At 43.2% G+C, this 144,179-nt stretch overlaps 1 protein-coding gene across 1 annotated transcript; it reads left to right on the top strand.

Annotated features, from left to right (window-relative positions):
- Positions 1–68,247: 68,247 nt before the first annotated feature.
- On the top strand, positions 68,248–129,545 carry LOC307121307 (scavenger receptor cysteine-rich domain-containing protein DMBT1-like; the record flags this gene model as incomplete). The annotated part of the gene is made up of 7 exons (XM_079808826.1): positions 68,248–68,257; positions 108,653–108,958; positions 117,404–117,709; positions 120,908–121,213; positions 124,407–124,712; positions 127,686–127,991; positions 129,535–129,545. 7 exons carry the CDS (start codon positions 68,248–68,250, stop codon positions 129,543–129,545), a joined length of 1,551 nt encoding a protein of 516 aa, XP_079664952.1.
- Between the last annotated feature and the right edge of the window lie 14,634 nt (positions 129,546–144,179).

Here is a 144,179-nt window from a genome sequence, read left to right as displayed (position 1 = left end):
CTAGACAGCATGCGGCAGTGTCAACAGCACAACAACGATAGTACAATATGCGTTTATACAAATGCACACACACATACCTGAGAGGCAATCGGTCACTAGACCCACTAAAGCTAGGGATGGCAGACGCGAAACAGACGTTTCGGGGCTTTGCCGAGATCCCGAAGCGCAGATTTTTCGAAACACTGCTCCGAAACGAGAGGTGTGTTCGACATCGGCTGCGGCTGGATGAAACTGATCGGCGAGAGTAGCCGCGTGCAGGCGGAGGAGCTGCAAACACAGACGTGAAGTCGGACACTTTCTGCTTCCCGCGGTGACGCTCGCGCTGTGTTTGCACACTTTATCAGCTGAAGTGAAATAAATGCAATATTTGGCAATACACAGATGTTTCAGATACATTATTGTCATGTTATACTTTATGCACTGCTTAATACAGCGTGTGTTTTTACAAGAATAAAGTTCAACATATAAGCCTACACTATCAATGAAGTGGGGTCTATGTTTTTAATCAGTTATATTTTGATAAACATGACAATATAATATCGCGACTACATGAAAGGAGGTTTTACTGTTATAAAAAACAGATTTGTGCGCATTAGTGGAGCTGAAGGTTTTAGAATAAACACGAAACACACGTGATCGCTGTCATGCGGTGAATCTGGCCAATCGTGGAACGGCTGTGTCGTCATCAGAGTCCGTGCAGCCTCATGCAGTCGCTCTGGAGAAACTGCACCGGCTGTAATCGCCGGCTGCTCTCGAATCGCTCTCGCGGCACTTTGTTGACATACGTCACTGTCACGTGGCGTCGGCGCTGCCTCAAGTCGGACAAAATTTCTAACCGGCATGCACTGCTTCAAGTCAGCCGCCGATCGGTCTGCTCATCGCTGGGTGAAGTCGACCAAGCCTACTGCTCCGAACTGTGATTCGAAACACCCGTGACCCGTCACGTGACTATGGCTAAATGAAGCTTCAAAGTGTTTCATCAGGTGGCGCCTTCCGAAACTGCGTTGATTAAAGGGGGCGGGAACAAACCACACAGTCACACATCTGTATAAACCTAATTCACCACAGTTTAAAAGTGAAGTAAATCCATCTTCACCTCATGGGTTTTTGTGAGAGGAGAGTGATTTTGTGATAGCAGTGAGATTTATAGTGCGCTTTGGTTAGTTATATTTAGGCTAGATTTAAATTAGATATATTGACTGATAGGTATAGACAGTGACATATAGTTAGGATAGATATAGTGACACATTCATATAGGCTAAGTTAGATAGTGACAGATAGATAGCACAGCATAAGTTAGATATATAGAATTATATAGATATAGATTCTTAGGTGATATATGGATAGATATATTAATAGAATATATAAATGGAGGCTCCGCAAGAGATGCCGTACATCTGTGGTGTGGGAGCATTTCCATTTGGAAGCACCAAATAAAGTGAGATGTGTGTATTGTGATAGGCAGCTAGCCTTCTGCAACAATACATCATCCATGTATTTACATCATCCAAAAATATTTGTGCATGCCAGCAACAAGTGTCCCATGTGAGAGGATTTTTTCAAAGTTTGGAGAAATTATATGTAAAAAAAGAAGTCAGCTGAGTCCTTCAACAGCAGAGCAATTCATATTTTTGAATAAAAATGTTTTGTGACAAATGTGACACATTATGGCTTTATTTATTTTATTAATATTCATTTTGTATAGCAAACAAAATATATATAGTTCTTTACAATGACGAGGCTACAGGTTACAAAACCAAGATCATGTACTTGTCAGACAGATGTTAAAAACAATTTTTTTTACATGGATCATTGTCAAGGTATTTCAGATCAACACATGCAAATGACCACTAGATGGCGCCGTAGAGACGGGTGTCAGATTGATTCGAAGCTTCGAAACAATATGACACATTTGCTTCAACTGCTTCAGTGCTTCACAAAGCCTCGGTCTGCCCATCACTAACTAAAGCAGCGCCGAAAATACACCGACACCCGGACAAACGACACTATAAAATTACGAAAAAATGCTTTAACAGACCAACCAGTTTTAAAATTACCCCTGTTACAGCACTGCACGCTTACCTGTAACCACCGTAAACACGGGCACAAAGGGGAAAGTCGGACGTGACGCACCACGGCCAACAACAAATCAGCCCTTATATTACGGATACTGAATGCTGATAGGCAAATCCGGCTGTCAATCACCTAATCTCATTACACAAAGGTGAGAGAGAAAAGTACTGCACCGTCGTACAACAATATTACGTTTGAATATTCCCTCTAAAAAAAGCACGAATATTCGAACTATTCGAACATCTGGTTGCGCATTTTATCAATGACGCGCATTACGTCAATAACAGGACAAATGAATACAAAGACACATAACTACTTATATAGGTAGTCTAGTTAAGTTTAAACATATTTTACAACGTATTACCTACACAAAAACAAGTAAATCAACTAATGGCTAAAGACCGCAGACCTCATCTCTCTCGCCCTCACCCTCTCTGCATAACGGTTTAAATGAACACACACACACATTTTGAGAGCTGATCAAGAGTTTTGTGCAAGCAATTTAAGGTCGCGACTCTTGTCCCAAATATAGCAGGCTTCATTCAGTGATTGAAACAAATATCAATATAAGTTTTACAGCATATTATTGGACGCTCCGAGCGAGCTGTGCTGTGGTAAACAAGGAACTTTTCCTTGACATGAAACGGTAAATAATCAAACCAGTGGAAGCAGTGCATTTATCCTTCATTCATGCAATATCTATTCAGTCAGTACCTCGGTTCCATTGCTTGACAGAACTCACTGAAGCCCCATCCACCACACTGATCGCTCTCATGTCCTTAAAAATGAATAAAATTAATTTCTCCGTTATGGCCTCTTGTCGTGTTGCAGACAGAGAGCTTGTGGCGGGTGATGCAAAGTAAGGGTTGTCCAGTTTGCACATACAAATTAGTTGCTTATGTTTACAAAACGAGCCTACAAAAGCATAAAAAAGCCCGTTTAATAAAGAAAAGTTCACGAGACTAAGTGAAAACTCACTAAAGTGTTTAGTGAAATTAGGAAACATTTAGATATCATAAATTGAGTTGTTTAAGTTAACGTTACATTTCTACATACATTTTGTTCTCATGTCACAAGTAATATCAAGGTTTATTTTGATCTGTTTTACATGATTCTTTTGTAGTGTGTTTTCGGTGAAGTGTACTAAAATAAATATCGCCACCTGTGTACATTAGCCCACTTCTTCTCGACGCTTTTCCTGATAGTTTATAGAACAATTACTCCGAGTCGCCCTCTGTTGTTTCAATGAAAAGCACAACGGCGAGCGCGTCGAGTATAAACACCTCGTCCGTTTGGGGAGGAGCGCGCGCAGTCAGCGTGGGCTCGCGCTCTGGAGACGGGCCAAAGTACACAGGGCTTCAGGCGCGCCAGCGCCCACTCGCAGAGCAGACAGCCACGCCTCTACTACCGCGGGCGTTTTTTCCCCCACATTTTTTTATTTATTCGAATATTAATTTTCACCTTCGAAATTCGTTTTTTAAAAACTATTCGAATATATATTCGAATTTAGAATATTCGTTGACAGCCCTACTATCAAGAGAGAAACTCGTAGTCTAGAGCACAAATGGAAACAAACACGTTTAGAGGTCTTTAGAATCGCGTGGAAAGACAGCACTTGCCGTTATAAAAAGGCTCTAAAAGCAGCCAGGGCTGAGCATTATCATAAACTGATAGAAAATAACCAAAACAACCCCAGGTTTTTATTTAGTACAGTGGCCAGGTTAACAAATAAACGCACATCAGCTGAACAAAATATTCCAGTACAGTTTAGTAGTAATGACTTTATGAATTTCTTCACTAAAAAAAACAAAAACATCAGAAAAACAATTCTAAATGTACCGTTGACAGGGTTTTACGATTCAGCCTCAATTATCACCCCTGAAGAACTACTACACCGCTTTACAACTATAGGACAGGAAGAGCTAAATAAACTTATCATTGCTTCTAAACCAACAACATGTTTATTAGATCCAATACCCACTAAACTACTGAAAGAGTTGTTACCTGTAGCAGAAGAGCCTCTTCTCAATATTATTAACTCGTCTTTAACTCTAGGTCATGTCCCAAGACCATTCAAGATGGCATTTATAAAACCTCTCATTAAGAAACCACAACTAGATCCAAAAGAATTACAGACCTATTTCAAATCTTCCATTTCTGTCTAAAATACTAGAAAAATTGTGTCTGCTCAATTATGCTCTTACTTTCAAGAAAACGATATCTATGAAAAATTTCAGTCTGGATTCAGAGCCCATCATAGCACAGAAACTGCGCTCGTTAAAATCACAAATGACTTACTCTTAGCTGCTGACCAAGGCTGTATCTCAATACTAGTTTTACTTGATCTTAGTGCAGCATTCGACACCATAGATCATAAAATACTCTTAGATCATCTACAAAATTACACTGGTATTCAGGGACAGGCATTAAAGTGGTTTAGATCGTATCTATCAGAGCGTTACCAATTTGTCTATTTAAACAGGGAATAATCTAAGATAACGTTGGTAAATTATGGAGTGCCGCAAGGATCTGTGTTAGGCCCTCTGTTATTTTCAATATATATGCTGCCACTTGGTAATATTATAAGAAAACATGAAATTAGTTTCCACTGTTATGCCGATGATACTCAGTTATATATTTCAGCACGACCAGATGAAATCTCTAAATTATCCAAGCTAACAGAGTGTGTTAAAGATATAAAATATTGGATGACCTGTAATTTTCTACTACTAAATTCAGATAAGACTGAGGTATTACTTATTGGACCAAAAACTGGTACACAGAATCTCATCTCTTAAATTATAACTTACATTTAGAAGGATGTACTGTTACTTCATCTGCTACAGCTAAAGACTTGGGTGTTATATTAGACAGCAACTTGTCTTTTGAAAATCATATTTCAAATACTACAAAAACAGCCTTCTTCCACCTCAGAAACATCGCTAAGCTATCTGTCTCTGATAGAGAAAAGTTAGTTCATGCATTTATGACCTCTAGACTAGATTACTGTAATGCACTACTAGCTGGCTGTCCTGCAGTCCGTGTACAATGCATTAACGGGTCATATTTCATATTTACAGTGGTTTAATGAGATAAAACCAACACTTTAGGCTACTCGTGGACAAAAGGATGAAGAGTAGGCAGTCAGAGGACAATTTAGGCTACTCATGGACAAAAGGATAAAGATTAGGCTGGAAGGGGATACTTTAGGCTACTAGTGGACAAAGAGATGAAGATTAGGCAGTCAGGGGGCAATTTAGGCTACTCATGGACAAAAGGATGAAGATTAGGCAGTCACGGGACAATTTAGGCTATAATATTCACAGATGCTTACAGAGTAAACTTTGCCTACTTACACTCAGCGGTGGAATCCGATGCTTTCAGAAATAAACAGCTTTTCATGGAGAATTATTCCAGGATTATTAAACGCGTCTCAAAATGATGTAGTTGAAGTAGGAATGCAGTACTTGATGTTTGTTTGAGTTGATGTGTGATGTGTGGGCGTCGACTCCGGAGCCTCAGTATTTGAATCTCAATATAACGCGCGCTCTGTGGCCGTGGTCACATTAGTGTATAATGAGCCGCTCAGGAACGACTAACATCTGTCCACTTTCAAACAGATTACATAAACACAGAATATTTGTTTTTTATTAGGTTTACAGTGTTTAAAACCTGACATTTCAGTGTTTCTTTAGACATACAGGGAGTGCAGAATTATTAGGCACGTTGATTTTCTGATCATATTTTTTTTCCAGGCACATTTGACCAATTCCAAACCACAGTAATCCTAATAACTACTATTGATTTAGTATTTAATAATGTATAAGTGATATATAATTGTTCATGAAGGCTGGAAATGAAAATCACCTTATATTCAGGTGTGCAGAATTATTAGGCATGTTTTCTTTTACAGATAAATTGAGCCAAAAAAGAGATTTAACTCAGACTGAAAAGTCAAAAAGTATTAAATGCCCATGAAGGATGCAATACTAATGCAATACTAGACATTGCAGTTAAGGCATGACCATTGGACAGTGAAATGCTCGTTGGGTCAGCAGGGTCAGACAAAAACATGTGGCGGAGAAAAGACACCTGTTAACTGCAAAAGAATTAAGGTGAAGAATTAAGGGTGAAACCATCAGGAACCCTTTAGTCTCCAGCGCCACCATTTTCCAGAGCTGAACCTACCTGGAGTCTCCAGAAGTGCAAGGTGTCAGTATCTCAGAGACTTCAGTTAGGTAAAGAATCCTAAAAAATGACCCCCACTAGATAAGAATCATAAGCTGAAGTGTTGTAAAATACATGAAGAAGGTTTTTTTATAGGCTTTATGGACAGATAGGTTGAGAGTGACTCTTGAAGGACCAGCACCACATCCTCTAGTACCACTGTTTGAAGAATTCATCTTCCAGAATCTGGCAGTACGTTTTGGGAGTTCATTTTAGTCCATCCTGAAGTCCGTTTTGCAGAGATGGACTAAAAATGAACTCCCAAAACGTACTGCCAGATTCTGGAAGATGAATTCTTCAAACAGTGGTACTAGAGGATGTGGTGCTGGTCCTTCAAGAGTCACTCTCAACCTATCTGTCCATAAAGCCTATAAAAAAACCTTCTTCATGTATTTTACAACACTTCAGCTTATGATTCTTATCTAGTGGGGGTCATTTTTTAGGATTCTTTACCTAACTGAAGTCTCTGAGATCCTGACACCTTGCACTTCTGGAGACTCCAGGTAGGTTGCAGCTCTGGAAAATGGTGGCGCTGGAGACTAAAGGGTTTCTGATGGTTTCACCCTTAATTCTTCACCTTAATTCTTAATTCTTTTGCAGTTAACAGGTGTCTTTTCTTCACCACCTGTTTTTGTCAGATCCTGCTGACCCAACGAGCATTTCACTGTCCAATGGTCATGCCTTAACTGCAATGTCTAGTATTGCATTAGTATTGCATCCTTCTCATGGGCATTTAATACTTTTTGACTTTTCAGTCTGAGTTAAATCTCTTTTTTGGCTCAATTTATCTGTAAAAGAAAACATGCCTAATAATTCTGCACACCTGAATATAAGGTGATTTTCATTTCCAGCCTTCATGAACAATTATATATCACTTATACATTATTAAATACTAAATCAATAGTAGTTATTAGGATTACTGTGGTTTGGAATTGGTCAAATGTGCCTGGAAAAAAAATATGATCAGAAAATCAACGTGCCTAATAATTCTGCACTCCCTGTATGTCTCATGTTTGTGAGACAAGTATTCATTAAGCTAGAGGTCATTTTCTGAAGACTATCTGAATGAACGTCTTTGAGAGAGAGGCTGCAGATCGCGCATCATGTTTGTTTTCTTTATTTTGCAAAAAGCACAATAATTTGTTTTTATTGTGACTGTACACAATTTTTTTTTTTAATTTAACAGATTATAATGATGTATAACACTTGCCTGAATGATAAAAAATGACAGAGTTATTTGAGTCTCTTTGGCACTGATAAAAAAAGAGAGCCGACTGCCGACTCGAGAGGGTTAAACTTTTGAAATTGTTCAGCGACGCAGCTCCATCCATCGGGTTCAGAGGGATATTTCACAAACAATGGTTTGCAGAAAGATGGCCAAAAGAACTGGCTCCCTCAATCCAGTCTACAGCACTTATGGAACTATATCCTATAGTGATTGCTTGCTAAATATTTAGACTAGAAACAAGACAAAAATTACTAAGAGCATTTTTTCAACATTTTTGTACTATTTTTTTGTTTTTGAAAGTAGTCTCATGCTAAAAAAATTAAATAATAAATAATTAAAATTAAGATACAATTTATACAAAACGAAATTCACTGTAAAGAAAGCAATTCACTTTCTACAAAACAAAACTTAATTTAAGGCCTATTACATTTTAAATGATCAAAAGATTTGACTACAATGAAAAAAATGCTCTTCTTATTTAGTTGAGAATTGTACTTATCTAGTAAATGCATCTTGATTTAAGAATGTTTAAATATTTAGACTATAAACAAGACAAAATGACTAAGAAGAGCATTTTTTATATTTTTTGTGTATTTTTTGTTTTGTTTTTGAAAGTAGTCTCATGCTAAAAAGAATACCCCGCTGCAGAGAATACCCCTCTGCTGCTATAATGCAGGGGCTTGCTGTTCTATCCCTCAGCGAGGGACGAACACCCCTGGCAAAAAAAATAAATAAAAAAATGCAAGGGGCCTGCTGTTCTATCCCTACCCCTTACTACCTAAATAAAAAGGGGCTTGCTATTCTCTGCCTTGTTTAGAGGGGATGATACCCCTCTGCTAGCCACGAGTACAAATTAATTTATTTTAATAACATTGTCTTTTCTTTTTTGCAGGTTGGAACATGGATATGGTTTTGGGGTTCTTCTCCGGGCAGGTTAATACCTCTCATTATGTTGGGTTTTAATGCAAAGCTCTCGTATGTTCTATTAACCCCTAGGAGTCTGAGCTGTTTTGGGGCCCTTTAGAAGTTGACATGCTCTTACATTTGTGTTTTTTTTCAGTTGCTTATAAACACATTAATGGGAAAAGTGTAATTACACTTTATTCAGCACAAACTGGGCTACCATAATATGTGAGCCACATGTATGTACATGCTTGTATTTTAGAGAGAAAAATGTTTATGAATGGTTTTTGAGAAAAGAAAAGAAATTTTTTTAATTAAGGCCTCAAAACACACAATAGAAATGTGTCCACAAGACTTTTGACTCATGGATGTTGACCCAAGAGTTTTTGCTTTAAACTGATGTGAGAATCATTGAGCCTACTCATTCACATAAAACAATACACTGATTTAAAATTTGTAAGACATGGAGGAGGCTCGATATCTAATGAATAATGATGGATATCACCTGAGAGGACAAAAGAACATAAAGCCTGCACAATGAGCTGCACGATGAGCTGCATAATGAATGAGCTTAACCCTTGTGTTATGTTGCGGGTCAATATGACCCGTTTTGATTTTTAAGTTGTAAGAAATATCAGTTAACTTATGTTTTTTTTTCTTTACATTTTGTGACTTTCTCATTTAGGGTCATGAACATGCATGCAAAGTTTCAACACGCTGGAAACGCACCCCTGACCGAGAGAGCAAAAAAATGCTCTTCTTATTTAGTTGAAAATTGTACTTAACTAGTAAATGCATCTTGATTTAAGAATGTTTAAATATTAAGACTAGACACAAGACAAAAATGACTAAGAAGAGCATTTTTTTCTAAATTTTTTGTACTATTTTTTATGTTTTTAAAAGTAGTCTCATGCTAGAAAAAAATAAATAATAATAATTAAAATGAAGATACAATTTATACAAAACGAAATTCACTTTAAAGAAAGCCATTCTCTTTCTACAAAACAAAACAAAATATAACTTTCTACAAAACAAAACTCCAGAATCATTTCTGACAAACTTTGATATTAAATTAAAAAAATACCATTAGGCTATAATATTTAAACATCAATATGAAGCAAAATACGTTTGACTGGTGCTATATTTATAGCATATGAGCAGACATTTGCCAATAAAAGCTTTATTGATGTGACACTAGGCTCTTTTACAATAAAAACGTTATAATCTATCCAAAACAAGCAAAATAAATATTGTCTAATCAGTCTTGCGTGTATGACATTTAATGTTGCAACAGAATTCATATTTAAACTGTCTTTTTGCATTTAATATTCACAAATGCTAACGGAATAAACTGACCTTACAATCAGCCACGGAGTCCTCTTAGAAATGAACAGCTTTGCATGAGGAGAATAAATCCAGGATTATTGCTAAAACGTGTCTCAAAACGATGTAGCTGAAGTACTGTTACAGCGCTTCACTTGATGTGTTTGTATGAGTGGATGTGTGGGTGTCGACTCTGGATTGTCAGTATTTGAATCTGAAAGAGCGCGTGCTCCGGGCATGGTCGCATTACCGGATAATGAAGTGGCTTGCGGGTGACCGACATCTATCTCTTTTCCAAAAGATTACATAAACACTGAACATTTGTTTTCGATTTGGTTTACATTATTTAAAACCGGACATATCAGTGTTTCTTTAGACATATGTCTCATGTTTGTGAGACAAGTATATAATGATGTATAACACTTGCCTGAATGATAAAAAACACGAGTTATTTGAGTCTGGCACTGATAAGAAAAAAAGCAAGAAGATTACGCTGGCGCGACCGCCCAACTCGAGAGGGTTAACCACATTTCCCTTTCAGTCGGTCACTACGACGTACGTCGGTATTATCGACGAATTGGGATCACTTTAGAGAGCCCCTATCAGCTTCGAGATTTAGAGAACAGGCCAATAGGCCATTGGCGTGCGAGATTTGCATCTCGCACTCCGCCCCGCGCTGCGGGTATAAACAGGAAGCGAGAGCATCGCACTGACGTCATTCACTTCGGAGCCGAACGGCGTTGATGAAGCAAGCCTGCTTTTCTAAAAGAAAGCCTATCTGCAAGAGAGATGCTCCAGAGAACGAGAAGGACGCTCTGTGTTGGCGAAAAGGCACGATCAGCGCGACCGCATGTTCACCGCTGCATCAGCATAACAAACTGCTGTTCTCACAGCAACTGTCGGTTTGGTGAGGGCGTTTGTTTCAGTGAGTGCACCACAGGACTGCACTTACCACCTGTGTGTTGCCGCGGTCTTCCCCTGGGTGCTTCAGCACTGTTTAAAGAGCGTTTCCTCACAAAAGAGCAACACGGGTGTGACACTGCGTCTTTTTCAAGACGTCATTCCACTCGTGCGTTTCTGGATGCGGTTGTTTCCTGTCCTGACGGCCACGATCCCTCTCGCATAAACATGTTGAGACTGTGTCGTGGGTGATCCATGTTCTCTCAGGGGAACGGGATTACGTCGACGCGCTGGTCATCTCGCCTTCCGCGTGAGGGTTTGAGTGTTCAGCGCGCCGTGTGCCGTCTGGCTGCCGGGTGACAGCGCGGGTTGCCACGGCAGCTCAGCGCGCGTCACTCGCCGGCTACGCATGTTGAGACTGTGTTTGTGGGTGGTCTATGCTCTCTAATGAGAGCATAGCCACGTCGGCGCGCTGTTCATCTTGCCTTTTTCATAAGGGCTTGAGTGTTCAGCGTGCCATGTGCCGTCTCACGGCCACGCCCACTGTCTCACATGTCTGCTGGTAGCTTACAGATGGGATTGCTGGTCCTAAAAAAAATTAAAATAAAAAAAAAATAAATAAATAAAAAAAAAGGACCTAGCGTTTCGTTTGGGGCTCTAGCAGAGGACAGATGTCAATCGCTGCATCGGAGAGAGGGCTGTTATGTGTTGAAAATGAAGATGATGCTGAGATTCCCACTATAATAGTGGGTGCTCGTGCTGAATCCAATTCATACTCGACAGCCATGCTTTCCCGGGTGGCTGAGGCATAGTGCAACGCATAAATCGCCTTGCCTGCCCCTTGCCTTTCCCGGATGTGCGTTGGAAGGCTTTTGCATTATGGAACTATTGGTGCCAAAATATGGAACACCAATAGGGCCATAATCTGTATAAAGTTTTCCTCTCTCTCACTACCCTCATCGGTGGGGTGGCAGTGCCACTGGCAGGCCACCTCCGCCCTGCTTAGGGCATGAGGGTAGTTCTCAGCCGAGGTTGAGCTGCGCACAGCGCTGGCCCTTGGCTAGACGATGTCCAGAAACACCATTGACCCGGATTTGGTTCGGAACTGTTCTTCCCCCGGAGGAGGGCCGGGTGAAAACCATTAGTAATTCTGTTCCGCCACTGGGGTTAAAAACAGCCAGTAGTACCCAAATATATATAGATATATATATAAAAAAAAAAGAAAAAAAGAGAAGAACAGTTCCAATATCTCTGGGTCTCGGGAGTTCAGGAATGGCAGCGTGTGACGCTACAAGCCTCGCCGCCCTCATTCCCCTCCCCACAAGAGGGCGAGAATGGCAGCGTGTGACGCTACAAGCCTCGCCACTCTCATTCCCCTCTTCTCAGCGGTGTGTGGACGACAGTGCGCGACGCTATGCCTCGCCGCTCTTGTTCCCCGCTGAGGAAGGAGGTGAGGCAGACCGTGTGCAACGCCACAAAGCCTTGCCACGCTCAGCCCCTCCTTCATTTGGAGAACGCGCTGGGCGGTGTACAACGCTCCCATGCCTTGTCAGCCTCTGGTGCCTCTCCAAATCGCCAGCAGGGGGTGCCGGCTGTGGGAACGCACTCAAGCGGCCTTCCCACACTCGCGCACCCCCTCAGCGGATGCAGGTCGTGTGTCAGACCCAGACCCCTACACGGACCACTCCCATGTCGTCCTGGGGTCCTCGCTGCCCTGCTGCGGGTACGTCTGTGGTACCGATGGCCCCGCTTGTTCGGTCTCTGGGGGCCTGGCTAGCGCTCCCCAGCCCGTCTCGCTGGGTCATCTGTACCATCAGACTCGGCTTGCGATTCAGTTCGCCCGGCGTCCGACCAGGTTCGGGGGCGTTCACTTCACGTCTATTGCGTGGGTGGATGCCCCCGTGCTTCAGGCGGAGATCGCTGTCCTACTGGCGAAGGACGCGATAAAGCCGGTCCCTCCAGCCGATATGAAGTCCGGGTTCTACAGCCCGTACTTCATTGTACCCAAGAAAGGCGGCGGGTTACGGCCAATCTTGGACCTGCCTTACTTGAACCGTTCCCTCCACAGGATGCCGTTCAGAATGTTAACGCAGAAACGCATCTTCAGGTGCCCCCGTCCCCAGGATTGGTTTGCAGCGATCGACCTGAAGGACGCGTACTTTCATGTCTCGATTCTCCCTCTACACAGACCATTTCTACGCTTTGCTTTCGACGGACGGGCATGTCAGTACAAAGTCCTGCCCTTCGGGCTGTCCCTGTCGCCCCTTGACTTCACGAAAGTCGCGGAGGCGGCCATTGCTCCCATGAGAGAGCGTGGTGTTCGTCTTCTCAACTATCTCGACGACTGGCTGATTCTTGCCCAGTCGCGGGAACAGTTGTGCGAACACAGGGACATGGTGCTTCGGCACCTCAGCCGGTTGGGTCTTCGGGTCAACTGGGAGAAGAGCAAACTCTGTCCCGTACAGAGGATCTCTTTTTTCGGGATGGAGATCGACTCGGTCGCCATGACAGCGCGCCTCACCGAGGAGCGCGTCCAGTCGGTGTTGAGCTGCTTGAATACGTTCAAACGCAGTACAGCGGTTCCACTGAAATAATTTCAGAGGCTCCTGGGGCATATGGCAGCAGCAGCCGCAGTAACGCCGCTAGGGCTGCTCCATATGAGACCGCTTCAACACTGGCTACACGACCGAGTCCCGAGATGGGCGTGGCACAGCGGGTCCCTCCGTGTCCAAGTGACTCCGAGATGCCGCCAAACCTTCAGCCCGTGGTCGGACCCTTCATTTCTACGGGCAGGAGTGCCTCTAGAACAAGTGTCCAGGCATTCTGTTGTCTCCACGGATGCCTCATCCACGGGCTGGGGTGCCACGTACAACGGGCTTGCAGTATCGGGTCTGTGGACGGGGCCCCAACTGCAATGGCATATCAATTGCCTGGAGTTGCTGGCGGTTCGTCTTGCTCTCAGCCACCTCAAAGGGTCGCTCAAAGACAAGCACGTTCTGATCCGGACGGACAGCACTGCGGCCGTAGCGTACATCATCAAACAGGGTGGTCTACGCTCCCGCCGCATGTCCCAACTCGCCCGCCATCTCCTTCTGTGGAGTCCGAAGCATCTGAGGTCCCTTCGTGCCATCCACATTCCGGGCCCGCTCAATCGTGCGGCCGACGAGCTGTCACGGTTGCCCGTGCTGCCCGGGGAGTGGAGACTCCACCCCCAGGTGGTCCAGCTGATTTGGAGTCGCTTGGGGCCGCACAGATCGATCTGTTTGCCGCCCCGACACGACCCACTGCCAGTGGTACTATTCCCTGCCCGGGGGAACCCTCGGCACGGATGCCCTGGCACACAGCTGGCCCCAGGGCCTACGCAAATATGTGTTCCCCCCCAGTGAGCCTTCTTGCACAGACACGGTGCAAGGTCAGGGAGGACGAGGAGCAGCTCCTCTTGGTAGCTCCGTACTGGCCCAACAGGACTTGGTTCCCGGAACTAGTGCTCCTCGCGACAGCACCTCCTTGGCCCATTCCTCTGAGGAAGGACCTCCTGACTCAGAGACGCGGCACCCTGTGGCACCCGCGTCCGGACCTCTGGAAACTCCATGTCTGGTCCCTGGTCGGGATGCGGAGGTTCTAGGTGACCTACCGCAAGCGGTAGTTGACACCATCACTTCCGCCAGAGCCCCCTCTACGAGACGGCTATATGCGTTGAAGTGGAACCTGTTCGTCGACTGGTGCTCTTCTCACCGAGAAGACCCCCGAAAGTGTTCGGTCAGATCTGTGCTCTCTTTTCTTCAAGACGGGTTGGAGCGAAAGCTGTCTCCCTCCACCCTCAAGGTGTATGTTGCCGCTATAGCGCAATCATGACCTGGTTAATGGTTAATTCATTAGGCAAGCACGATCTGATCGTCAGGTTCCTGGGGGGGCGAGGAGATTTAAATCCGCCTCGTCCTCCCTTTATACCCTCTTGGGACTTGACTCTGGTGCTGACGCACTTCAGAGGGCGCCCTTTGAGCCTTTACAGTCAGCGGAGCTTAAGATCTTGTCTCTAAAGACAGTACTCCTGATTGCATTGGCCTCAGTTAAGAGGGTAGGGGACCTGCAGGCGTTTTCGGTCGACGAATCGTGCCTGGGATTCGGGCCAGGTGACTCTCAGGTAACCCTGAGGCCCCGGCCTGGATATGTGCCAAGGTTCCCACTACTCCCTTCCGGGACCAAGTGGTGAGCCTGCAAGCGCTGCCTTCGAAGGAGGCAGACCCAGCCCTGGCTTTTCTCTGTCCAGTTCGCGCCCTACGTGTAGAACCGGTGGCTTCTCGTGTGCTCGCTTCCCATAGTCAGCAGCTGAAGTGCCCGTTCTAAGTGTCGGCTTGCTGCGCCATTCCCTTCCCCATGGAACGGATACGTGCGCTTATTTTCTCCAGTCGAGTTCCCCAGGATTGGCGAACCCTGTTGAGTCCTCCGCACCCCTCGGCAGTCGGATGTGGCGGAGCGTCTGACGCCAGGTCTGGCACTCGTATGCATTGGTGGAACTTGTGTCGGACTGGGGTCCGTATGTCGTGACCCCTACGGCGGTCCCATATGTGTATTCTCCACGGTACAGCTCCCTACGGCGAGCTCGTGTCTTTCCCTTGGCAGAGTTCCTCTGCCGTCTCAGGTCGGTGTCGTCCCCCGCCTGTATAGGCCGGGGCCACCTCTGGGACTTTCGTATGTTGTGCTGCCCACGGCCAGCCCATACGTGTTCTCTCCACATGGTAACTCCCTCCGGGCATGATGTGGCTCCCGCAGCGTCCTTCGGGCACGCTTTCCCAGCGTTATCCATTAAGTCTGCTGAATGGGTCTTGCGGAACAGCAGTATGACTCTCCCTGCGTGAATCTACCCGCCTGCATCAGAACGGGGTCTGAGGGGCTCTCGCTGGGCGCTGGAAGTGGTAGTAACTGTGGCGTTTTCCATAGGGATCCCAATTCGTCGGTAATACCGACGTACGTCGTAGTGACCGACTGAAAGGGAACGTCTCGGTTACGTATGGTAACCCTCGTTCCCTGAAGGAGGGAACGGAGACGTACGTCCCGTCGCCACAGTTCCTTACCATCACTGCATGGCCGAGTCACTAGTTCGGCTCATCAGTGAAAAACGTCAGTGCGATGCTCTCGCTTCCTGTTTATACCCGCGGCGCAGGGCGGAGCGCGAGATGCAAATCTCGCACGCCAATGGCCCATTGGCCTGTTCTCTAAATCTCGAAGCTGATAGGGGCTCTCTAAAGTGATCCCAATTCGTCGGTAATACCGACGTACGTCTCCGTTCCCTCCTTCAGGGAACGAGGGTTACCATACGTAACCGAGACGTTAATTCTCTTTCTATTAAGTGCATTACAAAATTCTGAGCTTGATAATTCAGAAACAACTCAATATAAATCAACACATGAATCTGGGAAGGAAGCAGGAGTAAGGAATCATCTTCATCTCTGCTCCTTCCTTACACCATTCAATCACCTCCAACATCAACTGACTGAATACAGCTGGTCAGTCAAATCACCTATTATGATTAAAAAAACAGCCCTTATCCGTTGAGGCATGGACACCTCCCCTGAAGGTGTGCTGTGGTATCTGGCACCAAGATGTTAACAGCAGATCCTTTAAGTTTTAAGTTAAGTCCTGTAAGTTAAGTCCTGTAAGTTTGTACACGTACTGTATTGTACGTGTACAAACATAACAGAACTGGCGACGAGATTTGAAAATAACCTGTCGTGCAGCAAACTACAGAGACTGGAAGAATTTGTGTCTTGCCTACATCGAAAGAGCTGCCGAAATGTCTGCTACTGGTGGAGGACACACGCCACACGGCCTAAATTAAAGAACTGTGCCAAGCCAAGCCAGAGGTGACAGCGGCAAGGACACCAAAACTCCATCATGACCTAATGGAGAAAAATAAACCTTGGGAGAAACCAGGCTCAGTCGGGGTGCCAGTTCTCCTCTGGCCAATTAACAAGCAGCATAGGATTATTATTCTGGCAACTTTACAGGTCAGAGGTCATAATAGATCGGAATATTCGAAAGATCGGAGGCAACACGCCAGAGACGGGTTTATTGAGGATGACGTATCGATTTAACAATTATTAAATAGGAATATTCGAACAATCGATATTCGAACAAGTAATATTATTATCCATATTTTACTGATGTAATTACATGCAGGTATTTTTAAAAAATCTAAGTACAATGTAAAAACATGTATGTATAATATAAAGTGGGTCCGAATCAAGCCTTAAACGTAACTTTCGTACACGTTGCAACATTAATTTTACGTTTTAAAACCAATTATAAGTAAACGGTTTGTTTTTCTTGAAAAGTATAGCTTCAATTAATGTTTTGCAAGATAGAGCCTTCCAAGTGGAGAGTGATTTTTTTTAGAATTAGAAGGTTCTATCTGCATTTGGTCTGTTACAAAAATTACCATTTACAAGTTTAAGAGAATTGTGATATTGTACTGTGGCGAGGGGGGCGGTGTTTCGCGAGGTCTGCACAGGCAGAGAGAGTGAGGAGACAAAGCGAAGTGCATGATGATAAACACCTGTGTCTAATTGCAGTGATTGGCGCGGAGAGACTGGATAAAAGCCACTCCCCAAACAGTATTGACTGGAGAGAGACGGACTGAGGACTCGTGGATGCCTGGGAGAGAGAGTGACCAGAGGAATACTGATTACAGAGACCAGTTGACAGTTATTGAATGTGTTGATACTGAGAAAGAGCGCGTGGTGCCAGTTTGTATTATTTTGAGTTGAATAAAATACCCACGGGTTCCAGTCCAGAGCCGACCCTGCCTTCTTCCTTTCACCAACAAACGAACATTGTTACATGTACATTTATAATACACAGAGCCGGCCCAAGGCATAAGCGAACTAAGCGGCTGCTAAGGGCCCCCTTTGCCACCAGGGGGCCCCCAAGAGCACATTAAATGACTTTTTGCAGTATGTTATTTCCCTATTTCATGATGATTGAAATCGCGAAATGGCCTTAAACAATTACTAAATAAACTGCAAAATGTTAAGTTTTCTAATATATGCATGGATTGATTCTGACAGCACTGCACAAGCTCGCGGCGCCATCGGCCAGACACTATTCGCTTGTTAGCCAGGGTTCAAAGTCTAAGTGCGAGAAAACCAGCGCTAAAACGTAACGTTACTCGTCAGTTGCCAGGTAAACTTTTTTATGAATGAATGGATTTGAGAATGTGATATGGTTTAGTGCGAATATCTTGTCTGACGTGTTTTGTACGGAGTATAGCAGCTTCCAGTAAATGTATTTCTGCAAACTGCTATATCGTCCCCATGGAATGATAAGTTGTGTAGTCTACATTTTGGAAGTTTTTATTTAGAAAATAAAAAGGTTCTTTCTACACAGTCGAAGGGAATACAAAAAATAACATTTTATTTCCGCCAAAATAAAAGCTCTATTTAATGTTTGAAATAAATCAACATTTCTTGTTTTTAAAAGAAGTCTCTTCTGCTCACCAAGGATGCATTTATTTGATCAAAAATCTGTAAAAACTGTAATATTGTGAAATATTATTATAATGTAAAATAACTGTTTTATATGTGATTATAGTGAAGTGTGATTTATTCCTGTGATCAAAGCTGAATTTATCATCATTACTCTTCAGTCAGTGTCACAAGATCCTTCAAAATTCATTCTGATATGAGGATTTGATGCTCAAGAAACATTTATGATTATTATCAATGTTGAAAACAGTTGTGTACAATGTTTTTAGGATTTTTTGAAAGCTTTCTATTTCAGAGAAATGCTATTCTTTTGAACCTTCTATTCCTTAAAGAATCCTGGGGAAAAGTGAGCATATTCAGCATAAGTGACTACTTACATTTTTTTTTTAAGTACATATCCCAGTCTGAACTGTAGTACAGTAAGGCTTTGAATATTAACACCTGACCACTCCTGTGGGTTTGCTACTGTTACAATTAAAAACCGTATAAGGGTAAAACCATTACAGCCAGACATGATGAAAGCAACACAGCTACAACTACTAACATTGATACTGGGTGTGCGAATTATCAAGAATTGACAATAGTCAATCGTATTGGTGGCACTGAGGGGCCCCCAAATAAATTTCTGCTTAGGGCCCCATAAGGGCCGGCCCTGATAATACATTTATTATTTTCATGTATGAAAGAGACTTGTTCCCCATATAATTTTTCTATATGGAATGCAAAAACTTTGAAGCTCTATCTCAAAACCGCTCAGAATGCAAATAGAACCTTATAATTTCTAGGTGGCGATGTATATATTTGTGTGTCACAAAAGCACAGCATGTTGTCTATTATCTTTAAATGAAACTTTAGTTTATTCTTTAATTTCTTTAAAACAGTGGTTTCCTCACATACGTAGAAAAAATCTTTGGTTTGTGACGAGCACATCATTTCCGCTTCAGAAATCATTTTAAATTTACGACTGAACTTTTTTCCTTTTCACAAACCTACATTTCAAATGTCTTAGGTCTTTAACACGGAACTGTTGAACTGGAACTTATTGTTTTCTAAGTTTGAGGCATTGTGCAATCATACAATGTTCCTGAAACCTAATCTTGGTGTGATCAGAACACAAAACTCTGTGTCAGGTGATCCAGACAAAGCTTCACTAAGCAAAGAAAAGCATATGGATCTAATTTCCAACTGTTAATATGCTTCAACGTTTAAAATACAATATGTTTAACATGAGTGTTATGGTTTCATGGTGCTTTAAAGTCTTTTATTAATACTCTCACTAACACTTCAACATACAGAACAAAATGAATGTGATGTATGAGCTAAGGATGTTTTAAACTATTACCACTTTTTTGTTTACACAAATAAACTGCCTTTTTGTAACTGAAAGCAACAGCTCTGGTGCATAATAATAGCAAAGGACTTCACTTGGTAAGTGGCGCAACATACTGTTAGAAATTCTCACACGATGTATGTACATTTTGTTAGGGGCTGTCACACCACTGTGATGCAATTAGGATATTCTTCACTCTGCTGAAGCCACAGATAAAATTCAAACATAGTCCTTACACAGGAATTATTTTTACACAAAGCCAGAATCACTAAGTGGGTACAGCACAAGTTCCGTTTATCGTGCATACAGAAAATCCTCGTGATCATTTGTGTCATGTTGTTTTGTAAATAAATGTTTTCTTACTCCACTAGATTTAGTCATATTATCAAGATTACGGATGACGTCACATTTTGTTTGTTGCACTGTACATGTTTTTAGATGAAGCCTCCTCTCTGAGAGGCATATCATAAGAAATGAAGTGACAGTCTTTCTACTTGAGAGTGTTTGACTAAATCGATATTTCTTTTAGTGCAACTTTCCAGCTATCTATGATGTGGGATCACATGAAGCATCAATACGCTTACACTTAAAACTATCACAACTGAATAACATCTGACTATTGCACTGAAAGCTACACATTCATTAAAGTTTGAAGTAAACAGTGTTTGGTAAAACCCTGCAGATAAAATTAAAAAAATGATGTGTTCACAAAACACCATGTAAATTCAAGAGCTCAATTCGGTAAGAAAAGAGTGTACACCATACAAGAGAAGCACTGGTTATAATGTACACACAGAATACAGAAAAATCTATTCATGAGCAATTGTAAAAGTTTGTAAACGTGGCTTTGCTAATGACATTTTTATTACTCCAGTAGATTTAGGCCACATCCACACGAAGCCAGGGCTTTCCCTATCCAATCTTTTTTTTTTCCTGGTCTCAAGAAATATCTGCTTACACACAAAACCGCTGAAACCGACTCAAAACGATGCAGTGTAAATGCCAGCCCAGTGTGTGGCGCTGTAATTCTGCCACAGAAATACACTGAAAACAGAGAAGAAGACTTGTGGCTAGAAGAGGTACAGCAGAATACAAAATTCTTACATATACAGCTAAATGCGTCTCTGTGTGGATGGTCCTTAGTCATCTTGTTCAGCAAACATTTCTTTGTTTGTTGGATGGACTGGGTTTTGTTTTAGGTGAAGACACCTCTCTGGATGTTGTCAACAAAACAGTATAAATTCATGCTAATCTTCACACGGGAAAGCGTGTGTTATGAACACAGAACTTTCGTTGTAGAAAAATATATTTAAATATATGACTAAACTTTCTCTTTTGACAACTATCATTTCAAATTAATTTTCTTAAGGTGTTTAACGTTTGCAGAATCATTCTTTCAACATATCACTTGACATTAAAGATTATAGTATGTTTTCAGCTATTATCGCCATCATCTTGACTCAAATAAAGCAACAGCTCTGTCGTACTTTACATTTGTTGGAATAACCTTCTACTAATTCTGACAAAACAGTTGGTTTGCCATTTGATGTTTCTCATACGCAATACAAATGACAGTGCATAATCAAAAAGAGTTGGGTAACTTTGTAGTGGCACCAATGCAAAACTTTAGTCGCACAAAATAGGTCACAAAATGATACCATTTGGCCGCAGTCTGGAGCCCTGATTTACAGTGGATATCTAATGGCACACTGTCTCTCAGGGAAAGCCCAGACACCCTGTGATGAATGCTCATTTCATCTTAGTGTCTGTGATCTCGTTCTTTCAGTCATTACCTAAAGCTCATGACCATAAGTGAGAGTTGGAACATAGATTAACTGGTAAATTGAGAGCTTGAACTCCTCTACTTGGGGAAGCAAATCACCCCTACTCGAAGAGAGAATCAACCTATTCCCAGGCTGAGAATTATGGCCTTAGATTTTGAGGTGCTGACCCTCATCCCCACTGCTTCACACTCGGCAGCAAACCACCAAAGTAAGCTATGAAGGTCACAACCTGACGAGGCAATCAGGACATCAACCACAAATAGCAGTGATTCCACCCTGAGCCCCCCAATGTGGACATCCATCCCTCCTCAGCTGCGCCTTGGGATCCTGTCCATGAATATTATGAACAGAATTGGTGACAAGGGACAGCATTGGTGAAGTTCAGCCCTTACTGGGAACAAGCATGACTTATTGCCGAGTATGCAGACACAGCTCTCCCTCAGGTTATTTAGAGACCAGATGGCACAAATAAGCGTTAACCCAAACTCCTGTAGTGTCCCCCTCAAGACACCACAGGAAACATGGTTGTATGCCTTCTCCAGATCCACAAAACACATGTAGACCAGATTAACAAACTTCCACACCCCTTCTAGGATCCTTGGCAGGGTAAAAAGCTCAACCCCACCTGTCCGGGACGGAATTAGCATAGTTCCACCTCTGGATGAATTTCGACAATTGGTCGGATTCTCCTTTCCAGGACTCTCACATAAGCTTTCCCGACCAGGCTGTGAAGTGTGATCCCTCTGTAATTAAAACGCACCCTCCGGTTGCCCAGGAGAGATCAGCAGTTTCTCATCCTGACTTACACAGCCTGGGTCAGCCCATTTGTCCCCCGCCTAAGACATCTGATTGTTTGCCAAAACCTCTTTGAGGCTGATTAAAAAAAAAAAATTCTCCATGGCTTCCACAACTGCTGCAGTCCTTCTAGCCTGCAAGTAGCTGTCAGCCCTTGGGTTAACCAATCCAGAAAGGCTGGAGGCTTTCCTCTCTGCAAGTCACATTGAGACAACCCTTTTGTCCACCATGCTAAACCTCAAAACTATGGTGCCGAGTTGAGGACTTCTGAGTATTCCTACACCACCTGGGCACTTCAGAGAAGAAGAGGGTCCAACCCCTATCTGGATCGCCTCAGTATTTGAATCTGAAAGAGCGCACTCTGTGTGGGCGTGGTCGCATTAGCAGATAATGAAGTGGCTCGCGGATGACTGACATCTATCGCTTTTCAAACTGATTACATAAACACAGAATATTTGTTTTCGATTAGGTTTACATTGTTTAAAACCTGACATTTCAGCGTTTCTTTAGACATATGTCTCATGTTTGTGAGACAAGTATTCACTAAGCTAGAGTTCCTTTTCTGAAGACTATCTGTATGAACGTCTTTGAGAGAGAGGCTGCAGATCGCGCATCATGTTTGTTTTCTTTATTTTGCAAAAAGCAAAAAATTGTTTTTATTGTGACTGTACACAAAAAATAGAAACTTAACAGATTATAATTATGTATAACACTTCCCTGAATGAAAAAAAAGTTATTTGAGTCTCTTTGGCACTGATAAGAAAAAAAGTGAGCCGATCGCGCTGGCATGACCGCCGACTCGAGGGGGTTAATCATGGAGCAAGAACCCCTATAAACTGAAGTTATTTGCCAAATCGGTCCTGTCTGAAATTAAGCACAGCGTTAGTTCAGTCAGGCCACTTAGTTAAAAAAAATGAGAGCCGATCGCGCCGGCGCGACCGCCGACTCAAGGGGGTTAAAAAAAGATAAATAATTAATAAATATAGAATTTAGTATTCAGCAATGTTCACAATATTCAATAATCATTAAAAAATTCCAAAATCCATTTGACCTGAACAAAATAAAAATTTTCCTAACATGATAATTCAGCTTGATTTTTAAAAATGATTTATTTTAATTAGTTTTTATACATTTTTAATAAAAAAATGGAATTCACATTCAAAACAGGTTTTAGTCTAGGTTTTTCATACTTTTTAGTTTAAGCACCACAAAATCATGTTAAAAACTTACACAAAAAAAGAAGACTTTTTTTTATATATATATATATATATATATATATATATATATATATATATATGTGACCCGTTACGGCAACCAGGGACACAAGTCGGCAGCACAAGTTTCGAGCAAAATGAGAATGAAGCGTTTTTTTTTTCAAAATTGGTGATTTTCGCTTTTTTGCCGAATCTGTTAGTTGAGATCATGAAGAAGCCTCTCCATGTTTGAGATGGCAGTATTGGTATATTTAAAAACATACACTTTGAGGTTGAAATCACCTTGTTTTTAGGAGATTCTAGCGTGCAGCAGAGGCGTGTTTCTCTTTTGTTATTGTCCCGCCCTCTAAGGGAAGCGTGGCTCAGTGTTGCCAAGTCCGCTGTTTTTTATGTCCGCGGGTTGAAGCGACCCCAATTATGTGATATTTAGCCCCGGGAATGTGAATTTTAGTAGGCAACCATACCAAAAAAACACATATTTTACCCCCTGAAATGCAGAGAAGCCGGAGAAGCCCCCCTGAAACGCGATTGGGCTTGTTTTGGGCTAGTTTTGAGTAGCAATTGTGCGGGTTTTGGTGTGAAAACCTGGCAACCCTGGTGGCTGATACACGAGCAGCTGATATGAAGTTCAAACCTCCCAGATAACACAATGTCTGAAGCAGTAAAGAACCAACACGATCATCTTTCCCTTGTGCAGAAAGAGAGGGCTGAGTACAATGACATGACTGAAAATAAATATACATACAGGTCCTTGAAAGTGCTTGAATTTATTTTGTGCAAGAAGTTTTCTGGAAGAAATTCCATATTATTCTCTCCGGTCCGATAATGTGTTATTTCGCCAACACTTCGTGGACTATGCTTGATTTACGTTTGTTACTTGCATTTATGCATTACATTAAGTGTTTCCCGCGTGAGGTACTTTGTGTTGTACATTGCCATGATGTTCGCGCGCGCACAAAACCACTACGGTACCTCAGCGTTTAACAGACACACCGTGAAATATTGCAAAAATAGACTGGTTACATGAGCCTAAGCTCTTTTCAATAAAATCCATGCAAAAGTTAATATCAGATCATTTTAGAATACAGTATAGGATGTACCGAATATTCTTCAGTTTTATGCAAAACAGAAATATGACAAATAGAATATCAGACCTCTGTCATATGGCCAAAAGTAAAGTCCATGAAAGGTTCTTGAATTTGAAGTTAACCAAGCTGTGGGAACGCTGTATTAACAACTATCCAAACTGTTTTAGACCTAAAAGAGCCTTTGTAGGCCTATGTTACCCTTAAATGTCAGAGAAAAGAACAGAATCAGAGTTTTTTTTTTCTTATAGAAAATTGTACTTTGCATATTATACAATAAAAACACATAATTATAGTTGATTTTAGTTTATCATAGTTGATCATGACGGTTATCACAGAATCCTGTTAAAAAGTCCCAATGCTACACAATGAAATCAATTCACCAAGTTTTATGTAGAAAACCAGCAAATAACAAATAAAAAGGTTTTATAAAAAGATAAAACTCACATATTTCAGCCTCTAAATCATTTTTAGTCAAAAAAGATAAATTACTGACATTTACAATGCACATTATCCTTTATTATTAATAGTATGCGGTCCGATTGTAACCATGCAGCTTTACAGGGGGAGCTTTACAGGGGGTATGGCTTATCTAAATGAGATGTAAATGAGCCCTATTGTCACTCCCAGCAGGTGAGAACAAAATCTTTAGAGGCAAATTTCTCCCTGTTAAGCTTTTTTGAGTGCCTACTTTCAAATGGCCACAACTTCTCCAAATATTATCAGATTTCCATGTGTTACACATCACTGGGAAGCTTGTAGACTACACTTTCAGAATCTGTAAATAACTCAAAATGCTCCAGAACCGACTTGTGTCCCTACCTTCCGTGACTGGTCACATATACACTCACCTGAAGGATTATTAGGAACCCCTGTTGAATTTCTCATTAATGCAATTATCTAATCAACCAATCACATGGCAGTTGCTTCAATGCATTTAGGGGTGTGGTCCTGGTCAAGACAATCTCCTGAACTCCAAACTGAATGTCAGAATGGTGGTTGTTGGTGCTAGACGGGCCGGTCTGAGTATTTCACAATCTGCTCAGTTACTGGGATTTCCACGCACAACCATTTCTAGGGTTTACAAAGAATGGTGTGAAAAGGGAAAAACATCCAGTATGCGGCAGTCCTGTGGGCGAAAATGCCTTGTTGATGCTAGAGGTCAGAGGAGAATGGGCCGACTGATTCAAGCTGATAGAAGAGCAACTTTGACTGAAATATCCACTCGTTACAACCGAGGTATGCAGCAAAGCATTTGTGAAGCCACAACACGCACAACCTTGAGGCGGATGGGCTACAACAGCAGAAGACCCCACCGGGTACCACTCATCTCCACTACAAATAGGAAAAAGAGGCTACAATTTGCACAAGCTCACCAAAATTGGACAGTTGAAGACTGGAAAAATGTTGCCTGCTCTGATGAGTCTGGATTTCTGTTGAGACATTCAGATGGTAGAGTCAGAATTTGGCGTAAATAGAATGAGAACATGGATCCATCATGCCTTGTTACCACTGTGCAGGCTGCTGGTGGTGGTGTAATGGTGTGGGGGATGTTTTCTTGGCACACTTTAGGCCCCTTAGTGCCAATTGGGCATGGTTTAAATGCCACGGCCTACCGGAGAATTGTTTCTGACCATGTCCATCCCTTTATGACCACCATGTACTCATCCTCTGATGGCTATTTCCAGCAGGATAATGCACCATGTCACAAAGCTTGAATCATTTCAAATTGGTTTCTTGAACATGACAATGAGTTCACTGTACTAAAATGGCCCCCACAGTCACCAGATCTCAACCCATTAGAGCATCTTTGGGATGTGGTGGAACGGGAGTATTAGTTTGGTGTTCCTAATAATCCTTTAGGTGAGTGCATATATATATATATATATATATATATTGTGGCGGAGGGGGCGTGGTTTTGCGAGGTCTGCAGCGGGAGAGAGAGGGTGGAGCCGAGCGGTGAGTAAGTAGGTCAAGTGCAGATCACAAACACCTGTGTCTCATTGCAGTAATTGGCGTGGAGAGACCGCATAAAAGCCGCTGCTGGACGAGAGAATGGGAAGAGAGACACTGGGAAGCTGGGACTCGAGAGATCACAGTGCTATGCAGAGAGGACTTGCCCAAACCGACGATTGATCCAGAGAAAGAGTTTATATGAACGTTTATGTTGTGCGACGTGCACACCCTTTTGAATATTGAGAAAAGAGAAATAAAAGAGTACTCACGAGTCCCAGTAAGCCGACCCCGTCTTCTTCCTTCCCACACCTACACGAACCTCACTACATATATATATATATATATACATATATATATATATATATATATATATATATATATATATATATATATATATATATATATATATATATATATATATATATATATATTCTAAATAACAGTTTATTTAAAAATATGTACAGGTACAACTGTGCAGTGAAATGTTGTTTATTTTGGCGCGATCTCCATGGTAACAGCAGCTTTTCTGGTTGGTGGATGAGGTTTACGTCACGCATCGGTTGAAATTTCTCTCGCTGAAGCATGTATGTATCGTGAAGAAGACGTCTGTCAGACAACCACTGTTCAGGTAAGTGAAGTTATGTTGTGTACATACGACCTAACATTAGATGTAATACATACTGCTGATTCACTACCCCTTGAACTTGAGAACGCGAGTACAGACTGATGTGACCAGGGTGCGATAGACCAGCCTGCGGGATGTCCGAGGCTCGGTGCTTCCTATCCAGTATACGGAACAATGTAATGCTTTCTTTTGAGGTGGAAATAAGATGTTATGCTTTCAATGTGTTACATTATCAGTACTTCAACAGAGTTACTCTGTTTAAACTTTACACCACAGTTTCCATATCTTAACATTTTTAAGGTTTTTGTTTGCTAAAATGGTCTTGTTTGTCAAGATACTTTTGTCAAACTCTGACAAGTTAGTTAGTCATTCAATAGTGCCACATTATAAGCAATAATTTCCTGTATAAAATGTAACCTAAACAACCTCATTGGAATTTGTTACCTACATTTATTTACAGTGGGTGAATGAATGTTTATATATGTATTTATGTCACGTGAAACTAAAGAAAACTGGAGTGAGGACAAATTTGCAGTAACTGGTGGAATTTATTAACAAAGTAACCAAAATACAAAACAAAACCCATGAGGGGGAAAACGTATAACCAAGAAAACAAAACCAAATTTAACATACCAAAACAGGGAAAATGGGGAACAGGGGACGATAGACAACGTACCGACACAGACTGCCAAAGGGTAACAAGGCACTTAAGAAGGGTAACAAATCAAGAGGGAACAGGTGGAAGAAATCCAAAAATAATCAGATAACAAGGGGGAGGGATCAGACCACCGGCTAATTTCCGGGAAAGTCCGGTCCATCCTTGAGGTCTCACTACACTTTGCCAAAGAGGGCGGGACGGGAGGGACAGACCAGGGCAGGACGGGAGGGACAGACCAGGGCGGCCCGCAGAGTTCAGGTGGCGAGGGCGGCCCGCAGAGTTCGGGAGGCCAGGGCGACCCGCAGATTTCAGCAGGCCAGGGCGGCCTGCAGAGTTCGGGAGGCTTGGGCGGCCCACAGAAATCAAAACACCTGGGTGGCACGGACAGAGCAGGGCACCTGGGTGGCGCGGGCAGAGCAGGGTGCCTGGGCGGCACGGGGAGAGCAAGGCGCCTGGGTGGACCACCGGCATCGGGACAACGGAACTGGGACCACTGGAACAGGGACCGCCGGAACAGGGAACCTCGGAACTGGGACCACCGGAATAGTCAGCCTTCCTTCTCCTTCTCCTCCTCCTCCGTTTCGAGACCAGCAGAACTGGGACCAGCGGAACTGGGACCACCGGAACTGCGACCACTGGGACCACCGGAGCTGGGACCACCGGAACTTGGGCCGACCTTACAGACTTGGATGATATCCGGACTCTCCCATTCCTGCTGTGGTACAGGTAATTAGAGAATTGGCGGCCAGGGCGGCCCGCAGAGTTCGGGAGGCCAGGGCGGCCCACAGAGTTCAGAAGGCCCGCATAGTTTGGGAGGCCAGGGCGGCCCGCAGAGTTCGGGAGGCCAGGGCGGCCCGCAGAGTTCGGGAAGCCAGGGCGGCCCGCAGAGTTCGGGAGGCCAGGGCGGCCCGCAGAGTTCGGGAGCCCAGGGCGGCCCGCAGAGTTCGGGAGGCCAGGGCGGCCCGCAGAGTTCGGGAGCCCAGGGCGGCCCGCAGAGTTCGGGAGCCCAGGGCGGCCCGCAGAGTTCGGGAAGCCAGGGCGGCCCGCAGAGTTCAGGAGGCCAGGGAAGCCCGCAGAGTTCGGGAGCCCAGGGCGGCCCGCAGAGTTCGGGAAGCCAGGGCGGCCCGCAGAGTTCAGGAGGCCAGGGAAGCCCGCAGAGTTCGGGAGGCCAGGGCTGCCCACAGAGTTCGGGAGAACAACGCAGGGAAGACTTAAAGGGGATACAACTACGGGCACTGGGCATGCGCACATCAATACTGCATTGTTTAATTACTGTATTTGCATTATTATAAGGGTATGTTTAGGGTTGGGATAGGTGTATGTGTTAATAAAACACATCTGGTAAGTAGCAAATTTATTTATTGTTATTTTATTGTGAGATTTTACCTCACCTCCGACTGTTGCCGTACCCCTTCTAGCCACAACTCTTCTTCTCGGTTTTCAGTGTATTTCTGTGGCAGAATTACAGTGCCACATATTGGCCTGGCATGTATACTACATCATTTTGAGCCGTTTTCATGCTCTCGTGTGTACGCTGATATATCTTGAAACGAGAAAAAAAAAAGATCGGATAGGGAAAGTTCTGGCTTCGTGTGGACATGGCCCAAAACACGTCTGTTTAAAGCTCGTCTTCAAGTTTTGTACGCGTCATGGCCATGACCTATGTGTGTGTGTGCAGGGCCGGCGTTTGCTATAGGCGAGCTAGGCGGTTGCCTAGGGCGACAAATGTGTTGGGGGCGCAGCCAGGCGCCCTCTTGTGGCGCCCTTAAACTTACTTCCCAATAAGCATAGAATTAAAACAAGCGAAATAAAACATACTGTTTATTAAACATGATCATCATTGGGCGCCCCCTCAGCCACACGTTTAATTACTTAACCTGATTATTAGATTGAATTGATAGTGAGTATTGTCGAGCACAGGAGTTCAGGCGGTTGGTCAGGCATGAGCTCAGCACTGGCGCGTTCTTCAAAAATGCAGCGGTCTAAACCCTCGAGTGCACAGGGACGGAAAAAGAGAAAGGCAGATGATCAAAAGAAAGCCCAGTATAGAGGTAAGTCTTCTCATCTCAGCCATAAAGGTGTCAAACGAAATAAATTAACTTCGTATTATCGATATTATCAACTAATATTGGACGGCATTGGACGTTTTATTGCTGTCACTAAGCTATCACTAGCTAGCTAGATATCTACATATTACTACGCATTTCACTGACAATAAGGAAATCCAGACAAGCCAAATTGTAATGCTGCGTCAATTTTGAAGGTGAATAGAAATGCCAGAAACAACTGTTCATCTTTTATTATTTAAGATAGGGATAGAGCTACAAGAACTTATATATTTTAATTTTGTAGTGGTAAGTACAGTGTATCCATAATAGCACTTTTGTTTGTAGAGGGTATAGTTAATCCAGTTTATGGGTCATAATTTGCTTAAGTGTCTTTACAGGTGCTTAAGAGAGTTTTTGCACAGTTTATGGAGTTAATATTTGGTAAATATCCTTGAACATTCTTTCTAGCATTTGTGGATGACCAATTTATTGCAGTTGATCCTTCAAGTCTTAATTTTCTTGATTAAGTGTTGGAGTGACTATAAAAGCCTTTTTGTTTGTTCATCCATAGTTTGAGTCATAATTTGTTAAATATCCTCCAACGTTCTTTGTAACATTTTTGTATGTGCAATTTATTAGAGTGTATCATTTAAGTCATAATTAGCTTTTTAAGTCTTGGAGTAACTATAGGAGCATTTTTGTTTGTATAGTTTTTATAAATACTTAACCCATTTGTGCCCAATTTTTTTCTGAATGGCATGTCCTGCATTTATTTTCCCCAGGTTTTTGTATTTTTTCTTGAAAATCGTATTTGAATCTGTGGCAACTATAGTTGCCGGTGGGCAAATATGTTGTAGCCTATGCACCCCTTCAATGTCAAATATGTATAAGAGGAGAACATTTAGCATCTAAATCAAAATAACTGCTTTCAACAGATCAATCTGTATTCATAATCAAATTTATTATGTTTGACTAAGTATACAAAAAAACTATAGATCTGTTGTAAGATTTGTTATGTTTGGATGATTCTAGAGACCTTCATGATTATGTTGATATATGTCAACAAAAAATACTTATTAGTAACATGAAAATGACCTTTCTTTGGGAGGGTTTGCCTTCGTTGTGCTCCCTGGAAGTAGGGGTAGGAAGTTGGCAGTCTCATGTGACAGGAAGGAAATTAATACTTTTTTTTTTTCTTGAAATCCTTTATTTGGTTGTCTGCTTGTGTGTCATTAAGATATAAAACATGGATAATATCTAGAAAAATACTTACAGAAGGAAAATGACAACTATACACTGGCAACTATAGTTGCCGGTGGGCTTAACAATTAAGGAGGGGGGGGGGGGGGGGCGCAAAACTCAATCTCGCCTAGGGCAACCAAAGAGCTAGAGCCGGCCCTGTGTGTGTGTGTGTGTGTGTGTGTCTGCCTGCACAGATGTGTGTGTGTGTGTGTGTGTGTGTGAGAGAGAGAGAGAGAGAGAGAGAGAGAGAGAGAGAGAGAGAGAGAGAGAGAGAGAGAGAGAGAGAGTCAGGAAATCAGTCCACAGAGGGGCTTAATTTATCCCTATATTCTTCAACCTCATTGAGGTTTCAGACCACCAAGGAGCTCCAGAAAAACCTATTATATTTATTTTCACTTTATTTAAGTTAATGGGTGTGGCAAAAGTGCTTCAATTACATATAGGCATAACACCGTAAAAATCCCACTTTTCATGCAGTGTATATAGATATCAGTTTCAACTGTGTAGACGTTAATAAACGTCAATAAATACCTTTTAACCCTTAATCGTCCCTTGGGGTCCAGCTGACCCCACTGGACTTTTCCTCCATTTTTTAAAAGTGTTCCCTTCATCTCAGGGCCATGAGACTCGGTGACTTTTCCTAAATAATCTATCTAAACATGCACAAAAAATATGGGCTTGATTTGGTTGTTCTAAAGGTGTGTAAAAAAAAATTTACCGTTTAAGTCCCTCGGGGTCAGATTGACCCCACATTGAAAATGAATGGGAAAGTGTAAAAAAAAAAAAAATTCACTTTTTTTGTCAATTTTTTTTTACTAAATCCAGTATAAATCTGAAAATTTCCACATTTATATCAACGTCCGGTCCTAGAGCATAAACACAAAGTAGAACGAACTTTCTGTCTCATACACACACACACACACACACACAAACACACACATGTGTTTGACTGCAACAGAGAGCATTTTTATAGAAACTGGCAAATAAAATCAACAAATCTGGCATAAATCTGAAAGATTTTCATACATAAATGAAGTACTAATACTAGAGCACAAATGCAATATGGAACAAGCATGTTCACTCACACGCACACACACACAAACACAAACACAGGTGTCTGGAGCATTTTTTTGGATTTTGGCAATGAATGGGAAAATGTAAAAAATGCTTTTTTTTTCACTTTGTTTGTAAAAAAAAATCAACTAAATCCAGTATAAATCTGAAAATGTCTACATTTATATCAAGATCTGGTCCTAGAGCATAAACACAAAGTGGAACGAACTTTCTGTCTCATACACACACGCGCACACACACACACACACACACACAAACACACACACGTGTGTGACTGCAACAGAGAGCATTTTTATAGAACCTGGCAAATAAAATCAACAAAACTGGCATAAATCTGAAAAAATTCCATACATAAATGAAGGACAAATACTGGAGCACAAATGCAACATGGAACAATCATGAGAAAGAGAGGGAAAAGGGCAAATAAAAGAAAGATGAAAGGCAGCTTAACTTCTGCATAACTTCCCTATGGGCCTCTAGTGGATAATGTGGTCATTGCACTCTCTTTCTCTTTAACTATAATTCCTAAAGTTTTTCCACAAACCTACAGATGGCGGTATTCTATCCCTAACACATAGAGCAATGTCCAAAAACTATTTATATTTATTTAAGATCATCATTCTGTCACAAGGTGACGAAGTGAGGCGGAACTAAGTCCCGTCAGAAATTGTTCCCCCCCGGAACGTTGTTGGTGTAACACCAGGCCGGTTCCGGTTGGACATGTGCCCCTACAAAATGGCAGCTAATGGCGGATGATGAGCAGGTGTGGGAGATGACGAGGAGAATATAAAAAGGAAGTAGAGAGACAGTTCAGCGTTCTTGAGTGGGTGGAAGCAGGAGGCTTGACTGGCTAGTCGAGCTGTTGGCAACACTGGACTGTGACTGGAGCACTGATGGCAGGAAATGACGGTAGCTCCGGTAGCGATCCGGAAATGGAGGATGAATCATGTAGCGGGAGTGTTGGAGGGAATGAATGGAGTAGAATAGCAAAGCGGAAAAGAAAGAAAACCAATAGCCAAGGATCACTTATGGATAGTGGAAAGGAGGATCACGTGAGTAGGATTGAAGTGGAAGAATTTAAAGTAATGATGAAATTCGGAGAACCCGGAGTGACATTAAACCCAATTAAATTGACCAAAGCTCTGAAAAGAGTGTTAGGAGAAATAAATAATGCAAAGACCCTGAGAGATGGAAATGTGATTATTATGTGCAAAGACGAAAAACAACAAAAGAAGGCACTGGGTATTAATTCAATGATTGGATATTCGGTGTCAAGCACAGTGATGACTAGGAAACCATGGTTAAGAGGTGTCATTTATGGAATTCCAACTGATGTACCTGTTGATAAAATTAAAAGCGCCATTGAAGGGAGCAAGGTCGTTGGAGCAAAAAGGCTCCAATATGGTAAAAACAAAGAAAGGAAGGATAGTCTGTCGGTGATGCTTCAGTTTGATGAAGAAAGAATGCCAGAGAGGATTAAAATAGGATATGTAAGTTATCAAGTAAGACCTTACATTCCTCCCCCACTAAGATGTTTCAAGTGTCAGAAGTATGGACATGTTAGTGCGGTTTGCAGAGGAAATTTACGATGTGCGAGATGTGGCGGCGAACACGAATATGGTAAATGTGACGTAGGAGTGAAGGCAAAATGCTGCAATTGCGGTGATGAGCATAGTGCTGGATTTGGGGGATGCAGTGCTCACAAACAAGCGGTGAAAATCCAGAATGTGAGAATTGCGGAGGGGCTGACTTATGCTGAAGCCGCAAAGAAAGCAAAACGATATGAGCAGAGACAGGGAGAGGTGGTTAGTAAGGAAGGCAATGAAATTTCTTTGGTTCAGGAAAAGACAAGTGAGGATAAATTGGTGATCGGAAAAATGGAATTCGTGTCATTTATGGCCGAAGTGATTAATTGTTCGGCTCAATCGGAAAGTAGAACAGAAAGAATTAAAATCATAATAAGGGCAGCAGAGAGATACTTGAATGTAGCTGGAGTAACTTTGGAAAAAATAAATGACATGCTAATGACCAAATCAAGTGTTCAAACTTCATGTGGAAGTACATAATATTTATGGTTTTTACGGTTTTGCAATGGAATGCTAGAAGTATTATTGCAAATGGACCAGAATTTAAGAGGTATATAGATCAACAAGATAAGAAACCTAATATAATTTGCATACAAGAAACGTGGTTAAAACCTCATCTAAATTTTGTACTGCAAGGATATAATATAGTAAGGAGAGATAGAGGGTCAGGAAATGGAGGTGGGGTGGCCACTTTTATTAAGAATGGTATAGATTACAGAGTCATTAATGAGATTGAAGCATATGAGCTGGTGGTGATTGAAGTATTTGCAGAGAATCAAACTATTCGAATAATAAATTATTATAATCCGTGTAGTAAACTAAGTAAGGAATTAGAGAAGGTTATTGGGTCAGGAAATACTAAAGTAATTTGGTGTGGAGATTTTAATGCACATAGCACTTTATGGGGAAGTAGTAGTGATGATTATAATGGGGGGGTAGTAGAAGAAATTTTAGACAGTAATGGGTTAGTATGTTTAAATGATGGCAGAAACACAAGAATAGATTTGGTTCGTGGAGTTGGGTCAGCAATTGATTTAACATTGGTTTCTGAAGAGATAGCAAATAAATGTATATGGGATGTGTGGGAAGAAAATATTATGGGTAGTGATCATTATATAATTTTATGTAAGGTAGGGATAAGTGTATTGGAGCATAATGTGTTTTTAGTACCAAGATGGAGATTTAAAAAAGCAAATTGGGAAGTGTATGAGTATTTAAGCGAAGTAGAAATAACATCATTAGATCTAAACCTGATAGAGGATATAGAGGAGTGTAATGAGAAACTATGTAAAGTTTTGTTTGAGGTAACAGATAAAGTTATTGGTAAAAAGGGATCATGTATAAAAAGGAAAGCAGTTCCGTGGTGGACAGAAGAATGCAGTACCGCAGTTAAAAATAGGAATAAAGCATTTAGGAAAATTAAACAAACTAATTTATTTGAAGATTTTATATATTATAAGAGAGCATTAGCTGAGGTGAGAAGAATAGTAAGAACAGCTAAAAAGAAGTACTGGAGAGATTGGTGTAATTCAATAGGAGGAGATGTTGATATCAGTGAAATGTGGGGATCAATTAGAAAAATGGGAGGAATATATAGAAATAACGTTATACCAGTTTTAAAAAATGATGTAGGAAAATTGGCTGTAGCAGATAAAGAAAAGGCTGAAATGCTGGCTAAAGTATTTGTTAAAGTCCATAGTGATGATAATGTAACAGAGGATATTAAAAAGAATAGAAATAAGAATAAGAGTCAGCATCCAGACGTGTTGATGAAAAGGAACCCTACTGGAGACACCTTAGATGCAGATTTTAGTATTTATGAATTAAAGATGGCTTTAGGAGGAGTCAAACATACATCTCCTGGAAGAGATGATATTTGTTATGCAATGATACAACATTTATCAGACAGATCATTGAAAGTGGTTCTAAATTTATTCAATAAGATCTGGAATGCAGGAAAGCTTCCTTCTTCATGGAAACATGGAATAATAATACCTATAGGCAAACCTGGAAAGGACAAGTCCAATCCAATTAATTATAGGCCAATTGCATTAACTTCTAATTTATGTAAATTGATGGAAAAAATGATTGTACGTAGACTAAATTATATATTGGAAGTTAAAGGATTTATGTCACCATACCAAAGTGGATTCAGGGCAGGTCGGAATTCTATGGACGCTGTGTTAAGCCTAGAAGCAGATATCAGGAAAGCGCAGGCTAATAAAGAAGTAATGGTAGGGGTGTTATTCGACATAGAGAAAGCTTATGATATGCTTTGGAAAGAGGGACTTTTAATAAAAATTAAATGTATGGGAATTGGATTATGGATTTTCTTCTTGAAAGAACAATTCAAGTTAGGATAGGAGTAGAGTATTCAGAGACATACAAGATAGAGAACGGAACTCCTCAAGGAAGTGTATGCAGCCCAGTTTTATTTAATATTATGATAAATGATGTTTTTTGTAATTTAAAAGGTGATGTAGGAAGAGCATTATTTGCGGATGACGGGGCAATTTGGAAAAGAGGACGTAATATTGCACGTGTAATACAAAGTATTCAAAAAGCAGTAGATGAAGTGGAGGGGTGGGCAAATAATTGGAGTTTTAGATTATCTGTGGCCAAAACTCAGGTTATATGTTTTACTAAAAGGAAAAAAATACCAGAGGTTAAGTTAAAGTTATATAAGCAGGAATTGGAGCAAGTGCCAGTAGTCAAATATCTCGGTGTATGGATGGATTCCAGGATGACTTTTGCTATACATGCTAAAAATCTGATTAAGAAATGTAAAAAAGGAGTAAATATATTAAGATGTTTGACAGGGGTTGAGTGGGGAGCTTGTAGATTATCGTTGAAAAGAATATATAATACTTTAATTAGATCAAGTTTAGATTATGGAAGTATAATTTACGGTTTTGCAAACGAGACTACACTAAAAAAGATTGAAGCAATACAAAATCAAGCTCTAAGAATATGTTGTGGTGCAGTTAGAACATCCCCTATAGCAGCTCTACAGGTAGAAGTTGGGGTTGCTCCGGTAAAACTTCGAAGACTTAAAATAAGATTGAATTATTGGGTTAATATAAAAGGTCATAAAAAGAATCATCCAGTGAAGGGAGTACTAGAAGAATGCTGGGAACATGGGAATAAAAACATTAAAAGCTTGGGATGGAGTGTGCAAAGAGAAGTACAAGAAGCAGGTATTGAAGATTGTGATGTTAGCCCTACTGTGATATTATCCAGTATACCACCATGGATTTTTCCAATGCCAATAATTGACCTACAAATTCAAATGAAAATTAAGAATGAGAAAGACATCCAAAAGAATATTATAGCAAAGCAGTATTTAGATCAGACTTACTCATCATGGGTGCAAATATTTACTGATGGGTCTAAGGATCCTATCTCTGGAAGAACAGCAGCTGCTGTATTTATTCCTAAGTTTCAAATTAGTATCAAGAAAAGAATAACTGATCATATCTCAGTATTTGCAGCAGAATTAGTTGCTATGATGGTTGCACTTCAGTGGGTAGAGGACGTAAAACCGAGATTAGTAGCTATATGTTCTGATTCGGTTGCAGCAATCACAAGCCTTGTAAGTGGAAATAAAGTATCAAGGCAAGACATTATTTATGAAATACTTGCAAGTTTGTTAAGAATAAATGGTGTAAGCTTAATAGTGTTTGTGTGGGTTCCTGCTCATGTGGGATTGGAGGCCAATGAAGTGGTAGATAGACTAGCAAAGCAAGCAGTAAAACATAATGAGATAAATGTGCAAGTGACGTTAAGCAAAAATGACGTTAAAAGTAAAATAAAAGAATTCATAAACAATAAATGGCAAGAACTATGGAATAATGAGGTCAAGGGAAGACAGTTGTATAGTATTCAGAAGCAAGTAGGAAACGGAAGAAGTGTTTTTGGGAATAGGAAAGAGGATATGATTGTTTCTCGTATCAGAATAGGGCACACACAATTAAATCATTCCTTGTTTAAGATAGGAAAACATGATACGGGAAAATGTAATTATTGTGATCAGGCAGAAACAATAGAACATGTTTTAATAAAATGTTTAAAATATAGAAAAGAAAGGTTAGTACTTAAGAGGAAAGTAAGAAAATTGGGTGTGGTAGTATTTAGTATGGAAAGTCTATTGGGAATGAAAGTAGAACAAGTAAAAATATATAGTGCGATAATGAAGTATCTCAAAGCAATAGGAGTAGGTTGTAGAATTTGAAGTATAGGGGAAAAGTTTTTTTTTTTTTTTTTTTTTTTTTTTTTTTTGATTATTGTTTTCTTTATTAGTGCTTCACACTCCAGTCCAGTTGGTGGCGGTAATGCACCGGAAGTTGGTTTGCCAACCGCCATAAAACACCAAAAGAAGAAGAAGAAGAAGAAGAAGTTCAGCGTTCTTCCTTCCCCGAGAGAAGTCATTTCTTCATTGGGTGTGTTGGTTCACGGAGGTTTCTGGAGGGTGCGCAAAGGCTCGGCTGTACAAAGGGTGAAGTGGCATTTGTATGGATACGTTTGAAAGGAGTTACAGAGTTGAGTACAGACTGGAGAAACGCCATCAACATCAGAACGGAGATAAGTAGTATGAGCATCGGATTTCATTGAATGTATGCACCTGCACTGAACTGAATATGAAGTTGTGAAGTGTACTGATCACGAGTGTCATTTTCACCTGAGAGAGCGTTTGAACCAAGTCATCATTGAACTATTGCCTCTTCTTCTGAGTGTGATCGAGTGTTAAGGGAGTGTCCTCCACGCTTCAGTAAAAAGGCATCTTAACCCACCCAACATCTGAAGATAACGGATTCAGTACGACAGTGGAGGGATTGACCAACGGGTGAGTTCTGGCCTTATTGCACTGAGTGAGAGTGGATATGCAGTGCCTGAATTGATGTGTTGCACAGTATTGCGTTGAAGTGAGGTTGCAGTGTGTGGGGATTAAATTGACTGCCGTTGCACTCCCTATTTTTTCCTATCCTTATCCGTTGTCACTGAAGAAGGATTTCAGGTGTTGAATGTGAATACCCCCTTTATGCAAATGTGGAAAGAAGATATGCATTGTATAACGTACTCTGTCTGTCAGTAGAGAAATCCCTCGATCAGTGCTCATCTATGTGATGACTGCCTGAGACGAAAGAAAGTGAGCCACCCATTGAACCTACCTCTGCCTGTTGGATAGAAACACACCCAGCCGTAAGCCTGTTCTCTTGTCCCCTGGGGAAATATGTGCAGTTGAATAACCTATCCTGTTGTTAACAGAGCATTCCTCCGCCAATGGCCTTCAATGTGATGTCCGCCTAAAGTGAGCCACCCAGTGAACCTACCTCTGCCTGCTTGATAGAAGCACACCCAGCCGTAAGCCTGTTCTCTTGTCCTGTGGGGAAATACCAAGCCTGTAGTGCTCCAGTCAGAAATTGAAGCTTTCGCGCCTCGATCGCCCCCCGGTGGCCGGTCCCAGTATAGCTCCTAAACCCCGCCTCTCCATGTATTTCAATGGGCGCGAGACACACTAAACTATTTAATTACACTTCAAATAATTGTTTCCTAAAGATGGTTTCTGTCATTTTAGGCAGTTTTTATTACAATAATTTCATTTCAAGTGTTCGTTTTTTAAATAAGTTTAGTTTTAGTGAGTTATTTGATGCTATAAAAACGGGGGTGTGACGTCATGATTGACAGCTGAGATTGACGGCTTCTCTGAGTGAAGTTGTCACTGAGGCACTAACGGACTTTTTTCTGGATTTTTGTGAGGAGATTGGAGCTTTAGCTTTCATTTCTACACTTCCATAACTGTTTATTTCACACCAACATAATTAATTATTCTGCATCTCTGAGAGTGTGGGCGGGCTTTTGATAATCGCGCCTCTACTTCCTGTTCTCTACTGCGCAACTCCGGTCCCGAGATCACTACTGCGCAGACTCGGTCCCAAGATGTCAGCGCCGTGAGCGGGCCTATGAAAGCTTCAACTTTGGTCAGCGGAAGTCAATGGAGTCGCGTCGTCCATATTTTTTTACAGTCTATGGGAAATACGTGTGTAGTTGAATAACCTATCCTGTTGTTAACAGAGCATCCCTCCGCCAACGGCCACCCATGTGATGCCCGCATAGAGTGAGACACTCAGAGAACTTTCCTCATCTGCTGACCAGAACACGCGTCAGCCAACATTCTTCCGCCTGAAAGGGAGACACTTAGTGAGCTTACCCCTGCCTGCCCTGCAGAAGTATACCCTAGTGGTAAGCCTTTGGCTTGAACTGAGGAAACACGTGCATGCATGGATAAAGTGACTCTGCTCTGTTCGATGTTCTAACAAATTCTACTTACCAGGAGACTCACCTGTCCGTCCAAAGGAAGGCCCTTCCCTATTAAAATCTCTGTTCTGTCCAAATGTTCTAACAAGTTCTACTTACCAGGAGACTCACCTGTCCGTCCAAAGGAAGGCCCTTCCCTATTAAAATCTCTGTTCTGTCCAAATGTCCTACACCGTTCGACTTACCAGGACACTCACCTGCGTGTCGGACAGGTGACCGACTTCCCCTCCCCTCCTCTGGTCAGTGGTTCGGCCCCTGCATCGGTGGGTGGACCCAGAGGCCCCTTTGAGACTTTTTATATAAAACTTTTAAATAAATAAAACTTGTTTTACTCCGATTCTTTGTCTGTCTGGTCTCTGGCACGCTCCTCGAGGTGGTCCTGGGTTTTAGGGGTGGGTGTTGACTGGTTTGACCCCCCCGACCTGTGACAATTCAAGTGATTTTTTTCATAAAAAAATAATTTTTAATGAGCCAATTTATGACATAGTTAAGTATTTGTGCAGTAAATAGGTAAACTACCAAATACCCACAAAAACACAGCATAAATGTATAGTTGAGAAGTAAATTAAAAAAATGATATATAGTTTTCCATGTAAAGAAATTATATTTCCTTATGCAATCGCTCTGTAAAAGTTTGGGGTCTATCTGACCCCAAGGGACTCAAACGTAAACCCTACTTGAGGGGCGATTAAGGGTTAAACAATGTCACATTTACCTCAGAGAAGATATGTCCAAAAATGAATTAGTCAGCCAAAAAAAACACATTTTGCTCAGTATTTACTATATTGCATAGTTATTGTATTGCTGTTCTTCAGTATTTAATGTATGTGTCAGAAATCAAGCCTCTGTGGCTCCCTCCGATCACCACCAGAGGGCACCCTGACCGGAGTACTAATCCTCATACCGGACTGCATTTCCCATGATCCCGTGCCTGGGGCTGATTACCCTCTCACCTGAACTCTATTCTGTGGACTATTTAACAGGCCTTCTCCCACACTCATTGCGAAGTTTTGTTAAGCTACTGCTGCATCGCTGAGTGTTTGTCCTGTTTCTGGTTTCCCGTGTTTGACCATGGACTGATCTTCTGGTTTTGTCTCTTTGCTACTAGTGATGGCCAAATGAAGCGTTTCGAAGCATTATTGCTTTCTGATACAATTGTGTCGAAAATGGTTCATTACTCGAAGCTTCATTCAGATAGAAATTGTAGCACCATCTCCTGGTGAAGTAAATGTAATGCAACAAAGCTGACAACCATAAAATGCAAGTTATATGTTAATGCCCCGTTTATTACGTGTTTACCGAGGCGATCAAAGCTGAAGCAGTGTTAGTGCTTTGAAACTCATTTATGTAGGTGAATTTTACAGATACTGATGAATTTAATGTTCACCTTGATAATAAAACATTAAGCGTGATGTGTGTGTATGTGTGTGTGTGTGTGTGTGTGTGTGTGTGTAATTATTTCTTTAGACAAGGACAGAAGATCAGACCAGCTTAAAAAAAGTTGGAAACCATCACAGAAATTCTAATGATTTCTATTAAAATACAGATAGGAACCATTGGCTTTTACTATTTAACCACTACAGAATTATTTTTTATAGTGTGTTTGGGACATATTCCATTAGGATTTAATGCCCCCACCAATAGAACCCAACACATATCAGTAGAGACCCACAGAGACCACTATAATTACCATTACAACCAATAAAATTCCCATGAAAACCATTAAATCCAATAGAATTCCTGTAATGGTTTGTATAGTTTTTTTTAGCAGGGCAGTAGCATGTGTGAAAGCTTTATCTTGTTTAGCTTTGTACTTGTATAATGTAGCAGAGGGTTTTTGAAGTTTCTGTATTTGATGCATGTTTTTATGTAACAATGTTCATATGTTCTCTAATTAATAATAATAAAATAAAAAATAAAAAATTCGGCAGAGGGTGACACTGAAATAAACTCAATCCACTCTCCTCAACAATAACACCGACTACTACAACCCACGGTGTTGCCATTGTTTGGCTTCACTTTTATAAGAAATTCAGTCCGCCAGGTTTCAAACCTGTCAACACTGGATTGGGCTGTCAAAGCAGTCAGGTGGTTCACTACAGGAGTGAACCAGTGTGTTTGCTTCAGACGTCATTTTCACGTGACTAATGACGTAATGATACAAGCTCCGAAGCAGTGGTTCATTGCGAGGACCGTTCGAGTTTGAAGCAAGCTTCGGAGCGTCGGTGTCAGACGTAACATCACTATTTGCTACCTGCCTATTGACCTGTGCTCTGTTCTACTGGCTTCCGTTTACTCTGTTTGCTGCCTGCATCAACTACTGTGTTTACGCCTCTGCTTTGCCCTGTTTATTCCTGTCGCTGGTGATTGACCTCTGCCTGTTTGTTATCCTGATTTTCTATTAAAGCTGCAAATGGATCCTCACTCTGTTGACTCATCGTTACAGTATGGTTGAATAAATATTTTTTTATGACACCACATAAAAGTTGTATCTCTTTCTGTCATTTTTTTTTTCAGCCAGCTGATGATGAGAGACATTGTTTGTGGGGTTAATGTAGGGCATCTTGACCGTGAGTGAGGACCTCAGACATGATAGTGCCTTCCCAGATGATATCGTGGATGTGGCTGTGATAGTGGAAGAGGAGATTGTGGTTTTGGATCTAGAAGATGTCCTAAATGCCTTTGCCACACTGTTTGGACTGCATTGTTCAATGCTTTGAACAATGATTGTCCCAAAGAGCTATGAGGTTATCCAACATTTTTTTTATTATCAAGGTTTAATGGTTGGGGAGAGCTGCACAGCTAAGATTGATGGACTGAAAAAAATGCAGCGAGGTAACAGTGGTGCATATGTGCTGTTTATGCTCATTGATAAATGTACTGAAGCTTGAGAGCTTACACATTGTTAATTAAAATTAACTTAAGTTTAGATTAAAATGGTATAAAGCCAATTCAGAGGTGTTTAGCAGTCTTTGCGGTTTCTTTTTGAAAGTTTCTGAAGAAAGGACATTTCTGTAATGTATGTTGTGGGGTGAGCTTGTTTTATTTAATTTTTAAAAACAAATTGCTTTATTTGAAAACTGAGGCAAGCACAAGACATACTTTAGCTATGTTTCCATCCACCTATTTTTATGTGCATTTTGGGATATTAAATACAGTGGCTTCTTTTACGTTTCCTAGTGATAATTAGTACCAGTTTATCAGGAAGTGATAATTTTCTTCTCTTTGACTGACTCAATGGAAACACTGCTTTATTTGCATTTTTTATGCAATATTTTATATATTTTACGCACAAGTTAAACTCGCAACTTTGGATACAAACAGCTATTGAGGCAGGCATAAGATACCTTTTTTGTGTGGTTTTTTTAACCGTTTGGGTAACACTTTACTTGAAGGGGTGTGCATAAGACTGACATGACACCTTCATAATCATGACATGACACATGTCATGAATATGAAGGAGTTTGTATGCATGTTTATGACAACTGTCATTAAGTGTCATTCGCTCAATTGTCATTTTAATGCAAAGATGACATTATTTGAGATGTCTAAGTTATGACAACTTGACATAAACCAACACATCATAACCTGTCAGTGTCTTTGTCATGACAACTTGACATTACCAAGACAACATAACCTGTCATAAATCTTTTTTTCAGTGGTACAAGTTGAATTTGTCATTTAAATGTCATTAAGTGTTAACACTCTGTCAAATTATTTTATAACAGCGTCGTGAATATTTTTCAGTTGTTACAGCATCCCACACATTTATATTTTCTTGACATGCTTTTTTACATCATGGATAAGTCAAGCTAAGACACCATCATAATGGCGTATACCTAACCAGTGGTGCCACTCTATCATTTTGAGGTGAGTTTTCAATGACCCAGTACGATTTCCTCTATGACGCCATAGTTTAGGTCAAGACAAATATTTATGGCAGTTATAAAATAATTTGACAGAGTATTAACACTTAATTTGTCATGTCATGATTATGAAGGTGTCATGTCAGTCTTATGCACACCCCTTCAAGTAAAGTGTTACCGGTGTTTGTTTTTGCAATACATGTAATTGTGTATTGATATGTGTTGCTGTGATTTTAATTTGCCATAGTTTTAGTCTAAATCAAATGTGATTTACAAATGAATATGCAATTAATAATGATTAAATCAGCTTTGCAACCAACTAAAGTGAAGTTATGATGACTATCAAATTTAAGTTCAGAAAACTAAAGTGAAGTTATGATGACTAGAAAATGTAAGTTCAGATAAATAAAGGGGAAGTTTTCATTACTAAATTTAATTAGTTCAGATAACTTAACCAAATAAGTAAGAAAAAAAAAAAACAATGCAAAAAGATAACAAAATATATTAAGTCAAGTCAACAAATTAGTTCTTACAGTGTACTGTCTGCGTTTCCACTGCGGTCTGAAGTACCGTGAAGATTAGGCAAATTATTCCGGTGACGTAGGACTGCGCGACTGAGATGCAAGCAGCGCTGCTTTTGCTGGTTGTGTATTGGTTTACTAAAGAGGTAATTAACAAAACGGCAGAAAAGAGACGAGCACTGATACTAAAGCCTATTCTGAAAGCTCGTAAAGCTAGATTTAAAATAAGACAACGTATGTTATTATCAGCTATTACGGACATTGACCGTGAGATTGCTCAGACAAACACGTGCGCCATCGGACAGAAAGAGCAAGACTGATATTTGCTGAACGCGGAACGATCCTCGCAAAAGACTTTTAAAGGTGCCGGTTGAAAAAAAATGCTGCGTGAACTCAACCAATCAGCATGTTCAGCGTCCAAGTCCCATCCCCGAAAGTTCCTGAACTTAGAAAAAGTACTACCTCACGAGCAGGGACTTTTGGAGGGGGGAATTTTTACCCGGAACTTCATTTAGACCCTGGTTCCTGCGGTCGAAACACACAGAGTACCACCCCAAAGTTCCTAGTTCCTAGGGGAAATTCCTGCAGTGGAAACGCGGCTTAAGTGTGTAAGTGAGAACGGGTCTCATTTATGATTCTGATTTCCTTGAGTACCCAGTAATCATTCAGTCTACATGCACATCTATTCAATAATAGTGTGATAACATTTATGCCTCCCAGTCTGCTGTACAAGGAAACACCTGAAAAAAACACATGTATGGAAAGCAAGCAGGTTTACGGTATTTTTGGTATTTTGTACATAGTTCAGGCAGTGTTTACAGTTACACAACTCTAGCTGTCTTTTTTTTTTGGGCTTGTGTATTACTACTGTGTTGGGGTAACAGCTTAGGACCCAGGACCAGTAGTGAAAAACGAAGACCAAGAGTCAGGAGTTAGATTATTTCAAGAAAAATTTACTGAAGAATAGTTTGCAGTTTCATCAGCAGAAGCCAGCTTCAAGTCTCACAAGGAGTTCGTAGGCCGCGCTCCCTCTACCAGCCTCCCCATCTCCGCCTATTGTACATACTATTTCTCAACAGTTATACTGTTTTCAAGGTCTAACCATGTCATTATTGCCATGTGGAATGATTCTGAAATGGACAGTCTTGTTAAATTTCCACACATTGTCAGTTAATGAGATTCACGTGTACAGATATCACTTGTTGACGCTTTCACCCCGGAATTAGGCACGTAATGACCTTCCAGATTCTGGAGCAGGCGCCAGCTTGTCCAGAACCACAAGCCCCTCATCTTTTAGCATGCCCGTAATCCATCTCCAATACTGATCTGTAACACTGAATACTGCGCACATACACAGATACACAGATACACAGTCTTTCCAAGGTTGGAGTTGGTGAGATCTGGTCCCAACCAGAGAAAGTTTTCCAAAACATATTGATAACATGTGCTTTTCTCTCAGTGAGAGATACAGACAACAGTACAGACCATTTTCATCTTGATTCTTTAGGGTTTCAGTAAAAGGAAATATAAAATTTAATAAAATAAAATAAAGAAATAACATGAAAGACAAATACATATTTCATCTCTGGAAGCCGGGCTAAACGAGCATTCTCTGTTACTGCATTCCTGTTGAGTTGGAGGTGTGTGATGCCTCTAAAATCCTTAACACCACCAGGACAGACCCTCAGTCACCACTCAGAGGACTAAATACAAACTTTAGAAATTATAAAGGAAGAAACAATCATGGGTCCTATTGATATAAGCAAACTCATAACTGGAAATAATCATTCAAATCATAATTATATAGGAGGATGATATTGATTGAGGCTTTGATGATAAATTAAATTAGGATATATACAATTATATTGAAGCGGTAGTGGATTTCAGAATCCACCTTTCAACTGATTAACATTTTTGATAACATTTATCCCTCCCACTCAGCTGACAAAAACACATGTATGGAATGGAAAGATTAAGTCATGGCCTGTCCACATTTATAAATAAAGGCACTGATAATTCTGGTAAAGCTGAGTTTGATCTGCTCTGCATTCATCTCTGGTAAAAAGACTTTTCTGTATTTCATCTTGTCTGCTTTGAATTGTAATTTTTTTTGTATTATAATTTTTTTTAATAATTCATTTTATGTAAGTAAATCAATTATATATATATATATATATATATATATATATATATATATATATATATATATATATATATATATATATATATATATATATATATATATATATATATATATGAAGACTTCAGATGCAAAAGCCTCTAAGTCCGTCTGACATTTTTCTTTAAAATAAGCATTTTTGTCAGGCTCCTATGTATAGGTTTCTACCTAAGTACCGGTACTTCTGAATGGGCTGAGGCTGGGATTTAGTGGGTTTGAAGTGAAAGTATTTTATACTATATGCGGAGAGCATTCACTCAGTATTGTTATCTCATTTTTGAAGTGGCTTTTAGAGGCTTTTGTATCTAAACTCTTCATACATACATATATATATATATATATATATATATATATATATATATATTTTTTTTTTTTTTTTTTTTTTTTATATTAATATATTAATACGTGTGTGTGTGTGTGTTCATATAAATGTGCAGGTACAGGAGGTGAAGTTTCTTATAATGAGGGTTCTAATCTCATTGTGTGTGTCTCTACTGCTGCTGATAAATGGTGAGGGTTTTACAGCTTTAGCAATACAGAAGTGTGACCAAGAGTCTGGTGGTAGAATGACACATATTTAAATAAGTAAATTAACAATGTTTTCCTATAATTAAAGTATAATGCATATATTCTGTATTTGACAGGTGGAATAATCAATGGACAAACACCAGGTAATTTTCCACTCTATCATTAATTAGAATAATGTAATCTTCCTCCCAAGTTTGAAACTGCTCCCAAGTTGCCCCCAGGTCCGCACTACAGCTTTCATATTTCCAATTTTTCATGCGAACCGTGCGTCGTTCTGAACTAAACTGCCAGTGTAAAAACGCCCTTTATTTCTATTTTTAAAATGAGAGAAATCACTGCTTATTCAGAATTTTAACAGAATGCAGTTTCACCTTTTTCCATCTGCAGCACAAAATGAATAGCCTAAAATAGTTAACTTGTGAATTAATGCAAAAGAAACATAAAAAAGATTGTGTTTGATAAAATTACAAGAATGATGTTTTACAGGGAACGCATCTCCTCAGCATAATCGCACCAGTCGCAAATATCAAACATGTTTAATAAAATCTTTGTAAGGACGACTAGCAACAGCTGGTTCTTAAAGGTCCCATGGCATGAAATTTTCATTTTATGAGGTTTTTCAACATTAATATGAGTTCCCTTTCAAGGCTCACGTAACATCACGAGCGGGGATACACATTTGATGTGTGTTGTTTGTCGAGTGCCGACTGCGAGCATTGTGAGGCGCTGCCTATTCGCGTGCTCGGCTCGGGCCCCGCTGTTACTGAAGCGCAGCGGCAGCTCATGACAAGGGGTTCCCAGATGGATCTGTCGGAGGGGTCTGAGACGGGCCCCGTCCATCAAATCCAAGTGTTTTTCAGATAGGCTCAAAACCAAGGCAGAAAATAGCCTATTACTTATTCATTATGATGTTTTGAATGTAAAAACCACACAAACGTCATAAGTTGACCTCAGACAACAGTATAAAAAAATAAAAAAAGCCAGTTCATGACACCTTTAATAAATTCCACACTCAACGTTCTTGGTTTGCTTTTTATTTATTAAATACAGGCAATTGGCTGATAAAACATTGATTAAAATTAAGATACAATTCATACAAAATGAAATTAACTTTAAAGAAAGGCTTTCTACAATACAAAACTAAATGAAGTGGTCAAAATCATGTCTGATCCATATCTCCCAACTTATTGCGCATCTTATGATGTAGCCTATCTTACTCATGCTGTTCACTTGTCATAATCAACATAGATTGAATTAAAAAATAATATTATAGGCTAATATTTACATATAAATATGAAACTAAATAGACTTTGTTTTCTTTAACCCCCTTTTTCCTCATGACAGCGGAAACAACTCACAATCACATCATTAGTACATGCAGTTAATAATTTATCAGACACTGATAATTATGTTAATTCCATTTTTAAAATGCAACGTACTGTAATAATCTATTAGAATATTTAACAATCATTCGAAGACGAATAATTGCAAAGTGTTTACAAACAATTTGGTCTGGCATACAGTATGTTGTTCAATGCGCCATCTAGTAGATATTCTGTGAAGCACAAAATTTGTGGAAAAAATGCCTTTTCTTAATGGCCACATCTGTATCTTCTGTCTCTGGACTCACAACTTGGTCAATCCACTTTTGGCTCTCTGGCATGGAGACTCGGGACGTAGTGTAGTTGTTATTGTCTCGCTGGACGAAGACTCTGAACATAACCTTTGTCAATATCTCTGTCCTCACAGAGTGGAGACTCAGTATGTGATCTTATCTGTTGCTGCCCTACAAACTGTAGACTCAAGGAATCTGTTGTTGTCTCTCTGAACAAACCGGAGACTCAGAACGGTGTCTCTGTTCATATCTCGCTGGACGAACCAGAGACTCTGGTAATCTGGAAATCTGTTGCTGCCTTCGCTGCAATGGGCCGCAGGCACAGAACGTGATTGTATCTGTTACAGTCTCACCCTTGGAGGCGGAGACGCAGAACAAGGAGTGTCTTATGAAAGGGTACCTTTATCCCTTTCCAATGAGGAGAGGATTGCAACTTGGCGCTTCTCTATTCCAGTGCTGTGATTGGCTGCTGGCATCAGTGGGGACACACGTGTGGCACACCCTTCTTTAACTTGTGGAACACATAATGCGCACAGTTGAATTGTATTGGCAGTTATACCAATGTATTTCTCACAGTTCAAACCACAACTAGAATACCTGTGGCAATGTTCCAAACAAATAGAGTCCAAACAAGATGGAAAAAAGATTGAACTGGCGTGCATTGATTCATTTGTTCATTGACAGCTGATTTAAGATGTTGCACTACAAATAGCTTTCACTGAGAATACTTGTTTCTCTGAATAAGTTTGAAATGGATGTTTGTAGTTTACATCCGTTTTAAGGTTTCTAAACATATTTAGGGCCAGAGCACCGATGGTGCGAGGACCCTATTGGAATTGCTCAGTGTATTATTATTAGGGCCAAAGCCCTGAAAGGGTTTTATTGTTTTCCTAAGGATTATTATTCTTTTTTTTAATACTTTTTTTTTTTACTTTGACTTCTCTGGCACTTTTAGGGCCCTTAACATACTTGAAAACTGTTGAAACTTTTCACATACATCAGAATCTGCGGCCATCAGGGCTGGGCCAAAGCTGGTACCCAGGCGTGGCAGGGGGGCTCGACAGTGACCCCTTAAGTGGGGTCCAAAAACTTCCAAAACCAAGCTCGTCAGCATGAAGCCAAGACATTGAGGATACTAAATTGCGAGCAGATTTTTGATATCTCGAACAGTTTGGCTGTGGCGAGGAGACAAATTTTATAGCGAGAAAAGGGAAACAGGAAGTGTTTTATAACATCTGCATATATTGATTAATTTTGATGAAACTTCAGCTGTGTGACCTAATAGACCCAGATGTGTAGACCTGTGAAAGCATTCTTGATATCTAAAATACTGTTGCCATGGCAAAACATCAAACTATAATATTCTTTTTTAATTCTTTTGAGACTCTTAAAGCGCTTCAAATTGCTGAAACTTGAAACACAAATCAGAAATGCCGTGCAGAAGATGCTTCAGTCGTCTCACGTTGGCTCACGTCGGCAGCATCTGGGTCCAAAGTTACCCTGACACACCAAGCCGATGCTCGACATCTGACAGCCAAGTAGCACGTCCATTCTGTGTTTGCGTTAGAGGAAATACCTTTCCCTACCTGCTGGTGGCTGTAGTCTGTTTTCGTTATTCAAAGCGGGAAACCGGAAGAGCTACCCTGTATACCCTATATAAACAAAGCGTACCTCATAATCTCGCTCACCACAGACGATCACTATTGTTTTTTTTCTTGTGCACTTGTTCGCTAGCAAAACACTAAACTCGGTCAAGATGAAACAAAGACACTGAAGATGCTATATTGATAACGAATATAGGATATCTCAAACGGTGCTGCTATGGCGAGGGATTAAATAAGGACAAATTTCATTTGCCTGCAGCATACTACAGCATTCTGGTGGTGTAAAGTTTAACTCATACATTTGTAGGTATAAATGCGGCATATTCAGATGACTTTGATACAGTTATTTCACATTTAATGGGTTTAAATTAATATTGCAGCAAATGATAACTTCCCATTTGAAATTAAACAATGACACTATATCACTATTCAGACAGGACTAGTTTTCTAAATGAGATTTGAGTTACAATTCTTATCACCCGACATCTGTGATTTCATGTCCTCATTCAGACAGTACTCTTATTTTTATTTATTTTTACAGAGGAGGGTGTGTTTTCTATGCATGGGCTTTACAGAAGGTCATGTGCTGTGTTTGCAAAGATAACATATGATGCATATGTCTTTAAATTAATTATTTACTGATAAAACTTACATTTATTAAAAGTAAATTTCACATGATTTTATAAAAGTGGCTCTTTATAATAAACTTCCAAGAAATTTAGACATGCATCTTACTCTTACCTGACATGGATTTTATAATCATCTTTGCAGTTTCCATGATTTGGCTCCATTTATTAATTTTGTAATACTTTTTTTAATTAGATACCACACATATTGAAATTAAAGCAGACTTTATGGTGCATAAGATTGGTACACAAACGGTAGCTGAGGTAGGTCAAAAACACATGAAGAGAAGTGTTAGGATAATACAACATCAGCATTCGAACGGTATTCTGCACTCATTTCATTTGACCTTTGACATCATCTGAAATGAACGACAGGCCAACACAATGTTAGGAATGTGGTCATTATATTATGCCTGTTCGGTGTATTTTCTCATAAGCATTGCAACAGTGTTTCATGTTCTAAATAACATGATCTACTTGAAAGAACCAGTGTATCATTACAGTATTTCCTGTTGTGTTTTGTTTTTTCCCAAGTGCACAACAAAGTTTTGTTTTATTATACAACATTTTTGCCTCAATTACGGGGTCAAGCTCACCAATGGCATGCACATTACACTGTTAGTACATTTGAGTAGCCATACCGGTGATGAACTTAGGAACAGTCGATCAAAGGCTATGAGTACATTTAGTTTAATTTATAACTTTGTAACTTTTGCCCAGTTGATGCATGGGCTAAATTAATTCATGCTTGGGAACTTTGTGAATTACTTTTTTAGCATGTTGAAGGTGAATGGTTTAGAGAAAAAAGTCAATCAAAAGCTATGAGTACATTTAGCTTCATTTAGAACTTTGTAACTTTGTCTGGGAAAGACCATGCAAATGAAGAAATCAGTTTCTGGAACTGTAATAGACTTTAATCATCTCTCTCTTTCTGTAATAGGCCAGACACAAACTAGTGCAACACCACGGACAGGTAATTATACACCTTTGAATTAGAACAGATCTGGTGGTGATCTTGGGAAAAGTCAATCAAAAGCTATGAGAACATTTAGCTACATTTAGAACTTTAAAACTTTGTCTGGGAAAGACCTTGCAAATGAAGAAATCTGTTTCTGGAACTGTAATAGACTTTAATCATCTCTCTCTTTCTGTAATAGGCCAGACACAAACTAGTGCAACACCACGGACAGGTAATTATACACCCTTGAATTAGAACCAGATCTGGTGGTGATCTTGGGAAAAGTCAATCAAAAGCTATGAGCACTGTATTCCCCAACAGTGTTCTAAACTCAATAAAATTGCAGAGCTGTACTCAAAGCTGCAATATTGTTCAGGCACCACAAAAGTTCACTCAAGTAGTTTCCCAGTTATTGATTATTTAGACAAGATTAGCTCTTAGTTTATGAGTAGAACTGACCCCCAAACTAATTTCGTTCAAGAGTGGATTGAAATTACGTCTGACGTAATAATGATGTGCAACTTCATTGGAGGTTCATATCAACATGGCAAATAACCTAATAACCTACACAAACCAACATAATAAAAAAATATATATATATAAAAAAATTATAAAAAAAAAAAAAAATTCGGAAATCCCAATGAATGGTGAATGAACTAGTCTATGATCGATTGTGGCGGATGTAATGCTGCGTTCCAGGCAGGTTTTTGAGCCCGTAAATTACAACTTCAAACCACGACTCACGACTTTGTAGTGTTCCAGGCAAAGTCACGGCAAACTGCCTGAGCACAAGGAATTGTGTGGTAGTTAGATGTAAACAAAGCATGGCGGACCGTGCGGGGTGTATGCTCATTTACAATCATTTCTATCGCCAAAGGTGCTTACTCCTTGCTTGTTTGAGGGAAACGGAGGAGAAAAACAGCGCAGACGGCAAGAAAAGCGGTTATACCTTTTATTTTACGTTATTTGTATATTTGTTTCATAAACACTGCATCCATAGGGGGCTGCCATTGTTGCTTCGTGGGCTAAGTGACGTCAAAACTCGTAACTGGGAGTACATCGATCTAGTACGAGTTCATGGGTGGGAAGTCACGGGTTTGACTGCCGTTCCAGTCCACTTTCACGGGTAGAAGGGTGGAAAAACACGGGTTACGGGTTGCCTGGAACGCAGCATAAATACACTTTGACTAGTTGTTTGCAAGGACTGTTGCGCGCACCCGGATATAGGCAGGCAACAACATCAAGCAGATCCATCATCAACAACATCAGCCTGCATGCAAACCGTAGAGCCTCTACACAAAGGTAAGAACACGCCTTAATGTACTTTGTTTATTTATTTGTTTACCGTCTTCCAGGCAGACCTCAGCTAAAGTGTAGGCTTTGTGAGAGAGACCTTTTGCGGCTAGCTGCATGTTTTAGCGAGTTAACTAAAGTTCATTGTCTCAGCTGTCAGCCAGCCAGCCTATTGTTGCACTACTTTAGTGGGATAACTGGACAGACAAACCGTATGGTTTTAGCACTACCAAAGATCCTTTATCAACCGTTACTGGTGATAGGCCTACTTTGGCCGCGCAGGTTAGTTTATAGCAGGTGTTGTCCCGAAATTCGACTGCCTGCCGCGCGTGCGCGCGCGCATGACGTCATTCGTTGACATCGGTGCAGCCAATGAATTTAATGAATGTAATGAATGTTTTTTTTGTTTGTTTTTTTTTTATATGCAAGAGAACAACAATTACAATTACAAAGAACAAAGAACAATGAGGGTTACAAACAATAAAGCAAATTAAGCTAGCTTAAATGATTTAAACCATGAAAGAGTCTTACATGCAATAGAATTATCAGAATTTCTTAACGAGTTTAAATACATATCAAAATCTTTCCTGAAAATAAAAAAGTAGGGAGTTTTTTTTTTAAATTTACACTTATGAATGTAAAATTTAGCACAGTAAAGCAATACATTAATAATAAATTTACAATGAGTAGGGTCTAACTTCAAAGAATAACCAAAAAACACAATTTTGGGGGTTATACAGAAGTTTGGATATAAATATTTTTTAACAAAATTTGAAAAATCAATCCAGAAGACTTTACAGTAAGTACAATCCCAAAACAAGTGATTAATAGTCTCTTCATACTGAAGGCAAAAAGAGCAATTGGGTGAAATACTACTGTTAAATTTAGCAAGTTTATGATTTATCGGATAACAGTTATGGATCATTTTAATAGAAACTTCAACAACTTTATTCGATAAGAAAAAAATTTGTCTGAAAAAAAAAATGAATTTAATATGTTTGTGTTGCCCTTTCATTTTCATTTAATTGTATTTATTGTATGTAGTTATTGCGACCTTGTGCTGATAAACATTGTTTGTTAAATGTCTTGAGAACATATTGAATTGTTTTGTATTTTTTAAATCCAATTAAAATACTGTAAAAATTAATGAGTTTCCTCTTCAAAGCTTCTTGTAACCAAAATTTTCCACCCAAGTTACACCATCAACATCAAACGTTCAAAAAAACATTAAGAAATAGTGAAAAGTAAAGTTGAACTGAAATGAATACTCCACTTGGGGTATGGTGTTGTTGTTGTAGTTGTATTGGGTTTATCAACACAACGTATAAGGGAATGTGTGAATTAACCCTACATCTTTCGGACATTTTTGTGTTTTCTTTTCTTTTTTATTTTCCCCATGTTAGTGCCTACTGCATACATTTTGGCAGAAGTGTGTATTTTTATTGGAATTTTAATATTTCACCCTTATATCCTTCCCTAAATATTTGACGCTATGTAAACACAGTTACACTAGTAGGGCCTTAATGACAAAATGTCCCCATTGAAACCCTTAAAACGGCAATTTTTAACCGAAGGCCATTTAACTATAAAATGATGCAGTCTTTGTTAAGCTTCAAAATCAAATGTTATATACTGTAGCTTCATTAAATTATGCAGCTATAATTGTGTGTGTAGGCTTTGTTGGTGCAGGGGCCTATACCATGAAGGCGGTTTAGCTGGCTAGCCAGATATGTTTAAGCTTAGTTTGTGCAAATCCTGGGTTTAAGGTACCATTAAAGTGGTTTGGCTTTTAGCTGTGTTCATCTCCATAGTAACTTACCCTCCACAGCTAACCTGCTCCAGGGCAGGTTATGTTCTGGATAAGAGATATCAAACTGAAATTGGACCAATCAGCTGTGAGCAAAGTGACACATATCTGATGCAATAAAGTCACTCCCCTTTTTCTTCTCCAAATTAAAGGTCACTACATAGCAAATGGCTATTAAAGACTTAAGCCTCTGGCTTTTAACAATGCTTATTTATAATAATAATAATTTTGAATTATTTAAAAATAATTTATGTAATTATTATACCCTTAATCAATTACACATGTATAATTTTAGTAAATCAATCATTAATATGCATTTTGTTAATATTAAAATAAATAGCCTATATAAAGGTCATACAAATAAGCTTTAAATTCAATAACTAAATCTATAAAAAATTACATGTGAGCATAAATGTTCAATTCTCTCTATATATCAACTAAACTAACTTCATAACTTTTACTTGCATTGATGTATAAGATTTTTCTTAAAGTTGTCCTCGACAGCTCTTTTCTTCTGTGTAAATTTGTTTCAATTCTTAATATTTTTCAATCATGTATATTCTGCAGAAGAGTGAAGTTAATCACACTGCTTCTCTCGTGAGAAGTGAATCTCAGTTTTACTGATCCACAGCATGTGATTGGCTGTTCACTACTGATGTCACAGCTAAACTCCTAAACTCAGGATCAAAGCCTGAGTTGACAGAGAAAGTTGATGATCAGCATCATGGGACCAACAAAGCCTGAATAGATTGGTTTGGTTTTGTCAACTCAAAACTAATCCTGTAACCCTGAGTTTGTTAAACTACCATCATGGTACAGGCCCCAGATGTCAGAGTGTGGTTATGTGTGTACTAAAAATTGTGTGCATGTAATATTTGAGAAATAATACTGTACTGCAAATAATTCAAATGTGTACCAGTGGAGCTTTGCTGGCATCTAATGGAAAAGGTTTGGTACTGCGCCCAAATAAAATCTTACTGAAAGCTCACTTTTTGAGATATCAACCTCAAATGTAGAACACAATTTGTTTAGATTTATGGCTTTGATTTTCTAGCAGTTTTTGAGTTCAACATGTTTTATAAAGTACATATTTTATATAAAAAAATGTTCATAAACAATTTTCATAAGCTTTTCGATTTCTATTAGTGCAATATAATCCCATGTGCAATCAATTCTGCTTAGTTCTGTACATAAACTATTCTCATTTCTGCTGCCTATTACCCCCTCCCATAGTAAATCAAATATAATATCAATTTTAAAACAGTGCACAAGCATCACACTCATACTGGTGATGTATGCAATGGAGTGTGTTTGCTGAGAAGACTATGACTGTAGAAGGCAAGAGGTTTCCAGTGGTCCAGTATTATTTAGTCAGTATGAAAAAAATGGACCTGCCAAAAGTATTCTGCCCTCTACACCTCTAGACATTTCTGGCTGGGAAGTATGTTTGATGAGAAGATTGTGTCTAAATATATTTAAAAAATAATAAATATTGTAAAATATTATTACAATTCAAAATAATATCATATTTTAATGTACTTCAGATGTAAATTATTCCTGTGATCAAAACTGAATTCATCATCATTACCCCAGTCTTCAGTGTCACATGATTCTTCAGAAATCATTCTCATATGAGGATTTGATGATCAACAAACATTTATGATCATTATTAATGTATTTTTGTGGAAACCATATTACATTTGTCTTCCATGACTCTTTGAATATAAATATAAATGTATCTTTTTTTAAAGAATGTTAATGTAACAGCTGTCAAAAAAATGTCAAAAAATTATTTTTGAAAGTTTGTCGTGACGTGGTGTAACTTGGGAGGAAACAACTTGGTTACAAAAAGCTTTGAATAGCAAACAGTGCAGAACTTTATTTATTTATTTCTTTATTTTATTTATTCGTAATTTTTTTAATTGGATTTTAAAAATACAAAACAATTCAGTATGTTCTCAAGACATTTAACAAACAATGTTTATCAGCACAAGGACGCAATAACTACATACAATAAATAAAATAAAATAAAAATGAAAGGACAACAAAAAAATATTAAATTCATTGGCTGCACCGATGTCAACGAATGACGTCATGCGCGTGCACGCGGAGGGCAGCCTGATTCTGGCTGGCAGTCGAATTTCGGCACAACACTGGACACAGAAGGTATGGGATGATTTTAGACTCACAATGATTAATAAATGCACACACAATTATCCATGAACTTGATAAATGTTGCAGACGTATTTCACTATCCACAAACAAATGCCTTTTAACTTGTGTGTGCAAAATACGATTTGTACAAATAGAGACAGTTGTGAATACAAAACTTTGATTTTGTATTAATTAGTCAGAATTTGTGCGTGCAGCGTGATGATGTGCATTTGTGGATCCGGTGACGGATAGGCTACTTTGTGGCACATCTAGTGGCAGCAGGTTTTCTTAGACAGCTGAGTGTGTGTGTGTGTGTGGGGGGGTGTGGGTGTGGGTGTGGGTGGGTGTGTGTGTGGGTGTGTGGATCGTGCAAGGCCAAACCGGCGAAATTAAAGTCTCAAAATCCAAATGAATCAAATAGGATCGACTCACAAACGAGTCAATGAATGAATGCGCATCACCGGATCCACAAATGCACATAAGATTAACGCTACACACGCCTCATGAGTAGTGGGACATTTATTATGACACAGTTGCTGGCACCATTTCCGCTTTTCCGGTCATGAGTGTGAGGTAACTCTGTTTATCATATTAGATACATCTGAGTGTGTTGAAAATGTTATGACGTTACTCTGTGCGTTCACTCGGCGGCTGCTATGACACTTGTTCACACTGCAGTGAGAGTAAAGCGCTTCTGCAAAATAAAACCGGAAACCGAGGGTAACGCAGATATGGCGCAATTGACAGGCGACTCCCTCACACGTTCCGGTTCCTTGGTTAAAATAGCAATTTTCTCACGATTTACAAATAGTTGGAAACATTTGGGATATTGTAAGTACTCAACTGAATAAAATATATAACACTGGCCTAGTGGTTTTTGGATATTTTACTGAAAAAATGTACATAGTGCACCTTTAATATATGCATAGGATTAATATTCTACTGATTTGTCTTTCTAGGAAGACGTCGATATCAACAGCAGACGGACAGTTACTCTGCGGGCCCTTCCCATCTTCCTGTGGGAAGATGCTGCTGGATTTTAAGACCTGGAATGTAAGTTTTTGATTCAACTGTGTGTCCTCTTTCACTCGTTCTTTTTTTCTTACTTTGTCTTCTCTGTATATCTCTTTCTATTTAACCCTCTCTGACCTTGCAACCAAAAGACAAGAACCACAACCATCTTCCTAGCCACCAGAATAGCAATTAAATCATACTACAGTAATTCACCAAGAATGTCATATTTGGGAATTTTACCTGAACTTTTCATTCACTGGTATTTCATATAATATTAAATACACATGTAGTGTTTTTCATTGACTACTCTACTCATTAACTAATTACTGTCATGTTCTTCAGGCAGAAGAAATTGACCTGCCAGACATCTCGGATGCAGCTCTTGCTATTCTCACTGTCTCAAGTGATACGGACTCCCTTGTGAAGTTTGGTCCTGCTATCAATTCTATAGTTCTTGAGGGAGATATTGTTGTGCGTGATATAGCGGAGTTGACAGAGGCGTTCATTTTGCTGTTCGGCTTAATTTATGCACTTCACCTGGATTATCCAAAACAATTGTCATAAACATTAAATTTCATTCAGAAAATTATAATGGGTTTGGATGACCTGAAGCGGTTACCTCCAAGACTGCTTAGCCTTAAAAATGAGTTGATGATGGATGAGTATTCCAAATGTCATTGTTGGTACTGCCAGCATGTTTATAATCAAGCAAGCAATGGAGTACCATTTTTTCCCCGCTTTTTATTAATGTGTGCCTATTATTGTCGACCTATTATTTTTGGATTGGCCTATTATGTTGGCCTATTAATTTAGTTTTTTGAGTATTATTACCTTTGTTGTTATTTCTTCGATTTTCTGTATGAACTCCATTGCTAGGGAGGTTTTTCAAATAAAAAAATTGAATCTGCAGTGAAATTGTCTTTTGAATAGTTTTTTATTTGAATCATACAAATAAAATATATTTGATTTTGAGGAAAATAGTAAACATAAATAGTCAATAAAATGTGTTTCAATAGACTTAAGTCAACTTAAAAATATAAGAGGCTGAATTGACAATGATTAGGTGTGAGAAACTGAATGAGTCATAACATAGCATGAATATATTATTAGGAGTGATAACTTAAAAAAAACAACTCTGTTTCCAGTGTCAATTTTGTTAGTTTTAACAATGGTTTCAAACTAATCAGGTTCATTGAACTTTTCCAAACTTTAAGTAGTGATTACTTAAAAGGTTTGTTTGTCAAATTATTATGTTTCAGTTCATCAACTTCCTCAAAAAAATTAGTGTGAATAATGTTTCTAGTTTAGAGTAGTAATTACTTAAAATGTTTGTTTGTTGAAATTATTTGTTTTAATGTTGTTCATTTTCTCAAAGATTTGGAGTGTAAAGAGCTTGTCTGACTAATGTAGTAATTACTTAAAACATATATTTCTCACATTATTCTTTTTAATTTTATCCTTGTCCTTAAAGATTTTGAGCATTAATAAAGTCTCAATCTAAGTAGAAGTTACTTAAAATATTCTTTAACATAGCTAAATATTTTGAGGTAATCAGTTTCATCAAATATTTTGAGTTCATTGAACCTGTTGGGGAATACAGTTAGTACATTTAGCTTCATTTAGAACTTTGTAACTTTGTCTGGGAAAGACCTTACAAACGAAGAAATCTGTTTCTGGAACTGTAATGGACTTTAATCATCTCTCTCTTTCTGTAATAGGCCAGACACAAACTAGTGCAACACCACAGACAGGTAATTATACACCCTTGAATCAGAACCAGATCTGGTGGTGATCTTGGGAAAAGTCAATCAAAAGCTATGAGTACATTTAGCTTCATTTAGAACTTTGTAACTTTGTCTGGGAAAGACCATGAAAATGAAGAAATCTGTTTCTGGAACTGTAGTAGACTTTAATCAACTCTCTCTTTCTGTAATAGGCCAGACACAAACTAGTGCAGCACCACAGACAGGTAATTATACACCCTTGAATTAAAACCAGATCTGGTAATCTTGAGAAAAGTCAATCAAAAGCTATGAGTACATTTAGCTTCATTTAGAACTTTGAAACTTTGTCTGGGAAAGAACAAGCAAATGAAGAAATCTGTTTCTGGAACTCTAATAGACTTTAATCATCTCTCTCTTTCTGTAATAGGCCAGACACAAACTAGTGCAACACCACGGACTGGTAATTATACACCCTTGAATTAGAACCAGATCTGGTGGTGATCTTGGGAAAAGTCAATCAAAAGCTATGAGTACATTTAGCTTCATTTAGAACTTTGTAACTTTGTCTGGGAAAGACCATGCAAATGAAGAAATCTGTTTCTGGAACTGTAATAGACTTTAATCATCTCTCTCTTTCTGTAATAGGCCAGACACAAACTAGTGCAGCACCACAGACAGGTAATTATACACCCTTGAATTAGAACCAGATCTGGTGGTGATCTTGGGAAAAGTCAATCAAAAGCTATGAGTACATTTAGCTTCATTTAGAACTTTGTAACTTTATCTGGGAAAGAACAAGCAAATGAAGAAATCTGTTTCTGGAACTGTAATGGACTTTAATCATCTCTCTCTTTCTGTAATAGGCCAGACACAAACTAGTGCAACACCACAGACAGGTAATTATACACCCTTGAATTAGAACCAGATCTGGTGGTGATCTTGGGAAAAGTCAATCAAAAGCTATGAGTACATTTAGCTTCATTTAGAACTTTGTAACTTTGTCTGGGAAAGAACAAGCAAATTAAGAAATCTGTTTCTGGAACTGCAATAGACTTTAATCATCTCTCTCTTTCTGTAATAGGCCAGGCACAAACTAGTGCAGCACCACAGACAGGTAATTATACACCTTTGAATTAGAACCAGATCTGGTGGTTATCTTGGGAAAAGTCAATCAAAAGCTATGAGTACATTTAGCTTCATTTAGAACTTTGTAACTTTGTCTAGGAAAGACCATGCAAATGAAGAAATCTGTTTCTGGAACTGTAATAGACTTTAATCATCTCTCTCTTTCTGTAATAGGCGAGGCACAAACTAGTGCAACACAACGGACAGGTAATTATACACCCTTGAATCAGAACCAGATCTGGTGGTGATCTTGGAATGTGTCAATCAAAAGCTATGAGTACATTTAGCTTAATTTGTAACTTTGTCTGGGAAAGAACAAGCAAATGAAGAAATCTGTTTCTGGAACTGTAATAGACTTTAATCATCTCTCTCTTTCTGTAATAGGCCAGACACAAACTAGTGCAGCACCACAGACAGGTAATTATACACCTTTGAATTAGAACCAGATCTGGTGGTTATCTTGGGAAAAGTCAATCAAAAGCTATGAGTACTGTAGTGGCCGTTTGCCAACGAAGTAACAAAAATCTTGAGTCCAAGTTCAAATCAAACAAAATCAAAAGGCCACTGATGCACCGTGGGTTTTGGTGTACGCGGGTGGGAAAAACATCAGGTCCAAACAAGTATTAAAAGTCAACCAAACGTGGTTTATTTTTTGACTGAAGTCGAGCAAACACAGAACAAACAAATTTCCTGTGCCTCTCCCGCTCCGGTAAAAAACCATATGCCTAACCTGGTGCATACTAGTCCCTGCCGTGTGTTTACCTAAATAACCTATAGTGCCCCCTAGCGTGCATGAAACAAACAAAACAAATAAACTAACAAAACACTAACAGAAATTAAATCATAATTAAATCAAAAAATGAATAAATTTATCATAATGAAATCTAAACACAACACTAAATAGCTCCAACACCCCAGCCCCTAATTGTGCATTAAATCACAATTACGTCGATCTCCCAAAGGAGCTATTCAATCAACCCTAACCTACAACTAGATATAGCATATCATACATCAGCTTCGGTTTCCTGTCTTCCTTGTGGTGAACCTAGAACAAAACCAAAAATAGATAGAGACAAAAAAGGGAGAGAAAAAGCAAGAAAGAGAGAGAGTCCATGAAGTCACACCCCTGCTTCCAGCAGCAGGCAGAGCTTGGTCACTGGCCTCTCCAGAATGCTGGTTCTTGTCCGAAGGCGCACAGAACGCACCAGGCCCCTTGCATCTGCTCTCACGTCCAAAATTTTCCCCATCAGCCAAGATCCTCTTGGGGCGGTGGCATCTGCAATGAGGACGATGTCTCCAGGAGTGAGACTTCTCCTTGGTCTTATCCACTTTTGTCTCTCTTGCATCATTGGTAAGTATTCAGCAATCCATCTTTTCCAAAAAAGTTCTGCCATGTATTGTACTTGCCTCCACCTCTTCCTGATGTACAGGTCACTGTGGTCAAATAATCCTGGTGGCATGACTGGCTTGCCTTTTAACGTCAGAATGTGACTAGGTGTGAGTGCCTCCAGGTCATCTGGGTCATCAGAGACCTTTGTAATTGGTCTGTCATTTAATATGGCCTCAGCCTCACAGAACACAGTATGGAGTCCTTCATCGTCCAGAACTTGTTGTTTGAGAACTGAAGTGAGAACACTCTTCACTGAACGAATCAAGCGCTCCCACACACCGCCGTGATGGGAAGCTGCAGCTGTGTTGAAGTTCCACTTTATGCCATCCTCAACAAAAGCTCTCTGAATGTTTCCATGATTTAACCCAGCCAGACTTTCTTTCAACTCCCTATTGGCTCCGACAAAGTTTGTACCATTGTCAGACCTGATGGAGGAAACTGGGCCTCGTCTACAGATGAACCTCCGGACAGCATTTATACAGGAATCTGTATCCAGCGTATGCGCCACCTCCAAATGCACAGCACGGCTGGTGAAACATGTGAATAACACTCCATACCTTTTAAGAAGACTCCTGCCTCTTTTAACGTCGATAGGCCCAAAATAGTCAACTCCTATGTCCGTAAAAAGGGGCTCTATCAGGCAACACCCTTTCCTCAGGCAAGTCTGCCATCTTCTGTTCAAGAAGCTTTCCTCTATTGTGTCTGCAGACCACATATTCAGATATCACCTTCCTGGCAGCGGAATTTGCATTAATAATCCAATACCTCTGACGCAGCTTAGCCAGTATGTGATTTCTTCCTGCATGCCCCAGTTGCTGATGAATATGGCGCAGAATTAGTATGGATATATGCAGATCTTTGGACAGAATGATAGGATGTTTGGATTCTGTTGGCATTGCTGCTCGACCCAGCCGACCACCTACTCTGAGGATTCCATCATCCATCACAGGATCTAGTCTGTACAGCGGACTTCCCTTGGAAACACTTTTGCAGCCACTCTTCAATAATGCAATTTCAGCTTTAAACTTATGTTCTTGTACATACTGAATAATTGCATGTTCTGCGTTCACAAAATCTTCAGGAACCAGACTCTGTCCTTTGAGCATGGTTTTAAAGCTCTGAACTTTCCTTTCCACTGCAGGTCCTTGAGTCTCCAGCTCGTCCTTGTTGAAGTCTGCAGAGGCACACAGCTCCTTCCTCTTATGTCCCAATAACACAAGAGCTCTCTTAACCCTCAGCAACCAAGCAACAGACCTTTTTAGTTTTTTCCAAGATGAAAAGTAACAAAGCAGGCGATCTGTGGCACACACAGAATCCACAACAACAGAGTTTGCTATCAAATCCCTTTTGACCTCTGGGTCATTTACAGGAATCGCATCGAGCTCAGCATCCAACTTAGGCCAAACCTCCTCTGGCTCAAAAAGAAACTCTGGACCATTTATCCATCTCCTGCCTTTCAGGAAAGTCTCTGCCCTCATTCCTCTTGATGCATCATCTGCGGGATTCTCCTTTGATCCAACATATCTCCACTGATGAACACTTGCTGCATCTCTGATGAAGGAAACTCTGTTTGCGACAAAAGTGTGAAATCGCCTGGTTTCGTTACAGATGTATTTAAGAACAGTTGCGCTGTCGGTCCAGAAAACTGACTTCTCCAGTTTCAGTTGCAACTCCTTTTGAAGCATTTTATCAACTCGGACTGCAAGAACCGCCGCTGTGAGTTCCAGTCGAGGAATCGTTGTCTGTTTTAGTGGAGCAACTCTGGCCTTTCCCAACAGAAATGCAACCTGAACTCCATCGTTCTTTTTCAGTCTCAAATATGACACTGTTCCATATCCGACTTGGCTGGCGTCAGAAAAGTGGTGAAGCTGTGCTGTGTCAGGGTCTTTAAAATCTCTGGATTTAATACAGCGATCCACATTGAACCCAGCCATCTTTTGGAGATCCTCCAACCATTCAAACCACCTTTTAGAGAGGGAATGAGGAATGGCTTCATCCCACCCCAAGCCTCTTCTACAAAGCTCCTGTAACACCAGTTTGGCTGGAATAGTAAATGGGGCTAAAAACCCTAAGGGGTCATACAGTGAGCTGACCACCGACAAAATACCTCTTCTGGTCTGTGGCTGTTCCTGTAATGAGGTCCTGAACTTGAATTTGTCGGTTTCAATGCACCACTGTAGTCCCAATGCTCGCTCCATTGGAAGTTGGTCCGTGTCCAAATCCAGCTCCATCACTTCCTTTGCTCTACAGTCTTCAGCAATTGACAGCAACACTGTTCGGCTGTTGCTGATCCATTTGGAAAGATTAAATCCTCCTTTGTGACAAAGTGCAGTCAGATCCTTAACCAGTTGCACTGCTTCCTCCTCTGAGGCCACTGATTTCAAGCAGTCGTCAACATAAAAATTGCTTTTGACTGTATTTACCACTTCATGAGGGAAATGTTGGGCATTATCAACTGCAGTTCTCCTCAATGCGTAATTTGCACAACTTGGTGAAGATACAGCTCCAAACAAATGTACTTTCATGCGATGTTCCTCTGGAGAATGTGAAGTATCTCCACCAGGCCACCAGAGAAAGCGGAGAAAGTTGATATGCTTTCCAGAAACATGAACTTGGTGATACATTGCTTGAATGTCGGCCATCACTGCAACAGGCTCTTGTCTGAATCGAACAAGGACCCCGATTAAAGAGTTTGTTAAATCAGGGCCCTGCAACAGCTGACAGTTCAGTGATGTCCCTCTGTATGCTGCTCCACAGTCAAAAACAACTCGGAGCTTACCCTTTCTGGGGTGATAAACCCCATGATGAGGAAGATACCAAACATTTCCATCCCTCTGCTTTAATTGATCAGAAGGCACAAGCTCAGCATATCCTTGCTTCACCATGTCATTTACAAATGTGATGTATTGTTCCTTGAACTGACCATTCTTGACAAACTTTCTTTTCAAGCTCTGGAGGCGCTGTTCTGCAACGCGACGATTGTTTGGCAGCAGGGGACTTTCCTCCTTGAAAGGTAAGTCAATGCAATAATGGTCTCCAATTAACTTTGTGGTGTTGTCCATGACGTTCATAAACTTTACATCCTCTCTGGACATTTCAAGCTGCTCATCCGATGACCTCTCATTAAAGTCGTAGTTAAACTGTTTAACCAGCATTTCCTGAAGATGTTCAACAGAGATTCTGTTTGATGTTACAGCAGAGTAGTCACTTTTATTCCTGTTGCTCCCACCACGAAGTGGACCATTAATGACCCAACCAACTCTGGTTCTGACAGCATAAGGTCCCTCATCCTGGCTGTTGATTAACTCCCAGGGCTCCATCACTTTTGGTGCATCCGTTCCAATGAGCAAATCAATGCCTTCATCAATGTCATGAAGCTTAACAGCCTTGAGATAAGACCACTGTTCCAAATCTTCTTGTCGTGGAATATTGAGTGTGGAAACAGGCATATCCTTTTGCGTTAAGACGCCAGGTAACTCAATAAAATCATTCATATTTATCCCAGACACTTCAAGACCAGACAGCACATGAGCATTTACAATCTTCTTTTGACCCATTGTTCTTAACAGAATACTTGTCCTTTTACCCTTTACATTCAATCTTCTTGCCAAACTATGTGTACAAAACGTTCCTGAACTCCCAGGATCCAAGAAAGCATATGTCTGCACAGTTTTTTTGCTCCTCTGGCTCTTGACTTTGACTGCAACAATAGAAAAAATTGAGGCATCTTTGTGACCAGCCCCAATATGGCCACAAGTCTGAGACACTGAAGGTGAAGCATTTGTTGGGCTCACAGACTATTGGAGGATGTTCCTTTATCCTGCCGCTCTATATGAAGGACACTTGGGTGATTTTGGTGACACACATTGCAGTCCAAACGTTTTCTACAATCTTTACTCATGTGGCCCGCTTTCAGACATCCAAAGCAGATTCCTTTTTCTTTAATGAAATTAATCTTATCCCTGTGTATTTTCATTTTGAACTGTGAACATTGATCCAATGCATGATTACCTTGTGTACAAAACAGGCAATTAAGAGTAAAGTGTCTGGCATTGTTTCCTGTATGTTGAGTTATACCTCCTTCTTTGACTGCAGTGACATTGGTGGCAAAACTGCTCCCTCTTTTCCTTTGTTTGAAGTGACTGGCATTGGATGTTTTGGAGTGGGTGAGCTGTAGGTCTTGGATGTTACCAAAGACTGGATCAGAAGCAATCTTGACTTGTCTTTCTATAAATCCCACCAGATCAGTGAACGTTGCTCTATCACCTCTTCGTTCTTGCAGGTCACAAGCAACATTTCTCCACCTTTCCCTTAATTTGTAGGGAAGTTTCAAGATGATACTCCTCATGTTTGATGGTAAATCCAGCTCTTTCATGTGCATCAGGTGTTCTGTTAAATTTGCACATCCACGCAGAAACAAAGAAAATGATTGCAACCCTTTAATATCCTCACTTTTAACAGGTGTCCAGTTAAGTATCTTTTCCATATATGCAGCAGCAATTTTGTGTTCATTTCCAAAGTGCTCTGCAAGAAGACTTTTGGCTCTGTGGTATCCCTGCTCTGATGGTAAATGCTGACAACTGTGCACCAGGTCCTTTGGCTGCCCCCTGGTGTACTGTTCAAGAAAATGTAAACGATCACTCCATTTATCTGTTTTAGCCTCCACCCCATTTTCGAAAGCTCTAATAAAAGATCTGTATTGGAGAGGGTCTCCATCAAACACAGCGATGTTCCTAGATGGGAGGACAGCACACAGATTTTGTTGGACAAGCAAAGCAGCGATGTCATTTTGTTTTTGCATAATGTTTAAAACATCATTTTGATAGTTGTCAGTCAAAGCTTGGGTCTGATGTTGAGCATGTTCCATGTGCACTCCGTTTACAGTTTGCATCACGTGAACTGGAGCACCAGCATTTAATGTCATTTCACCCATTTGTTTACTTTGTCTTTGTTTAGGCTTAACAACTGGTGGTTGGAGTCCAGAAGCAGACACACCAAGAGCATAATCACTGCCATTCATGATATCTGGGACAAAAGTGTTGGCGTCAGCATTTAAATCACTCACTCCTCGTGGCTTATTCCTTTTATAATAAGAATTCATGCCGTCTAAACATTTTGAGCCACACTGTGACCTGGTTTCCAAAACATGAAGCTTTGCATTTGTTGCTGCCAATTCCGTTTCAAGCTCAAGTTGCTCCATTTCTCTCCTTAGTTTTTCCTGTTGCGCTTCTATTTGATGTTTCCTTTTCTGCGCAGCGATGCGCTCCTCGAGCGCTGCCTTGTCGGCCTCCGCTTTGATGCGCGCAGATGACGTCGAAGAAGTCCGTGATAGCTGAGAGTGTGCCTTTTCAAAGCTCGCTTTTACACTTGAAACGTTGGAGACACTATCTTCAGGATTTATTTCATCAGCATTACATTGATCATCAGGAGTATCTTTATTTTGCTCAGCACGTGAATCATGCGCGTCAGAGAGCCATCCTTTTACCTTCTCAGTGAAATCACGATATTCTGTCAATTTGTCCGTGAAATATTTGCTTTGTCTTTCAACTTCATCTTTGGGCAAAGGTAGACTCATAAAAGATTTATGGACATCATGTGCGTCTTCGCAACACCTTACGAACACAGAAAGCTCGCACTTTATTGAATCAACATTTTCCTTTGATGTCATTAACTCATTCATGTGTTTCATACACTTTTTGGCATGTTTGCATTTTTCACTCCTTTTTTCCTGGAGAGTCATCACATTATATTCTATACCTTTAGCAGACATTTTAACAGTTCTTTTTGGCTTTTCAGTATCGTTTGCACCAACGTCGGACATTTCCGTTTCTTTTATTTACTTTCCTTTTTTGTTTGCAAACAAATCACACAGTTCATTGATGAACAAGAGAGCAGGTTTGCAAAACACACGATGATTATTGATCATCAGATCCTCTTCATTAAAACAAACACACTCTGCCGGATTTTTTATGCATGAATGAATGCACGTGGCAATGCGTAAAGGTAGACGTGTGACATTCAATCAATTCCTTGTGAAATACTGTCAAACTCCACTCGTTTGGCCGTTTTCCATTACGGCTCTAAACAGTTTTATCGCTGACTTACTGGCTTCTTTTGAGAAGGTTGAACGTCTTGTGTGGTCTGGTTGCTCCCTCGGCTGAGCGAAGATATGCTTAATGTCTTTTGTCCATAAATCCACCACCAATCGATCCAATAAGTCCAGTATTGAAAAGTTCCAAGGCGGGTTTTTTACTTGATGTAGTGGCCGTTTGCCAACGAAGTAACAAAAATCTTGAGTCCAAGTTCAAATCAAACAAAATCAAAAGGCCACTGATGCACCGTGGGTTTTGGTGTACGCGGGTGGGAAAAACATCAGGTCCAAACTAGTATTAAAAGTCAACCAAACGTGGTTTATTTTTTGACTGAAGTCGAGCAAACACAGAACAAACAAATTTCCTGTGCCTCTCCCGCTCCGTTAAAAAACCATATGCCTAACCTGGTGCATACTAGTCCCTGCCGTGCGTTTACCTAAATAACCTATAGTGCCCCCTAGCGTGCATGAAACAAACAAAACAAGTAAACTAACAAAACACTAACAGAAATTAAATCATAATTAAATCAAAAAATGAATAAATTTATCATAATGAAATCTAAACACAACACTAAATAGCTCCAACAAGTACATTAACTTCATTTAGAACTGTGTAACTTTGTCTGGAAAAAGAACAAGCAAATGAAGAAATCTGTTTCTGGAACTGTAATAGACTTTAATCATCTCTCTCTTTCTGTAATAGGCCAGACACAAACTAGTGCAGCACCACAGACAGGTAATTAGACACCTTTGAATTAGAACCAGATCTGGTGGTTTTCTTGGGAAAAGTCCATCAAAAGCTATGAGTACATTTAGCTTCATTTAGAACTTTGTAACTTTATCTGGGAAAGAACAAGCAAATGAAGAAATCTGTTTCTGGAACTGTAATAGACTTTAATCATCTCTCTCTTTCTGTAATAGGCCAGACACAAACTAGTGCAACACCACAGACAGGTAATTATACACCCTTGAATTAGAACCAGATCTGGTGGTGATCTTGGAATGTGTCAATCAAAAGCTATGAGTACATTTAGCTTCATTTAGAACTTTGTAACTTTATCTGGGAAAGAACAAGCAAATGAAGAAATCTGTTTCTGGAACTGTAATAGACTTTAATCATCTCTCTCTTTCTGTAATAGGCCAGACACAAACTAGTGGAACACCACAGACAGGTAATTATACACCCTTGAATTAGAACCAGATCTGGTGGTGATCTTGGGAAAAGTCAATCATAAGCTATGAGAACATTTAGCTTCATTTAGAACTTTGTAACTTTGTCTGGGAAAGACCATGCAAATGAAGAAATCTGTTTCTGGAACTGTAATAGACTTTAATCATCTCTCTCTTTCTGTAATAGGCCAGACACAAACTAGTGCAGCACCACAGACAGGTAATTATACACCCTTGAATTAGAGCCAGATCTGGTGGTGATCTTGGGAAAAGTCAATCAAAAGCTATGAGTACATTGAGCTTCATTTAGAACTTTGTAACTTTATCTGGGAAAGAACAAGCAAATGAAGAAATCTGTTTCTGGAACTGTAATAGACTTTAATCATCTCTCTCTTTCTGTAATAGGCCAGACACAAACTAGTGCAGCACCACAGACAGGTAATTATACACCCTTGAATTAGAACCAGATCTGGTGGTGATCTTGGGAAAAGTCAATCAATGGCTATGAGTACATTTAGCTTCATTTAGAAATTTGTAACTTTGTCTGGGAAAGAACAAGCAAATGAAGAAATCTGATTCTGGAACTGTAATAGACTTTAATCATCTCTCTCTTTCTGTAATAGGCCAGGCACAAACTAGTGCAGCACCACAGACAGGTAATTATACACCTTTGAATTAGAACCAGATCTGGTGGTGATCTTGGGAAAAGTCAATCAAAAGCTATGAGTACATTTAGCTTCATTTAGAACTTTGTACCTTTATCTGGGAAAGACCATGCAAATGAAGAAATCTGTTTCTGGAACTGTAATAGACTTTAATCATCTCTCTCTTTCTGTAATAGGCCAGACACAAACTAGTGAAACACCACGGACAGGTAATTATACACCTTTGAATTAGAACCAGATCTGGTGGTGATCTTGGGAAAAGTCAATCAAAAGCTATGAGTACATTTAGCTTCATTTAGAACTTTGTAACTTTATCTGGGAAAGACCATGCAAATGAAGAAATCTGTTTCTGGAACTGTAATAGACTTTAATCATCTCTCTCTTTCTGTAATAGGCCAGACACAAAATAGTGCAGCACCACAGACAGGTAATTATACCAGCCTGGTCTCATTGCGAAAATGTACCTCTGGCAACTATTTTGCAAACCCCAAAATACGTACCAATATGTACATATCACTGCAGTTTCAAAGTGATATGTCCACTGGGTGCCGCCAAAAGCTTCGTTTTTTTCCCGGAACAGATGAGCGTCAATCTGACGTTTTGTGACATTGTTTTTTTAACGTACACCTACACTAAACCCTAAACCTAACCGATAGTGTTAACAAAAGCAAATGTGACAAAAATACAATAGTAACCATGTCTTTTTAGCTTGTGTGAACTCATCTTTGAGCTCTTTTATCATGACTTGTCTTTCACGGGATTCGTACCTGAGCTTTCATTATTACAAGTACAAATCTGTACCAGCTGAGCTACTGAGCAAACTTATTATATAAAAAAAGCAGAGCATATGGAGCAGATTAAGTGATGCAAACTCCAAAATTTATTCATTTACATGGAAAAAAAAAACGATAAAAAGTACTTGCTGTTTTACTGCCTCTAGTGTTCATTTCACTTTGAAACTGCAGAGATATGTACTTATTGGTACGTATTTTGGCGGTTTGCAAAAACGTTGCCAGAGGTACATTTTCACAATGAGACCAGGTTGAATTATACACCCTTGAATTAGAACCAGATCTGGTGGTGATCTTGGGAAAAGTCAATCAAAAGCTATGAGTACATTTAGCTTCATTTAGAACTTTGTAACTTTATCTGGGAAAGAACAAGCAAATGAAGAAATCTGTTTCTGGAACTGTAATAGACTTTAATCATCTCTCTCTTTCTGTAATAGGCCAGACACAAACTAGTGCAGCACCACAGACAGGTAATTATACACCCTTGAATTAGAACCAGATCTGGTGGTGATCTTGGAATGTGTCAATCAAAAGCTATGAGTACATTTAGCTTCATTTAGAACTTTGTAACTTTGTCTGGGAAAGACCATGCAAATGAAGAAATCTGTTTCTGGAACTGTAATAGACTTTAATCATCTCTCTCTTTCTGTAATAGGCCAGACACAAACTAGTGCAACACCACAGACAGGTAATTATACACCCTTGAATTAGAGCCAGATCTGGTGGTGATCTTGGGAAAAGTCAATCAAAAGCTATGAGTACATTTAGCTTCATTTAAAACTTTGTAACTTTGTCTGGGAAAGACCATGCAAATGAAGAAATCTGTTTCTGGAACTGTAATAGACTATAATCATCTCTCTCTTTCTGTAATAGGCCAGACACAAACTAGTGCAGCACCACAGACAGGTAATTATACACCCTTGAATTAAAACCAGATCTGGTAATCTTGAGAAAAGTCAATCAAAAGCTATGAGTACATTTAGCTTCATTTAGAACTTTGAAACTTTATCTGGGAAAGAACAAGCAAATGAAGAAATCTGTTTCTGGAACTGTAATAGACTTTAATCATCTCTCTCTTTCTGTAATAGGCCAGACACAAACTAGTGCAGCACCACAGACAGGTAATTATACACCCTTGAATTAGAACCAGATCTGGTGGTGATCTTGGGAAAAGTCAATCAAAAGCTATGAGTACATTTAGCTTCATTTAGAACTTTGTAACTTTATCTGGGAAAGAACAAGCAAATGAAGAAATCTGTTTCTGGAACTGTAATAGACTTTAATCATCTCTCTCTTTCTGTAATAGGCCAGACACAAACTAGTGCAGCACTACAGACAGGTAATTATACACCCTTGAATTAGAACCAGATCTGGTGGTGATCTTGGGAAAAGTCAATAAAAAGCTATGAGTACATTTAGCTTCATTTAGAACTTTGTAACTTTGTCTAGGAAAGACCATGCAAATGAAGAAATCTGTTTCTGGAACTGTAATAGACTTTAATCATCTCTCTCTTTCTGTAATAGGCCAGGCACAAACTAGTGCAGCACCACAGACAGGTAATTATACACCCTTGAATTAGAACCAGATCTGGTGGTGATCTTGGGAAAAGTCAATCAATGGCTATGAGTACATTTAGCTTCATTTAGAAATTTGTAACTTTGTCTGGGAAAGAACAAGCAAATGAAGAAATCTGATTCTGGAACTGTAATAGACTTTAATCATCTCTCTCTTTCTGTAATAGGCCAGACACAAACTAGTGCAGCACCACAGACAGGTAATTATACACCCTTGAATTAGAACCAGATCTGGTGGTGATCTTGGGAAAAGTCAATCAATGGCTATGAGTACATTTAGCTTCATTTAGAAATTTGTAACTTTGTCTGGGAAAGAACAAGCAAATGAAGAAATCTGATTCTGGAACTGTAATAGACTTTAATCATCTCTCTCTTTCTGTAATAGGCCAGACACAAACTAGTGCAACACCACAGACAGGTAATTATACACATTTGAATTAGAACCAGATCTGGTGGTGATCTTGGAATGTGTCAATCAAAAGCTATGAGTACATTTAGCTTCATTTAGAACTTTGTAACTTTGTCTAGGAAAGACCATGCAAATTAAGAAATCTGTTTCTGGAACTGCAATAGACTTTAATCATCTCTCTCTTTCTGTAATAGGCCAGGCACAAACTAGTGCAGCACCACAGACAGGTAATTATACACCCTTGAATTAGAACCAGATCTGGTGGTGATCTTGGGAAAAGTCAATCAAAAGCTATGAGTACATTTAGCTTCATTTAGAACTTTGTAACTTTGTCTAGGAAAGACCATGCAAATTAAGAAATCTGTTTCTGGAACTGTAATAGACTTTAATCATCTCTCTCTTTCTGTAATAGGCGAGGCACAAACTAGTGCAACACAACGGACAGGTAATTATACACCCTTGAATCAGAACCAGATCTAGTGGTGATCTTGGAATGTGTCAATCAAAAGCTATGAGTACATTTAGCTTATTTTAGAACTTTGTCTGGGAAAGAACAAGCAAATGAAGAAATCTGTTTCTGGATCTGTAATAGACTTTAATCATCTCTCTCTTTCTGTAATAGGCCAGACACAAACTAGTGCAACACCACAGACAGGTAATTATACACCCTTGAATTAGAACCAGATCTGGTGGTGATCTTGGGAAAAGTCAATCAAAAGCTATGAGAACATTTAGCTTCATTTAGAACTTTGTAACTTTGTCTGGGAAAGACCATGCAAATGAAGAAATCTGTTTCTGGAACTGTAATAGACTTTAATCATCTCTCTCTTTCTGTAATAGGCCAGACACAAACTAGTGCAGCACCACAGACAGGTAATTATACACCCTTGAATTAGAGCCAGATCTGGTGGTGATCTTGGGAAAAGTCAATCAAAAGCTATGAGTACATTTAGCTTCATTTAGAACTTTGTAACTTTATCTGGGAAAGAACAAGCAAATGAAGAAATCTGTTTCTGGAACTGTAATAGACTTTAATCATCTCTCTCTTTCTGTAATAGGCGAGGCACAAACTAGTGCAACACAACGGACAGGTAATTATACACCTTTGAATTAGAACCAGATCTGGTGGTGATCTTGGAATGTGTCAATCAAAAGCTATGAGTACATTTAGCTTAATTTAGAACTTTGTCAGGGAAAGAAAAAGGAAATGAAGAAATCTGTTTCTGGAACTGTAATAGACTTTAATCATCTCTCTCTTTCTGTAATAGGCCAGACACAAACTAGTGCAACACCACAGACAGGTAATTATACACCCTTGAATTAGAACCAGATCTGGTGGTGATCTTGGGAAAAGTCAATAAAAAGCTATGAGTACATTTAGCTTCATTTAGAAATTTGTAACTTTGTCTGGGAAAGAACAAGCAAATGAAGAAATCTGTTTCTGGAACTGTAATAGACTTTAATCATCTCTCTCTTTCTGTAATAGGCCAGACACAAACTAGTGCAGCACCACAGACAGGTAATTATACACCCTTGAATTAGAACCAGATCTGGTGGTGATCTTGGAATGTGTCAATCAAAAGCTATGAGTACATTTAGCTTCATTTAGAACTTTGTAACTTTGTCTGGGAAAGACCATGCAAATGAAGAAATCTGTTTCTGGAACTGTAATAGACTTTAATCATCTCTCTCTTTCTGTAATAGGCCAGACACAAACTAGTGCAACACCACAGACAGGTAATTATACACCCTTGAATTAGAGCCAGATCTGGTGGTGATCATGGGAAAAGTCAATAAAAAGCTATGAGTACATTTAGCTTCATTTAAAACTTTGTAACTTTGTCTGGGAAAGACCATGCAAATGAAGAAATCTGTTTCTGGAACTGTAATAGACTATAATCATCTCTCTCTTTCTGTAATAGGCCAGGCACAAACTAGTGCAGCACCACAGACAGGTAATTATACACCCTTGAATTAAAACCAGATCTGGTAATCTTGAGAAAAGTCAATCAAAAGCTATGAGTACATTTAGCTTCATTTAGAACTTTGAAACTTTATCTGGGAAAGAACAAGCAAATGAAGAAATCTGTTTCTGGAACTGTAATAGACTTTAATCATCTCTCTCTTTCTGTAATAGGCCAGACACAAACTAGTGCAGCACCACAGACAGGTAATTATACACCCTTGAATTAGAACCAGATCTGGTGGTGATCTTGGGAAAAGTCAATCAAAAGCTATGAGTACATTTAGCTTCATTTAGAACTTTGTAACTTTATCTGGGAAAGAACAAGCAAATGAAGAAATCTGTTTCTGGATCTGTAATAGACTTTAATCATCTCTCTCTTTCTGTAATAGGCCAGACACAAACTAGTGCAACACCACAGACAGGTAATTATACACCCTTGAATTAGAACCAGATCTGGTGGTGATCTTGGGAAAAGTCAATCAAAAGCTATGAGTACATTTAGCTTCATTTAGAAATTTGTAACTTTGTCTGGGAAAGAACAAGCAAATGAAGAAATCTGATTCTGGAACTGTAATAGACTTTAATCATCTCTCTCTTTCTGTAATAGGCCAGACACAAACTAGTGCAGCACCACAGACAGGTAATTATACACCTTTGAATTAGAACCAGATCTGGTGGTGATCTTGGGAAAAGTCAATCAAAAGCTATGAGTACATTTAGCTTCATTTAGAAATTTGTAACTTTGTCTGGTAAAGACCATGCAAATGAAGAAATCTGTTTCTGGAACTGTAATAGACTTTAATCATCTCTCTCTTTCTGTAATAGGCCAGACACAAACTAGTGCAGCACCACAGACAGGTAATTATACACCCTTGAATTAGAACCAGATCTGGTGGTGATCTTGGGAAAAGTCAATCAAAAGCTATGAGTACATTTAGCTTCATTTAGAACTTTGTAACTTTATCTGGGAAAGAACAAGCAAATGAAGAAATCTGTTTCTGGAACTGTAATAGACTTTAATCATCTCTCTCTTTCTGTAATAGGCCAGACACAAACTAGTGCAGCACCACAGACAGGTAATTATACACCTTTGAATTAGACCAGATCTGGTGGTGATCTTGGGAAAAGTCAATTAAAAGCTATGAGAACATTTAGCTTAATTTAGAACTTTTAAACTTTTTCTGGGAAAGAACAAGCAAATGAAGAAATCTGTTTCTGGATCTGTAATAGACTTTAATCATCTCTCTCTTTCTGTAATAGGCCAGACACAAACTAGTGAAACACCACGGACAGGTAATTATACACCTTTGAATTAGAACCAGATCTGGTGGTTTTCTTGGGAAAAGTCCATCAAAAGCTATGAGTACATTTAGCTTCATTTAGAACTTTGTAACTTTATCTGGGAAAGACCATGCAAATGAAGAAATCTGTTTCTGGAACTCTAATAGACTTTAATCATCTCTCTCTTTCTGTAATAGGCCAGACACAAACTAGTGCAGCACCACAGACAGGTAATTATACACCCTTGAATTAGAACCAGATCTGGTGGTTATCTTGGGAAAAGTCAATCAAAAGCTATGAGTACATTTAGCTTCATTTAGAACTTTGTAACTTTGTCTGGGAAAGAACAAGCAAATGAAGAAATCTGTTTCTGGAACTGCAATAGACTTTAATCATCTCTCTCTTTCTGTAATAGGCCAGACACAAACTAGTGCAACACCACAGACAGGTAATTATACACCTTTGATTTAGAACCAGATCTGGTGGTGATCTTGGGAAAAGTCAATCAAAAGCTATGAGTACATTTAGCTTCATTTAAAACTTTGTAACTTTGTCTGGGAAAGACCATGCAAATGAAGAAATCTGTTTCTGGAACTGTAATGGACTTTAATCATCTCTCTCTTTCTGTAATAGGCCAGGCACAAACTAGTGCAGCACCACAGACAGGTAATTATACACCTTTGAATTAGAACCAGATCTGGTGGTTATCTTGGAATGTGTCAATCAAAAGCTATGAGTACATTTAGCTTCATTTAGAATTTTGTCTGGGAAAGAACAAGCAAATGAAGAATCTGTTTCTGGAACTGTAATAGACTTTAATCATCTCTCTCTTTCTGTAATAGGCCAGACACAAACTAGTGCAACACCACAGACAGGTAATTATACACCCTTGAATTAGAACCAGATCTGGTGGTGATCTTGGGAAAAGTCAATAAAAAGCTATGAGTACATTTAGCTTCATTTAGAAATTTGTAACTTTGTCTGGGAAAGAACAAGCAAATGAAGAAATCTGTTTCTGGAACTGTAATAGACTTTAATCATCTCTCTCTTTCTGTAATAGGCCAGACACAAACTAGTGCAACACCACAGACAGGTAATTATACACCCTTGAATTAGAACCAGATCTGGTGGTGATCTTGGAATGTGTCAATCAAAAGCTATGAGTACATTTAGCTTCATTTAGAACTTTGTAACTTTGTCTGGGAAAGAACGTCTCGGTTACGGATGTAACCCTCGTTCCCTGAGGAGGGAACGGAGACGTAACGTTAGTGACTAACGAATGGGGGTTTCGCTTAGAAGCCTATCAACTTCGAGTTTTGAGAAAACGCCCAATGGCGTGCCAATGCCATGGGCATGCGGAATTTGCATGCGTAACTCCGCCTCACTGCATAACGACATAACGTTAGTGACTAACGAATGGGGGTCCCAATATAATCCCGCCACTCAGCTGTCTTCCAGCGCCCTGCGTAAGTGTGAGTACCCTGTCGTAAGACTAGTACGGACGAAGGACTCCCACTTAACACAGGAATACCAAGGTACACTGGGAAGCATATCCCAGTGAGGGAATGCCAAAAATGCCTACCCGTGGGGAGGACTTAAGAGACACATATGACCCGCTGAGGGTTGCATATGGAAGATCTCTAGGGTACCAGCCGAAGGTGGATATTTAACCCTAGGGGTGGCGGGGACACGCCAAGGGAAGAAACCCGCTCACTGCGGAGACTTACGGTGAAATACACATGTGGGGGTCGCCGGAGGGAACCATGCACATGGGGCACCTGGCCGGACATGATGGGCTCGAAAGGGCAGACTGAACTGATGTCGGCGTCGACAGTGCTGGAGGAGCTCAGGGCTCTCGGGGAGCTCACCTGAGGAAAATATCGCACGTATCCAGTCCGTGGAGTGGAGTGGCGAGCAAGCGAAGACACCTGAGCCTGGCCCATCACCGGCCCCTCGGGGGGGCGAGTACATAGTCGGACACTGGCTCCACTCGGAGATTGTAGAATCTGGCGAATGTGTTGGGTGTCGCCCAGCCTGCAGCTCTGCAGATGTCTGCTAGCGAGGCGCCATGCGCTAGAGCCCAAGAGGAGGCCACACTCCGGGTGGAGTGTGCCTTCACACCAAGGGGACATGGTCGGCCTTGCTGCTGGTAAGCCAAAGCAATGGTGTCCACTATCCAGTGAGACAGCCTTTGCTTTGAGAGAGCACTTCCCTTCCGCTCTCCACCATAACAGACAAAGAGCTGGTCTGAGGTCCTGAAACACTGCGTCATGTCTACGTAGGCGCGGAGGGCGCGTACTGGACAGAGCAATGCCAAGGCTGGGTCTGCCTCCTCCAAAGGCAGCGCTTGCAGGTTCACCACCTGGTCCTTAAACGGAGTGGTGGGAACCTTGGGCACATATCCAAGCCGGGGTCTCAGGATCACGTGAGAGTTAGCCGACCCGAATTCCAGGCACGCTTCGTCAACCGAAAATGCCTGCAGGTCCCCGACCCTCTTGACTGAGGCCAATGCGGTCAGCAGAGCCGTCTTCATAGACAGAAACTTAATATCAACCGACCGCAAAGGCTCAAAGGGAGGTCTCTGCAGAGCAGTTAACACTACTGCGAGGTCCCAAGAGGGTACGAGAGGAGAGCGAGGAGGATTCAGTCTCCTGGCTCCCCTCAGAAACCTGATGACCAGGTCGTGCTGACTTACCTTCTTGTTCTCCAAGAGATCGTGGTGGGCAGATATTGCGGCCACATATACTTTGAGGGTGGAGGGAGACAGCCTTCGCTCCAGCCCCTCTTGGAGAAACTCAAGCACGGACCCGATCGGGCATTTCCAGGGGTCTTCTTGGCGGGAAGAGCACCAGGTGACGAAGAGGTTCCACTTCAACGCATAGGCATGCCGAGTGGACTCTGCCCTAGCGGAAGTGATGGTGGCGACCACCGTAGGTGGTAGGCCACTCAAACCTGCCGCGTCCCGTCTAGGAGCCACACGTGGAGGCTCCAGAGGTCGGGACGCGGGTGCCAAGGGGTGCCCCGTCTCTGAGTAAGGAGGTCCGGTCTCAGAGGAATAGGCCAGGGAGGGGCTGTCGCAAGGAGTATGAGTTCGGGGAACCAGGTCCGGCCGTGCCAGTACGGGGCGACCAAAAGGACCTGCTCCTTGCCCTCCCTGATCTTGCACAGGAGCTGTGCAAGTAGGCTCACTGGGGGGAACGCATATTGCGTAGGCCCTGCGGCCAGCTGTGCGCCAGTGCATCCGTGCCGAGCGTGCCCTCGGTCAGGGAATAATACAGGCTGCAGTGGGAAGAGTCGTGGGAGGCAAACAGATCTACCTGTGCTTCGCCAAACTGTTCCCAAATCAGCTGAACCGTCCGGGGATGGAGTCTCCATTCTCCCGGGAGAGGCTGAAACCGTGAGAGCTCGTCGGCTGCGTGGTTCAGGACTCCCGGAATATGGACAGCACGAAGGGACCTCAGGCGCTTCTGACTCCATAGGATGAGATGGCGGGCGAGTTGAGACATACGGCGGGAGCGTAGACCGCCCTGGTGGTTGATGTACGCTACTACGGCCGTGTTGTCTGTCCGGACAAGCACATGTTGACCCTTCAGCAGCGCTCGGAAGCGGTGCAGGGCGAACCGTACTGCCAGCAACTCGAGGCAATTGACATGCAGGAGGCGCTGGGGTCCTGTCCAGGAGCCCGCGGCTGCTTGTCCATTGCACATGGCACCCCAGCCCGTGGCAGAGGCATCCGTCGATACGACAACATGCCTGGAAACTCGTTCTAAGGGCACACCGGCCCGTAGAAAACTGAGGTTCGACCACGGGGTGAGCGTCTGTAAGCAGGCCCGAGTCACTTGGACCCGGAGCGTGCCAGACTGCCATGCCCATCTCGGGACTCGATCGCGAAGCCAGTGCTGAAGCGGTCTCATATGAAGCAATCCGAGCGGCGTTACCGCGGCTGCAGATGCCATATGCCCCAGGAGCCTCTGAAATAGTTTCAGTGGAACCGCACTCTTGCTCTCGATTTGTCGGAGGCAAGTCAGCAGAGACTGCGCGCGCTCGCTCGAAAGCTGCGCGTACATGGCGACCGAGTCGATCTCCATACCGAGAAAAGAGATCCTCTGCACGGGGCAAAGTTTGCTCTTCTCCCAGTTGACCCGAAGGCCCAGACGGGCTAAGTGGTGGAGAACCAGATCTCTGTGTCCGCAAACCTGCTCTCGAGAGTGGCCTAGTATGAGCCAGTCGTCGAGGTAGTTCAGGATGCGGACCCCCTGCTGCCGAAGGGGCGCAAGGGCTGCCTCGGCGATCTTCGTGAAGACGCGAGGGGACAGAGATAACCCGAATGGGAGAACCGCGTACTGGTATGCCCGCTCCTTGAAAGCAAACCGTAGGAACGGTCTGTGTCGAGGAAGGATGGAGACATGGAAGTAGGCGTCCTTCAGGTCGATCGCTGCAAACCAATCGTACGGACGAACGCATTCGAAAAGGCGTTTCGCAGTCAACATCTTGAACGGAAGCCGGTGAAGGGATCGGTTCAAGATGCGAAGGTCCAGGATTGGTCGTAACCCACCGGTTTTCTTGGGTACAATGAAGTAGGGGCTGTAGAACCCCGACCTCATTTCGGCTGGAGGGACAGGCTCGATCGCACCCTTCGCCAGTAGAGTGGCAATCTCCGCACGCATGACGGGGGCATGGGCCCCGGTCACGGTATAGCGGACTCCCCTGTAACGGGGAGGAGCCTGCGCGAACTGAATCGTGTAGCCGAGCCTGAAGGTCCGGGCAACCCAGCGGGACAGCCCCGGAAGCTGAAGCCAGGCTTCCAGAGACTGCACCAACGGGGTCATACGGACGACAGACGTACCCTGGGTGGGGCAGCGAGGCAGCGTTACCGGCGCGGACAAGGGAGGCTGTTGGGCGTCCCGGGGTCGGAGCACGGTTAACGGCTGCGCCCTGACAGAGGAGACCAGGGAAGGACTCGCGTTCCACTAGGGTCTGCTCTGCCAGGGGGCTGGCGACAGAGAGGGATGCGAGTGGCGAGACCCGAGGGTGGCGCGCACTGTCATCACCGGTCTCTGGGTGCTCAGAGACAGGAACATGAGTTCTTCCCAAGCGCTGCTAGCCCGGGGGCCAGCAGCGGAAGGATTTTCCCCCGGCCCTCCACCGGGGGAAGGAGAGGCCCTGCTACCATCCCCTGGGAAGAACTGGAACCCATCTCTGAGTTGTCCACCTCCATCCTGGCGTTTAACCAGTCTGGGGAGCGGACTGGGCGACATCCTCAACCACCTCCACGGCGCGGCCCAGGTGAAGGCTGCTGCTGGGGCCAGGCGGGAAGAGGGAGGGCGCCCTCGGCGGCGAGCGGACTGAGGCGACTGGGCCGGCGGCTGGTGCAGCAGCTGGCCGCCGGGGCAGTACGTGTTACAGCCTCAGTCTGCTCTGGGGCGGCCGAGAACTGTTGGGCGCAGTTCTCAGCCGCGCCGCCGAAGAGGCCAGCCTGGGATATGGGTGAGTTGAGGAGGCGGGCCCGCTCAACGTCCTCCACATCACCAGGTAAGGCCCGGTGTTCTCCCGGACCACAGCTGTGGACATCGCCCGACCCAGGGAGCGTGTGGCCACCTTCACCGCCCGGGGGCGGGGTCAGTTGCGGCACGCAGCTCAATGAAGAGCCCTGGGTCGGCTCCACCCTTGTGCATGTGCAAAGGGGCGGCGGCCTGCCCGTAGCTCTGCGGGACCACGCCACCGAAGTAGACGAGCCCACAGGCTTTGGGGGGGGGGTGCTTAGGACAGCCACACCACGCCACGTCAAAGCCCTCTGTGGACACCGTAGTGCGCAACAGAGAGTTCAACAGTGGGGGGGAGGGGGCCCCAGTGTACCCTAGGCCGCGGCCCCATCAAGGGCAGAGAAGGCGGAGGAGGCCACCAAACGGTCACGGGAAGCACGGGGACTTCCGGGACCGCGTGATCTCCTCATGCACCCCGGGAGCGAAAGGCATTGGGGGCGGGGCCCAACAGCTGTCGGGTGCCGCCCCCAAAAACCAATCGCGCAACCACGAGCACCCGCGACTGGGCGGAGTTCCACACCAGCGCGAGACTCGCGGCTGCCCGAGATAACATGGCTGTCAACTTTAGGTCAGATCAGGCAGTGCTAACACACCCGGAGGCGGAGCACAACCTAATCGTCATCCCCAAAGGACTCCAGCCCACCTTGGGATGCGGCGATCGACATCTCACTGCTATCCGGAGCGTGAACTGAACGAACGGGGCGTCAGAGACGGGCCGTAGATTCAATCCAACACTCACAGAAGCGATGTATAAGAGGGGGGCGTGGCCCGAGGAATGAACGTCGGGGTTCTTAATACCACAGCACCGCCCTCAGGTCACCCTGGCCACCAGCCAAAGTACCATCTCACTCGGGGACGGTAGATTGGGGTGTGGCAGAGGGGACTCTCTCTCCTCACGGAGATCATTGAGTCTCGACCGCGACATCGCGATGGTCACGCCCCCGCAATGGAAACGTGACACATCCGCAAACACTGCCCGAACGTGCTGAAGCCCAAACACGCTCGAGCAGTGAATGCGTCCATAGACAGCAGCGGAAAATCGATCCACCCGGAAGTGCACGGGCGAGCCGTCTTGAAAAAGACGTGCCACGCGCAAGCTCTTTTTGTGAGAGGAAAGCCTCGCAGTCGATGCCGAAGCGCCCAGGGAAACACACACCAGCTGTCAAACGGACCACCGCGCAGATCAGCAGGCAGGAAGTATGCGATCACTGGAACGCGCCGTCACACCAACACCGACTGGAAAGCTGCTCGTCTCGAAGAAGCTGACAGAGTCTCAGAAGGCTGTAGGAGTGAAGAGGTAGGTACTCTTGGCTCCGAAAGCAGAACATAATGCGATATTGCCTCGTACTTCCTTATATACTCACGCAGTGAGGCGGAGTTACGCATGCAAATTCCGCATGCCCATGGCATTGGCACGCCATTGGGCGTTTTCTCAAAACTCGAAGTTGATAGGCTTCTAAGCGAAACCCCCATTCGTTAGTCACTAACGTTACGTCGTAGTGACTGAACGAAAGGGAACAAGCAAATGAAGAAATCTGTTTCTGGAACTGTAATAGACTTTAATCATCTCTCTCTTTCTGTAATAGGCCAGACACAAACTAGTGCAACACCACAGACAGGTAATTATACACCCTTGAATTAGAACCAGATCTGGTGGTGATCTTGGGAAAAGTCAATCAAAAGCTATGAGAACATTTAGCTTCATTTAGAACTTTGTAACTTTGTCTGGGAAAGACCATGCAAATGAAGAAATCTGTTTCTGGAACTGTAATGGACTTTAATCATCTCTCTCTTTCTGTAATAGGCCAGACACAAACTAGTGCAACACCACAGACAGGTAATTATACACCCTTGAATTAGAGCCAGATCTGGTGGTGATCATGGGAAAAGTCAATAAAAAGCTATGAGTACATTTAGCTTCATTTAAAACTTTGTAACTTTGTCTGGGAAAGACCATGCAAATGAAGAAATCTGTTTCTGGAACTGTAATAGACTTTAATCATCTCTCTCTTTCTGTAATAGGCCAGGCACAAACTAGTGAAACACCACGGACAGGTAATTATACACCCTTGAATCAGAACCAGATCTGGTGGTGATCTTGGGAAAAGTCAATCAAAAGCTATGAGTACATTTAGCTTCATTTAGAACTTTGTAACTTTGTCTGGGAAAGACCATGCAAATGAAGAAATCTGTTTCTGGAACTGTAATGGACTTTAATCATCTCTCTCTTTCTGTAATAGGCCAGACACAAACTAGTGTAACACCACAGACAGGTAATTATACACCCTTGAATCAGAACCTGATCTGGTGGTGATCTTGGGAAAAGTCAATCAAAAGCTATGAGTACATTTAGCTTAATTTAGAACTTTGTAACTTTGTCTGGGAAAGACCATGCAAATGAAGAAATCTGTTTCTGGAACTGTAATGGACTTTAATCATCTCTCTCTTTCTGTAATAGGCCAGACACAAACTAGTGCAGCACCACAGACAGGTAATTATACACCCTTGAATTAAAACCAGATCTGGTAATCTTGAGAAAAGTCAATCAAAAGCTATGAGTACATTTAGCTTCATTTAGAACTTTGTACCTTTATCTGGGAAAGAACAAGCAAATGAAGAAATCTGTTTCTGGAACTGTAATAGACTTTAATCATCTCTCTCTTTCTGTTATAGGCCAGACACAAACTAGTGCAACACCACAGACAGGTAATTATACACCTTTGAATTAGAACCAGATCTGGTGGTGATCTTGGGAAAAGTCAATCAATGGCTATGAGTACATTTAGCTTCATTTAGAAATTTGTAACTTTGTCTGGGAAAGAACAAGCAAATGAATAAATCTGATTCTGGAACTGTAATAGACTTTAATCATCTCTCTCTTTCTGTAATAGGCCAGACACAAACTAGTGAAACACCACGGACAGGTAATTATACACCTTTGAATTAGAACCAGATCTGGTGGTTTTCTTGGGAAAAGTCAATCAAAAGCTATGAGTACATTTAGCTTAATTTAGAACTTTGTAACTTTGTCTGGGAAAGACCATGCAAATGAAGAAATCTGTTTCTGGAACTGTAATACACTTTAATCAACTCTCTCTTTCTGTAATAGGCCAGACACAAACTAGTGAAACACCACGGACAGGTAATTATACACCTTTGAATTAGAACCAGATCTGGTGGTTTTCTTGGGAAAAGTCAATCAAAAGCTATGAGTTCATTTAGCTTAATTTAGAACTTTGTAACTTTGTCTGGGAAAGACCATGCAAATGAAGAAATCTGTTTCTGGAACTGTAATGGACTTTAATCATCTCTCTCTTTCTGTAATAGGCCAGGCACAAACTAGTGCAACACAACGGACAGGTAATTATACACCCTTGAATCAGAACCAGATCTGGTGGTTATCTTGGGAAAAGTCAATCAAAAGCTATGAGTACATTTAGCTTCATTTAGAACTTTGTAACTTTGTCTAGGAAAGACCATGCAAATGAAGAAATCTGTTTCTGGAACTGTAATAGACTTTAATCATCTCTCTCTTTCTGTAATAGGCAAGGCACAAACTAGTGCAACACAACGGACAGGTAATTATACACCCTTGAATCAGAACCAGATCTGGTGGTGATCTTGGAATGTGTCAATCAAAAGCTATGAGTACATTTAGCTTAATTTAGAACTTTGTAACTTTGTCTAGGAAAGACCATGCAAATGAAGAAATCTGTTTCTGGAACTGTAATAGACTTTAATCATCTCTCTCTTTCTGTAATAGGCCAGACACAAACTAGTGCAACACCACAGACAGGTAATTATACACCCTTGAATTAGAACCAGATCTGGTGGTGATCTTGGGAAAAGTCAATAAAAAGCTATGAGTACATTTAGCTTTATTTAGAAATTTGTAACTTTGTCTGGGAAAGAACAAGCAAATGAAGAAATCTGTTTCTGGAACTGTAATAGACTTTAATCATCTCTCTCTTTCTGTAATAGGCCAGACACAAACTAGTGCAACACCACAGACAGGTAATTATACACCCTTGAATTAGACCAGATCTGGTGGTGATCTTGGGAAAAGTCAATCAAAAGCTATGAGAACATTTAGCTTCATTTAGAACTTTGTAACTTTGTCTGGGAAAGACCATGCAAATGAAGAAATCTGTTTCTGGAACTGTAATGGACTTTAATCATCTCTCTCTTTCTGTAATAGGCCAGACACAAACTAGTGCAACACCACAGACAGGTAATTATACACCCTTGAATTAGAACCAGATCTGGTGGTGATCTTGGGAAAGGTCAATCAATGGCTATGAGTACATTTAGCTTCATTTAGAAATTTGTAACTTTGTCTGGGAAAGAACAAGCAAATGAAGAAATCTGATTCTGGAACTGTAATAGACTTTAATCATCTATCTCTTTCTGTAATAGGCCAGACACAAACTAGTGCAACACCATGGACAGGTAATTATACACCCTTGAATTAGAACCAGATCTGGTGGTGATCTTGGGAAAAGTAAATCAAGAGCTATGAGTACATTTAGCTTCATTTAGAATTTTGTAACTTTGTCTGGGAAAGACCATGCAAATAAAGAAATCTGTTTCTGGAACTGTTATAGACTTTAATCATCTCTCTCTTTCTGTAATAGGCCAGACACAAACTAGTGCAGCACCACAGACAGGTAATTATACACCCTTGAATTAGAACCAGATCTGGTGGTGATCTTGGGAAAAGTCAGTCAAAAGCTATGAGTACATTGAGCTTCATTTAGAACTTTGTAACTTTGTCTGGGAAAGACCATGCAAATGAAGAAATCTGTTTCTGGAACTGTAATAGACTTTAATCATCTCTCTCTTTCTGTAATAGGCCAGACACAAACTAGTGCAGCACCACAGACAGGTAATTATACACCCTTGAATTAGAACCAGATCTGGTGGTGATCTTGGGAAAAGTAAATCAAGAGCTATGAGTACATTGAGCTACATTAAGAACTTTGTAGCTTTGTCTGGTAAAGACCATGCAAATGAAGAAATCTGTTTCTGGAACTGTAATAGACTTTAATCATCTCTCTCTTTCTGTAATAGGCCAGACACAAACTAGTGCAACACCACAGACAGGTAATTATACACCTTTGAATTAGAACCAGATCTGGTGGTGATCTTGGGAAAAGTCAATCAAAAGCTATGAGTACATTTAGCTTCATTTAGAACTTTGTAACTTTGTCTGGGAAAGACCATGCAAATGAAGAAATCAGTTTCTGGAACTGTAATGGACTTTAATAATCTCTCTCTTTCTGTAATAGGCCAGACACAAACTAGTGCAACACCACAGACAGGTAATTATACACCCTTGAATTAGAACCAGATCTGGTGGTGATCTTGGGAAAAGTCAATAAAAAGCTATGAGTACATTTAGCTTTATTTAGAAATTTGTAACTTTGTCTGGGAAAGACCATGCAAATGAAGAAATCTGTTTCTGGAACTGTAATAGACTTTAATCATATCTCTCTTTCTGTAATAGGCCAGACACAAACTAGTGCAACACAACGGACAGGTAATTATACACCTTTGAATCAGAACCAGATCTGGTGGTGATCTTGGAATGTGTCAATCAAAAGCTATGAGTACATTTAGCTTCATTTAGAACTTTGTAACTTTGTCTGGGAAAGAACAAGCAAATGAAGAAATCTGTTTCTGGAACTGTAGTAGACTTTAATCATCTCTCTCTTTCTGTAATAGGCCAGACACAAACTAGTGCAACACCACAGACAGGTAATTATACACCCTTGAATTAGAACCAGATCTGGTGGTGATCTTGGGAAAAGTAAATCAATGGCTATGAGTACATTAAGCTTCATTTAGAAATTTGTAACTTTGTCTGGGAAAGAACAAGCAAATGAAGAAATCTGATTCTGGAACTGTAATAGACTTTAATCATCTATCTCTTTCTGTAATAGGCCAGACACAAACTAGTGCAACACCATGGACAGGTAATTTTTACACCCTTGAATTAGAACCAGATCTGGTGGTGATCTTGGGAAAAGTAAATCAAGAGCTATGAGTACATTTAGCTTCATTTAGAATTTTGTAACTTTGTCTGGGAAAGACCATGCAAATAAAGAAATCTGTTTCTGGAACTGTTATAGACTTTAATCATCTCTCTCTTTCTGTAATAGGCCAGACACAAACTAGTGCAGCACCACAGACAGGTAATTATACACCCTTGAATTAGAACCAGATCTGGTGGTGATCTTGGGAAAAGTCAATCAAAAGCTATTAGTACATTTAGCTTCATTTCGAACTTTGTAACTTTATCTGGGAAAGAACAAGCAAATGAAGAAATCTGTTTCTGGAACTGTAATAGACTTTAATCATCTCTCTCTTTCTGTAATAGGCCAGACACAAACTAGTGCAACACAACGGACAGGTAATTATACACCTTTGAATCAGAACCAGATCTGGTGGTGATCTTGGAATGTGTCAATCAAAAGCTATGAGTACATTTAGCTTCATTTAGAACTTTGTAACTTTGTCTGGGAAAGAACAAGCAAATGAAGAAATCTGTTTCTGGAACTGTAGTAGACTTTAATCATCTCTCTCTTTCTGTAATAGGCCAGACACAAACTAGTGCAACACCACAGACAGGTAATTATACACCCTTGAATTAGAACCAGATCTGGTGGTGATCTTGGGATAAGTCAATCAAAAGCTATTAGTACATTTAGCTTCATTTCGAACTTTGTAACTTTATCTGGGAAAGAACAAGCAAATGAAGAAATCTGTTTCTGGAACTGTAATAGACTTTAATCATCTCTCTCTTTCTGTAATAGGCCAGACACAAACTAGTGCAACACAACGGACAGGTAATTATACACCTTTGAATCAGAACCAGATCTGGTGGTGATCTTGGAATGTGTCAATCAAAAGCTATGAGTACATTTAGCTTCATTTAGAACTTTGTAACTTTGTCTGGGAAAGAACAAGCAAATGAAGAAATCTGTTTCTGGAACTGTAGTAGACTTTAATCATCTCTCTCTTTCTGTAATAGGCCAGACACAAACTAGTGCAACACCACAGACAGGTAATTATACACCCTTGAATTAGAACCAGATCTGGTGGTGATCTTGGGAAAGGTCAATCAATGGCTATGAGTACATTAAGCTTCATTTAGAAATTTGTAACTTTGTCTGGGAAAGAACAAGCAAATGAAGAAATCTGATTCTGGAACTGTAATAGACTTTAATCATCTATCTCTTTCTGTAATAGGCCAGACACAAACTAGTGCAACACCATGGACAGGTAATTATACACCCTTGAATTAGAACCAGATCTGGTGGTGATCTTGGGAAAAGTAAATCAAGAGCTATGAGTACATTTAGCTTCATTTAGAACTTTGTAACTTTATCTGGGAAAGAACAAGCAAATGAAGAAATCTGTTTCTGGAACTGTAATAGACTTTAATCATCTCTCTCTTTCTGTAATAGGCCAGACACAAACTAGTGTAACACCACAGACAGGTAATTATACACCCTTGAATCAGAACCAGATCTGGTGGTGATCTTGGGAAAAGTCAATCAAAAGCTATGAGTACATTTAGCTTCATTTAGAACTTTGTAACTTTGTCTGGGAAAGACCATGCAAATGAAGAAATCAGTTTCTGGAACTGTCTTCATTTAGAACTTTGTACCTTTATCTGGGAAAGAACAAGCAAATGAAGAAATCTGTTTCTGGAACTGTAATAGACTTTAATCATCTCTCTCTTTCTGTTATAGGCCAGACACAAACTAGTGCAACACCACAGACAGGTAATTATACACCTTTGAATTAGAACCAGATCTGGTGGTGATCTTGGGAAAAGTCAATCAATGGCTATGAGTACATTTAGCTTCATTTAGAAATTTGTAACTTTGTCTGGGAAAGAACAAGCAAATGAAGAAATCTGATTCTGGAACTGTAATAGACTTTAATCATCTCTCTCTTTCTGTAATAGGCCAGACACAAACTAGTGCAGCACCACAGACAGGTAATTATACACCTTTAAATTAGAACCAGATCTGGTGGTGATCTTGGGAAAAGTCAATCAAAAGCTATGAGTACATTTAGCTTCATTTAAAACTTTGTAACTTTGTCTGGGAAAGACCATGCAAATGAAGAAATCTGTTTCTGGAACTGTAATACACTTTAATCAACTCTCTCTTTCTGTAATAGGCCAGACACAAACTAGTGAAACACCACGGACAGGTAATTATACACCTTTGAATTAGAACCAGATCTGGTGGTTTTCTTGGGAAAAGTCAATCAAAAGCTATGAGTACATTTAGCTTAATTTAGAACTTTGTAACTTTGTCTAGAAAAGACCATGCAAATGAAGAAATCTGTTTCTGGAACTGTAATAGACTTTAATCATCTCTCTCTTTCTGTAATAGGCGAGGCACAAACTAGTGCAACACAACGGACAGGTAATTATACACCCTTGAATCAGAACCAGATCTGGTGGTGATCTTGGAATGTGTCAATCAAAAGCTATGAGTACATTTAGCTTCATTTAGAACTTTGTAACTTTGTCTAGGAAAGACCATGCAAATGAAGAAATCTGTTTCTGGAACTGTAATAGACTTTAATCATCTCTCTCTTTCTGTAATAGGCCAGGCACAAACTAGTGCAGCACCACAGACAGGTAATTATACACCTTTGAATTAGAACCAGATCTGGTGGTTATCTTGGAATGTGTCAATCAAAAGCTAAGAGTACATTTAGCTTAATTTAGAACTTTGTCTGGGAAAGAACAAGCAAATGAAGAAATCTGTTTCTGGAACTGTAATAGACTTTAATCATCTCTCTCTTTCTGTAATAGGCCAGACACAAACTAGTGCAACACCACAGACAGGTAATTATACACCCTTGAATTAGAACCAGATCTGGTGGTGATCTTGGGAAAAGTCAATAAAAAGCTATGAGTACATTTAGCTTCATTTAGAAATGTGTAACTTTGTCTGGGAAAGAACAAGCAAATGAAGAAATCTGTTTCTGGAACTGTAATAGACTTTAATCATCTCTCTCTTTCTGTAATAGGCCAGACACAAACTAGTGCAACACCACAGACAGGTAATTATACACCCTTGTATTAGAACCAGAATTGGTGGTGATCTTGGAATGTGTCAATCAAAAGCTATGAGTACATTTAGCTTCATTTAGAACTTTGTAACTTTGTCTGGGAAAGAACGTCTCGGTTACGGATGTAACCCTCGTTCCCTGAGTAGGGAACGGAGACGTAACGTTAGTGACTAACGAATGGGGGTTTCGCTTAGAAGCCTATCAACTTCGAGTTTTGAGAAAACGCCCAATGGCGTGCCAATGCCATGGGCATGCGGAATTTGCATGCGTAACTCCGCCTCACTGCGTGAGTATATAAGGAAGTACGAGGCAATATCGCATTATGTTACCTGCTTGAGGAGCCAAGACTGAACTCCTGCGTTCCAGGTAGCACAGCTGATGTGGCAAGGGGACGTTACGTCTCCGTTCCCTCCTCAGGGAACGAGGGTTACATCCGTAACCGAGACGTTCCCTTTCGTTCAGTCACTACGACGTAACGTTAGTGACTAACGAATGGGGGTCCCAATATAATCCCGCCACTCAGCTGTCTTCCAGCGCCCTGCGTAAGTGTGAGTACCCTGTCGTAAGACTAGTACGGACGAAGGACTCCCACTTAACACAGGAATACCAAGGTACACTGGGAAGCATATCCCAGTGAGGGAATGCCAAAAATGCCTACCCGTGGGGAGGACTTAAGAGACACATATGACCCGCTGAGGGTTGCATATGGAAGATCTCTAGGGTACCAGCCGAAGGTGGATTTTTAACCCTAGGGGTGGCGGGGACACGCCAAGGGAAGAAACCCGCTCACTGCGGAGACTTACGGTGAAATACACATGTGGGGGTCGCCGGAGGGAACCATGCACATGGGGCACCTGGCCGGACATGAGGGTCTGGGCTCGAAAGGGCAGACTGAACTGATGTCGGCGTCGACAGTGCTGGAGGAGCTCAGGGCTCTCGGGGAGCTCACCTGAGGAAAATATCGCACGTATCCAGTCCGTGGAGTGGAGTGGCGAGCAAGCGAAGACACCTGAGCCTGGCCCATCACCGGCCCCTCGGGGGGGCGAGTACATAGTCGGACACTGGCTCCACTCGGAGATTGTAGAATCTGGCGAATGTGTTGGGTGTCGCCCAGCCTGCAGCTCTGCAGATGTCTGCTAGCGAGGCGCCATGCGCTAGAGCCCAAGAGGAGGCCACACTCCGGGTGGAGTGTGCCTTCACACCAAGGGGACATGGTCGGCCTTGCTGCTGGTAAGCCAAAGCAATGGTGTCCACTATCCAGTGAGACAGCCTTTGCTTTGAGAGAGCACTTCCCTTCCGCTCTCCACCATAACAGACAAAGAGCTGGTCTGAGGTCCTGAAACACTGCGTCATGTCTACGTAGGCGCGGAGGGCGCGTACTGGACAGAGCAATGCCAAGGCTGGGTCTGCCTCCTCCAAAGGCAGCGCTTGCAGGTTCACCACCTGGTCCTTAAACGGAGTGGTGGGAACCTTGGGCACATATCCAAGCCGGGGTCTCAGGATCACGTGAGAGTTAGCCGGCCCGAATTCCAGGCACGCTTCGTCAACCGAAAATGCCTGCAGGTCCCCGACCCTCTTGACTGAGGCCAATGCGGTCAGCAGAGCCGTCTTCATAGACAGAAACTTAATATCAACCGACCGCAAAGGCTCAAAGGGAGGTCTCTGCAGAGCAGTTAACACTACTGCGAGGTCCCAAGAGGGTACGAGAGGAGAGCGAGGAGGATTCAGTCTCCTGGCTCCCCTCAGAAACCTGATGACCAGGTCGTGCTGACTTACCTTCTTGTTCTCCAAGAGATCGTGGTGGGCAGATATTGCGGCCACATATACTTTGAGGGTGGAGGGAGACAGCCTTCGCTCCAGCCCCTCTTGGAGAAACTCAAGCACGGACCCGATCGGGCATTTCCAGGGGTCTTCTTGGCGGGAAGAGCACCAGGTGACGAAGAGGTTCCACTTCAACGCATAGGCATGCCGAGTGGACTCTGCCCTAGCGGAAGTGATGGTGGCGACCACCGTAGGTGGTAGGCCACTCAAACCTGCCGCGTCCCGTCTAGGAGCCACACGTGGAGGCTCCAGAGGTCGGGACGCGGGTGCCAAGGGGTGCCCCGTCTCTGAGTAAGGAGGTCCGGTCTCAGAGGAATAGGCCAGGGAGGGGCTGTCGCAAGGAGTATGAGTTCGGGGAACCAGGTCCGGCCGTGCCAGTACGGGGCGACCAAAAGGACCTGCTCCTTGCCCTCCCTGATCTTGCACAGGAGCTGTGCGAGTAGGCTCACTGGGGGGAACGCATATTGCGTAGGCCCTGCGGCCAGCTGTGCGCCAGTGCATCCGTGCCGAGCGTGCCCTCGGTCAGGGAATAATACAGGCTGCAGTGGGAAGAGTCGTGGGAGGCAAACAGATCTACCTGTGCTTCGCCAAACTGTTCCCAAATCAGCTGAACCGTCCGGGGATGGAGTCTCCATTCTCCCGGGAGAGGCTGAAACCGCGAGAGCTCGTCGGCTGCGTGGTTCAGGACTCCCGGAATATGGACAGCACGAAGGGACCTCAGGCGCTTCTGACTCCATAGGATGAGATGGCGGGCGAGTTGAGACATACGGCGGGAGCGTAGACCGCCCTGGTGGTTGATGTACGCTACTACGGCTGTGTTGTCTGTCCGGACAAGCACATGTTGACCCTTCAGCAGCGCTCGGAAGCGGTGCAGGGCGAACCGTACTGCCAGCAACTCGAGGCAATTGACATGCAGGAGGCGCTGGGGTCCTGTCCAGGAGCCCGCGGCTGCTTGTCCATTGCACATGGCACCCCAGCCCGTGGCAGAGGCATCCGTCGATACGACAACATGCCTGGAAACTCGTTCTAAGGGCACACCGGCCCGTAGAAAACTGAGGTTCGACCACGGGGTGAGCGTCTGTAAGCAGGCCCGAGTCACTTGGACCCGGAGCGTGCCAGACTGCCATGCCCATCTCGGGACTCGATCGCGAAGCCAGTGCTGAAGCGGTCTCATATGAAGCAATCCGAGCGGCGTTACCGCGGCTGCAGATGCCATATGCCCCAGGAGCCTCTGAAATAGTTTCAGTGGAACCGCACTCTTGCTCTCGATTTGTCGGAGGCAAGTCAGCAGAGACTGCGCGCGCTCGCTCGAAAGCTGCGCGTACATGGCGACCGAGTCGATCTCCATACCGAGAAAAGAGATCCTCTGCACGGGGCAAAGTTTGCTCTTCTCCCAGTTGACCCGAAGGCCCAGACGGGCTAAGTGGTGGAGAACCAGATCTCTGTGTCCGCAAACCTGCTCTCGAGAGTGGCCTAGTATGAGCCAGTCGTCGAGGTAGTTCAGGATGCGGACCCCCTGCTGCCGAAGGGGCGCAAGGGCTGCCTCGGCGATCTTCGTGAAGACGCGAGGGGACAGAGATAACCCGAATGGGAGAACCGCGTACTGGTATGCCCGCTCCTTGAAAGCAAACCGTAGGAACGGTCTGTGTCGAGGAAGGATGGAGACATGGAAGTAGGCGTCCTTCAGGTCGATCGCTGCAAACCAATCGTACGGACGAACGCATTCGAAAAGGCGTTTCGCAGTCAACATCTTGAACGGAAGCCGGTGAAGGGATCGGTTCAAGATGCGAAGGTCCAGGATTGGTCGTAACCCACCGGTTTTCTTGGGTACAATGAAGTAGGGGCTGTAGAACCCCGACCTCATTTCGGCTGGAGGGACAGGCTCGATCGCACCCTTCGCCAGTAGAGTGGCAATCTCCGCACGCATGATGGGGGCATGGGCCCCGGTCACGGTATAGCGGACTCCCCTGTAACGGGGAGGAGCCTGCGCGAACTGAATCGTGTAGCCGAGCCTGAAGGTCCGGGCAACCCAGCGGGACAGCCCCGGAAGCTGAAGCCAGGCTTCCAGAGACTGCACCAACAGGGTCATACGGACGACAGACGTACCCTGGGTGGGGCAGCGAGGCAGCGTTACCGGCGCGGACAAGGGAGGCTGTTGGGCGTCCCGGGGTCTGAGCACGGTTAACGGCTGCGCCCTGACAGAGGAGACCAGGGAAGGACTCGCGTTCCACTAGGGTCTGCTCTGCCAGGGGGCTGGCGACAGAGAGGGATGCGAGTGGCGAGACCCGAGGGTGGCGCGCACTGTCATCACCGGTCTCTGGGTGCTCAGAGACAGGAACATGAGTTCTTCCCAAGCGCTGCTAGCCCGGGGGCCAGCAGCGGAAGGATTTTCCCCCGGCCCTCCACCGGGGGAAGGAGAGGCCCTGCTACCATCCCCTGGGAAGAACTGGAACCCATCTCTGAGTTGTCCACCTCCATCCTGGCGTTTAACCAGTCTGGGGAGCGGACTGGGCGACATCCTCAACCACCTCCACGGCGCGGCCCAGGTGAAGGCTGCTGCTGGGGCCGGGCGGGAAGAGGGAGGGCGCCCTCGGCGGCGAGCGTACTGAGGCGACTGGGCCGGCGGCTGGTGCAGCCGCTGGCCGCCGGGGCAGTACGTGTTACAGCCTCAGTCTGCTCTGGGGCGGCCGAGAACTGTTGGGCGCAGTTCTCAGCCGCGCCGCCGAAGAGGCCAGCCTGGGATATGGGTGAGTTGAGGAGGCGGGCCCGCTCAACGTCCTCCACATCACCAGGTAAGGCTTGTGTTCTCCCGGACCACAGCTGTGGACATCGCCCGACCCAGGGAGCGTGTGGCCACCTTCACCGCCCGGGGGCGGGGTCAGTTGCGGCACGCAGCTCAATGAAGAGCCCTGGGTCGGCTCCACCCTTGTGCATGTGCAAAGGGGCGGCGGCCTGCCCGTAGCTCTGCGGGACCACGCCACCGAAGTAGACGAGCCCACAGGCTTTGGGGGGGGTGCTTAGGACAGCCACACCACGCCACGTCAAAGCCCTCTGTGGACACCGTAGTGCGCAACAGAGAGTTCAACAGTGGGGGGGAGGGGGCCCCAGTGTACCCTAGGCCGCGGCCCCATCAAGGGTAGAGAAGGCGGAGGAGGCCACCAAACGGTCACGGGAAGCACGGGGACTTCCGGGACCGCGTGATCTCCTCATGCACCCCGGGAGCGAAAGGCATTGGGGGCGGGGCCCAACAGCTGTTGGGTGCCGCCCCCAAAAACCAATCGCGCAACCACGAGCACCCGCGACTGGGCGGAGTTCCACACCAGCGCGAGACTCGCGGCTGCCCGAGATAACATGGCTGTCAACTTTAGGTCAGATCAGGCAGTGCTAACACACCCGGAGGCGGAGCACAACCTAATCGTCATCCCCAAAGGACTCCAGCCCACCTTGGGATGCGGCGATCGACATCTCACTGCTATCCGGAGCGTGAACTGAACGAACGGGGCGTCAGAGACGGGCCGTAGATTCAATCCAACACTCACAGAAGCGATGTATAAGAGGGGGGCGTGGCCCGAGGAATGAACGTCGGGGTTCTTAATACCACAGCACCGCCCTCAGGTCACCCTGGCCACCAGCCAAAGTACCATCTCACTCGGGGACGGTAGATTGGGGTGTGGCAGAGGGGACTCTCTCTCCTCACGGAGATCATTGAGTCTCGACCGCGACATCGCGATGGTCACGCCCCCGCAATGGAAACGTGACACATCCGCAAACACTGCCCGAACGTGCTGAAGCCCAAACACGCTCGAGCAGTGAATGCGTCCATAGACAGCAGCGGAAAATCGATCGCACCCGGAAGTGCACGGGCGAGCCGTCTTGAAAAAGACGTGCCACGCGCAAGCTCTTTTTGTGAGAGGAAAGCCTCGCAGTCGATGCCGAAGCGCCCAGGGAAACACACACCAGCTGTCAAACGGACCACCGCGCAGATCAGCAGGCAGGAAGTATGCGATCACTGGAACGCGCCGTCACACCAACACCGACTGGAAAGCTGCTCGTCTCGAAGAAGCTGACAGAGTCTCAGAAGGCTGTAGGAGTGAAGAGGTAGGTACTCTTGGCTCCGAAAGCAGAACATAATGCGATATTGCCTCGTACTTCCTTATATACTCACGCAGTGAGGCGGAGTTACGCATGCAAATTCCGCATGCCCATGGCATTGGCACGCCATTGGGCGTTTTCTCAAAACTCGAAGTTGATAGGCTTCTAAGCGAAACCCCCATTCGTTAGTCACTAACGTTACGTCGTAGTGACTGAACGAAAGGGAACAAGCAAATGAAGAAATCTGTTTCTGGAACTGTAATAGACTTTAATCATCTCTCTCTTTCTGTAATAGGCCAGACACAAACTAGTGCAACACCACAGACAGGTAATTATACACCCTTGAATTAGAACCAGATCTATTGGTGATCTTGGGAAAAGTCAATCAAAAGCTATGAGAACATTTAGCTTCATTTAGAACTTTGTAACTTTGTCTGGGAAAGACCATGCAAATGAAGAAATCTGTTTCTGGAACTGTAATGGACTTTAATCATCTCTCTCTTTCTGTAATAGGCCAGACACAAACTAGTGCAACACCACAGACAGGTAATTATACACCCTTGAATTAGAGCCAGATCTGGTGGTGATCATGGGAAAAGTCAATAAAAAGCTATGAGTACATTTAGCTTCATTTAGAACTTTGTAACTTTGTCTGGGAAAGACCATGCAAATGAAGAAATCAGTTTCTGGAACTGTAATGGACTTTAATAATCTCTCTCTTTCTGTAATAGGCCAGACACAAACCAGTGCAGCACCACAGACAGGTAATTATACACCCTTGAATTCAAACCAGATCTGGTAATCTTGAGAAAAGTCAATCAAAAGCTATGAGTACATTTAGCTTCATTTAGAACTTTGTACCTTTATCTGGGAAAGAACAAGCAAACGAAGAAATCTGTTTCTGGAACTGTAATAGACTTTAATCATCTCTCTCTTTCTGTTATAGGCCAGACACAAACTAGTGCAACACCACAGACAGGTAATTATACACCTTTGAATTAGAACCAGATCTGGTGGTGATTTTGGGAAAAGTCAATCAATGGCTATGAGTACATTTAGCTTCATTTAGAAATTTGTAACTTTGTCTGGGAAAGAACAAGCAAATGAAGAAATCTGATTCTGGAACTGTAATAGACTTTAATCATCTCTCTCTTTCTGTAATAGGCCAGACACAAACTAGTGCAGCACCACAGTCAGGTAATTATACACCTTTAAATTAGAACCAGATCTGGTGGTGATCTTGGGAAAAGTCAATCAAAAGCTATGAGTACATTTAGCTTCATTTAAAACTTTGTAACTTTGTCTGGGAAAGACCATGCAAATGAAGAAATCTGTTTCTGGAACTGTAATACACTTTAATCAACTCTCTCTTTCTGTAATAGGCCAGACACAAACTAGTGAAACACCACGGACAGGTAATTATACACCTTTGAATTAGAACCAGATCTGGTGGTTTTCTTGGGAAAAGTCAATCAAAAGCTATGAGTACATTTAGCTTAATTTAGAACTTTGTAACTTTGTCTAGAAAAGACCATGCAAATGAAGAAATCTGTTTCTGGAACTGTAATAGACTTTAATCATCTCTCTCTTTCTGTAATAGGCGAGGCACAAACTAGTGCAACACAACGGACAGGTAATTATACACCCTTGAATCAGAACCAGATCTGGTGGTGATCTTGGAATGTGTCAATCAAAAGCTATGAGTACATTTAGCTTCATTTAGAACTTTGTAACTTTGTCTAGGAAAGACCATGCAAATGAAGAAATCTGTTTCTGGAACTGCAATAGACTTTAATCATCTCTCTCTTTCTGTAATAGGCCAGACACAAACTAGTGCAACACCACAGACAGGTAATTATACACCTTTGAATTAGAACCAGATCTGGTGGTGATCTTGGGAAAAGTCAATCAAAAGCTATGAGTACATTTAGCTTCATTTAAAACTTTGTAACTTTGTCTGGGAAAGACCATGCAAATGAAGAAATCTGTTTCTGGAACTGTAATGGACTTTAATCATCTCTCTCTTTCTGTAATAGGCCAGGCACAAACTAGTGCAGCACCACAGACAGGTAATTATACACCTTTGAATTAGAACCAGATCTGGTGGTGATCTTGGGAAAACTCAATCAAAAGCTATGAGTACATTTAGCTTCATTTAGAACTTTGTAACTTTGTCTAGGAAAGACCATGCAAATGAAGAAATCTGTTTCTGGAACTGTAATAGACTTTAATCATCTCTCTCTTTCTGTAATAGGCCAGGCACAAACTAGTGCAGCACCACAGACAGGTAATTATACACCTTTGAATTAGAACCAGATCTGGTGGTTATCTTGGAATGTGTCAATCAAAAGCTATGAGTACATTTAGCTTAATTTAGAACTTTGTCTGGGAAAGAACAAGCAAATGAAGAAATCTGTTTCTGGAACTGTAATAGACTTTAATCATCTCTCTCTTTCTGTAATAGGCCAGACACAAACTAGTGCAACACCACAGACAGGTAATTATACACCCTTGAATTAGAACCAGATCTGGTGGTGATCTTGGGAAAAGTCAATAAAAAGCTATGAGTACATTTAGCTTCATTTAGAAATGTGTAACTTTGTCTGGGAAAGAACAAGCAAATGAAGAAATCTGTTTCTGGAACTGTAATAGACTTTAATCATCTCTCTCTTTCTGTAATAGGCCAGACACAAACTAGTGCAACACCACAGACAGGTAATTATACACCCTTGAATTAGAACCAGAATTGGTGGTGATCTTGGAATGTGTCAATCAAAAGCTATGAGTACATTTAGCTTCATTTAGAACTTTGTAACTTTGTCTGGGAAAGAACGTCTCGGTTACGGATGTAACCCTCGTTCCCTGAGTAGGGAACGGAGACGTAACGTTAGTGACTAACGAATGGGGGTTTCGCTTAGAAGCCTATCAACTTCGAGTTTTGAGAAAACGCCCAATGGCGTGCCAATGCCATGGGCATGCGGAATTTGCATGCGTAACTCCGCCTCACTGCGTGAGTATATAAGGAAGTACGAGGCAATATCGCATTATGTTACCTGCTTGAGGAGCCAAGACTGAACTCCTGCGTTCCAGGTAGCACAGCTGATGTGGCAAGGGGACGTTACGTCTCCGTTCCCTCCTCAGGGAACGAGGGTTACATCCGTAACCGAGACGTTCCCTTTCGTTCAGTCACTACGACGTAACGTTAGTGACTAACGAATGGGGGTCCCAATATAATCCCGCCACTCAGCTGTCTTCCAGCGCCCTGCGTAAGTGTGAGTACCCTGTCGTAAGACTAGTACGGACGAAGGACTCCCACTTAACACAGGAATACCAAGGTACACTGGGAAGCATATCCCAGTGAGGGAATGCCAAAAATGCCTACCCGTGGGGAGGACTTAAGAGACACATATGACCCGCTGAGGGTTGCATATGGAAGATCTCTAGGGTACCAGCCGAAGGTGGATTTTTAACCCTAGGGGTGGCGGGGACACGCCAAGGGAAGAAACCCGCTCACTGCGGAGACTTACGGTGAAATACACATGTGGGGGTCGCCGGAGGGAACCATGCACATGGGGCACCTGGCCGGACATGAGGGTCTGGGCTCGAAAGGGCAGACTGAACTGATGTCGGCGTCGACAGTGCTGGAGGAGCTCAGGGCTCTCGGGGAGCTCACCTGAGGAAAATATCGCACGTATCCAGTCCGTGGAGTGGAGTGGCGAGCAAGCGAAGACACCTGAGCCTGGCCCATCACCGGCCCCTCGGGGGGGCGAGTACATAGTCGGACACTGGCTCCACTCGGAGATTGTAGAATCTGGCGAATGTGTTGGGTGTCGCCCAGCCTGCAGCTCTGCAGATGTCTGCTAGCGAGGCGCCATGCGCTAGAGCCCAAGAGGAGGCCACACTCCGGGTGGAGTGTGCCTTCACACCAAGGGGACATGGTCGGCCTTGCTGCTGGTAAGCCAAAGCAATGGTGTCCACTATCCAGTGAGACAGCCTTTGCTTTGAGAGAGCACTTCCCTTCCGCTCTCCACCATAACAGACAAAGAGCTGGTCTGAGGTCCTGAAACACTGCGTCATGTCTACGTAGGCGCGGAGGGCGCGTACTGGACAGAGCAATGCCAAGGCTGGGTCTGCCTCCTCCAAAGGCAGCGCTTGCAGGTTCACCACCTGGTCCTTAAACGGAGTGGTGGGAACCTTGGGCACATATCCAAGCCGGGGTCTCAGGATCACGTGAGAGTTAGCCGGCCCGAATTCCAGGCACGCTTCGTCAACCGAAAATGCCTGCAGGTCCCCGACCCTCTTGACTGAGGCCAATGCGGTCAGCAGAGCCGTCTTCATAGACAGAAACTTAATATCAACCGACCGCAAAGGCTCAAAGGGAGGTCTCTGCAGAGCAGTTAACACTACTGCGAGGTCCCAAGAGGGTACGAGAGGAGAGCGAGGAGGATTCAGTCTCCTGGCTCCCCTCAGAAACCTGATGACCAGGTCGTGCTGACTTACCTTCTTGTTCTCCAAGAGATCGTGGTGGGCAGATATTGCGGCCACATATACTTTGAGGGTGGAGGGAGACAGCCTTCGCTCCAGCCCCTCTTGGAGAAACTCAAGCACGGACCCGATCGGGCATTTCCAGGGGTCTTCTTGGCGGGAAGAGCACCAGGTGACGAAGAGGTTCCACTTCAACGCATAGGCATGCCGAGTGGACTCTGCCCTAGCGGAAGTGATGGTGGCGACCACCGTAGGTGGTAGGCCACTCAAACCTGCCGCGTCCCGTCTAGGAGCCACACGTGGAGGCTCCAGAGGTCGGGACGCGGGTGCCAAGGGGTGCCCCGTCTCTGAGTAAGGAGGTCCGGTCTCAGAGGAATAGGCCAGGGAGGGGCTGTCGCAAGGAGTATGAGTTCGGGGAACCAGGTCCGGCCGTGCCAGTACGGGGCGACCAAAAGGACCTGCTCCTTGCCCTCCCTGATCTTGCACAGGAGCTGTGCGAGTAGGCTCACTGGGGGGAACGCATATTGCGTAGGCCCTGCGGCCAGCTGTGCGCCAGTGCATCCGTGCCGAGCGTGCCCTCGGTCAGGGAATAATACAGGCTGCAGTGGGAAGAGTCGTGGGAGGCAAACAGATCTACCTGTGCTTCGCCAAACTGTTCCCAAATCAGCTGAACCGTCCGGGGATGGAGTCTCCATTCTCCCGGGAGAGGCTGAAACCGCGAGAGCTCGTCGGCTGCGTGGTTCAGGACTCCCGGAATATGGACAGCACGAAGGGACCTCAGGCGCTTCTGACTCCATAGGATGAGATGGCGGGCGAGTTGAGACATACGGCGGGAGCGTAGACCGCCCTGGTGGTTGATGTACGCTACTACGGCCGTGTTGTCTGTCCGGACAAGCACATGTTGACCCTTCAGCAGCGCTCGGAAGCGGTGCAGGGCGAACCGTACTGCCAGCAACTCGAGGCAATTGACATGCAGGAGGCGCTGGGGTCCTGTCCAGGAGCCCGCGGCTGCTTGTCCATTGCACATGGCACCCCAGCCCGTGGCAGAGGCATCCGTCGATACGACAACATGCCTGGAAATTCGTTCTAAGGGCACACCGGCCCGTAGAAAACTGAGGTTCGACCACGGGGTGAGCGTCTGTAAGCAGGCCCGAGTCACTTGGACCCGGAGCGTGCCAGACTGCCATGCCCATCTCGGGACTCGATCGCGAAGCCAGTGCTGAAGCGGTCTCATATGAAGCAATCCGAGCGGCGTTACCGCGGCTGCAGATGCCATATGCCCCAGGAGCCTCTGAAATAGTTTCAGTGGAACCGCACTCTTGCTCTCGATTTGTCGGAGGCAAGTCAGCAGAGACTGCGCGCGCTCGCTCGAAAGCTGCGCGTACATGGCGACCGAGTCGATCTCCATACCGAGAAAAGAGATCCTCTGCACGGGGCAAAGTTTGCTCTTCTCCCAGTTGACCCGAAGGCCCAGACGGGCTAAGTGGTGGAGAACCAGATCTCTGTGTCCGCAAACCTGCTCTCGAGAGTGGCCTAGTATGAGCCAGTCGTCGAGGTAGTTCAGGATGCGGACCCCCTGCTGCCGAAGGGGCGCAAGGGCTGCCTCGGCGATCTTCGTGAAGACGCGAGGGGACAGAGATAACCCGAATGGGAGAACCGCGTACTGGTATGCCCGCTCCTTGAAAGCAAACCGTAGGAACGGTCTGTGTCGAGGAAGGATGGAGACATGGAAGTAGGCGTCCTTCAGGTCGATCGCTGCAAACCAATCGTACGGACGAACGCATTCGAAAAGGCGTTTCGCAGTCAACATCTTGAACGGAAGCCGGTGAAGGGATCGGTTCAAGATGCGAAGGTCCAGGATTGGTCGTAACCCACCGGTTTTCTTGGGTACAATGAAGTAGGGGCTGTAGAACCCCGACCTCATTTCGGCTGGAGGGACAGGCTCGATCGCACCCTTCGCCAGTAGAGTGGCAATCTCCGCACGCATGATGGGGGCATGGGCCCCGGTCACGGTATAGCGGACTCCCCTGTAACGGGGAGGAGCCTGCGCGAACTGAATCGTGTAGCCGAGCCTGAAGGTCCGGGCAACCCAGCGGGACAGCCCCGGAAGCTGAAGCCAGGCTTCCAGAGACTGCACCAACGGGGTCATACGGACGACAGACGTACCCTGGGTGGGGCAGCGAGGCAGCGTTACCGGCGCGGACAAGGGAGGCTGTTGGGCGTCCCGGGGTCGGAGCACGGTTAACGGCTGCGCCCTGACAGAGGAGACCAGGGAAGGACTCGCGTTCCACTAGGGTCTGCTCTGCCAGGGGGCTGGCGACAGAGAGGGATGCGAGTGGCGAGACCCGAGGGTGGCGCGCACTGTCATCACCGGTCTCTGGGTGCTCAGAGACAGGAACATGAGTTCTTCCCAAGCGCTGCTAGCCCGGGGGCCAGCAGCGGAAGGATTTTCCCCCGGCCCTCCACCGGGGGAAGGAGAGGCCCTGCTACCATCCCCTGGGAAGAACTGGAACCCATCTCTGAGTTGTCCACCTCCATCCTGGCGTTTAACCAGTCTGGGGAGCGGACTGGGCGACATCCTCAACCACCTCCACGGCGCGGCCCAGGTGAAGGCTGCTGCTGGGGCCGGGCGGGAAGAGGGAGGGCGCCCTCGGCGGCGAGCGTACTGAGGCGACTGGGCCGGCGGCTGGTGCAGCAGCTGGCCGCCGGGGCAGTACGTGTTACAGCCTCAGTCTGCTCTGGGGCGGCCGAGAACTGTTGGGCGCAGTTCTCAGCCGCGCCGCCGAAGAGGCCAGCCTGGGATATGGGTGAGTTGAGGAGGCGGGCCCGCTCAACGTCCTCCACATCACCAGGTAAGGCTTGTGTTCTCCCGGACCACAGCTGTGGACATCGCCCGACCCAGGGAGCGTGTGGCCACCTTCACCGCCCGGGGGCGGGGTCAGTTGCGGCACGCAGCTCAATGAAGAGCCCTGGGTCGGCTCCACCCTTGTGCATGTGCAAAGGGGCGGCGGCCTGCCCGTAGCTCTGCGGGACCACGCCACCGAAGTAGACGAGCCCACAGGCTTTGGGGGGGGTGCTTAGGACAGCCACACCACGCCACGTCAAAGCCCTCTGTGGACACCGTAGTGCGCAACAGAGAGTTCAACAGTGGGGGGGAGGGGGCCCCAGTGTACCCTAGGCCGCGGCCCCATCAAGGGCAGAGAAGGCGGAGGAGGCCACCAAACGGTCACGGGAAGCACGGGGACTTCCGGGACCGCGTGATCTCCTCATGCACCCCGGGAGCGAAAGGCATTGGGGGCGGGGCCAAACAGCTGTCGGGTGCCGCCCCCAAAAACCAATCGCGCAACCACGAGCACCCGCGACTGGGCGGAGTTCCACACCAGCGCGAGACTCGCGGCTGCCCGAGATAACATGGCTGTCAACTTTAGGTCAGATCAGGCAGTGCTAACACACCCGGAGGCGGAGCACAACCTAATCGTCATCCCCAAAGGACTCCAGCCCACCTTGGGATGCGGCGATCGACATCTCACTGCTATCCGGAGCGTGAACTGAACGAACGGGGCGTCAGAGACGGGCCGTAGATTCAATCCAACACTCACAGAAGCGATGTATAAGAGGGGGGCGTGGCCCGAGGAATGAACGTCGGGGTTCTTAATACCACAGCACCGCCCTCAGGTCACCCTGGCCACCAGCCAAAGTACCATCTCACTCGGGGACGGTAGATTGGGGTGTGGCAGAGGGGACTCTCTCTCCTCACGGAGATCATTGAGTCTCGACCGCGACATCGCGATGGTCACGCCCCCGCAATGGAAACGTGACACATCCGCAAACACTGCCCGAACGTGCTGAAGCCCAAACACGCTCGAGCAGTGAATGCGTCCATAGACAGCAGCGGAAAATCGATCGCACCCGGAAGTGCACGGGCGAGCCGTCTTGAAAAAGACGTGCCACGCGCAAGCTCTTTTTGTGAGAGGAAAGCCTCGCAGTCGATGCCGAAGCGCCCAGGGAAACACACACCAGCTGTCAAACGGACCACCGCGCAGATCAGCAGGCAGGAAGTATGCGATCACTGGAACGCGCCGTCACACCAACACCGACTGGAAAGCTGCTCGTCTCGAAGAAGCTGACAGAGTCTCAGAAGGCTGTAGGAGTGAAGAGGTAGGTACTCTTGGCTCCGAAAGCAGAACATAATGCGATATTGCCTCGTACTTCCTTATATACTCACGCAGTGAGGCGGAGTTACGCATGCAAATTCCGCATGCCCATGGCATTGGCACGCCATTGGGCGTTTTCTCAAAACTCGAAGTTGATAGGCTTCTAAGCGAAACCCCCATTCGTTAGTCACTAACGTTACGTCGTAGTGACTGAACGAAAGGGAACAAGCAAATGAAGAAATCTGTTTCTGGAACTGTAATAGACTTTAATCATCTCTCTCTTTCTGTAATAGGCCAGACACAAACTAGTGCAACACCACAGACAGGTAATTATACACCCTTGAATTAGAACCAGATCTATTGGTGATCTTGGGAAAAGTCAATCAAAAGCTATGAGTACATTTATCTTCATTTAGAACTTTGAAACTTTTATCTGGGAAAGACCATGCAAATGAAGAAATCTGTTTCTGGAACGGTAATAGACTTTAATCATCTCTCTCTTTCTGTAATAGGCCAGACACAAACTAGTGCAGCACCACAGACAGGTAATTATACACCTTTGAATCAGAACCAGATCTGGTGGTGATCTTGGAATGTGTCAATCAAAAGCTATGAGTACATTTAGCTTCATTTAGAACTTTGTAACTTTGTCTGGGAAAGAACAAGCAAATGAAGAAATCTGTTTCTGGAACTGTAGTAGACTTTAATCATCTCTCTCTTTCTGTAATAGGCCAGACACAAACTAGTGCAACACCACAGACAGGTAATTATACACCCTTGAATTAGAACCAGATCTGGTGGTGATCTTGGGATAAGTCAATCAAAAGCTATTAGTACATTTAGCTTCATTTCGAACTTTGTAACTTTATCTGGGAAAGAACAAGCAAATGAAGAAATCTGTTTCTGGAACTGTAATAGACTTTAATCATCTCTCTCTTTCTGTAATAGGCCAGACACAAACTAGTGCAACACAACGGACAGGTAATTATACACCTTTGAATCAGAACCAGATCTGGTGGTGATCTTGGAATGTGTCAATCAAAAGCTATGAGTACATTTAGCTTCATTTAGAACTTTGTAACTTTGTCTGGGAAAGAACAAGCAAATTAAGAAATCTGTTTCTGGAACTGTAGTAGACTTTAATCATCTCTCTCTTTCTGTAATAGGCCAGACACAAACTAGTGCAGCACTACAGACAGGTAATTATACACCTTTGAATTAGAACCAGATCTGGTGGTGATCTTGGGAAAAGTAAATCAAGAGCTATGAGTACATTTAGCTTCATTTAGAATTTTTTAACTTTGTCTGGGAAAGACCATGCAAATAAAGAAATCTGTTTCTGGAACTGTAATAGACTTTAATCATCTCTCTCTTTCTGTAATAGGCCAGACACAAACTAGTGCAGCACCACAGACAGGTAATTATACACCCTTGAATTAGAACCAGATCTGGTGGTGATCGTGGGAAAAGTAAATCAAGAGCTATGAGTACATTGAGCTACATTTAGAACTTTGTAGCTTTGTCTGGTAAAGACAATGCAAATGATGAAATCTGTTTCTGGAACTGTAATAGACTTTAATCATCTCTCTCTTTCTGTAATAGGCCAGACACAAATTAGTGCAGCACCACAGACAGGTAATTATATACCCTTGAATTAGACCAGATCTGGTGGTGATCTTGGGAAAAGTCAGTCAAAAGCTATGAGTACATTTAGCTTCATTTAGAACTTTGTAACTTTGTCTGGGAAAGACCATGCAAATGAAGAAATCTGTTTCTGGAACTGTAATAGACTTTATTCATCTCTCTCTTTCTGTAATAGGCCAGACACAAACTAGTGCAACACCACGGACAGGTAATTATACACCCTTGAATTAGAACCAGATCTGGTGGTGATCTTGGGAAAAGTCAATCAAAGCTATGAGTACATTTAGCTTCATTTAGAACTTTGTACCTTTGTCTTGGAAAGACCATGCAAATGAAGAAATCTGTTTCTGGAACTGTAATAGACTTTATTCATCTCTCTCTTTCTGTAATAGGCCAGACACAAACTAGTGCAACACCACGGACAGGTAATTATACACCCTTGAATTAAAACCAGATCTGGTTATCTTGAGAAAAGTCAATCAAAAGCTATGAGTACATTTAGCTTCATTTAAAACTTTGTAACTTTGTCTGGGAAAGACCATGCAAATGAAGAAATCTGTTTCTGGAACTGTAATAGACTTTATTCATCTCTCTCTTTCTGTAATAGGCCAGACACAAACTAGTGCAACACCATGGACTGGTAATTATACACCTTTGAATTAGAACCAGATCTGGTGGTGATCTTGGGAAAAGTCAATCAAAAGCTATGAGTACATTTAGCTTCATTTAGAACTTTGTAACTTTGTCTAGGAAAGACCATGCAAATGAAGAAATCTGTTTCTGGAACTGTAATAGACTTTAATCATCTCTCTCTTTCTGTAATAGGCCAGACACAAACTAGTGCAACATCACAGACAGGTAATTATACACCCTTGAATTAGAACCAGATCTGGTGGTGATCTTGGGAAAAGTCAATCAAAAGCTATGAGTACATTTAGCTTCATTTAGAACTTTGTAACTTTGTCTAGGAAAGACCATGCAAATGAAGAAATCTGTTTCTGGAACTGTAATAGACTTTAAAAATCTCTCTCTTTCTGTAATAGGCCAGGCACAAACTAGTGCAGCACCACAGACAGGTAATTATACACCTTTGAATTAGAACCCGAACTGGTGTTGATCTTGGGAAAAGTCAATCAAAAGCTATGAGTACATTGCCTTGGGAGACCCTACCAGGGGCATATAGCCCCGGACAACATAGCTCCTAGGATCATTCGGGTACTTAAACCCCTCCACCACGATACGGTGGCAGTTCAAGGAGGGGAGCATTGGACAAAATAAACTATAGGTCTTAGATTTTAATGTTTTATTAACATTGAACAAAATAAAACATTAAAATCTAAGCCCTAAAAGCTAAGCACAGCTAATAAAATACCATAACAAACAATAAAAATCTCAGATTAAGCAAGAATAAGACAATGCTAATAATGAGTATCAATAAATAGGAATGTAAATAGTCAAATGTTATTGGCAATGATGCTGAAGAGGATGAAACTCCACTATTAATACCACTTTGTTTGTTATCTATTCAAAAAACAATATATAAATCAATAACCAACAACAACAAAAATCGACTAATCTGTTCTTCTATCTTAACTTGTTTTGTGACTAATAGCTGTCAAGTTGGTGAATGGACCTAACCTCTGTTCTGGAAGAGTGGAGATTCTCCATAATGGAATATGGGGAACAGTCTGTGATGATCTGTGGGATTCTGCAGACGCGGCAGTGGTGTGTCGAGAACTGGGCTGTGGGAGTGTTATAGAGGCAAAGAGTAATGCTTATTTTGGACAAGGTTCTGGATCAATATGGTTGGATGATGTCCAGTGCAGTGGGAATGAATCTACACTGACAAAATGTTCCTCAAGTGCATGGGGATCACACAACTGTGGGCACGGGGAAGATGCTGGAGTCGTCTGTCAAGGTGAGCCAAATACATTTATACAACTGATGTATACTTGGGATGTTGTACAGTATACACCGATCAGGCATAACATTATGAGATGCACTAACAGTTGAAGTGAATAACACTGATTATCTCTTCATCACGGCACCTGTTAGTGAGTGGGATATATTAGGCAGCAAGTGAACATTTTGTCCTCAAAGTTAATGTGGAAGAAGCAGGAAAAATGGGACAGCGTAAGTTTTGAGCAAGTTTGACAAGGGCCAAATTGTGATGGCTAGACGACTTGGTCAGAGCATCTCCAAAACTGCAGCTCTTGTGGGGTGTTCCCGTCCTGCAGTGGTCAGTATCTATCAAAAGTGCTCCAAGGAAGGAACAGTGGTGAACCGGCGACAGTGTCATGGGCTCATGGGTCATTGATGCACGTGGGGAGCGAAGGATGGCCCGTGTGGTCCGATCAAACAGACGAGCTACTGGAGCTCAAATTGCTCAAGATGTTAATGCTGGTTCTGGTAGAAAGGTGTCCGAATACACAGTGCATCGCAGTTTGTTGCGTATGGGGCTGCAAAGCCCCAGACCAGTCAGGGTGCCCATGCTGACCCCTATCCACCGACGAAAGCGCCAACACCGGGCACGTCAGCATCAGAACTGGACCACAGAGCAATGGCAGAAGGTGGCCTGGTCTGATGAACCACGTTTTATTTTCCATCACATGGATGGCCGGGTGCTTGTCTGTGGCTCACCTGGGGAACACACATGGCACCAGGATGCACTATGGGAAGAAGGCAAGCCGGTGGAGGCAGTGTGATGCTTTGGGCAATGTTCTGCTGGGAAACCTTGGGTCCGTTAATTTGACACGTACCACGTACCTAAGCATTGTTGCAGACCATGTACACCCTTTCATGGAAACGGTATTCCCTGGTGGCTGTGTCCTCTTTCAGCAGGATAATCCACCCTGCCACAAAGCAAGAGTGGGTTAGGAATAGTTTGAGGAGCACATCAACGAGTTTGAGGCGTTGACATGGCCTCCAAATTCCCCAGATTTCAATCCAGTGGAGCATCTGTGGGATGTACTGAACAAACAAGACCGATCCATGGAGGCCCCACCTCGCAACTTACAGGACTTAAAGGATCTTCTGCTAACATCTTGGTGCCAGATACCACAGCACACCTTCAGGGGTCTAGTGGAGTCCATGCCTCAATAGGTCAGAGCTGTTTTGGCAGCAAAATGGGGACCAACACAATATTAGGAATGTGGTCATTATATTATGCCTGTTCGTGTATTTTCTCATTAGCATTGCAACAGTGTTTCATGTTCTAAATAACATGATCTACTTGAAAGAACCAGTGTATCATTACAGTATTTCCTGTTGTGTTTTGTTTTTTCCCAATTGCACAACAAAGTTTTGTTTTATTATACAACATTTTTTCCTCAATTACGGGGTCAAGCTCACCAATGGCATGCACATTACACTGTTGAGTACATTTGAGTAGCCATACCGGTGATGAACTTAGGAACAGTCGATCAAAGGCTATGAGTACATTTAGTTTAATTTATAACTTTTTAACTTTTGCCCAGTTGATGCATGGGCTAAATGAATTCATGCTTGGGAACTTTGCGGATGACTTTTTTAGCATGTTGAAGGCGAATGGTTTAGAGAATAAAAAGCAATTTTTGAATATAATTTTCAGTCTGAGAAAGACCATGAAAATGAAGAAATCCATTCTGTTACTGTAATAGACTATAATCATCTCTCTCTTTCTGTAATAGGCCAGGCAAAAACTAGTGCAGCACCACAGACAGGTAATTATACACCTTTGAATTAGAACCAGATCTGGTGGTGATCTTGGGAAAACTCAATCAAAAGCTACGAGTACATTTAGTTCCCTTTCGAGGGAACTTCACACTGCGTCCACTAGGGACAGCTTTGGGAACGCCGACAGCGTGATAGCGTCTGATGCACGTATGTCAACTCAGCCAATGGCGAGAGTGAGCGTCACGGGCGGGTGACGTCACGTCCAGGAAAGGATAAATATACATCCGGTCCGATCGCACTTCAGCTTTTCTGCCTTAGCTAAGCGATCTGTGTGAAAACTGTCTCTGTCTATTTATTGTTGTCCGTCAAAAGCACAATAATTATCAGTTTAAAAATGGCGAATGCATCAGTATTCAAACAGTGTACTCCTCCGTGTCCCCGTTTCCTTACGGGTGGAGATACACATGATTTGTGTGTGATGTGTTTGGGAGTGGAGCATGCTCTGTCAGCCTTCGAGGGGGCTGACTGTGAGCATTGTGAGAAGCTGCCGCTTCGCATGCTCCGCTCCCGCCTGTCACTCTTTGAGAAGGGTGATCAGGATCGCGTTCCCTCTGGTTCTGGACCCGCTGCTGCTGAGGCACAGCGGAGAAGGACATCATGGGGATCGCAGATGGATCTCTCGGCGGGGTTTGAGATGAGTGCGAGCGCTCTTTCTCTGCCTTCACCCGAGAGATCTGTCGCTCAATCTCTGGTGTCGGAAGCCCGCGCTGCGGCTTCTTCCGCCCAGAGTGAGAGCCCGTCTCTTCAACACTCCAGCTCTGAGGACATGGATGTGTTGAGCGTCGGATTGGGGGAAGATGATTCGCCATCTCTTTCCCCCGCACACGAAGAGCTGGTGGAGGTGATTACTCGCGCTGTGGCAAAATTAAATATTGATTGGCCAGCCGAGAAACAAGGCGCTCGTCCGAAAAGCAAATTAGACGAGCGCTTTTTTGACGTCAAATGTGTCACCTTCACCACGGGGTCTTCCTTTCTTTCCTGATTTACACAGTGAGCTGTGTAGATCATGGAAGAAACCATATTCATCACGTCTTTTCAGCCCTCTAGTAAAAACATACAGTGATATAAGGGGGCTGAAAGAATATGGTTATGGGGCGATGCCTAAAGTGGATCAGATGCTTGCGAGTTATCTGTCCCCTGCGTCGGCATCGTCCCTGAAGGCCCCCACGCTCCCCACTAAACCATTAAAGACAACATCAGGCAGCAGGGCAGGCTGGTGCGTGTTTGCATACAATGAGTATTTTGCAAGCGTACCAGGCTGAACTGCTGGGGGATTTGGATGGCGGTGAAACAGTGAGCCCTGAGGCAGTGCGCGAACTGCGTCGGGCCACAGATTTATCTCTGAGAGCCACCAAGGAGACCGCTAGAGCTATTGGGCGGTCTATGGCAGCCTTGGTGGCGACAGAGAGACATCTGTGGCACAATTTGTCTGACATTAAAGACAAAGACAGGGCTTTTCTCCTTGATGCGCCAGTTGAACCCGCTGGTCTGTTCGGCGACGCTGTGAATGAAGTCGTCGACAGATTTCAGGAGAATAAAAAGCAAGCGGAGGCTTTTTTAAAAAATATCTCCCGCGCCGCCACCAACCCTCTGGGGCTGCTGGGCGTGAGCAGCCCCAGCCGTCTAGCTCTTCGGAGATGGCGAGTTCGGCATCGGTTCGGCATCGAGATGTCGTCCTCGCACATATTCAAAAGTTGGGGTTGAGGCTGAACGCGAAGAAGAGTGTGCTTTCTCCAGTACAGAGGACCACTTTTCTAGGCGTGGTTTGGGATTCCGTAGCAATGCTGGCAGTGCTTTCACCCACGCGCATTGCTGCGATTCTGTCAGCTGTAAAGAGAGTCAAACTAGGCCAGTCATTCACTGTCAAGCTGTTTCAAAAGTTGCTGGGGTTAATGGCAGCGGCGTCCAACGTGATTCCTTTTGGCCTGCTGTACATGAGGCCCTTACAGTGGTGGCTCAGGACCAGAGGGTTTCCCCCGTGGCACATCAACTGCCTGGAGATGATGGCAGTCTTCAATGCATTGAAGTTCTTCCTCCCGGACCTGAGGGGCCATCATGTGTTGGTCCGTACGGACAACACATCGGTGGTTGCCTATGTAAATCGTCAGGGGGGTCTGCGTTCGCGCCCACTGTGCAAGCTAGCGCACCAGATCCTCCTGTGGTCTCTGGGGAAGTTACTCTCCTTGAGAGCAATCTTTATCCCGGGGGCCCAGAATATAGGAGCGGATATCCTGTCGAGACAGGGGCTGAGGCCAGGGGAATGGAGACTTCACCCCGAGGTGGTGAAGCTCATTTGGGAGATTTACGCCCAGGCGGAAGTGGATCTGTTTGCGTCTCAGAATACGACGCACTGTCCACTCTGGTTCTCTTTGACTCATCCAGCTCCTCTGGGACTGGATGCCATGGTACAGACGTGGCCGAGGCGGCGTCTGTACGCATTTCCCCCAGTTGTTCTGCTCCAGGGAGTTCTGGAGAAAGTTCGCCGGGAGGGGATAAGTCTACTGCTAGTAGCTCCTTACTGGCCGAGCCGGATTTGGTTCTCGAACCTTGTAACACTGCTCGATGGCTCACCTTGGAAGATTCCGATCAGGAGGGATCTTCTATCTCAGGCGGAGGGCTCAATATTTCACCCCCGCCCAGAAATGTGGAACCTATGGGTTTGGCCGCTGAGGGGGCCGAGCTCAGAGAGTCTGGTCTCTCTACCGAGGTAGTGGAGACCATTCTTAGCTCTTGAGCTCCATCCACGAGGAGACTATATGCCCTGAAGTGGAGGTTGTTCACTTCTTGGTGTCAAGAACGACAGTTAGATCCAGTCAACTGCCCTGTTGGTTCAGTGCTAGATTTTTTACAAGAGCGATTCTCTTCTGGGTTGACCCCTGCTACACTAAAGGTGTATGTTTCATCTATTTCTGCTTACCATGCCCATGTGGATGGTATTACTGTGGGGAGGAACCCGTTGGTAACTCGTTTCCTTCGTGGCACTAAGAGGCTGAGGCCTGCGGTGCGCACTAGAGTTCCTACTTGGGATTTGGCTATAGTGTTGGAAGGTTTATCTGCGGCTCCGTTCGAGCCACTTGACATCATCTCAGAAAAGTTTCTGACTCTGAAAACCATCTTCCTTCTTGCCATCTCTTTGATTAAGAGAGTAGGAGACCTTCAGGCCTTATCAATATCCCCTTCGTGCTTGGAGTTTGCACCAGGGATGGTAAAAGCTTTCCTTTACCCCAGATTAGGGTATGTTCCGAAAGGTGTTAACCAATGTTCCACGGCCTATAGTGCTGCAGGCTCTCTGTCCTCCTCCATTTGTTAATCCAGACCAGGAAAGATTGAACCTTATATGTCCCGTGCGAGCACTGGATGCTTACGTCCACAGAGCTGCCCTGTGGAGGAAAGCGGATCAATTGTTTGTTTGTTTTGGACCTCAGAACAGGGGTCTCCCTGCGTCCAAACATACAATGAGCAAGTGGATAGTCGAGGCTATCTCACTGGCTTATGGGTCTTCTGATCAGCAGTGTCCCTTAGCTGTCAAAGCCCACTCTACTAGGAGTATGGCGGCCTCTAAGGCCTTGGTATCGGGGGTTTCCCTCAAAGAAGTCTGCGATGCGGCCGGTTGGTCCTCGCCTCTTACGTTCGTGAGATACTATGATCTTGACCTGGAATGTGCTCCAGGTTCTTCAGTGCTCCTGTCTTGAATGTGCCACAGTTTCACACGACAGGCATTTGGTATTATGGCGTTTTGGTATTTCGTTCCCAAAGCTGTCCCTAGTGGACGCAGTGTGAAGTTCCCTCGAAAGGGAACGTCTCAGGTTATGACTATAACCATAGTTCCCTGAGAAGGGAACGAAACACTGCGTCCCTTTGCCATACTCCCTGCATCCCTGTGATCCCTTGCTTCGGCAGTTTAGCTGAAGTGCGATCGGACCGGATGTATATTTATCCTTTCCTGGACGTGACGTCACCCGCCCGTGACGCTCACTCTCGCCATTGGCTGAGTTGACATACGTGCATCAGACGCTATCACGCTGTAGGCGTTCCCAAAGCTGTCCCTATTGGACGCAGTGTTTCGTTCCCTTCTCAGGTAACTATGGTTATAGTCATAACCTGAGACGCTTCATTTAGAACTCTGTACCTTTGTCTGGGAAAGTTTGACAAGGGCCAAATTGTGATGGCTAGACGACTTGGTCAGAGCATCTCCAAAACTGCAGCTCTTGTGGGGTGTTCCCGTCCTGCAGTGGTCAGTATCTATCAAAAGTGTTCCAAGGAAGGAACAGTGGTGAACCGCCGACAGTGTCATGGGCTCATGGGTCATTGATGCACGTGGGGAGCGAAGGATGGCCCGTGTGGTCCGATCAAACAGACGAGCTACTGGAGCTCAAATTGCTCAAGATGTTAATGCTGGTTCTGGTAGAAAGGTGTCCGAATAAACAGTGCATCGCAGTTTGTTGCGTATGGGGCTGCAAAGCCCCAGACCAGTCAGGGTGCCCATGCTGACCCCTATCCACCGACGAAAGCGCCAACACCGGGCACGTGAGCATCAGAACTGGACCACAGAGCAATGACAGAAGGTGGCCTGGTCTGATGAATCACGTTTTATTTTCCATTACATGGATGGCCGGGTGCTTGTCTGTGGCTCACCTGGGGAACACACATGGCACCAGGATGCACTATGGGAAGAAGGCAAGCCGGTGGAGGCAGTGTGATGCTTTGGGCAATGTTCTGCTGGGAAACCTTGGGTCCGTTAATTTGACACGTACCACGTACCTAAGCATTGTTGCAGACCATGTACACCCTTTCATGGAAACGGTATTCCCTGGTGGCTGTGTCCTCTTTCAGCAGGATAATCCACCCTGCCACAAAGCAAGAGTGGGTTAGGAATAGTTTGAGGAGTACATCAACGAGTTTGAGGCGTTGACATGGCCTCCAAATTCCCCAGATTTCAATCCAGTGGAGCATCTGTGGGATGTACTGAACAAACAAGACCGATCCATGGAGGCCCCACCTCGCAACTTACAGGACTTAAAGGATCTTCTGCTAACATCTTGGTGCCAGATACCACAGCACACCTTCAGGGGTCTAGTGGAGTCCATGCCTCAATGGGTCAGAGCTGTTTTGGCAGCAAAATGGGGACCAACACAATATTAGGAATGTGGTCATTATATTATGCCTGTTTGGTGTATTTTCTCATTAGCATTGCAACAGTGTTTCATGTTCTAAATAACATGATCTACTTGAAAGAACCAGTGTATCATTACAGTATTGTTTTTTCCCAATTGTACAACAAAGTTTTGTTTTATTATACAAAATGTTTTCCTCAATTACGGGGTCAAGCTCACCAATGGCATGCACATTACACTGTTGAGTACATTTGAGTAGCCATACCGGTGATGAACTTAGGAACAGTCGATCAAAGGCTATGAGTACATTTAGTTTAATTTATAACTTTGTAACTTTTGCCCAGTTGATGCATGGGCTAAATGAATTCATGCTTGGGAACTTTGCGGATGACTTTTTTAGCATGTTGAAGGCGAATGGTTTAGAGAATAAAAAAAATTTTTTGAATATCATTTTCAGTCTGAGAAAGACCATGAAAATGAAGAAATCCATTCTGTTACTGTAATAGACTATAATCATCTCTCTCTTTCTGTAATAGGCCAGGCACAAACTAGTGCAGCACCACAGACAGGTAATTATACACCTTTGAATTAGAACCAGATCTGGTGGTGATCTTGGGAAAACTCAATCAAAAGCTATGAGTACATTTAGCTTCATTTAGAACTGTGTACCTTTGTCTGGGAAAGACCAAGCAAATGACGAAATCTGTTTCTGGAACTGTAAAAGACTTTAATAATCTCTCCCTTTCTGTAATAGGCCAAGCACAAACTAGTGCAGCACCACAGACAGGTAATTATACACCTTTAAATTAGAACCAGATCTGGTGGTGATCTTGGGAAAACTCAATCAAAAGCTATGAGTACATTTAGCTTCATTTAGAACTTTGTACCTTTGTCTGGGAAAGACCATGCAAATGAAGAAATCTGTTTCTGGAACTGTAATAGACTTTAATCATCTCTCTCTTTCTGTAATAGGCCAGGCACAAACTAGTGCAGCACCACAGACAGGTAATTATACACATTTGAATTAGAACCAGATCTGGTGGTGATCTTGGGAAAAGTCAATCAAAAGCTATGAGTACATTGCCTTGGGAGACCCTACCAGGGGCATATAGCCCCAGACAACATAGCTCCTAGGATCATTCGGGTACTTAAACCCCTCCACCACGATACGGTGGCAGTTCAAGGAGGGGAGCATTGGACAAAATAAACTATAGGTCTTAGATTTTAATGTTTTATTAACATTGAACAAAATAAAACATTAAAATCTAAGCCCTAAAAGCTAAGCACAGCTAATAAAATACCATAACAAACAATACAAATCTCAGATTAAGCAAGAATAAGACAATGCTAATAATGAGTATCAATAAATAGGAATGTAAATAGTCAAATGTTATTGGCAATGATGCTGAAGAGGATGAAACTCCACTATTAATACCACTTTGTTTGTTATCTATTCAAAAAACAATTTAAAAAACCAACAACCAAAAAAATCGAATAATCTGTTCTTCTATCTTAACTTTTTTTGTGACTAATAGCTGTCAAGTTGGTGAATGGACCCAACCTCTGTTCTGGAAGAGTGGAGATTCTCTATAATGGAATATGGGGAACAGTCTGTGATGATCTGTGGGATTCTGCAGACGCGGCAGTGGTGTGTCGAGAACTGGGCTGTGGGAGTGTTATAGAGGCAAAGAGTAATGCTTATTTTGGACAAGGTTCTGGACAGATATGGTTGGATGATGTCCAGTGCAGTGGGAATGAATCTACACTGACAAACTGTTCATCAAGTGCATGGGGATCACACAACTGTGGGCACGGGGAAGATGCTGGAGTCGTCTGTCAAGGTGAGTCAAATACATTTATACAACTGATGTATACTTGGGATGTTGTACAGTATACACCGATCAGGCATAACATTATGAGATGCACTAACAGTTGAAGTGAATAACACTGATTATCTCTTCATCACGGCACCTGTTAGTGAGTGGAATATATTAGGCAGCAAGTGAACATTTTGTCCTCAAAGTTAATGTGGAAGAAGCAGGAAAAATGGGACAGCGTAAGTTTTGAGCAAGTTTGACAAGGGCCAAATTGTGATGGCTAGACGACTTGGTCAGAGCATCTCCAAAACTGCAGCTCTTGTGGGGTGTTCCCGTCCTGCAGTGGTCAGTATCTATCAAAAGTGCTCCAAGGAAGGAACAGTGGTGAACCGGCGACAGTGTCATGGGCTCATGGGTCATTGATGCTCGTGGGGAGCGAAGGATGGCCCGTGTGGTCCGATCAAACAGACGAGCTACTGGAGCTCAAATTGCTCAAGATGTTAATGCTGGTTCTGGTAGAAAGGTTTCCGAATACACAGTGCATCGCAGTTTGTTGCGTATGGGGCTGCAAAGCCCCAGACCAGTCAGGGTGCCCATGCTGACCCCTATCCACCGACGAAAGCGCCAACACCGGGCACGTCAGCATCAGAACTGGACCACAGAGCAATGGCAGAAGGTGGCCTGGTCTGATGAACCACGTTTTATTTTCCATCACATGGATGGCCGGGTGCTTGTCTGTGGCTCACCTGGGGAACACACATGGCACCAGGATGCACTATGGGAAGAAGGCAAGCCGGTGGAGGCAGTGTGATGCTTTGGGCAATGTTCTGCTGGGAAACCTTGGGTCCGTTAATATGACACGTACCACGTACCTAAGCATTGTTGCAGACCATGTACACCCTTTCATGGAAACGGTATTCCCTGGTGGCTGTGTCCTCTTTCAGCAGGATAATCCACCCTGCCACAAAGCAAGAGTGGGTTAGGAATAGTTTGAGGAGCACATCAACGAGTTTGAGGCGTTGACATGGCCTCCAAATTCCCCAGATTTCAATCCAGTGGAGCATCTGTGGGATGTACTGAACAAACAAGACCGATCCATGGAGGCCCCACCTCGCAACTTACAGGACTTAAAGGATCTTCTGCTAACATCTTGGTGCCAGATATCACAGCACACCTTCAGGGGTCTAGTGGAGTCCATGCCTCAAAGGGTTCAGAGCTGTTTTTTTAGCAAAATGGGGACCAACACAATATTAGGAATGTGGTCATTATATTATGCCTGTTCGGTGTATTTTCTCTTTAGCATTGCAACAGTGTTTCATGTTCTAAATAACATGATCTACTTGAAAGAACCAGTGTATCATTACAGTATTTCCTGTTGTGTTTTGTTTTTTCCCAATTGCACAACAAAGTTTTGTTTTATTATACAACATTTTTTCCTCAATTACAGGGGTCAAGCTCACCAATGGCATGCACATTACACTGTTGAGTACATTTGAGTAGACATACCGGTGATGAACTTAGGAACAGTCGATCAAAGGCTATGAGTACATTTAGTTTAATTTATAACTTTGTAACATTTGCCCAGTTGATGCATGGGTTAAATGAATTCATGCTTGGGAACTTTGCGGATGACTTTTTTAGCATGTTGAAGGCGAATGGTTTAGAGAATAAAAAACAATTATTGAATATCATTTTCAGTCTGAGAAAGACCATGAAAATGAAGAAATCCATTCTGTTATTGTAATAGACTATAATCATCTCTCTCTTTCTGTAATAGGCCAGGCACAAACTAGTGCAGCACCACAGACAGGTAATTATACACCTTTAAATTAGAACCAGATCTGGTGGTGATCTTGGGAAAACTCAATCAAAAGCTATGAGTACATTTAGCTTCATTTAGAACTGTGTACCTTTGTCTGGGAAAGACCAAGCAAATGACGAAATCTGTTTCTGGAACTGTAAAATACTTTAATAATCTCTCCCTTTCTGTAATAGGCCAGGCACAAACTAGTGCAGCACCACAGACAGGTAATTATACACCTTTAATTAAATTAGAACCAGATCTGGTGGTGATCTTGGGAAAACTCAATCAAAAGCTATGAGTACATTTAGCTTCATTTAGAACTTTGTACCTTTGTCTGAGAAAGACCATGCAAATGAAGAAATCTGTTTCTGGAACTGTAATAGACTTTAATCATCTCTCTCTTTCTGTAATAGGCCAGGCACAAACTAGTGCAGCACCAAAGACAGGTAATTATACACCTCTGAATTAGAACCAGATCTGGTGTTGATCTTGGGAAAAGTCATTCAAAAGCTATGAGTACATTTAGCTTCATTTAGAACTTTGTACCTTTGTCTGGGAAAGACCATGCAAATGAAGAAATCTGTTTCTGGAACTGTAATAGACTTTAATCATCTCTCTCTTTCTGTAATAGGCCAGGCACAAACTAGTGCAGCACCAAAGACAGGTAATTATACAGCTTTGAATTAGAACCAGATCTGGTGGTGATCTTGGGAAAAGTCAATCAAAAGCTATGAGTACATTTAGCTTCATTTAGAACTTTGTACCTTTGTCTGAGAAAGACCATGCAAATGAAGAAATCTGTTTCTGGAACGGTAATAGACTTTAATCATCTCTCTCTTTCTGTAATAGGCCAGGCACAAACTAGTGCAGCACCACAGACAGGTAATTATACACCTTTGAATTAGAACCAGATCTGGTGGTGATCTTGGGAAAAGTCAATCAAAAGCTATGAGTACATTGCCTTGGGAGACCCTACCAGGGGCATATAGCCCCGGACAACATAGCTCCTAGGATCATTCGGGTACTTAAACCCCTCCACCATGATACGGTGGCAGTTCAAGGAGGGGAGCATTGGACAAAATAAACTATAGGTCTTAGATTTTAATGTTTTATTAACATTGAACAAAATAAAACATTAAAATCTAAGCCCTAAAAGCTAAGCACAGCTAATAAAATACCATAACAAACAATACAAATCTCAGATTAAGCAAGAATAAGACAATGCTAATAATGAGTATCAATAAATAGGAATGTAAATAGTCAAATGTTATTGGCAATGATGCTGAAGAGGATGAAACTCCACTATTAATACCACTTTGTTTGTTATCTATTCAAAAAACAATATATAAATCAATAGCCAACAACCAAAAAAATCGAATAATCTGTTCTTCTATCTTAACTTGTTTTGTGACTAATAGCTGTCAAGTTGGTGAATGGACCCAACCTCTGTTCTGGAAGAGTGGAGATTCTCCATAATGGAATATGGGGAACAGTCTGTGATGATCTGTGGGATTCTGCAGACGCGGCAGTGGTGTGTCGAGGACTGGGCTGTGGGAGTGTTATAGAGGCAAAGAGTAATGCTTATTTTGGACAAGGTTCTGGACAAATATGGTTGGATGATGTCCAGTGCCGTGGGAATGAATCTACACTGACAAACTGTTCCTCAAGTGCATGGGGATCACACAACTGTGGGCACGGGGAAGATGCTGGAGTCGTCTGTCAAGGTGAGTCAAATACATTTATACAACTGATGTATACTTGGGATGTTGTACAGTATACACCGATCAGGCATAACATTATGAGATGCACTAACAGTTGAAGTGAATAACACTGATTATCTCTTCATCACGGCACCTGTTAGTGAGTGGGATATATTAGGCAGCAAGTGAACATTTTGTCCTCAAAGTTAATGTGGAAGAAGCAGGAAAAATGGGACAGCGTAAGTTTTGAGCAAGTTTGACAAGGGCCAAATTGTGATGGCTAGACGACTTGGTCAGAGCATCTCCAAAACTGCAGCTCTTGTGGGGTGTTCCCGTCCTGCAGTGGTCAGTATCTATCAAAAGTGCTCCAAGGAAGGAACAGTGGTGAACCGGCGACAGTGTCATGGGCTCATGGGTCATTGATGCTCGTGGGGAGCGAAGGATGGCCCGTGTGGTCCGATCAAACAGACGAGCTACTGGAGCTCAAATTGCTCAAGATGTTAATGCTGGTTCTGGTAGAAAGGTGTCCGAATACACAGTGCATCGCAGTTTGTTGCGTATGGGGCTGCAAAGCCCCAGACCAGTCAGGGTGCCCATGCTGACCCCTATCCACCGACGAAAGCGCCAACACCGGGCACGTCAGCATCAGAACTGGACCACAGAGCAATGGCAGAAGGTGGCCTGGTCTGATGAACCACGTTTTATTTTCCATCACATGGATGGCCGGGTGCTTGTCTGTGGCTCACCTGGGGAACACACATGGCACCAGGATGCACTATGGGAAGAAGGCAAGCCGGTGGAGGCAGTGTGATGCTTTGGGCAATGTTCTGCTGGGAAACCTTGGGTCCGTTAATTTGACACGTACCACGTACCTAAGCATTGTTGCAGACCATGTACACCCTTTCATGGAAACGGTATTCCCTGGTGGCTGTGTCCTCTTTCAGCAGGATAATCCACCCTGCCACAAAGCAAGAGTGGGTTAGGAATAGTTTGAGGAGCACATCAACGAGTTTGAGGCGTTGACATGGCCTCCAAATTCCCCAGATTTCAATCCAGTGGAGCATCTGTGGGATGTACTGAACAAACAAGACCGATCCATGGAGGCCCCACCTCGCAACTTACAGGACTTAAAGGATCTTCTGCTAACATCTTGGTGCCAGATATCACAGCACACCTTCAGGGGTCTAGTGGAGTCCATGCCTCAAAGGGTTCAGAGCTGTTTTTTTAGCAAAATGGGGACCAACACAATATTAGGAATGTGGTCATTATATTATGCCTGTTCGTGTATTTTCTCATTAGCATTGCAACAGTGTTTCATGTTCTAAATAACATGATCTACTTGAAAGAACCAGTGTATCATTACAGTATTTCCTGTTGTGTTTTGTTTTTTCCCAATTGCACAACAAAGTTTTGTTTTATTATACAACATTTTTTCCTCAATTACAGGGGTCAAGCTCACCAATGGCATGCACATTACACTGTTGAGTACATTTGAGTAGACATACCGGTGATGAACTTAGGAACAGTCGATCAAAGGCTATGAGTACATTTAGTTTAATTTATAACTTTGTAACATTTGCCCAGTTGATGCATGGGTTAAATGAATTCATGCTTGGGAACTTTGCGGATGACTTTTTTAGCATGTTGAAGGCGAATGGTTTAGAGAATAAAAAACAATTATTGAATATCATTTTCAGTCTGAGAAAGACCATGAAAATGAAGAAATCCATTCTGTTATTGTAATAGACTATAATCATCTCTCTCTTTCTGTAATAGGCCAGGCACAAACTAGTGCAGCACCACAGACAGGTAATTATACACCTTTAAATTAGAACCAGATCTGGTGGTGATCTTGGGAAAACTCAATCAAAAGCTATGAGTACATTTAGCTTCATTTAGAACTGTGTACCTTTGTCTGGGAAAGACCAAGCAAATGACGAAATCTGTTTCTGGAACTGTAAAATACTTTAATAATCTCTCCCTTTCTGTAATAGGCCAGGCACAAACTAGTGCAGCACCACAGACAGGTAATTATACACCTTTAAATTAGAACCAGATCTGGTGGTGATCTTGGGAAAACTCAATCAAAAGCTATGAGTACATTTAGCTTCATTTAGAACTTTGTACCTTTGTCTGAGAAAGACCATGCAAATGAAGAAATCTGTTTCTGGAACTGTAATAGACTTTAATCATCTCTCTCTTTCTGTAATAGGCCAGGCACAAACTAGTGCAGCACCAAAGACAGGTAATTATACACCTCTGAATTAGAACCAGATCTGGTGTTGATCTTGGGAAAAGTCATTCAAAAGCTATGAGTACATTTAGCTTCATATAGAACTTTGTACCTTTGTCTGGGAAAGACCATGCAAATGAAGAAATCTGTTTCTGGAACTGTAATAGACTTTAATCATCTCTCTCTTTCTGTAATAGGCCAGGCACAAACTAGTGCAGCACCAAAGACAGGTAATTATACAGCTTTGAATTAGAACCAGATCTGGTGGTGATCTTGGGAAAAGTCAATCAAAAGCTATGAGTACATTTAGCTTCATTTAGAACTTTGTACCTTTGTCTGAGAAAGACCATGCAAATGAAGAAATCTGTTTCTGGAACGGTAATAGACTTTAATCATCTCTCTCTTTCTGTAATAGGCCAGGCACAAACTAGTGCAGCACCACAGACAGGTAATTATACACCTTTGAATTAGAACCAGATCTGGTGGTGATCTTGGGAAAAGTCAATCAAAAGCTATGAGTACATTGCCTTGGGAGACCCTACCAGGGGCATATAGCCCCGGACAACATAGCTCCTAGGATCATTCGGGTACTTAAACCCCTCCACCACGATACGGTGGCAGTTCAAGGAGGGGAGCATTGGACAAAATAAACTATAGGTCTTAGATTTTAATGTTTTATTAACATTGAACAAAATAAAACATTAAAATCTAAGCCCTAAAAGCTAAGCACAGCTAATAAAATACCATAACAAACAATACAAATCTCAGATTAAGCAAGAATAAGACAATGCTAATAATGAGTATCAATAAATAGGAATGTAAATAGTCAAATGTTATTGGCAATGATGCTGAAGAGGATGAAACTCCACTATTAATACCACTTTGTTTGTTATCTATTCAAAAAACAATATATAAATCAATAGCCAACAACCAAAAAAATCGAATAATCTGTTCTTCTATCTTAACTTGTTTTGTGACTAATAGCTGTCAAGTTGGTGAATGGACCCAACCTCTGTTCTGGAAGAGTGGAGATTCTCCATAATGGAATATGGGGAACAGTCTGTGATGATCTGTGGGATTCTGCAGACGCGGCAGTGGTGTGTCGAGTACTGGGCTGTGGGAGTGTTATAGAGGCAAAGAGTAATGCTTATTTTGGACAAGGTTCTGGACAAATATGGTTGGATGATGTCCAGTGCCGTGGGAATGAATCTACACTGACAAACTGTTCCTCAAGTGCATGGGGATCACACAACTGTGGGCACGGGGAAGATGCTGGAGTCGTCTGTCAAGGTGAGTCAAATACATTTATACAACTGATGTATACTTGGGATGTTGTACAGTATACACCGATCAGGCATAACATTATGAGATGCACTAACAGTTGAAGTGAATAACACTGATTATCTCTTCATCACGGCACCTGTTAGTGAGTGGGATATATTAGGCAGCAAGTGAACATTTTGTCCTCAAAGTTAATGTGGAAGAAGCAGGAAAAATGGGACAGCGTAAGTTTTGAGCAAGTTTGACAAGGGCCAAATTGTGATGGCTAGACGACTTGGTCAGAGCATCTCCAAAACTGCAGCTCTTGTGGGGTGTTCCCGTCCTGCAGTGGTCAGTATCTATCAAAAGTGCTCCAAGGAAGGAACAGTGGTGAACCGCCGACAGTGTCATGGGCTCATGGGTCATTGATGCACGTGGGGAGCGAAGGATGGCCCGTGTGGTCCGATCAAACAGACGAGCTACTGGAGCTCAAATTGCTCAAGATGTTAATGCTGGTTCTGGTAGAAAGGTGTCCGAATACACAGTGCATCGCAGTTTGTTGCGTATGGGGCTGCAAAGCCCCAGACCAGTCAGGGTGCCCATGCTGACCCCTATCCACCGACGAAAGCGCCAACACCGGGCACGTGAGCATCACAACTGGACCACAGAGCAATGGCAGAAGGTGGCCTTGTCTGATGAATCACGTTTTATTTTCCATCACATGGATGGCCGGGTGCTTGTCTGTGGCTCACTTGGGGAACACACATGGCACCAGGATGCACTATGGGAAGAAGGCAAGCCGGTGGAGGCAGTGTGATGCTTTGGGCAATGTTCTGCTGGGAAACCTTGGGTCCGTTAATTTGACACGTACCACGTACCTAAGCATTGTTGCAGACCATGTACACCCTTTCATGGAAACGGTATTCCCTGGTGGCTGTGTCCTCTTTCAGCAGGATAATCCACCCTGCCACAAAGCAAGAGTGGGTTAGGAATAGTTTGAGGAGCACATCAACGAGTTTGAGGCGTTGACATGGCCTCCAAATTCCCCAGATTTCAATCCAGTGGAGCATCTGTGGGATGTACTGAACAAACAAGACCGATCCATGGAGGCCCCACCTTGCAACTTACAGGACTTAAAGGATCTTCTGCTAACATCTTGTTGCCAGATACCACAGCACACCTTCAGGGGTCTAGTGGAGTCCATGCCTCAATGGGTCAGAGCTGTTTTGGCAGCAAAATGGGGACCAACACAATATTAGGAATGTGGTCATTATATTATGCCTGTTCGGTGTATTTTCTCATTAGCATTGCAACAGTGTTTCATGTTCTAAATAACATGATCTACTTGAAAGAACCAGTGTATCATTACAGTATTTCCTGTTGTGTTTTGTTTTTTCCCAATTGCACAACAAAGTTTTGTTTTATTATACAAAATGTTTTCCTCAATTACGGGGTCAAGCTCACCAATGGCATGCACATTACACTGTTGAGTACATTTGAGTAGCCATACCGGTGATGAACTTAGGAACAGTCGATCAAAGGCTATGAGTACATTTAGTTTAATTTATAACTTTGTAACTTTTGCCCAGTTGATGCATGGGCTAAATGAATTCATGCTTGGGAACTTTGCGGATGACTTTTTTAGCATGTTGAAGGCGAATGCTTAGAGAATAAAAAACAATTTTTGAATATCATTTTCAGTCTGAGAAAGACCATGAAAATGAAGAAATCCACTCTGTTACTGTAATAGACTATAATCATCTCTCTCTTTCTGTAATAGGCCAGGCACAAACTAGTGCAGCACCACAGACAGGTAATTATACACCTTTGAATTAGAACCAGATCTGGTGGTGATCTTGGGAAAAGTCAATCAAAAGCTATGAGTACATTTAGCTTCATTTAGAACTGTGTACCTTTGTCTGGGAAAGACCAAGCAAATGACGAAATCTGTTTCTGGAACTGTAAAAGACTTTAATAATCTCTCCCTTTCTGTAATAGGCCAGGCACAAACTAGTGCAGCACCACAGACAGGTAATTATACACCTCTGAATTAGAACCAGATCTGGTGGTGATCTTGGGAAAAGTCAATCAAAAGCTATGAGTACATTTAGCTTCATCTAGAACTTTGTACCTTTGTCTGGGAAAGACCATGCAAATGAAGAAATCTGTTTCTGGAACTGTAATAGACTTTAATCATCTCTCTCTTTCTGTAATAGGCCAGGCACAAACTAGTGCAGCACCACAGACAGGTAATTATACACCTTTAAATTAGAACCAGATCTGGTGGTGATCTTGGGAAAAGTCAATCAAAAGCTATGAGTACATTTAGCTTCATTTAGAACTTTGTACCTTTGTCTGAGAAAGACCATGCAAATGAAGAAATCTGTTTCTGGAACTGTAATAGACTTTAATCATCTCTCTCTTTCTGTAATAGGCCAGGCACAAACTAGTGCAGCACCACAGACAGGTAATTATACACCTTTGAATTAGAACCAGATCTGGTGGTGATCTTGGCAAAAGTCAATCAAAAGCTATGAGTACATTGCCTTGGGAGACCCTACCAGGGGCATATAGCCCCGGACAACATAGCTCCTAGGATCATTCGGGTACTTAAACCCCTCCACCACGATACGGTGGCAGTTCAAGGAGGGGAGCATTGGACAAAATAAACTATAGGTCTTAGATTTTAATGTTTTATTAACATTGAACAAAATAAAACATTAAAATCTAAGCCCTAAAAGCTAAGCACAGCTAATAAAATACCATAACAAACAATAAAAATCTCAGATTAAGTAAAAATAAGACAATGCTAATAATGAGTATCAATAAATAGGAATGTAAATAGTCAAATGTTATTGGCAATGATGCTGAAGAGAATGAAACTCCACTATTAATACCACTTTGTTTGTTATCTATTCAAAAAACAATATATAAATCAATAACCAACAACCAAAAAAATCGAATAATCTGTTCTTCTATCTTAACTTGTTTTGTGACTAATAGCTGTCAAGTTGGTGAATGGACCCAACCTCTGTTCTGGAAGAGTGGAGATTCTCCATAATGGAATATGGGGAACAGTCTGTGATGATCTGTGGGATTCTGCAGACGCGGCAGTGGTGTGTCGAGAACTGGGCTGTGGGAGTGTTATAGAGGCAAAGAGTAATGCTTATTTTGGACAAGGTTCTGGACAAATATGGTTGGATGATGTCCAGTGCCGTGGGAATGAATCTACACTGACAAACTGTTCCTCAAGTGCATGGGGATCACACAACTGTGGGCACGGGGAAGATGCTGGAGTCGTCTGTCAAGGTGAGTCAAATACATTTATACAACTGATGTATACTTGGGATGTTGTACAGTATACACCGATCAGGCATAACATTATGAGATGCACTAACAGTTGAAGTGAATAACACTGATTATCTCTTCATCACGGCACCTGTTAGTGAGTGGGATATATTAGGCAGCAAGTGAACATTTTGTCCTCAAAGTTAATGTGGAAGAAGCAGGAAAAATGGGACAGCGTAAGTGTAGTGAAGGTTCGTATGTTGTGGGGGTGTGGAAGGAAGAAGACAGGGTCGGCGTGACTGGGACTCGGGACTTTAATACTTAAAACTTTTCAGAAACAAACACAACAAGCGCACGTGGGCGCATAAACACAAAACATAAACTCAGCACTTCTTTCAGATCGATCACTCGGTTTCCACTTCGTTTCCTTCAGTCAGCAGGCGTGCATGTAGTCCCAATCCAAACTCTCTCTCTCGTCTCTCTCCCCGCAGTGGCTTATATGCGGTCTCTCCATGCCAATTACTGCAATCAGACACAGGTGTTCGTCATCTGCACTTGACCTACTTACTCACCACTCGGCTCTGCCCTCTCTCTCCCGCTGCAGACCTCGTGAAACCACGCCCCCTCCGCCACATACCCCCACCGCCCGACTCAGGCCGGGGAGCCATCCGGCCTGCAGCCTCTGCAGTCTGCAGAAGAAAAGGGAGAGAAAAGTTAGGAGCCTGAAGGAGTGGTCCACCACACAGAGCAGCCTTTATCTGAGTAAAAGCCTGCTGGCACCGCTCCATCCACTGAACTGTATCTGGTACCTCCTTTTTAGTCAGATCAGTCAGCGGGCTAGCGAGGTCCGAATAATTAGGCACAAACCTTCTGTAGTATCCCGCTAGCCCCAGGAACTGTCTAACCTCCTTTTTGGTCTTGGGTCTCGGACAGGTCGCAACAGCTGCCGTCTTATCAATTTGGGGACGCACCTGCCCATGACCCAAGTGGAAGCCCAGATATCTTACTTCCACCCGCCCAATTGCACACTTCTTCGGGTTGGCCGTGAGCCCCGCCCTTCTCAGCGACTTCAGGACAGCTCGCAAATGCTGCATATGACGCTGCCAGTCCGCAGTGTAGATGATGATATCATCTAGGTATGCAGCGGCATATGCAGCATGCGGCCGGAGAATTCTGTCCATCAGACGCTGGAAGGTCGCAGGAGCCCCGAACAAGCCGAAAAGAAGGGTGACAAATTGGTGTAATCCAAACGGCGTGGTGAAAGCTGTTTTTTCTTTGGACATGGGAGACATGGGGATCTGCCAATATCCCTTTGTTAAGTCCAGTGTCGAATAAAAACGAGCGGTACCTAGCCGATCAAGCAATTCGCCAACCCTCGGCATTGGATAAGCATCAAACTTCGACACCGCGTTTACTTTACGATAGTCCACACAGAACCGGACCGAGCCGTCAGGTTTAGGTACTAAAACTATCGGGCTCGCCCAGTCACTGCTGGACTCTTCTTTTACCCCCATATCTAGCATAGCCTCTAATTCAGCCTGAACCACTTTTTTCTTGTGTTCAGGCAAGCGATAAGGCCGGCTGCGAATAACAACTCCCGGCTCCGTCTCAACGTGGTGCTGAATGAGGTCGGTGCGGCCAGGTAGGGGCGAGAACACGTCAGCAAACTCTGCTTGTAAACGTTTTACGTCAGTGAGCTGCGAGGGTGAGAGGTGGTCTCCCCCAGGGGCCAGAGCGAGAGATTGAGGCTTTTGGACCGCCTCTGGCCCGAGATCCTCCTCTCCACTCACTACCGTCGCTGGCATCACTGACTCTGCCTCAGACCATTTTTTTAACAGGTTGAGGTGGTATATTTGACGTGCCCCGTCCCTATCTGATCGTATCACCTCATAGTTGAGATCTCCAACTCGCCGTGTGACTTCAAAGGGTCCTTGCCACTTCGCAAGTAATTTAGAAATAGAAGTAGGGAGTAATACAAGCACTTTATCTCCCGGTGTAAATTGACGAAGCCTAGCGCCTCTGTTGTACAGCTGCCTCTGTTTATCTTGAGCCTGTAACAAATTCTCCATAGACAGCCGCCCCAAAGTGTGGAGTTTTGTTCTCAGGTCCAAGACATACTGAATTTCATTCTTACTAGCGGAAGGTCCGTCCTCCCAAGCCTCTCTAAGGACATCCAGCACCCCCCGAGGCTGGCGTCCATAGAGAAGCTCGAAGGGGGAAAACCCCGTGGAGACTTGGGGGACCTCGCGAACAGCGAACAAAAGAGGTTCTAGCCACTTATCCCAATTTTTGGCGTCCTCGTGAACGAACTTACGAATCATGGTCTTTAACGTGCGATTAAAACGTTCCACCAGTCCGTCTGTTTGTGGGTGATAGACGCTGGTGCGAATCGATTTAATGCCCAATAATTCGTGGAGTTCGCGGATCGTCCGTGACATAAACGCCGTGCCTTGATCGGTGAGAATCTCTTTCGGGATTCCCACCTGGGAGATGAATGAAAACAGTGCACTCGCAACACTTTTCGCCGAAATAGTGCGGAGTGGAACTGCTTCAGGATATCGCGTTGCGTAGTCCACCAGGACTAAAGCAAAGCGATGCCCTCGTGCCGACCTTTCTAATGGCCCGATGAGGTCCATGCCAATTCGTTCGAAGGGGACCTGCATCAATGGAAGAGGGCACAATGGTGCTTTTGGGTTGGCCGGTGGATTCACCAACTGAGATTCACGACAAGACGCACACCACTTGAGCACATTCTCGTGAATGCCGGCCAGAAAAACCGGGCCATGAGACGGTTTAGTGTAGCCGTTTGTCCTAAATGCCCGGCCATCGGATTAGAATGAGCCGCCTGGAAAAGCATTTCCCGACGGCTTTTAGGCACCAACAACTGTGTTGTATCTTGTTTTGACTGGGCGTCTTGGGTCACCCGATACAACTTATCTTTTATAATTGAAAAATACGGAAAGGAGAGCGGCTGGTCAGGGTGGAGGAGGTGGCCATCGATGGAACGGACCTGACTAAACGCGTGTTTGAGCGTCTCATCCTGGGACTGTTCCAGGATAAAGTCATCGCGGTCTGTGAGAATGGGAGTCTCCAGAGCGCTCTGTTCCCCCGGAACAGCTCCCAGAGGTCCCGAATCCACCTCCCCCAACTGAGCAACCGTCACCTTCCTTTTTACTCGTTTTCCCCAAGAGGCATCCGCACACAAGTACCCCAATAATTTATTAAATGCTGGCCAATTGGTTCCCAGAATTATCGGATGCCGGAGGTGCGGGTTAACTGCAACCTCAACACTATGCGTTTGTCCCCGAAATTGAATATCCACGGGCAACAACGGATAGTTCACCACTTCCCCGTGCACACACCGTACCTTAACCATGCAGCCATTATCCAATGCCTTAGGCTGAATCAGGCTTTGATGGATGGAGGTCTGGTTACAACCTGAATCCACCAAGGCCTGATAGGTACCCCCCTTGATACTCACGGGTATCTGGTACAGGCCAGCTTGATCGGGGGCAGCTTGTGGCGCGTCGGGGACCCGGATCAGTGTCCCCACCTCCATCACCGGACACAGATCGATAAAATGTCCTGGGTCCCCGCATCGCCAACAAGCCGGCCCAGACTTCCCCGCGGCCCTAGTGGCTGGAAGTGGGTCAACGAATTGGCGTGGAGAGAGCGTTGAAGCAGATGTGGATGGGGAAGGGTCACTGGTTACTCCCCGTCTCCAAGGTGCCGGTCTGGGACCCGCTGATGTCTCCTCCGGAACACCCATCCTCCACCTCGGAGCCGGTCTGGGCAGCATCCCAGGGCGCGACCGCCCTGGGGACAGGTTTGGAGAGAGAAGGGGACGACAGAGAGAGAGAGAGAGAGAGAGAGAGAGAAGCTGATGGAAGGGGTTCGCCGACCCCGTGGCACTTCACCATTTGGTCCTCCGCCAGCTGGATAGCCTGGTTCAGCGACGTCGGGCGGTGGCACTGGACCCACTGCGCGGCCTTCCTTGGAAGCCGCGCCACGAACTGCTCCAGTACCACACGATCGATGAGTCCCTCGACGTCACTCCCGTCGGCCATCAGCCACTTGCGGCACGAGTCCCGGAGCTGTTGCGCGAACGCGAAGGGCCGGCCGGACTCGTCGAGAGCCAGGGTCCGGAACCGCTGGCGGTGTTGTTCCGGGGTCCGGCCGACCCGCTGAAGGATGGCGTGCCTCAGGTCGTCGTAGACCAGGAGATTCTGGACTGGCAGTTGGTGAGCGGCTACCTGCGCCTCTCCGGACAGCAGTGGCAGGAGCCGCATTGGCCAGTCCGTCTTGGGCCATCCCCGAGCCTCGGCGGACCTCTCAAACAGGTCGATGAAGCCCTCTGGGTCATCTTGTGGACCCATTTTTTTGAGAGGCAAGGCGGAGGCCGAGTCTTTGGTGGGGGTGGGGACGGCCCGAATCTCCCGGTCCATCCAGCTCCGGAACAGCTCGCGGTCCTCATGCTGGGCGCGGAGGAGGGCCTCGAATCGCTTTTCTTGCTCCTCCCTCACGGCCAGCAGGTCTCAATGGTGTTCTTGGTGAAGACCGGCGAGCGATTGTACGATGTCCGCAAGTGGCGTTCCCGGCGGAGACTGCATGGCGGCGGCGATCTTCTTCCTTCCCGGGTTTCGGCACCAGTGTAGTGAAGGTTCGTATGTTGTGGGGGTGTGGAAGGAAGAAGACAGGGTCGGCGTGACTGGGACTCGGGACTTTAATACTTAAAACTTTTCAGAAACAAACACAACAAGCACACGTGGGCGCATAAACACAAAACATAAACTCAGCACTTCTTTCAGATCGATCACTCGGTGTCCACTTCGTTTCCTTCAGTCAGCAGGCGTGCATGCAGTCCCAATCCAAACTCTCTCTCTCGTCTCTCTCCCCGCAGTGGCTTATATGCGGTCTCTCCATGCCAATTACTGCAATCAGACACAGGTGTTCGTCATCTGCACTTGACCTACTTACTCACCACTCGGCTCCGCCCTCTCTCTCCCGCTGCAGACCTCGTGAAACCACGCCCCCTCCGCCACAGTAAGTTTTGAGCAAGTTTGACAAGGGCCAAATTGTGATGGCTAGACGACTTGGTCAGAGCATCTCCAAAACTGCAGCTCTTGTGGGGTGTTCCCGTCCTGCAGTGGTCAGTATCTATCAAAAGTGCTCCAAGGAAGGAACAGTGGTGAACCGGCGACAATGTCATGGGCTCATGGGTCATTGATGCACGTGGGGAGCGAAGGATGGCCCGTGTGGTCCGATCAAACAGACGAGCTACTGGAGCTCAAATTGCTCAAGATGTTAATGCTGGTTCTGGTAGAAAGGTGTCCGAATACACAGTGCATCGCAGTTTGTTGCGTATGGGGCTGCAAAGCCCCAGACCAGTCAGGGTGCCCATGCTGACCCCTATCCACCGACGAAAGCGCCAACACCGGGCACGTGAGCATCACAACTGGACCACAGAGCAATGGCAGAAGGTGGCCTGGTCTGATAAACCACGTTTTATTTTCCATCACATGGATGGCCGGGTGCTTGTCTGTGGCTCACCTGGGGAACACACATGGCACCAGGATGCACTATGGGAAGAAGGCAAGCCGGTGGAGGCAGTGTGATGCTTTGGGCAATGTTCTGCTGGGAAACCTTGGGTCCGTTAATTTGACACGTACCACGTACCTAAGCATTGTTGCAGACCATGTACACCCTTTCATGGAAACGGTATTCCCTGGTGGCTGTGTCCTCTTTCAGCAGGATAATCCACCCTGCCACAAAGCAAGAGTGGGTTAGGAATAGCTTGAGGAGCACATCAACGAGTTTGAGGCGTTGACATGGCCTCCAAATTCCCCAGATTTCAATCCAGTGGAGCATCTGTGGGATGTACTGAACAAACAAGACCGATCCATGGAGGCCCCACCTCGCAACTTACAGGACTTAAAGGATCTTCTGCTAACATCTTGGTCCCAGATACCACAGCACACCTTCAGGGGTCTAGTGGAGTCCATGCCTCAATGGGTCAGAGCTGTTTTGGCAGCAAAATGGGGACCAACACAATATTAGGAATGTGGTCATTATATTATGCCTGTTCTGTGTATTTTCTCATTAGCATTGCAACAGTGTTTCATGTTCTAAATAACATGATCTACTTGAAAGAACCAGTGTATCATTACAGTATTTCCTGTTGTGTTTTGTTTTTTCCCAATTGCACAACAAAGTTTTGTTTTATTATACAACATTTTTTCCTCAATTACGGGGTCAAGCTCACCAATGGCATGCACATTACACTGTTAGTACATTTGAGTAGCCATACCGGTGATGAACTTAGGAACAGTCGATCAAAGGCTATGAGTACATTTAGTTTAATTTATAACTTTGTAACTTTTGCCCAGTTGATGCATGGGCTAAATGAATTCATGCTTGGGAACTTTGCGGATGACTTTTTTAGCATGTTGAAGGCGAATGGTTTAGAGAATAAAAAACAATTTTTGAATATCATTTTCAGTCTGAGAAAGACCATGAAAATGAAGAAATCCATTCTGTTACTGTAATAGACTATAATCATCTCTCTCTTTCTGTAATAGGCCTGGCACAAACTAGTGCAGCACCACAGACAGGTAATTATACACCTTTGAATTAGAACCAGATCTGGTGGTGATCTTGGGAAAACTCAATCAAAAGCTATGAGTACATTTAGCTTCATTTAGAACTTTGTACCTTTGTCTGAGAAAGACCATGCAAATGAAGAAATCTGTTTCTGGAACTGTAATAGACTTTAATCATCTCTCTCTTTCTGTAATAGGCCAGGCACAAACTAGTGCAGCACCACAGACAGGTAATTATACACCTCTGAATTAGAACCAGATCTGGTGGTGATCTTGGGAAAAGTCAATCAAAAGCTATGAGTACATTTAGCTTCATTTAGAACTTTGTACCTTTGTCTGGGAAAGACCATGCAAATGAAGAAATCTGTTTCTGGAACTGTAATAGACTTTAATCATCTCTCTCTCTTTCTGTAATAGGCCAGGCACAAACTAGTGCAGCACCACAGACAGGTAAATATACATCTTTAATTTAGAACCAGATCTGGTGGTGATCTTGGGAAAACTCAATCAAAAGCTATGAGTACATTTAGCTTCATTTAGAACTTTGTACCTTTGTCTGAGAAAGACCATGCAAATGAAGAAATCTGTTTCTGGAACTGTAATATACTTTAATCATCTCTCTCTTTCTGTAATAGGCCAGGCACAAACTAGTGCAGCACCACAGACAGGTAATTATACACCTCTGAATTAGAACCAGATCTGGTGGTGATCTTGGGAAAAGTCAATCAAAAGCTATGAGTACATTTAGCTTCATTTAGAACTTTGTACCTTTGTCTGGGAAAGACCATGCAAATGAAGAAATCTGTTTCTGGAACTGTAATAGACTTTAATCATCTCTCTCTTTCTGTAATAGGCCAGACACAAACTAGTGCAGCACCACAGACAGGTAATTATACACCTCTGAATTAGAACCAGATCTGGTGGTGATCTTGGGAAAAGTCAATCAAAAGCTATGAGTACATTTAGCTTCATTTAGAACTTTGTACCTTTGTTTGAGAAAGACCATGCAAATGAAGAAATCTGTTTCTGGAACTGTAATAGACTTTAATCATCTCTCTCTTTCTGTAATAGGCCAGACACAAACTAGTGCAGCACCACAGACAGGTAAATATACATCTTTAAATTAGAACCAGATCTGGTGGTGATCTTGGGAAAACTCAATCAAAAGCTATGAGTACATTTAGCTTCATTTAGAACTGTGTACCTTTGTCTGGGAAAGACCAAGCAAATGACGAAATCTGTTTCTGGAACTGTAAAAGACTTTAATAATCTCTCCCTTTCTGTAATAGGCCAGGCACAAACTAGTGCAGCACCACAGACAGGTAATTATACACCTTTGAATTAGAACCAGATCTGGTGGTGATCTTGGGAAAAGTCAATCAAAAGCTATGAGTACATTGCCTTGGGAGACCCTACCAGGGGCATATAGCCCCGGACAACATAGCTCCTAGGATCATTCGGGTACTTAAACCCCTCCACCACGATATGGTGGCAGTTCAAGGAGGGGAGTATTGGACAAAATAAACTATAGGTCTTAGATTTTAATGTTTTATTAACATTTGAAAAAAATTAAACATTAAAATCTAAGCCCTAAAAGCTAAGCACAGCTAATAAAATACCATAACAAACAAGACAAATCTCAGATTAAGCAAGAATAAGACAATGCTAATAATGAGTATCAATAAATAGGAATGTAAATAGTCAAATGTTATTGGCAATGATGCTGAAGAGGATGAAACTCCACTATTAATACCACTTTGTTTGTTATCTATTCAAAAAACAATATATAAATCAATAACCAACAACAAACAAATCGAATAATCTGTTCTTCTATCTTAACTTGTTTTGTGACTAATAGCTGTCAAGTTGGTGAATGGACCCAACCTCTGTTCTGGAAGAGTGGAGATTCTCCATAATGGAATATGGGGAACAGTCTGTGATGATCTGTGGGATTCTGCAGACGCGGCAGTGGTGTGTCGAGAACTGGGCTGTGGGAGTGTTATAGAGGCAAAGAGTAATGCTTATTTTGGACAAGGTTCTGGACCAATATGGTTGGATGATGTCCAGTGCAGTGGGAATGAATCTACACTGACAAAATGTTCATCAAGTGCATGGGGATCACACAACTGTGGGCACGGGGAAGATGCTGGAGTCGTCTGTCAAGGTGAGTCAAATACATTTATACAACTGATGTATACTTGGGATGTTGTACAGTATACACCGATCAGGCATAACATTATGAGATGCACTAACAGTTGAAGTGAATAACACTGATTATCTCTTCATCACGGCACCTGTTAGTGAGTGGGATATATTAGGCAGCAAGTGAACATTTTGTCCTCAAAGTTAATGTGGAAGAAGCAGGAAAAATGGGACAGCGTAAGTTTTGAGCAAGTTTGACAAGGGCCAAATTGTGATGGCTAGACGACTTGGTCAGAGCATCTCCAAAACTGCAGTTCTTGTGGGGTGTTCCCGTCCTGCAGTGGTCAGTATCTATCAAAAGTGCTCCAAGGAAGGAACAGTGGTGAACCGGCGACAGTGTCATGGGCTCATGGGTCATTGATGCACGTAGGGAGCGAAGGATGGCCCGTGTGGTCCGATCAAACAGACAAGCTACTGGAGCTCAAATTGCTCAAGATGTTAATGCTGGTTCTGGTAGAAAGGTGTCCGAATACACAGTGCATCGCAGTTTGTTGCGTATGGGGCTGCAAAGCCCCAGACCAGTCAGGGTGCCCATGCTGACCCCTATCCACCGACGAAAGCGCCAACACCGGGCACGTGAGCATCAGAACTGGACCACAGAGCAATGGCAGAAGGTGGCCTGGTCTGATGAATCACGTTTTATTTTCCATCACATGGATGGCCGGGTGCTTGTCTGTGGCTCACCTGGGGAACACACATGGCACCAGGATGCACTATGGGAAGAAGGCAAGCCGGTGGAGGCAGTGTGATGCTTTGGGCAATGTTCTGCTGGGAAACCTTGGGTCCGTTAATTTGACACGTACCACGTACCTAAGCATTGTTGCAGACCATGTACACCCTTTCATGGAAACGGTATTCCCTGGTGGCTGTGTCTTCTTTCAGCAGGATAATCCACCCTGCCACAAAGCAAGAGTGGGTTAGGAATAGTTTGAGGAGCACATCAACGAGTTTGAGGCGTTGACATGGCCTCCAAATTCCCCAGATTTCAATCCAGTGGAGCATCTGTGGGATGTACTGAACAAACAAGACCGATCCATGGAGGCCCCACCTTGCAACTTACAGGACTTAAAGGATCTTCTGCTAACATCTTGTTGCCAGATACCACAGCACACCTTCAGGGGTCTAGTGGAGTCCATGCCTCAATGGGTCAGAGCTGTTTTGGCAGCAAAATGGGGACCAACACAATATTAGGAATGTGGTCATTATATTATGCCTGTTCGGTGTATTTTCTCATTAGCATTGCAACAGTGTTTCATGTTCTAAATAACATGATCTACTTGAAAGAACCAGTGTATCATTACAGTATTTCCTGTTGTGTTTTGTTTTTTCCCAATTGCACAACAAAGTTTTGTTTTATTATACAAAATGTTTTCCTCAATTACGGGGTCAAGCTCACCAATGGCATGCACATTACACTGTTGAGTACATTTGAGTAGCCATACCGGTGATGAACTTAGGAACAGTCGATCAAAGGCTATGAGTACATTTAGTTTAATTTATAACTTTGTAACTTTTGCCCAGTTGATGCATGGGCTAAATGAATTCATGCTTGGGAACTTTGCGGATGACTTTTTTAGCATGTTGAAGGCGAATGGTTTAGAGAATAAAAAACAATTTTTGAATATCATTTTCAGTCTGAGAAAGACCATGAAAATGAAGAAATCCACTCTGTTACTGTAATAGACTATAATCATCTCTTTCTTTCTGTAATAGGCCAGGCACAAACTAGTGCAGCACCACAGACAGGTAATTATACACCTTTAAATTAGAACCAGATCTGGTGGTGATCTTGGGAAAACTCAATCAAAAGCTATGAGTACATTTAGCTTCATTTAGAACTGTGTACCTTTGTCTGGGAAAGACCAAGCAAATGACGAAATCTGTTTCTGGAACTGTAAAAGACTTTAATAATCTCTCCCTTTCTGTAATAGGCCAGGCACAAACTAGTGCAGCACCACAGACAGGTAATTATACACCTTTAAATTAGAACCAGATCTGGTGGTGATCTTGGGAAAACTCAATCAAAAGCTATGAGTACATTTAGCTTCATTTAGAACTTTGTACCTTTGTCTGAGAAAGACCATGCAAATGAAGAAATCTGTTTCTGGAACTGTAATAGACTTTAATCATCTCTCTCTTTCTGTAATAGGCCAGGTACAAACTAGTGCAGCACCACAGACAGGTAATTATACACCTCTGAATTAGAACCAGATCTGGTGGTGATCTTGGGAAAAGTCAATCAAAAGCTATGAGTACATTTAGCTTCATTTAGAACTTTGTACCTTTGTCTGGGAAAGACCATGCAAATGAAGAAATCTGTTTCTGGAACTGTAATAGACTTTAATCATCTCTCTCTTTCTGTAATAGGCCAGGCACAAACTAGTGCAGCACCACAGACAGGTAATTATACAACTTTGAATTAGAACCAGATCTGGTGGTGATCTTGGGAAAAGTCAATCAAAAGCTATGAGTACATTTAGCTTCATTTAGAACTTTGTACCTTTGTCTGAGAAAGACCATGCAAATGAAGAAATCTGTTTCTGGAACTGTAATAGACTTTAATCATCTCTCTCTTTCTGTAATAGGCCAGGCACAAACTAGTGCAGCACCACAGACAGGTAATTATACACCTTTGAATTAGAACCAGATCTGGTGGTGATCTTGGGAAAAGTCAATCAAAAGCTATGAGTACATTGCCTTGGGAGACCCTACCAGGGGCATATAGCCCCGGACAACATAGCTCCTAGGATCATTCGGGTACTTAAACCCCTCCACCACGATACGGTGGCAGTTCAAGGAGGGGAGCATTGGACAAAATAAACTATAGGTCTTAGATTTTAATGTTTTATTAACATTGAACAAAATAAAACATTAAAATCTAAGCCCTAAAAGCTAAGCACAGCTAATAAAATACCATAACAAACAATACAAATCTCAGATTAAGCAAGAATAAGACAATGCTAATAATGAGTATCAATAAATAGGAATGTAAATAGTCAAATGTTATTGGCAATGATGCTGAAGAGGATGAAACTCCACTATTAATACCACTTTGTTTGTTATCTATTCAAAAAACAAAATATAAATCAATAACCAACAACAAACAAATCGAATAATCTGTTCTTCTATCTTAACTTGTTTTGTGACTAATAGCTGTCAAGTTGGTGAATGGACCCAACCTCTGTTCTGGAAGAGTGGAGATTCTCCATAATGGAATATGGGGAACAGTCTGTGATGATCTGTGGGATTCTGCAGACGCGGCAGTGGTGTGTCAAGAACTGGGCTGTGGGAGTGTTATAGAGGCAAAGAGTAATGCTTATTTTGGACAAGGTTCTGGACCAATATGGTTGGATGATGTCCAGTGCAGTGGGAATGAATCTACACTGACAAAATGTTCATCAAGTGCATGGGGATCACACAACTGTGGGCACGGGGAAGATGCTGGAGTCGTCTGTCAAGGTGAGTCAAATACATTTATACAACCGATGTATACTTGGGATGTTGTACAGTATACACCGATCAGGCATAACATTATGAGATGCACTAACAGTTGAAGTGAATAACACTGATTATCTCTTCATCACGGCACCTGTTAGTGAGTGGGATATATTAGGCAGCAAGTGAACATTTTGTCCTCAAAGTTAATGTGGAAGAAGCAGGAAAAATGGGACAGCGTAAGTGTAGTGAAGGTTCGTATGTTGTGGGGGTGTGGAAGGAAGAAGACAGGGTCGGCGTGACTGGGACTCGGGACTTTAATACTTAAAACTTTTCAGAAACAAACACAACAAGCGCACGTGGGCGCATAAACACAAAACATAAACTCAGCACTTCTTTCAGATCGATCACTCGGTTTCCACTTCGTTTCCTTCAGTCAGCAGGCGTGCATGCAGTCCCAATCCAAACTCTCTCTCTCGTCTCTCTCCCCGCAGTGGCTTATATGCGGTCTCTCCATGCCAATTACTGCAATCAGACACAGGTGTTCGTCATCTGCACTTGACCTACTTACTCACCACTCGGCTCCGCCCTCTCTCTCCCGCTGCAGACCTCGTGAAACCACGCCCCCTCCGCCACAGTAAGTTTTGAGCAAGTTTGACAAGGGCCAAATTGTGATGGCTAGACGACTTGGTCAGAGCATCTCCAAAACTGCAGCTCTTGTGGGGTGTTCCCGTCCTGCAGTGGTCAGTATCTATCAAAAGTGCTCCAAGGAAGGAACAGTGGTGAACCGGCGACAGTGTCATGGGCTCATGGGTCATTGATGCACGTGGGGAGCGAAGGATGGCCCGTGTGGTCCGATCAAACAGACGAGCTACTGGAGCTCAAATTGCTCAAGATGTTAATGCTGGTTCTGGTAGAAAGGTGTCCGAATACACAGTGCATCGCAGTTTGTTGCGTATGGGGCTGCAAAGCCCCAGACCAGTCAGGGTGCCCATGCTGACCCCTATCCACCGACGAAAGCGCCAACACCGGGCACGTGAGCATCACAACTGGACCACAGAGCAATGGCAGAAGGTGGCCTGGTCTGATAAACCACGTTTTATTTTCCATCACATGGATGGCCGGGTGCTTGTCTGTGGCTCACCTGGGGAACACACATGGCACCAGGATGCACTATGGGAAGAAGGCAAGCCGGTGGAGGCAGTGTGATGCTTTGGGCAATGTTCTGCTGGGAAACCTTGGGTCCGTTAATTTGACACGTACCACGTACCTAAGCATTGTTGCAGACCATGTACACCCTTTCATGGAAACGGTATTCCCTGGTGGCTGTGTCCTCTTTCAGCAGGATAATCCTTCCTGCCACAAAGCAAGAGTGGGTTAGGAATAGCTTGAGGAGCACATCAACGAGTTTGAGGCGTTGACATGGCCTCCAAATTCCCCAGATTTCAATCCAGTGGAGCATCTGTGGGATGTACTGAACAAACAAGACCGATCCATGGAGGCCCCACCTCGCAACTTACAGGACTTAAAGGATCTTCTGCTAACATCTTGGTGCCAGATACCACAGCACACCTTCAGGGGTCTAGTGGAGTCCATGCCTCAATGGGTCAGAGCTGTTTTGGCAGCAAAATGGGGACCAACACAATATTAGGAATGTGGTCATTATATTATGCCTGTTCTGTGTATTTTCTCATTAGCATTGCAACAGTGTTTCATGTTCTAAATAACATGATCTACTTGAAAGAACCAGTGTATCATTACAGTATTTCCTGTTGTGTTTTGTTTTTTCCAATTGCACAACAAAGTTTTGTTTTATTATACAACATTTTTTCCTCAATTACGGGGTCAAGCTCACCAATGGCATGCACATTACACTGTTAGTACATTTGAGTAGCCATACCGGTGATGAACTTAGGAACAGTCGATCAAAGGCTATGAGTACATTTAGTTTAATTTATAACTTTGTAACTTTTGCCCAGTTGATGCATGGGCTAAATTAATTCATGCTTGGGAACTTTGCGGATGACTTTTTTAGCATGTTGAAGGCGAATGGTTTAGAGAATAAAAAACAATTTTTGAATATCATTTTCAGTCTGAGAAAGACCATGAAAATGAAGAAATCCATTCTGTTACTGTAATAGACTATAATCATCTCTCTCTTTCTGTAATAGGCCTGGCACAAACTAGTGCAGCACCACAGACAGGTAATTATACACCTTTGAATTAGAACCAGATCTGGTGGTGATCTTGGGAAAACTCAATCAAAAGCTATGAGTACATTTAGCTTCATTTAGAACTTTGTACCTTTGTCTGAGAAAGACCATGCAAATGAAGAAATCTGTTTCTGGAACTGTAATAGACTTTAATCATCTCTCTCTTTCTGTAATAGGCCAGGCACAAACTAGTGCAGCACCACAGACAGGTAATTATACACCTCTGAATTAGAACCAGATCTGGTGGTGATCTTGGGAAAAGTCAATCAAAAGCTATGAGTACATTTAGCTTCATTTAGAACTTTGTACCTTTGTCTGGGAAAGACCATGCAAATGAAGAAATCTGTTTCTGGAACTGTAATAGACTTTAATCATCTCTCTCTCTCTTTCTGTAATAGGCCAGGCACAAACTAGTGCAGCACCACAGACAGGTAAATATACATCTTTAATTTAGAACCAGATCTGGTGGTGATCTTGGGAAAACTCAATCAAAAGCTATGAGTACATTTAGCTTCATTTAGAACTTTGTACCTTTGTCTGAGAAAGACCATGCAAATGAAGAAATCTGTTTCTGGAACTGTAATATACTTTAATCATCTCTCTCTTTCTGTAATAGGCCAGGCACAAACTAGTGCAGCACCACAGACAGGTAATTATACACCTCTGAATTAGAACCAGATCTGGTGGTGATCTTGGGAAAAGTCAATCAAAAGCTATGAGTACATTTAGCTTCATTTAGAACTTTGTACCTTTGTCTGGGAAAGACCATGCAAATGAAGAAATCTGTTTCTGGAACTGTAATAGACTTTAATCATCTCTCTCTTTCTGTAATAGGCCAGACACAAACTAGTGCAGCACCACAGACAGGTAATTATACACCTCTGAATTAGAACCAGATCTGGTGGTGATCTTGGGAAAAGTCAATCAAAAGCTATGAGTACATTTAGCTTCATTTAGAACTTTGTACCTTTGTCTGAGAAAGACCATGCAAATGAAGAAATCTGTTTCTGGAACTGTAATAGACTTTAATCATCTCTCTCTTTCTGTAATAGGCCAGACACAAACTAGTGCAGCACCACAGACAGGTAAATATACATCTTTAAATTAGAACCAGATCTGGTGGTGATCTTGGGAAAACTCAATCAAAAGCTATGAGTACATTTAGCTTCATTTAGAACTGTGTACCTTTGTCTGGGAAAGACCAAGCAAATGACGAAATCTGTTTCTGGAACTGTAAAAGACTTTAATAATCTCTCCCTTTCTGTAATAGGCCAGGCACAAACTAGTGCAGCACCACAGACAGGTAATTATACACCTTTGAATTAGAACCAGATCTGGTGGTGATCTTGGGAAAAGTCAATCAAAAGCTATGAGTACATTGCCTTGGGAGACCCTACCAGGGGCATATAGCCCCGGACAACATAGCTCCTAGGATCATTCGGGTACTTAAACCCCTCCACCACGATATGGTGGCAGTTCAAGGAGGGGAGTATTGGACAAAATAAACTATAGGTCTTAGATTTTAATGTTTTATTAACATTTGAAAAAAATTAAACATTAAAATCTAAGCCCTAAAAGCTAAGCACAGCTAATAAAATACCATAACAAACAAGACAAATCTCAGATTAAGCAAGAATAAGACAATGCTAATAATGAGTATCAATAAATAGGAATGTAAATAGTCAAATGTTATTGGTAAATGATGCTGAAGAGGATGAAACTCCACTATTAATACCACTTTGTTTGTTATCTATTCAAAA

Source organism: Gobio gobio (assembly GCF_949357685.1).
Source record: "Gobio gobio genome assembly, chromosome: 25".
NCBI classification, from domain to species: Eukaryota; Metazoa; Chordata; class Actinopteri; order Cypriniformes; family Gobionidae; genus Gobio; species Gobio gobio.
Note: the sequence above shows the minus strand (reverse complement) of the source record. Positions and strands in the feature narration are given on the sequence as shown.